This window comes from Cupressus sempervirens, chromosome 11, assembly GCF_028749045.1.
Source record: "Cupressus sempervirens isolate cs-2001-9-10 chromosome 11, ASM2874904v1, whole genome shotgun sequence".
Classification (NCBI taxonomy): Eukaryota; Viridiplantae; Streptophyta; class Pinopsida; order Cupressales; family Cupressaceae; genus Cupressus; species Cupressus sempervirens.
In genome coordinates, this window is record NC_143128.1 from 153966759 (window position 1) to 154110937 (window position 144179).

A 144179-nucleotide genomic window follows, 5' to 3' on the forward strand; every position below is an offset into this window, starting at 1 on the left:
AGTAGATTTCTATGCTCCGACTTCCACTCAATGTAGATCACTTTGAAATCACGCCTTTTGAAAGTGTTGAAAAAGCTAAGATCTGTGGTTGATGATAGTGAGAGAAAAAGGTAGTTCATCACATTGTCCATTGTGCCAATTGCCCTAATCTCTATCATTGAAAGCTATTTTGCAGAGTGATGAAGAAGAGGGTTGCTACTATGTCCTTTCTAAGCATCTAGGAAATTTCTTTTTTTGTTATGACTCGATTTGGTCAAAATTTTGACCAACTCGGGAAAAATTAGGAAATTTTTGACCATTGCAGGGATGAAAAAAAAGAAAGATAAAATTATAACTTTGGTCAAAAATTTTGGTAGAAAAAAAGGTGGAAATATACTAGTGATCAAGCTAATATATATCTATGGAGGAGATGACAATGTGAGAAGGGCTAAGGCAAAAAGTCTAAGAGATTAGTTTGATCAAATGAAGATGTGGGAAGATGAAAACATTGAAAAATACAATGAAAGAATCAAAATAAGTGTGAGTGCAATCATAGGTGCAGGAGCGAAAATAGATGATGTGACCTTGGTCAATAAGGTACTCAGAACTCTTCTTCCTATTTATGCAATTAGAATTTCAGATATTCAAAAAATGAGATGATCCCAAAAATGATATAACTTTGGATGCACTAATGGGAAGGTTGACAACCTTTAAGTTAGTCAACTTTGATAACTATGTTCCTAACTTTGGTAGCATTGAGTTTGCATTTCAAGCTAAACTATCACTCAAAAAGAAAGGTGGAAAACCTAAAGGCAAATAGTTTGACAGTGAAGATGAATATTATTCTGATGATGAACTTGAAACCATTAAAGCCTTGCTTGCAAGAGGATTCCCTAAAGGCAAAGGAAACTACAAAGGTAAAATTTCCCTAATCTATTTTACTTGTGAAGAAGTTGGTCACATTGCTACAAGGTGTCCAAACAAAGAAGGAAAAGAAGAAAAGAAATATAACAAGTAAAAAGGCAAGAAAGATTTCAAAAGATACAAATATTACAAGGATAAATGTAAGAAATCTTGTTACATGGCTAAAGACTTTGATAGTAGTGATGATGATGAAAATGATAAGATGACCCTCATTTTCCTTATTGGTAAGAATGACACATGGATCATAGATAGTGGTTGTTCTCACCACATGACTGGTGATAAAACAAAATTTGAGCACTTAAAACACTATGATGGTGGAAGTGTCAGATTTGAAAATGCGAAGCCCTATTAGGTAAAGGGAAAAGGTTGCATTGCATTAACTAATGAACTCAGATGTGACAAGGCATACTAGGTTTAAGGACTAAAACACAATCTACTTGTTGTGGCATAGTTAAAAAATATTGGATTCAAGGTGGAATTCATGAATGGAAAGGCCAAGATTCTAGATGGGAAAGGAAATCTAGTTGGGACTGGAAATCAAAAAAAAGGTAATCTATGTTAGAAATATTCAAGACTATGCTAAGTTACTGAGAAAAGAGGGGCGAATCAGTAACTTCTAAAACTTCTACACCAATTTCAATTCTGAATCCAATAAACCATTTAACATTTAATTCATCACATCTAAGCTAATTGCATGCATGAGAAATTGAAAATATAAAAGCATCCACAACACTTGAACAAAATGATTTGGTGACCCAGAAACCTTCCAAATAGAAAGAAAAACTAGGGTGGGGATGAAACCCACAAACTTTACTGCTACAATATAAAGTTGAATTTTTAAGGCTTACATTGATCATTTTTGATGATCTACCCTGTTAGGAGAAAATAGGACTACTAGGTCCACCTTGTGAGAGGATTTATAAACATACAATGAAGTATGCACTCGGTAAAGAGATTTAGAAAAGACTGTTACGTCTACCTTATTAAAGGATTTTGACTGGTTCACTTGTTAGGATGAAGCAACAGATCTCTAAATTTACAACTAATTTTGCTGATAGAGATTCCTTGATGTATTGATCACCTTTCTATGATAGATTTTTCACTACTACTCCTTATACTGATATGGCCTTCATAAAACATTATCTACTACTTACTTTCACATTCTTGCACTTGCATTACACAGTCATTATTTTTCATTACACTTTGATATGATACAATACATTTCATATATATACCAAACTAATTTGCAAAATTTCAAAGTCAGCCATGACACAAGTTAACAAAAATATGACAAAGTTGGCCAATATGAAGATACTTAGGTTCTAAAGACTGACTTGGTGAGGTTTTGATACTTGGCATCCATTGTCACTACTTGGCATCATCATGCTCTTGGTGAATGTATAAGCTCAGTCCATACTAATCACTTTCAATTAGTCTTGAACTTGGTCTACACTAGTGACTCAGTAAATATTGTGCAACTTGGCAAACACTAAATCACTTGGTTACCATGGAGTGGCTTGGTGAACACTTCCTTTACATTGCATGAACTAAGAACTTGGTAGAGACTGCAATGCTCAGCAACCACTAGCTTTACATGACATGAACTGTGAACTTAGTAACCAATTATAAACTTGGTATACACTAAATTGCTCGATTTGCACTCCTAAACTTTACACTAATTGAATTTGCTTGGTCAGTAGCAACTATAGAAGCTTAGTAGCTACTAAATTACATGGAAAATACTATAAATTGTTCAATGAGCTTGGTAGCTATACAAAATCTAAATAAGTGTGTGTCACTAATAACAAACTTGATTGATATGTCAACAATCTCCCCCTTTGGAATTAGTGACAAACACACTTACTAGCATAAAACTAAATACCTTGTATTCATCACCATTTGATACTAGCTTGGTCTATTTTTTAGATTTTTCAAAATTGATCTTTGTAAGATATATACAGAGTATATTTATATCATATCATATATCTCCTCATACTATGTAATCTATTATGTACATGCAACTTTTCTCCTACATACATATCTCCCCCTGTAATTCTACTCGTCTCCCTCTTTAACTTTTTTTATATCTCATCTCTTCCTTTAAATGTGCTCTTCTCCCCCTTTTTGACAGTAATGCCAAAGGTTTATTCAACATATTTACATGAAGATACCAAAATGAGATAAGAATTTAGAGTGTACCTTGAGGGTAATTACCAATGTTTTATCCTAGTTTTCCTATAAGACCTTACATGTCTGAATAGAAATTTGTACTTCTACCAAGAGTTCAATCATGTGATCAGTAATAGAGAAGTTGTCCTAGGTTAGGGTCTTTGCATAAACAATGTGTTTCTACATAGAATCCATGATAGGAAGGATCATTTTTTGGATATTAATTAGTGTGGAATGGATTCTTCTTCTCTTAACAAATCTGCCTGCATATCTAACAAAAATATGATCTTCTTAAAATGTACAGAGCTTGAACTAGGATCAAGTTACAATTTTTGAGCACTTGCCTTAAGATTAGTATCAATTTTGGAAAATTTTCCCTTAACTTCTTTGGTATACTTGGTGACATCACATAACTTAGCAAAAAGTGATGACACATTAGAACGGGATGCCTCAAGATTGACCAAAATTATTGATAATTCAACTTGATTAATAGCAATTTACTAAGCAATGTGCTCCAACACTTTATTATTGAAATTCTTTTCTACTTTTTAAATCAATTTCTCTTGTCCCTTAGTGTCCTCTTTAAATTTTTGAACTACCTCTTCAAGCTAGAACAAAATTGGTTGAGAAGAATCAACCTCAACTCCAATAGCCTTAGTCAAAATGTTAGTAGCATCATCTAATATCTTGTATTCTCTGTCCCTTTCTTCTCTCAATTTTTTCTGCTTAGCCTTTTTCTAAAGAATTTCACCAACCATGTGCATTTGATTTGTAGAAAGATTGTAGAAATCCCATTTTGGAATTTCTATTTCCTCATCTAGATCTATATCTTCTTCTAATTCCTTTCCTTTTAAAAACTTTGTACTTAGTTGAAACTTTACGTTCAAATTTCCTTGTTCTTATTGCCTTAGTACCTAGAATGGAAACAATGGTAGACATACTTGGGCTTACAGTAATTTTTTTTATAGCACTAACTAGTGGAGTACTTACAAAGATGCTAGAAGACTCCAAAATTGATTAAGCCAAAATTGAAGTAGACAAAATTGGAGTTCTTATGATGGATGAACTCAAAATTGAAAAAGTCAAAATTGGAGAGGAGATGGCTGAAGAAATCAACTCAGTAGAAGGAGTGACCTACAACTCGGTTGATGAAGTGGAAGTCACTTTTGTCATTGATATGCTAAGCTGTGCTAGTGCAAAGAGTGATTGGACATTTGATGTATCTGGTGTAGTCACAACCATACTTGCTAAAGCTGCCTCCATACTTGATGTTGTCAAGAGTTTTCCTAGGGACTGAGGAAGTGAGGCAATGACTATATCTACTATCTTTATTGGGTTAGTCTCCTTATCATCTTCCTTATCTTCCTCAGTAGCTTCTGCTCCTTGCTTCTCTTCTTCTTCCTTTTAGCTAATTTCTCCTTAAATTCTTCATAATCAATAGTAACATAATGAATTGCTCCTTCATCATCCTCTTCATCCTTACCTTCTTCTTCTTCTTTGTCAACATCCTTTACTTCAATTGCATATTCACTTGGTCTATGAAGATGGTAAACATTCTTCAAAGTTTTTGTAGCATTCTTAACTACATGCTCTATATCTTTGATCAAAATTAAACATGTATTAAACCTAAGAGTCATTTTATCTTCATTTTTTATTTAAAGAATCTTTTACCTCAACATCTGTTAGGTTCAGTAGTAACTGCCTTAGGGTTTGTGCATATATATCTTTTCCTATTTGCATTGCAAAGTCCCATCTTGGCTTTATTTTCTCTAACAATTCATTAGGGATCTGAGAGGTGATCTGATCAAGTGAATACTTCCATTTTCCCATTTTGGTCAACACTAGTTCTTCAACCTATTTTTTCTTTGCCTCTATCCTTGTTTCATACTTCAAAGATTTGAATTTTTTTATACCAGCACCTTCCTCCATTTGTTTCAACTTTTCTTGAAAGGTGGGAGGAGGTCTGCTAAGGACAATATCACTTCCTTTCTTCTTGTACCTTCTTATGAAGACTACAGTGGATGCCTTTGGAGGCTTGGTAATTATCACCTTACCCGTTTTCTTCTCCTATTTCTTCTTCATCGTTTGCCTACTCTTCATCTTCACCTTTGGCCTCAGTTAACATAAGAGGTGTACTAGATTTCAATTTGACTTTCCTCCTCTTTCCTTTGTTAACTACCTAAGGTAGCTTTATTTCTAGCTCTATTCTTTCCTTGGCTTCCTTAAAGGTTCCAAAGTAAGGGGACTTGGGATCCATAGGTTCATTGACAAGGGCTTCAATGATATCCTTGGTTTCATCAATGTTTACTTCATAGCCAAGAGGCTTTACCCATATAGTTCTAGGCTTGACTGCTGGATTAAAACACACATAATCCTTGTAATCCTCAACTAACTTCTTAGGTATCCTGAACCTATTGTTCATTTTGTCTTTAAAAACATCAAAGTAGTTGTCCATGATGCTACCATAATTTTCTCCCATTTCTACAATGTATTCATTAATTTGGTACAATACTGGCACATCCTTTCTCCAAACCATAGTGCCTTTAGAAGGGAAAAACTTTTGTACATAAAAGAACCAACATGTTAATAGAGAATCAAATTTGCAAGGATTATTCTTGGAGGTTCTAATGCTCCCCATATTTTTGTTGAATTTCCTCAACAACAACTTGGTGAGGTCATAAGAGAAGTTATTTTTCACCACTTTGTAAGCCAAGTCCATAGCTTCACATGATACACTTTTGAGATGGCTTGAACTATATATGTTGTGAGCTATGACATGAATACCAAACTTGAGTTTTGCATTTGTGACATTGCTAATTTTCAAGCCTCTACTATCCCACTCGACTAGGGTTTTCTTTTCCAACTCATCTTGACCTAAGGTTTTGGTGGTTTTGGCTTTGGAAAGCATGGGAAGACCAATGATTTGATGAATCATCTTTTTGGTTATCAATATTGGTTGCTCCAACCATAATTGACCATTGTGCACCAGACTAAGAATATACCTAATCCATTTAACTTGAAACTCTTAGGGTCTATGGGGAATGTGGGTTAAACCTTTTGTTTCCAAATATTGATGCTCGGGTTTGAGGGTTCCATCAGCACGTAACTAAGATAGGGCATCGCCCATTTCAAGAGTACTAATTTCTTGAATTGCACATTTAAAATGAGTTCTAATGTCATTTACAAGAAGTACCTTGGGAGGGATTTGCAATTGAGCTCTGCTAGGATGGGCACGAGCTTGAATTCTAGTGCCTTCCACTCAACACATCAAACCAACATATCAAAATCTTTCTTTTTCTTGTTGCTACTGCTAGATACCATTTTCACTTGGTTGCTTCAGAGAACTTCAAAAATGATTATAGGAAATTTTCTCAAGTCACTTGGATGTGTAGAAAATAACACTTTGCAATAGCTCTTCGAAAATTTATAATGAAGAATGATTTTATTTTCATGCATTTTGTTAATTTTTTTACCATTAATGCTTGGTATAGTAGTAGATGAGTTGACATAATGCTTGATAGGTTGTCATACACTACTCTATCTTGATCACTTGGTGAAGTCTTCATGACTTGGTAACGATAAGTGCCTATGTTACTCCCGACCTTGCTTGGTAGAGTCTATGACCTGACCTCACTTGGTAGAGAAGGTAACTTGGTAATAATTGATACAAATCTTTCTTAGTGATCGCTTTGTATCTTGCATATGGATTTGGATCTTTTTCACCTTTCAACTAAAACTAATTATGATATCCTCTTTGATAGCCTGGTTCAAGTTCTTCCTTAAGAACTTAATTAGAAGTGGTGGAGTCACCCAGTTCTTGAGTGACTTGATCATCATTACTCAGACTGGTATTCTCGATAAAATTGGGAATCCACTGCTATCTCATCTATTTTCAAATGTTATCAGCTTTTTCCTTCTTCTCATCTTCAATCTTACCAGTATTCATACAATTTTTGGCAATACAACCAAGTTTTGTACAAATGTAAATCTTATAGTGGTATCCTTTTTTCTCATATGATGCTTAACACAACTCATACCAATGTGTCCATATTCTCCACAAAAATGACATCTACACTAGGTATTGTAATCATAACCAAATATTTCTTTCACAATTTGCTCTGCAGGATTTAATGTCTTTGTTTTGCATTCTGATGAATGGTGTCCATATTTCTTGCATTTATGACAGTTGCCTTCAAATTTTGGTTTCTCTTTGCATTCATTATCCTTGTGACCATGCTGATTGTAGTTGTAGCATTTTCCATTGAATTTTTCTTTTCCATTACTCCAATATTTGTTAGATGTATGATCTATCTTACCATAGTGATTTCAAGCAGGTCTTTGATTCCTTTGAGCACTTTGTTTGGAGGATTCACCTTCTTCTCTGTATCCAATTCCTACATTTCCTTTTTTCCTATAGAGGTTTTTCTTATTCATTTGAACCATGTCTACTTGAGATTTCATCATTCTTTCATTGATTTGCTTCTCAGTATTTAGGTCATTTTTTAATATTTCACTGATTTAATTTTAAGATCTCAACTCATTTCTTATTCTTTCATTGATTTGTCTTTCTAAATTTAGATCATTCCTTAATCTTTCATTGATCTATCTTTGGCTCATGATTTCTTCATTTGCATTGGAGATTTGATCCATAAGGTTTGCATGCTGAAGGGATTGGTTCTAGATCTCATTTTTCCTTCCATGCATTTCTTCTATTTTCTTGTTCCTTTGTTCCAATATTTCACACAACCTTATTGACTGAATTTCTTCTTCTCTTTTCAGTGTTCTTACTTCTTCTTGCAAGGAACCATTCTTCTCTAGGAGTTCTTTGATTACATCATTTGCTTCATTTGAATTAATTGGAGGCAAAAATTCTTTAATTATTTCTTCAATGTAGAGATGGTCATTCATTTGATTTGCAAGTTCCTTTCTTCTTTTAGGGATTGGGAAAATTGCTCCTTAGCTTTCTTGAGTTGTGCAATGGCCATTTCCAGATCCAACTTTTCATTGTCAATTGCCTTATCAAGTATGAATATTTCCATATCCTTGATCTTTTCTCAAGCTATTAAACTTTCTCTTGAGAACCAAAAAGCTTTTATACCAATTTTTGGAAATATTCAAGACTATTCTAAGTTACTGAGAGGGGAGGAGTGAATCAATAACTTCTAAAATTTCTACACCAATTTTAATTCTGAATCTAATAAACCATTTAACATTTAATTCATCACATCTAATCTAATTGCATGCATGAGAAATTGGAAATATAAAAGCATCCACAATACTTGAACACAATGATTTGGTGACCTAGAAACCTTCCAAATAGAAAGTAAAACTAGGGTGGAAATGAAACCCACAAACTTTACTACAACAGTATAAAGTTGACCTGTTAAGGCTTACATTGATCACTTCTAATGATCTACCCTATTAGGAGCAAATAGGACTGTAGGTCCACCTTATGAGAGGATTTGTAAACATATCATGAAGTATGCACTTGGTAAAGAGATTTAGAAAAGATAATTAGGTCTACCTTGTTAAAGGATTTTGACTAGTTCACCTATTAAGATGAAGTACTAGATCTCTGAATTTACAACTAAGTTTTTTGATAGAGATTCCTTGATGTATTGATCACCTTTATATGATAGATTTGTCACTGGTGCTCCTTATATTGATATGGCCTTCATAAAACTTTATCTGCTACTTACTTTCACATTGTTGCACTTGCATTACACATTCATTATTTTTCATTACTCTTTGATATGAAATAATACATTTCATATATATACCAAACCAATTTGCAAAATTATAAAGTCGATTGTGACACAAGTTAACAAAAATATGAAAAAGTCAACCAATATATAGATACTTAGGTTTTGAAGACTAACTCAGTGAGCTTCTGATACTCGGCATCCATGGTCACTGCTTGGCATCATCATGCCTTTGGTGAATGTAGAAGCTCAGTCCATACTAATCACTTTCAAGTAGTCGTGAACTCGGTCTACATTGGTGACTCAGTAAATATTGTGCAATTTGGCAAACACTGAATCACTTGGTTACCATGGAGTGGCTTGGTCAACACTACCTTCACATTGCATGAACTAAGAACTCGGTAGACACTGCAATGCTTGGTAACCACTGGCTTTGCATCACATGAACTATGAACTCAGTAACCATTGATAAACTTGGTATAGACTAAATTGCTCAGTTCACTTTGCTGAACTTCACACTAATTGAATCTTCTCGGTAACCACTAGAAATAGTCCAAAGGACTTGGTAGCAAGTGTAGAAGCTCGGTGGCTACTGAATTACATGACAAATACTATAAACTATTCAATCATCTTAGTAGCTATACATAATTTGAATAAGTGTATGTCACTAATATCAAACTTGACTAATATTTTAACAAATCTATTGTATCTAGATCTAACTAAAAGTTCATGTTTCCTAGCACAAGTAGAGGAAAGTTGGTTATGGCATAAAAAGATTATGTCCTATGAATTTTGATAACCTAGTCAACATAAGAAAGAATACAAGAGTGAGAGGTGTTCCAAGTCTAAGGAAACTTGATATGGACATGTGTAAAAAATGTCAAATTGGAAAGATGGGAAAGACAAGCTTTAAAAGAAAGAATTATCATTTTGAAGAAGTTATAGAGCTGGTTCATATAGATCTTTGTAGAACTATTGGCATAGAAAGCTACTATGGAGATAAATACTTTTTTTAATTTGTTGATTCATTCTAGGATGATGATAGTGATGTAATTGAAAGATAAATATGAAGCCTTTTAAAAAATTAAGTGGAATCTAGCTAGAGTGGAAAAAAAAATAGGAAAGAAACTAAAATGTCTAAGGTTAGACAGAGGAGGAGAATTCATCTCAAATGAATTCAATGAATTTTGCAATGAAAGAGGAATCAAAAGAAAAATATCTACACCTGGTACACCTCAGTAGAATGACATACTAGAAAGAAGAAATAGATCCATTATGGATTTTGCAAGAACACTGATGATAGAGAAAAATGTTGTAATTAATTATTGGAAGGAAATAATTAGTACAATAGTTCATACCTTAAATTGAGTTCAACTAAAGAAAGATACATATCTTATGAATTATGGTATGGCTATAAACCTAATGTCTATTATTCCAAAGTATTTGGAAGAAAATGTTATATATTAAAAGAAATAAGGAAAGGAAAATTTGATGTGAAAAGAAATGAAGACATATTCCTAGGATACTCCAACAAAAGTAAAGCATATAATTTCCTGAATCTTACCACTCATAAGGTTATAGAAAGTGCACATGTAGAAATTGATGAGTTTGCAAAAAGAAGAAGGAAAATGCAGCAAAGAACTTAAAAACTACATAATATTTGTCTACTATGATCCTGATACTTCACTTGAAATCAAGAAAATACACTTGGAAATCAATAATCTCCACCACCCAAGTCCCCTAAATATCTAGTTCAACCTGAGTTATAGCTAGTGAAACCCAAGTCATAGTCTAAGGGACCTAAGTGTCAGTCAAAAGGACACAAGTTTTAGATAGTGGAATATGAGTTACGGTATGAAGGAACCAAGTTATAGATAGTAAGACCCAAGCATGATTTAAAAGATCATTTTGTGCATGGTGAACCAAGTGAATCAAGTCCAAAATCTAGAAAGAAGGAACCCGTACTTGCTAGATATGTTAGAAGGTATCATGCACCCAAGATAATCATTAGAGATTAGTCAAAAGGCACAATGATAAAAATAAACTAAAAGGTACTTGTTTACTTACTAAGTTTGAACCTAGAACTATTAAAGATGCATTAGACAATGAAAGTTAAACTGAGACAATGAATGAAGAGATTGAACAAATCGAAAGGAAAATGGACTCTTGTTCCTAGACCCAAGGACAAAAATGTATTTGGCACAAAATAGGTATTCAAAAATAAGTTAAATGAAAATGGAGAAGTATCAAGGAACAAGGTAAGGTTAGTATGCAAAGGTTATGCTCAAGGAGAAGGTATTGATTACAGAGAAATATTTTCTCTTGTTGCAAACTTTCTTGAATGGAATCCTAGAAGAAGAAGCCTATGATGAGCAACCTAAAAGGTTTCATAGATCCTAGAAAAAGGAATATGGTTTGAAAATTACGAAAAACTTTATGTGGTCTCAAACAAGCCCCTAGATCCTGGTATGAAATATTGCATAGCTATCTAGTAAGAATTGGTTTTCAAAGGACAATTGACAACAACAATCTATACATCAATGAAGGACCAAAAAAGAAGATATTGCTGGTAGAGATTTTTGTAGATGATATATTATTCACTAGACATGATGAATTATGAAAATATTTTTTAGAGGAAATGAGTAAAGAACTTGAAATGTCAATGTTTGGAGAAATAAAATTCTTTATTGGCCTACAAATTCAATAGAAGAAGGATGACATCTACATTACTCAATCAAAGTACATCAAGGTGACATTGAAGACATTTGGAATGGAGGATTCTAGAATAGTTGTAACATATATGTCTACTAGACATAAGCTTTCCAAAAATGATGATTCCAAAGAGGTAGATCATACTACATATAGATCAATGATTGGAAAAATTTAGTATGTAGTACACAAAAGACTTGATATTGCATTAGAAATTGGTATAGTTGCAAGCTTTTTTGCTAATCCAAAGGAAAATCATATGATGGAAATAAAAGGAATTATGAGGTATCTAAAAGGTACTGAAGATTATGGTTTGTGGTATAAGAAGGGGGACAAATCTAAATTAAAAGCCTTCACTAATGCTGATTGGGTAGGAAGTATTGATGTCAAGAAAAGTAATAACGTGGAGCATTCTTTCTTGGACAAGCAAGAATCATAATTGCATCTCTCAATCTACAATAGAAGTAGAATATGTTGCAACAATAGTCAATTGTTCCGACATCATTTGGTTCAAATAACTATTATTAGGTATGAAGGAAAAATTAAAGGATCTAGTAGTTATCTTCTGTGATAACACTAGTGCAATTAACATATCCAAGAATCATGTGATGCATACCAAGACAAAGAAAATTGCAATAAAATATCATTTTATGAGAGAATTAGTGCAAGAAAAAGAGGTGAGATTGGAATATGTGAATACAAAAGAACAAATTGCAAACATATTCACCAAGCTAGTACCTAAGGATACATTTTTGTATCTAAGAGGTGAGCTAGGGTTCATTCACCTATTTGAAGCTCACAAAACAAAGATTAGTGATGTATCAATCGAGCATTTGAAGATTAGTCAAGTTGATGTGGTATTATCAAAACAAATTGCATATGAATTAGTACATTGGGCACATGAAAAGTCCATTGAGTATTGTCTTTGGCATGAGATGTGAAAGAGGGACAATTTTCTATCATATTAGAGAAATTTTGTATTAGTAAGTTAGAGGGAGAGATTGCAGTAAGAGAAAATCATTCTAGATGGAGATTAATATCAGAGGGAGTTCTCGCAAATAGAGGGAGTTCTCATGGATAAGAATCATAATAAAACTTAAGATATTATCCTTACTTCTATTTTTCTCTAAAAAAATTCTTTGTACTATGACATGTTGTGTTGTTGTCAATGCCAAAGAGGGAGATTTTTGAAAACAACTATTCAATTTTATGTTGTCTTTGATTTTACACAAAATATCAAGCCTTTGCTAACTAGTCAGTGATAGCTGAGCTCACTTTGGCATTGAAGGTAGTTTCCTATATGTTCTGAGTGTTCAATTATAACCAAGTTCAGAGTCAATATTAACCAAGCTCAATTGGTTAATGAAGTTAAGTTTGTATTAACCAAGCTTAGTCAATTATCAAAGGGAATTAAGCATGAATTCTATTCAAACCAAGTTGGGTTGGTTAACATAATAGCTCCTATTCTAAATGAGTTGGTTGGAAAATGAAGGGATTCTCTTTGTTAACCGAGTAACAACAAAATTTTAGTGTTAACTGAGTTTTAGTAAGGATTTAGTTTAAAGTTGTGTTGACATCTTAAGGGACTAAGGATTTTTCTTTGTAGTAATTGATTCACCCCTCCCCTCTCAGTTACTCCTTTGCATTTCCAACATGTTGATCTTGAAGTTATATTTGTGTTTGGTTGTAACTTAGAAGGCCTTACAACTAGGAATGTATGCTGAAATTTGGATGAATCAATAAAAGTACTACTATTCTTTCTCTCCTTAGTGTTGTTCCCTATATTTTTTCTTCCATTTTGTTACTCAACAAGGTGCTTGAATAGTTAGGCAAGTCTCTAGTCCTAGCTATTCAACTTTCTCCTTTCATCAAAGGGTTTTTGCCTATTGGTAGATGTACAACAAGTTTGATCACTTTCGAAAGTTTTGAGGAAAAAATTGGCAATTTTAAGGGGTGAAATCCATTAGTAAATGGAATCATATGTGTTGGTGCCTGAGGGGGTTCTAGATTGTGATGGAGCTTTGAATGAGCATGAATTTTGTGATCTAATGGTTCATATTAGGCATTCTTTCATGGTAAACACTAAAAATTGGCTCTAGGAAACCCTAATCCATGAATTGGAAGATACAATGTAAGATTATAAATCTTCAAACTCAAAGAAATGTTTATTTTTTTATTTTTGTGAAAGATTATACATGGTCTACTTCTAAATCCTATGTATTAATTTACCATATGTAAATAGAGGCTTCTACATCAATGTTGATTTAGGTTTTCATGCACAATAAATAGGTGACATGTGGGATTAGGGTCTTCAATATGTTGTTGATAACTCTAAAAAATCAAAGAATTCCATTAAGAATATCATGTTTCTTTTGATTACATATAAGCCAAAATAAAAATAGCATATGGATCATTACTCTAAAAATAAAGTGAGGAAACATAAGACATTAAATGAAAATATTGTGCACTACAATTAAGTAGAGTTCTAAATATAATTAAATGATTGGAAAAATTGAATTAATGAAAACTATCACCAGTTTATGGTGTTGTCTGCTAAGTGATTGGCCATAGTAATAAGATTTATAGCTAGATCAATAAATATTTCAACAAATACTAAATTATTTACCTCCAAAATTGAAATTGGATTTTTCCTAAAAGAGTTTCTATGGATCTTATTTTAAGAGTTTCTAAATTAAGACCTTTAACAACTTCTAAAGATGATAAGCTTATTTCAACATGCTGAATTATATATTGAATAGTATAAACACTACATGGGTTAAGCATAATGGAAGAAAAAGGGCATGCTAAATTGGAGAATCATTATTGATTTCGTATCTTAAAGATTCTCTACAAATTCTGACTCCAACTAACATGTACACATCCTTGCAAAGTCTCAAGAAAGAAATATTTCTCATTTTAAAGCTTCCATCTTAAAATTCCACATATGATCTATAATTTCCCAACTCAACAAGCTTTATCAAAACAAGAACTTACAACATTTTTATAATACGTATAATTAGATTGTAGGAAAAATCTTAACTATTGTTCTTGCATAGGACATAGAGTTAGAGAAAATATCAAATTAAAATAACAAAGTTATCAATATAATATTAATTACAAGTGAGAGGAAACAATGAATAACATGTTAGACTATACAAAAAATACTTTTGATTTTTATACTAGATAAAATTATTATGTGTCAAATGGTGCTAAAATATAATTGTGTTTTATGTACAAAATTCTTGTAAAATATATGGCTATAAAAAAAAATTACTATAAAAAAATAAGAAATGAGAAATTTAACATTTTCTTCTATTCAAAGTGGAGAAATTAGGGGAACCCAATTTTATGAAAGAACTAGGTAAAGGGTTTTCATCTATTGGTAGATCTAAAAGAAGTTGGTCATTGTTAAAAGTTTTTAGGAAAATTTGGCGATTTTGAGGGGTGAAATACTTAAATATATGAATCATAAGCGATTGTTGCATGAGGAAATTCTAGATTGTGATGGAGCTCTTATTTCATTGTGAACATTGAGAATTTGCTCCAGGAAACTCTACTCCATGAATTGGAAGACACACTTTAAGTTTGTAAATCTTAAAATTCAAAGAAATGTTTATTTTTGTATTTTTGTTAAAGATTATACATGGTTTTCTTCTCAATCCTATGTATGAATTTATTAGATGTAAACAGTGACTTCTACATCAATGTCAATTTAGGATTTTATGCACAATTAATAGGTGACATATGAGATTAGGGTCTTCAAGATGTTGTTGAAAAGTCTGAAAATCAAAGAATTCAAGAAAGAATATCATGTTACTTTTGATTATGTATAAGCCAAAATACAAATTGCCTATGGATCATTACTCTTAAAAAAAAGTGAGGAAACATAAGATATTAAATGAAAGTATTGTGCACTACGATTAAATGGAGTTCTGAATATAATTAAACAATTGGAGAAATTGAATTAATGAAAACTTTGATCAGTTTATGGTTTTTTCTACTAAGTGATTGGCCATAGTAATAAGATTTATAGCTAGAGCAATAAATATTTCAACAAATTGTCTTATTTGTCTCCAGAATTGAATTTGGATTTTATCCTAAAAGAATTTCTATGGATTTTATTCTTAGAGTTTCTAAACTAAGACAAAGTTAACAACTTTTAAAGATGACAAAAGTGTTTCAACATGCTAAATTATATATTGAATAATATAAAGAATACATGGGTTGACAAAAATGGAACAAAAAGAGCATGCTTAATTGGAGAATCAATATGGATTTGGTATTCTAAAGATTGATTTCAAAGCTTGACTCCAACTTAGATTTACATGTTCTCACAAAGTCCTAAGAAAAACATTTATCATAGTTAAAGCTTCCACCGTAATTCCATATATCATCCATAATTTCCCAACTCAACAAGTTGTCACCAAAGTTACAAGTTTGTTTGCAACCCAAATAACTCACAAATGATACATCTAATGAATCCTAGAAAAAAAACATTAATTATCTTTTGACATATAAATCCATAATAAAAGAACATAATATAAAGGTGAATGACTACGCATCTCTTGCATACTAGTTGAGGAATGTTTGAAAATGTAAATTTTTGAGAAAACAAATACTTCAAATAGAAACTAGAGGAGAAGATGAGAGAAAACACCTTGTTGTGAGGAAGGAGATCACTATCTATATTTTTTCTAGAAAAAAAATTTTAGTAGAGAAGAACTTCTGAACTTCTCTATAATTTAGTGGGGGAAATGACCTATAAAATAGATAACCAAATTCTATCAATGAATATTCTAGATCATAGGTTGTCATTAAATTAAAAAATCTAATTTTTGACCTTCATTTAATGTATATTGGTCTTCTTAAAATGATGCATTTCATGTAGACCACAAGTATTGAAAAATATTTCCCGCTCTACTTTGAAAATTGTTTCAATGATGAAACAAATATTTGTTAAGACAAATTTCCTCTATTATTAGTGTTTCTTTCAACCATTGATGTAATTATCATTTGATAATTGAGTGGTCCACATAAGTCCACAAAAAAAAAATTCCAAATTTCATAATAAATATTTGTGCCAAAGTTCATAATAAATATTTATACTTTGCAAACATTTTTAACATTTGCACCTATGATTATAGTTAGTTCAAACCAATAGGATGGAAGATAAATGTTTTTTATATATTTAAATGAAAATGCTTATAAATAAGATCATGACTCATGAATAGAGCTTTATAACTTTTTAAATAAATGGGTGGATAGTTCATAAAAAAATGAAATTGAATGAATTAGAATCATGGAACAAGCATTGCTTAGGATGGATTTTCTCTATTACTAATCTTCAGTTGTTGATGTAACTATTATTTGACAACTATGTGGTTCACATAGGTCCATAAATACAGGTAATATCAAAGTTCACAGTAAATATTTGTGCCAAAGTTCATAAAAATATTTATACTTTTACAAACTATTTTAACAAGTGCACCCCTGAGTAGAGCCAAATCCAACCAATAAGATGCAAGGTGAATGTTTCACATATATTTGAATAAAAAAATCAATAAATAAAAAAATTATACACAAATATAACATTGTAAACTTAAAAAAAAATGATTGGATAGAATAAAAAACAAATTCAAGTTGAATAAATCTAAATGATGGAACACACATTATTAAGGACAAATTTCCTATATTATTTGTGTTTCTTTCATATGTTGATGTAACTCTAGTTTGACAAATGTGTGGTCCACATAGGTCCACATATACAAATAGTGACAAAGTTCATAATAAATATGTATACTTCTATTAAACTATTTGAACAATTGTACCCACGACTGTTGCCAATTCCAACCAATATGATGCGTGATAAATGTTTAACATATATTTGAATAAAAGTGTTAATAAATAAAAATATTAGACATGAACTAAAATTTTTAATTTTTTAAAAAGATGATTGGACAAAAGATAAAATGAATTGAAATTCAATGAATGCTATAGTATCTTGCATTTCTACAAGAACTAATAATTTGTAAGTATTGCACATATTTTAACATGTGGAAGGAGCCTTATTTTATCTTTAATATTTTTTTGTTTGCAAAATGGTAAGAGAGAAGGTCTAATGATTGTGTGAGGTCCTAAACATATAATGTTGGTGGAACTGATAATGGCCCATGTGTAATCATGGAGATCCCATTACACACACATTGTTATGGTAAGTCGATGTTGTTGTAGTTGTATTAAAAAAGGAGATGAAAAATTCTTATAGATTTACAAAGAGGATATTTCTAAGAGAGAAATTGTGAACTACAGAATTGATTAGAAGCTATTTAATAAAAAAAAGGATAACTAAAATGACCATTAAAGAAATATTTTAATATTTTAATATCCTTCCTTGATAGTCATCATCTAGTTGTTATCTTTTGGTCACACCTTCTACAACATTCATTTTCTACTAAGACCCTCCATAGATCACCAAAAAATTAACGAACATGAAGCCAACGTCCATAAAAAAAGAACAAAGAAGGTTGGCCTCCTTTTCAAAAATCTTTGCAAAAAGAGATAAGAGACTGTCGTTGACTCTACCACTAAGATAAGTTTACCACTTACCTTGCCAAAATTAGAAAAATGTCTAACTAAAAATATCACAAAATATCCAAGCTAATATGAGATGATGAAGTCTCTCTTCCCTGGAGATAAAGATAAACACTAAGAATAACTAGAATGATTTTGAGAAAAAATCAATAAACCCTCCAAACATTGTAGATGAACATGATGCCCCAAAATAGACTAACAAAAACCATGGTTTTCAGGAGATAAATATATACATGACTTTTGAGACAAAAGGTTTATGAAAACTAGAAAACACAATCTTAGACATGGATTAGAGAAGACAATGCTTCATTTTTAAGGAAACTAGATAATTTTTGACCAAAAAATTGTAAACGCACAAAGAAATTACACACAAATTTGTGAATTACAGAATCACTTTTTTTGAGGAGAAATTGTGAAAACCCACCATATAAATTTTGAAGGGAAAAATTTATGAAAACCCACTAGAAAAAGCTTTATGCGAAAAAACATAATAATCTATGAGGTAAAATAATACATGTGGAAGTAATAAAATACACATGCAAGAACATGCAACCTTTGAAAATCATTTAGACATTTTCCCAAACTAGAAATTGTATAGTTAAAACCCTTAACTATGCTTGTAATTTTCAAAAAATACATTTGAAGTTAAATTAAAAAGTTTCATTAAAAACCTCTAATGAGTTTTATTTTTAAAATTCAAAAAATTAATTCTTTAAAAAAAATTTAGCTCAGAAGAGGTGAAATTTTCTTTAAAAATTTGCCAATTTTTACAAAATCCTATTGACCTTGTCTTACACCATGTTATGGTAAATCAGTTTTGTTGTAGTTGTATTAAACACAATATATGAAGACTCCTTATATATATATTTAAAAAGATGACATTTCTAAATGAAATAATCACAAACTAAAGACAGAAATACAAACTATGCAATAAACTAAAGACTAAAAATGACCAACCAAAGAGACATTATAATATTGTCGTATATATGAATATAAAGGAAACATAAAACAATAGAAAGAATAGAGAAGACAGACAAGTGGAAATGAAATAAACATGAATGGAAATATAGAAGTACATTATAGATTAAAAATAGAAAGCGATAGATACAATAGAAATTTTAGATAAAAGTTACATACAACACAGACAATATAAGAAGGATATAATAGTAAAAATTGAAAGTTAAATGCATTTTAAGGGATATAAAGAAACACAATTCGTATCATGTATAAAGTTTGGGTCAAACATGTCATGTATCATGTATATAGTCTAGGTCAAACTATATATCTATAAAATAGATGATCAATGACTAGCTAGTTGACTCGACACCTTGGTACTCATTATAATGGATTCTCATTATGGAGTCACCAGAGAGATGATGTAGATCATCCCTCAAACAACCATCTACTAATCAACCAATCAGAGGCATTTTAGTGATCTTTCTTCATTCATGTAGTATATCGATGTTGAGCCATTATAGGTTCCTCAATCCTCCTCTAAAGATACTATACATTTCAACAATTAGAGTCATGATTTTATTTTATAAGGGCTAAAAAATTCTTCAATAGGATCTCAAAATCCCTTCACATCATTAATCTACTAAAGAATTCCTCATATTAGTGAATTGCATGTTCAAAGATACATCAATGTCCTTATCTATCACTGCCATTAAATTATTTCCAAGGAGTAAATTCAACACATATTAAGCTTGATCATTAAGATGTTCATACCCCACCTTTCACATTTTGACACAGTTGGACCCTAAACTTTGTATGAGTACTCTTAATATACCAATATGGTTAGAAAACAATATTTTGAACCATTTTCACGTCTCATTAGATATTTTTTCTTATGTTGACCCTATTGACCAAGATTAATTGATGTAGCCCAAACCCTTTCAAAATAATACTAAGAAAATATTAAAATAACACAGATTTTTAGAATACTAGATTCTTCAATAAAGAAAACACCTACTTATTAAAATTATGAAAATTACCATATTTGGCAAATTTTTAGAATTTTCTTTCCCATTTTCGGTAATTTCTAAAATCCATCATACAAAACTCAATTTTTCCCAAGAGAAGCCCCCAACTAAGGCAAGATGAATTGCCAACTAATCTACGAAATCAAGAATATGATTTCATATTTATTACAAAAGAAAACTTTCTAAAATACTGGAAAAACACAAAAACCTAATTTTGGAGGTCAAGACGAAACTTCAGTCTCCCAGAAAAATATCAAAATGGCCACCTATCAACCTGATCTCCATTACCAATCCAAATAATTCCTCCTCATGTAACTTCCTATAAAATTTTAGCCAAAACCCACATCTGAGTCAAAAGTTATGATTCCCAAAAGTTAATGCATCATTCTCCCCTTCTTGAAAGAAACACAACTCCTGCAAGTGGTTTTCTATGAATTGCTACAATTTTATTGGATCCAACTGCATTACTACCCACTTAGATAGCTATGTGCTCTTTGTTTAAGGTAACCCATCCCACTGTATCAGGTATCTATTATGATGGCCATGCCTTGTGGAGGTAGTCTGCTTGTCAAAATTTTTGGCAATCTTTTCCTTCTTCTTATTGGGGACGTGATGTTGCCAATCCACTCCCTAGCCATTATCTGCATTGGGAGAATCTCCATGGAATGTATATAAATTGCAGGCATTAAAAATAGGGGAAAGGTCAAGATTTACTCGTAAGCTGACCTCATAAGCATTATCATTAATCTTTTTGATGATTTTGCAAGGCCCAATCTTTTTATACTTCAATTTATAATAGGTGCCTATAGGAAACCATTCATGCCTCAATTAAACCATTAAAAAGTCACTGACATCAAATATTTTTTGTCTCTGAGTAGCATTTGCAACTCTCTTGTAATTCACATTACTATCCTATAAATTTTGTCTGACATCTTGTTGGAGCTGGTGAAGATGTTTAGCAAAGGTAACTCCATCATCACTAATTCTTTCTTCAAAGGGAAGTGACAAAAGATCTAGAACACCTTGAGGGTTTCAACCATAGAAAATTTCAAATGGAGATTTTCTAGTGGATCTATTAATAGAACTATTATAGGCAAATTCTTCTTGGAGAAATGCCAAGTCCTAGTGTTTAGGCTTCTCCTCCACAATGCAACATAATAAATTTCCCAAACTCTGATTGACTACCTCTCTTTGCCCATCCATTTGAGATGATATGCACCACTAAATTGTAACTATGTTCCTAATTTCCTCCAGAGAGTCCTCCAGAACTGACTCAAGAACTTAGTGTCTCTATCAGAAGAAATGATCTTTGGAAGACCATATAAATGAACAACTTCTGAGAAGAATAGTTCTGCTACTCTAGTTGCATCATTGGTCTTTTTACAAGCAATAAAGTGGAGCATTTTTGAAAAGTGATCAACAACAACAAAATTAGAATCATTACCTTGCTGATTCTGTAGGAGACCTAATATAAAATCCATACTCATGTCAGTCCATGGTTTGGTGGGTACTGGTAAAGACATGTATAATCTTGTATTATGTGAATGTCCTTTAGCCACTTGACAGATTCTGCACCTTGCCACATATTTAATTATTTCCATATTTATCTTGGGCCAATAATACTTATCTTTAACCAAGTTTATTGTTTTGTGCTTTCCAAAGTGTCCAACTAATCCACCACTATGAAATTCCTTGATAATGTTTTCCCACATAGAACCATCTGGTATACATAGTTGTTTACCTTAAAGAGGTAACCATCCTACATAAAATAGTCACTTGTCACATGACCCAACTTACTAGAAGTTGAAGCCTTTAGTTGTTCTACAATTTCCCATAAATCATCACTAGTTTCATACAAGGCCTTAATAGCATCAAAACTAGTGACCTCTATTTCCATTATGGTTAATAGTGTAGTGCACCTGCTCAAGGCATCAACAACTTGATTTTGTTTTCCAAACTTCTGTTTTAGGACAAAAGTATATCCCTATAAGAAAGATACCCACCTAGCATATCAAATATTCAACATCTTTTGTGTGTTTAGATATTTCAGAGCAATGTGATTAGTAAACAATACAAACTCACGTGGGACCAGATAGTGCCTCTAATGTCTTAACGCTTGAACAATTGCATAAAAATCTAGATCATAGGTAAAATATTTTTTGCTTCCTTCATTCAATTTCTGGCTAAAGAAGGCCGCAGGCTTACTTACTTGAATAACAATAACACCTATCCCAACATGTGAAGCATCACACTCTACTTCAAAATTTTTTTCAAAATTTGGAAGTGTCAATATAGGAGCTTGAGTTACCTTTTTTCCAAGAATTTAAAACTCTATTGAGCATCTAGTGTCCATGTGAACTCCCTTCCTCTAGTGCAATCTACTGTGGGTGCTGCAATACTGCTAAAACTTTGGATAAACTTTATGTATAAAGTTGCCAATCCATGAAAACTTTGTACTCCTATTATACTAGAAGGACTCGGCCATTCTAGGATTGCTCTTAGCTTTTCTAGATCCATTTGAACACTAGCTTGAAAAATTATAAAACCCAAAAAGGTCAAACTAGTTTGCATGAACCTAAACTTCTTCAAATTTTCAAAGAGCCGATCCTTCCTTTAGACACTCAAGATGATTCTTAGGTGTTGTAAGTGTTATTCCTTGCTTCTATTATAGATAAGAATATCATCAAAATAAACTACAAAAAACTTCCAAATGTAAGGTTGCAACATTGTATTCATCAACCACATAAATGTGTTAGGTGCATTTTAAAGCCCAAAAGGCACAACCATCCATTCATACAAACCATTTGTTGTCTTAAATGATGTCTTCCATTCACCCACCTCTCAAATATAGATCTGGTAGTAGCCACCTTGGAGATCAATCCTACTAGAGTACTTAGCCCCCACTAATTCATCCATCATGTCTTCTATCCGAGGAATAGGAAACCGATACTTAATGGTAACCTTATTGATTGAGTAGTACACATCCTCCATTTGCCATCATTCTTTGGAGTCAATAATGTAGGTACTACACATAGACTCAACATTTCTATAACCAAACCTTTTTGCATCAGTTCCAACACTTGTTTATTCAACTTTTCATGTTGTATTAGATTCAACTAATAGGATTCTTGATTAGGCAAAGTTGCTCCACAAATAAGATCAAGATGATGTTGACTATCTCATTTGGGTGGAAGACCATTAGGTAGTTTCTCAAGAGCAACACCAAAAAACTCCTCCAACACCTTCATTGTCTTGGGTAGCACCAAGTTTTCTTGTTTTTATCCTCTTTTCGGTACTAGTGCATAAAAAAAACCAGTTACTTTCATTTCTTTGGCAACTTCTCTTGTAGACAACATGGTTTCATTATTGTTTTCATCCTTAAGTGGCAACAAAATCACTTTAGAACCTTCCTTCCAAAATGTGTAAGTACTTTTTCTTCCCATCACAATGACCTTCCTATCATACTGCCATGGTCTTCCCAAAACCATATGGCAAGCATCCATAGAGATAATGCCACACCATATCTCATCCTTATTAAATTTTCCTATGGTAAATCTGATTAAGCATATTTTATCAAATGTTACTTCATTCTCTTTCTTAAACCATGCAATATGATAAGGGTGACTGTGCTTCTCACATTGTAAATTTAATTTTTCTACCAATTTTGTAGATACCATATTCTCACAACTACCCCCATCAACAATAACTTGACATACCTTTCCACCAGAAGTGCATCTAGCTCTAAAAATATTGGTTTGGAGCCATGAATTATCAGAGTTCTTTGCAGGAACTTCATCCATTTCTAAGATGATCATTGATCTCCTCATCATTTAGGTTTCTCCCCCATCTAGTGAAACATCTTTCTTCTCCACATATGAAATAGGTAATGGGCCTCCATTGGTTTTCCCATCCTCTTCTACTACCATAGCCTTGTCCTTGCTAAAATCCCCTTCCTCTCTCCTATTTTGTAGGATGCTGTCTAGAATTTGTATTTCTTTCAAATCCTTGGGAGGATTCTCCTTGGCAATAGTTAGAACCTCCTCAAAATGGTGTCCAGGGACCCCTTCTTCATCCTCTATTCCTTTGATTGTACTAATGATTCTAGTTTTCTTCAACCTTTAGAGCTGATTGGTAGGCTTCCTCCCTACTATTAACACGATGCATGCTCAATTCATCTTGGATAGAGAATTTAAGGCCATTCATATATCTAGCAGCCACCTACTCATCATCTTCTTGATGTTCTATTCTCATGGATACCTTATAGAACTCACTTGTGTACTCTTGTATAGAAGACATGATTTTGCTTCAAATTCTAGAACTTACAAGAAAGGGTTTATGAGTAATCTAAAGGTAAAAAATTTTCCCAAAGCTTTTTCTCCATATTGCTTAATGTTTTGATCTTTTCCTTTTGTTTTTTGGTTTGTTCCTTCTGGAGGTGATCCCACCATATCATTGCATGTCCCTTTAATTTTCTGTAGGAAACTTTATCTTCTTTCCCTCTATCATAGGCTTCCATTCAAAAAATTTACCCATCTCATTTAGCCAGTCTATTAATTCTTTTGGTTTAAGACTACCAACATAGTCTGAGACTTTGATCTTGATCCCTTCATTTTTTCCTTCTAAATCCTGAAGATCTATCTTCATAGCTCAACACTTCCAAGGGTTCTTCTTCAATTTCTTCATTTTGATTAACACCTCTTTGATTTTCCTCTTCATCTAATTCATCCTCTCCTTGTGCTACTAGTATTCCTTGATTATCCATTCTCTCATTCAATTGTTCTATTTTCCTTTGCATATCCAACATAAATCTTTGCATTAGATTGACACCTCCTCTTCCTCTTCCTCTTCCTCTACCTCTCCCAGCCATCTTCCTATTGTGATACCAAATGATGTAGCCCAAACCATTTCAAAATAATACTTATAAAATATTAACAAAGCACATATGTTATGAATACTAGATTCTTCATTAAACTTCTTCAACCCACTCTACCTTACAATGAAATAAGATGCCTACTTAATACAATTCTAAAAATTATCATATTTGGCAAATTTTTAGAAGAAAATAGAATTTTCCATTTTTTGGTAATTTCCAAAACCCATCTTACAAATCCTATTTTTTCCCAAGAAAATCCCCGAATTAAGGAAATATGAATTTCCAACTAATGTACGAAATCAAGGATATGATTTTAGATTTATTACAAAAATAACTTTCTAAAATTTTTGGAAAAACACAAAAAACCCAATTTCAAAGGTCAAGACAAAATTTTAGGCTCCTGCAAAAATGTTGAAATGGACACCTATTAAACCGAGCTTGATTGATAATCCAAATAACTCCTCCTTACACAACTACTTGTAAAATTTCAGCCAAAACTCAGATCCAAGTCAAAATTTATGACTCCTAGAAGTTGATGCATCATTAATCCAACTAGGAATAATATGAAAAATTTGGTAATATGGCTTCACTTTCCATTTACATTATTGATTCCAATCAACTCAAAATCAAATAAAAATTGGATTTAAATACATCATGAGTGACCTTATTACATCAAGTTCATCATGACTATTGGCACTTTGACTTTTGATCTCCCTTATAAGTGCATGTATCTTAAGTACTCTTGCACCATACTCCCTACCTTTGAAGAAGTTTCCAAATCCCTTGGCAATGTGAGTATAATGACTTGCACAAAGAAAAAATTGTCTAAATTCATCATCTTCAACTTTGTGTTCATATTTTATCTTTGCCTCTGTACTTTGTCTTACCTTTTCTTTGGATTCTTTTTCTACACTTTACATTTAAACGTTTCTTCACTTAATGGAGTTTGTGATGGTTGTTTTCCATGGTTCATTTAGAACCACAAGTCCGCCCTCCAATGATTCTCCAACAACCCAAAACTTTCCCTAACCTAGGTATCCTTTCCTTGCCTCCCACCCTAGGAATTTTGGTGACCAATATGACCATCTTCTCTAGCCCTAGACCATCTCCTATAGCCCTTTGATATACCTCCATGTATTCAATCAAATTTTCAACTAGTGGACATGAACATGCAACCACAACTTCATAAACAAGAAACAAAAGAATTATAGGGCTAGGTTCTAATGTGAGTTATCATCCCTCACACTCATAAGATCTTCTAGATCTAATACCAATTTGATGTAGAACATCCCTTGAACAACCATCTTCATACTAGGGTCTTGTTGATCCTTCCTTGATTCATGTGATCAATCAACCAATTAGAGGAATTTTAGTTGTCTTTCTTCATTCATGTAATCAATATCAATGTTGAACCATGATAAGTTCCTCAATCCTCCAAAAAAGACACTTAACATTCCAATAATTAGAGCTACAATTTCTTATCATAAGGGCTTAAAAAAACTTCTTCAATATGATCTCCTAATCTCTTCATATCATTAGTATACTAAATAATTCCTCATATAACTATGTTGCATGTTAAAAGGTAAATTAGTATTCTTATCTATAAATACTCATTTAATTCTTTCTAAGGAGTGCATTCAACACAAATATTAACCTCAAGACAAATATTAACCTTGATCATTAAGGCATTCATACCTCATCTTTCACATTTTGACACAAATGGGCCCTAAACTTTGTATAAGTAGTCTTAATACACCTATATGGATAGAAAACAATATCTTGAATCATTTTCACTTCTCATAGTAATTTTTTCTCATGTTGATCCTATTGACCAAGATTGACCCCACTAGGACAAATATGACAACTTTAAAAATTTGGCTCCACACAACCTTAACACTATTTATTATAATTGACTCAAATGAAATAGAATAATATTATGGATTTAAATATGTCATGAGTGACCTTATTACATCACATTCATCATATTTCTTCCCACTTTGAACTTTGAGCTCCCTTATATGCATGCATCTTAAGTGCTCGCACACCATACTCCCTGCCTTCAAAAGTTTCCAAGTCCCTTGGAAATGTAGCTATAATCAATCATGAGAAAAAAATTAACTAAATTCATCATCCTCAACATCATTCTCAGTCTCAAATACATTCCATTGGATTCAACTATTTTCCAAACACAATATTACCATTGTATAAGTCTATATGAAAATCTTTGTTTGCATAACATGGTGGAAATTTCATATAATTTTAATTGGTCTAATCTTCATAATTGACCTCCACAATAATATAATAATACAAAAAATTGATGAAATATACCAAATCATGCTAGTCTTATGTTACCATTGAGACTTAGGGTGTAAGTGGTAGATTAGCTTTCAATATTACAGAAGTTGTCTACATCACAAGTAAGGATATACTAAAACAAAAGGCTAGTAATTACTATTATTATGTAAAAGAACCCAAAAATAAAATTATGTGAATTCCAATAAGTGAAACAATTTGTTTTGAATATTTTTGTGATGGTTGTATTTGTTGATCTTAGATTGGTTTTGACAATTGAGTGTCAACACACTTAAGATATTTACTAAGTTCATGCCAAGCTAGTAACACATGCTGATTATAATATGTATACATGCCAAGTTGTAATGAGTGACAAGTCAATCATGTGCTGAGAAATTCAAGTGCCGCATGAACAGTTGATGCCGACCAAGACAAAATTATAGTATGTGCCAAGCATCAATATTATCAAGTGCTGACTAACACAAAATGGATCTAGTTGTTTATGATGGCACAAACAACTATGTAAACCATTTTTGAGTCGACTTACGAATAGATCTCGAAGCTTTGAAGGTAAGATTGAATATATTTGGATTCTCTATGCAATCAACATGCAATCCATTAGAAAAATGGAACGAAATAAGAAAGAAAATGAATGAATCTCAGTCGTAGACTCATACCTAACCCTAAGCCACCAAAGTCTTTTTAAGGAAGATGAAACCCCATAATTCAATGTGTGTGTGTGTGTGTGCGCATGTGCGCGCACACACAAGGAAGTGATACGAGTGAAGAATTGAAGGAAGTGAAAAGGGGTGAGTTGATCAGTAAACATTCAAGGTGACTTATAAGTGTGAAAGAATTGTAGAATTAGTTTGTAGAATAGAGGAGAAGCTATACAAAATTGTTAGAACAAATCAAGAGGATCAAGATGAATAGAACTATGATCTAAAATCAGCAAGGCAAAGTTGTAAGTCATCAGATCAAACATTCTATTGTTACTTTCTAACAACTATATCAATAGGGTGAAATCTTTTGGACTAAGTTTGATTTAATAGTCATTGTAAAATCCTTTAACAGGGTGACATTCCAAATGAGTGTTTCAAAGTCCTTTAGCTAGGCACACTTTTAACAGGGTGTTAAAATCATTTAACAAGGTCGGATCTAACAATCCTTTGTGAGCTTTTAATAGGGTAGGCATTTCATAAGGTAGATCATGAAAATGGTCAAACTATATAACGTCAATGGGTGACACTTTATTGTTGTAGTAGTGAAGAATTGTGGGTGTCATGGCCACCCTAGTTTTACCTTCTCATTGGAGGGTTTTTGGGTAATCATATCTAGTGTCAAGTGTTTATGTGGATGCATTTACTTTACATGTTATTTAAATATGTTAATGCATGCATTGTTTAAGTTATAATTTTTATTGGTTAAAGACTAGTACTTATGATTCACCCCCCTCTCAGAAGTATATATTTCCCATTTGTATCTCAAATAATTGGTATCAAAGCTGACTTCTCATTAGGAGAAGCCTTACAACTTGGAGAAAGATCTTGAAATGAAAGTTTACAAGTTGGAAAAGATCATTGAAAATTAGGAGATTGAGATACATGATTATACTTGATTATCACAAGTGCAACAAATAAGGTCATCAAACACATGAATGTAGAACTAGAACCATGCATGCAACAAATTTGAAGGACATTTCTACAATTGTCAAAAGTTTGGACACAAATCCTTTGAATGTAGATCCAAGTCCACATGGTCATAAAAAAGGCCAATAAAGGTAAGAAGCCTTGAAAAATCCTATAACTAGGATTACAATACAAGACATAGATGTCATTATTGTCAAGGGTATGGAAACATCCCTAAGAATTGCATAAGAACAAACTTCAGTGGTAACTACAATAGATAGTTAAGTTAGACTTCATGCTTTAGCTATTTGAAGACTGGTCATATCAGCAAGCACTACCCAATAAGGACAAAGGAACCTAACTTAGAGTTCAACAAAGGAAAAGGAAAGGTATATGTTGAACAAACTAGAGGAGAGATGAACAAAACATGAAGGAAGAAAGATGGATGCAACACACCAAATGGAGGGATCACTTCACCTGATAGGTCGAGTGGTCACATCTCATCAAGTTAAGCAAAAGGAGGTATGTGGGATTGATATTTAAATGTTTTATCACACATCACTTCCAAAAGAAGATAGTACTAAAAAGAAATATTTGCATGAAAAAAAGGGATGCAAAATAATAAGGAAAATCCAAGGTAAAATCTATAAGTTTTCACATTACTGCCAAATGTGAAATGTCCTCTTCAATTGCCAAGTAAAGTACTAGTATGTATCAAGCTATCAGCCAATGTCAGTTGAAGCTAACTTAGTAGTAGGTGTAGAGTAAGGGTAAATCTTATAGCTATTAAGTGATGGTAAAACTAATGAATGCCAAGTGAAATAGAAATTGCATTGAAGCTAAGTTTATAGCTGTACATGTACCATGCAATAAATGCTATATTTTGAAAGGGTATAAGGTCAAATTTCACATATTTTCATCATTACAAACACAAAGCAAGAGAAAGCAGAGTGAAGAAGCAATTTACAAGTAAGATCAAAGAATTTGCATGGATCATTATGAGGATCAAGCATTAGTTCATCGATTTCAAAGGTATTCTTCACCTGCTGAGCTACCTAGTTTCATATTTTTTAAAACCCTAGCTTGCATAATGGTCTCAAGTTCAAAGAATGTAAAGGAGAAGGAAGCATTCAAAGTTCAATTAGTTAGCAATGAGGTCAAACAACCATATTTTAGGGCCATACAAGAAGTTTCTTATAAAAATGACCTAGCATGCGCGTTATTTGTCATTCTACCTAAGGTTGTAATGGTTCAAGATGTGAGGAAGTGTTATAATTGCAAAGTAGGAAGCATTGGAGACATGGAAATCAGACAAGCATATGACAGATTATGCAAAAATGGGGAGTTAAAGGAGGAATTTAAAATTGTAGAGAGGAAGGGCTTAACCCATGCCCTAGATTTCGCAATAGTTTTTAGAATTGAATTGATCAAAATTTTTTTGAGCATAATACATGATAGATGTCTATGGATAGAAGGTGGACCTATTTAATTTTCAAAGAGGATTGTAAATAGGGTTACTAGATACCTAACCCTAGATCAGTCCAAGACATTGAGAAGCAATTCTAAAGAGGTAATTGAGCAAAATACAGGAGCTAAGTGGAACAAGTGAGAAATGACTATTGGCACTATCATAGATCCACTTGTTGACTTTTTTGTTAGGGTCATATCACACAAATTCTACCAGTCAAGTAGACTGAATAGTGTTCCCTATATAGCAGTTGATGTAGGCTACAAGATAGTCAAGAAAGATCATACCTATGATCTTGTAGAACTCCAGTTAAAGTAGATAATGGAAAACATAGGAGCAATAAGGAAGTCAAAGAGTGCTCAATGTAAGTTTGGTTCAATACTGATATGTATATTTTTCTATGTTCAAAATGAGTTCGCATCTTTTGGTAGAGTAGGATGGAAGACCAATAGGTCAGTTAATGTGTATATTGAGAAAATAGGAGAGAATTTTGAGTGATTAATGACTAGCTATTTTGAGGACTTCAAGAAGTCCATGAAATAGAGGTTGAGAATTCCTATTTCCCTAGTAGAGAAATACTACAATGATATTTGCTTTCTTGTAGACATTAACTACACTTTCATTCAAGCTGTAGTACCTAGAGTTAGATGGTTAAGGCCTGTAGGATATGAAATAAATATTGATGAAACTTCAACTACTATCACTACATCACTTACCGAAGAAGTTGATAAGACTGCCAAATTTTTTGGTAATTATGATGTCGTAAAATCAAAGGTTGAGATGGAATTGAAGACAACCTAAAATTTGAAGAAAAAAGATAAAATGGTGAAGAAACTAAAAGCTAAGTTTGGGGAAGGTGATGAAGAAGATGAAGAGGAAGAAGAGGAACAAGGTCAAGAACACCTTGCTTTGACCCAAGGCATGGGTGAAGATCAGGAAGAAGAAGGTGTTGAGGAAGAAGAAGCCAAGGAAGCACCAGCAAAGCCACAACCAAAGAAGAGAAAAATCAAGACACAACTTGTTACACAACCAAAGGAAAATAAGACTAAAAAACCTAGTACAAAAAAGCCTACAACTCTAGCAACAAGAGCCACTAAAAGGGCAAGTACTCAAAAAGCCAAGGAACAAACAAAAGAGAAAACTAAGGCTACTAAGCAGACTAGTCCTATGCAAAAAAAAACAAAGAACAAAATACATAGCACAACCAGAGATAGATGATGAGAAGATAGAATCTGAGGACACAAGCCAATTTAGAATGGTAAGTCATGCTCCCAAATTTGATCTTGAAAACATTTGTGATCATGTTAGGGATAATGCAGATTTGATAGGTTTGAAAAACATTGATTTTGACAAACTTGGTAGAGAAGACCAAAACATGATTGAAGAGTCTATATATACCATGATGGAAAAATTCAAGAACAGTCCTCTTGAATTTGATAATACAATGCCTAAATAATTTTATACAATTGTTGAGAATAAGTGGCACTATTTCCTAAACATGGAAAAAGAAATAAGAGAATCAACATTAGCAAAAGTAATGCCAGATTTTTCAAAAGGAAAAATAACTAAGGCCAATAAGAAGTATGGTAGCAGATTTGCACCAAAGTATAGGGCATTCAACATTTTACAGAACAGAATTAAAGATGTAAGAAATCCACACAAATGTGGAGGTTAATATATGAATTAACAATTGTTAAAGAAGGAGAAGCAGATCCCTTTGAGGGAAGAAATAATGAGGAAGAAGGTGAGGATAAGCAAAATGAAATAGAAAAAGGAAAAGAGGACACCATTGTGGAGGAGACACAAAAAATGAAAGATGAGGTGGTAAGAGCTGATGAGCAACAAGTAGAACAAAGTGTGGAAGATTTACAATTGCCAATCATGAGTCCTCCACATGACACAAACACACTTGCAGAGACCATAATAGTGAACCATGTTCCTAGTAACTCACCTTAGAACATGAATCCATTAACTATAGAGGATTTGAAAAAGATACTTGACCAATCCACATTACAATCAAGGTTATGTGAAAATCTTGTATTGGTCGGTGTGGATGAACTTCAAAAAGAAGTAGTTGACATAAAAAGGGACAAGGTTAACACACAAGAACCACCTATTGTCATCCTACAACTACTAGTGCTCAACAAATAATACAACCAAAGGATAAATCTAAAAAGGTTGACACTACTACAAAAGTTGATGTAGTTCAGACTATAAAAATGAAGGAGCCTACAAAAGAACAAGTAGGATAGACATATGTTTCTATACCTAATGCACAAACACAAGGTGCACCTCAATTGATTGTAATTGATCAAGGTAGATCTGATGAAGAAAAGGACATACCCAATGAGAAGGAGCAAGAAGCCATATAGACATTGATAAACTTATCAACATCTGGCACTCCTACTAAAGTCCTTCAGAGGCCAAGTGCTGATGTAATACCATTGCAGATTTCTACACCAGGCTCTTGCTCAATAAAGGTTGCTAAGGTATTTCACTATGGTCATGCACTTTTAGATGAAGACATAGTGATAGCCAAATATGATTACACAACAATGACATTAGAACAAATCAATATCATGGAAGAAGCATTGGAGAGAAAGAAGAATAAAAAATTACTCATAAAAGAGTACAAATATAAGTAAGCACTTTAGGAGATCAAAGATATCTTTTTAGATGCTTTTAGCTTGAAAAAACCTAATGAATCTAAACCTATATTAGAACAATTACCAAAAATTGTTGAACAAATGACTAATGAAGACCAGCATACTAATGTTAAACTCTTGGAATGGTCTAAAAGGAAATTTCAAGGGAAAGTTAATGAGAAAATATTTGGTGGAATAACACTATCACAAGTTGAATTGGCTAACCAAATTGAAAACATAAAGAAAGTACTTGAGAACATATTCTCATTGTACAAAAAATTGTGTGATCCCACACTCTTCACACAAGAAACAAGCCACAAAATTCTAAGTCTTGAAAGAAACTTGAAGATGTTAGGTACATGCAATTGCCCTAAAATCTAGCTCAAAGTGAGAAGCACTTTAACTCAGTACTTCATACACAAAATCAACTAGCTATGTTAACAATAGAAGAGGCTAGCATAAGAGCCAAGTTGATTAACATTCAAGCATCCCTTACCCCCCATATGGAAATACTCCAAAAAGAACTAGCATATATAGAAATAGTGTTAAAGAGAGATCCCAATCTTTTAGCATCAGACAAACTAGTTCATCTTGTAGTAGAGACAACCATCGAGATAAAACCCTTAGATGTGGCATTAGACAATTGGGATGCTACTTTGAAGATTATAATGGAAGTCCATAAGAACTTTTTGGACAAGCACACAATTAGTGTATAGACCCTTTGACATTAGTGTCAAAAAGGGTGAGACAAATATGAAAGAGGGAGATAATAATGAAAAAGGGGGAGAGCAAGCAAAGGGGGAGCAACCAACAAAATAACAGGTATAGTTTATCAGATAAAAATAGAGTGTTAGTAATTTTGAAGACAAAGAGTATCAGCATGAAACAAATCTACTCAGAGAAGAGAATAAATTTTGGATACAAAATGGGCACATTAACTCAGGGGGAGTTACAAAATTTTGAGCAAAATTTTGAGTCTATTACAGAGTTTTGAAATATATATATGCCAAACTATGCATATATTATACTCAAGGAAATTGGATTTGTACAATTAAGTGTTTTTGAAACTCATGTCAAAAAGGGAGATTGTTGATCTTAGATTGGTTTTGACAATTGAGTGTCAACACAATTACGATATTTACCAATTTCATGCCAAGCTAGTAACACATGCTGAGTATAATATGTATAGATGTTGAGTTGCAATGAGTGCCAAGTCACTCATGTGGCAAAAAATTCAAGTGTTGAGTGAACAGTTGATGTTGAGCAAGTTCAAGTGCCAAGCAAGACATAATTATAGTAAGTGTTGAGCATTAGTATTATCAAGTGCCGAGTAATACAAAATGGACCTAGTCATTTGTAATGACACAAACAACTATGCAAACTAGTTTTGAGATGACTTAAGAATATATGTCAAAGTTTTGAAGATAAGATCAAATCTATTTGGATTCTCTATGTGATCAACATGCAACCAATTAAAAAAATGGAAGGAAATAAGTGTAAAATGAATGAATCTCTGTTGTAGATTCATACCTAACCCTAAGCCATCAAAATCTTTTTAAGGAAGACAAAACCCTATAATTCAATGTATATATGTGTGTGTGTGCATGCGAGGAAGTGATGCGAGTGAAGAATTTAAGGAAGTGAAAAGGGGTGAATTGATTAGTAAACATTCAAGGTGACTTAGAAGTGTGAAATTATTGCAGAATTAGTTTGGAGAATAGAGGAGAAGCTATACAACATTGTTAGAATAGATCAAGAGGTTCAAGATGAACAAAACTATGATCTAAAATCAGTAAGGAAAAGTTGTAAGTCATCAAATCAAACATTTTACTATTACTGTCTAACAAGTGTATCAACAGGGTGAAATCCTTAGGACTAAGGTTGATTTAATAGTCATTGTAAAATCCTATGATAGGGTGACATTCCAAGTGAGTGTTCTAAAGTCCTTTAGCCAGACACACTTTTAACAGGGTGTTAAAATCATTTAACAGGGGAGGATGTAAAAATCCTTTGTAAGCCTTTAACAGGGTAGTCCTTTCATATGGTAGATCATGAAAATGGTCAAACTATGTAACCTTAATGGGTGACACTTTATTGTTGCAGTAGTGAAGAATTATGGGTATCATCCCCACCCCAGTTTTACCTTATCATTGGAGGGTTTCTGGGTAATCACATCTAGTTTCAAGTGTTTATGTGGATGCATTTACTTTGTTATTTCAATATGTTAATGCATTCATTGTTTAAGTTAAAAGTTTTATTGGTTAAAGACTAGTACTTCTGATTCACCCCCCTCTCAAAAGTATATATTTCCCATTTGTATCTCCAATAGTATTGTTGAGCTTTACTATTATAGGACAAATTTTTATTTATTTATTTGCTCATATTTTATTTAAAAAATAAAAAATGAAATACTATAGATATGCTAAATTACAATTTTAATAAATTATTTATTCTGCAAATTAAATATATAATAATTAATATAATATTATGAAAGTAATTTTTTAATTTTATTTTTAAAAATATATAACATTTATTTAAAATTAATATTTTAACTTTATATCTATAATTTTATCAACATATTATATATATATATATATATATATATATATATATATATATATATATATATCAGCGCAATAGTCATTGAGGTTATGTTTCCAAGGTGTATTAAACCTTCAAACCCTAGCGAAGTTCAAAAATACATTGTGTACATCTTGGGACACCGAGAAATATTTATGCTTTTATTTCCTATGGCTATAGATCATATATTTGGAGAAAATTTTTATTCAGGATTTTGTCTTATATTTCCTAGAAGATGTGCCCATTTTTCCTCATCGACATTGTTAAAAGTACAATCTTGAGGGCACAAGGAAAGGAAGAAAGTTTTCAAGTAATGTGGTAATTAGTCTTTAAGTATATCTTCCATCACAACTTAATCTAGTACTCATGATGTAGAAAATTTCATAAAATGGCAACATAGAAAGTGAAAATTGTGAATTTCAATGCACAGTCTAAAGCCTCCATGAAGACTACTTCTAGTTATGGACAAAACCCTAAGAAAACAAGGGTGTGTATCTCCCAAAATTTTTCCTACAACCTTCTCTATAGTGACTACGAACATGTTTTCGATATTAGACGAATCAGTCATCACAAATTCGCGAAACAATGATGGTTTTTTCCCAAAAAAAAGATGACATTAGGGATTCTTTAGAATGCTTCAAAATATGAAGGAAACAACTCATTACAAAGAATTTCAGAGGTAAAAGAAGGTGTTCTTTATTCCCAACTAATTATATTCTCCACTGATAAACTTGATAAGCAAATATATTTCTACAACCTCACCAAATATGAAAATTTAGGGTTCTTTCAAAAGTTAAAAACTTTGTTAAATCTAGATCCTAATGCCATAAATTCTTCTAAAAATCAGCCATTTACCCATCATTCTCAAACCTACATTCTGCCCCATTGAAGGAAAGATAGATTAAATAATATTGTCTCCATGATAAAACAACCAAAGAAGGATCAATTCCATAAGTCATCTAAAATTGAAGAAAATGTCATTATCATCAGCAATCAAAACAACAAAGAGTGATGGAAAGAATGTTAAAAAGTAGGTATTTTTGTATTTTGGGATGGACCTATAGTAGAACTCAACAATCTCATAGATTGGTTGGAAGAATTTTGTGAACACTAGGTAAGTATATCTCACTTCTCTGATAGACTAGTATATATTCATTGCGTGAACGAATATGTTAAAAATATTTTCTATATGTATCAAATTGCTATTTTAAAGGATATGCTATTAAATTTTTTGAATGGTATCCATATTGCAAGGAGGATAAATTAAATTTTATAATCCCAACCTCGATTACTCTTCAATCTTTATCTCCAGAACTAATGCACATAGAAATAATTAGGAAAATAGGATTTTTTATGGGAGATTTGATGGGATAGATGCTTCTTTTGAATATTGTAATAATGTTAGATTATTGTTAAACTATAAAGTAAATTCAATAAACTCTAACCCCATTAAAATAATAACAAATTCAACAATATATAAAATAAATTGCTTGAGAAAAGAGACTAAAATCTCAAAGATTATTAGATTAAATGATGAAAGGAAACAATTTAAAAAAAAATTCAATTAACATCAAATTTTGAGGATATCTTTCCTATGATAAGGATCAGACATCAAAAAGAACACCAAAAGAATGATCTAAACCTCTTGAGGAAAACTTAGGATCTAGAAAAGAAAAAAGAAGTAGACAATGGAAAAGTTTCAATAAGAGAAGATAAGTCTACTCAATCTCTTAAAACCAATGTTTAAAGTTCAAAAATAACTCCAAAGGAGTTATCTGGGAAAGTGGCCGAATTGACATATAAAAATCAACAGGAACTGGCTAGTAGATAATTAGAAAGTCAAGGAAAGACAAAGGATTCAAAAATTATTAGAAGGATCAACAAGAATACCAGCCCTATGATACATGAGATTGAAGAAAATAACACCCTAAAAAGAATTTCTAGAAGCAATGAGAATTTAACTCAAAATACAAGCAGCATCAGACAATAGAATTCCAAAAATGGCACAAAAAAAGGAAGAAAAGTAAAAATAAAGTATAGGAAAACAATAGAAATTCAACATCCATTTTGGAAAAAGAGGTATCAAACAAGAAGATAAAAGACTCAAATAAGGGCCTTTCCTCCGAAGACAGAAATGGTAAATTAAAATCCTCACATATACTAGAAACATTAGAGGTTGAGCAACAATAGGAAATAGATCTAGAAGATAGAACTTTGAAGGATAAAGGAGAAAAGAAACTCACAAAATTCTGGCAGACTCTAGTCTTCTATAAAAGAAAAAGTGAAAATAAAATTTAAAAAAGTGATCAAAGTAAGGAATTTGGAAATATAACACAAGATTTATATGATTTTTAGAAAAATAATTTGAGTAGAAATGAGGAATTGGACAAGGAAATTGATTTCAAAGATGAGAAAGAAAATTTGGAACAACTTACATAGGAACTAATTCAAGTATTCAATTTTGAGAATTTAGACAAGAGCAGTGTAGATAAAAAAGAAAGCTTATTATAGAGAATGCTCAAATTGGGTGGAGATGATTACACTTATAAAGGCTTAAGAAAGATATGTTAAGCATAGAAGAGGAAGATAGAAAAAGAAAACATATACAAAATGTTGGGGATAAAGCTAGGACAACACAAGGCATTGAAAAAGTAGAGATTCAGAATACTATGGATGAACAAATCCTGTAAGAATTAAAAATGAGGAAGAAAGTGAAACAAAAAGAAAACATTATGATACTCTTGCAAATGCTAAAGAGAATATAGAGAAATTGGGCATTTTAATGAATCAATAAGGGATTAAGGCTCCTCAATATGGTAAACTAAAAGTCAAAAGAGGGAGGACATCCCTAAAACAACTAAGAGAAGCAGACGGGCAGGCAAAATAATTGAAAAAGATTAGTCACATATTTAACTCAGGGAAGGGGTAGGTCCTTCCCAAGTCAGTATGAAGATCACTACTTGGAATGCTAGGGGCTTAAACACCCCTAGCAAGAAAAGATTATTAATCCAAAATTTAAAACATTTTGATTCTGATATAATTATGCCACAAGAAACCAAACTAAATAAGCAAAAAGGAAATAGGTTAGAAAAGAAATCGAGTGGATGGAATACTTAACTACAAGAATCCAAAAGGGCCTTAGGGGGTTTAGGCATAACTTGGAATCCTAGGAAAGTCATCCTCAATATTTCAAAATCAAGTCCTTCATGCATAAGTAGTAAAATTGAAAGTATTAAAACCAACTTGTAGTTTATTTTAATAAATTTATATGGTCCAATTCATAATTTAGATAAAAAAGTTACTTGGGAAGTGTAATACCCCAAAATTGGCTCATTGCCATTATACCAATTCTAGTCTATTTCTGATAATTCCAAAGTCCTATTCTAATAGGCAATTCTCATTCTGCTATTCGCTACTTGACTTAATTGTCAGATGCAGAAAAACCCTAATCTGCATTCATTATATTTCTTATTTAATTCCTATAGTACGTACTCATATTAGTTGCATTAAACCTACTTGATTAATATTTAATTTAATTATTAAGTATTTATACTTTAATTAAATTAAATTATATCCTAAGGCTAATATACTATGAAATTAAATTTATTTAATTTAATAAATACGCCTATCTTAATTAATTAAATGTAATTATTTAATTAAATGAGAAAGATATTTCTAATTAATTAAAAGAAATTATTTAATTAAATAGAGTACTTACTTCTAAATAATTAAACAAAGTTATTTAATTAAATGGGAAGACATTCCTAATTAATTAAATAAAGTTATTTAATTAAACAAAAGTGTCTCTAATTAAGTAAAGATTATTTAATTAAATAGAAAAAGTAATTATGAGAGCATATTTTATTTTATTAAATTAAATATCTCAACAAAATCTCTCTTCAGTTCAAAAAAGCGGAATTTCCAGTTGACTATTGATCAAAAAGGAGTTAACACAGTTAACTCCTTTTTCTACTCAAATTAAAACAATTAACTCTTTATTTATCTCAAATTAAGTCTGTTAACTCCCTTTAACTTAGGGATCTCCCTTTATGACTGAAACTCATCTTCAATCCTGATCGTTGATCTGAATCGATCTCAACCATTGATGGATTCCAGGAAACTCTATTTAAGAGACCCTCATCTCTTCATTTGGGGGAGGATGAATTGATTTGCTATCGAATTGCTGTTGAAATTCATGCTCATATTTACTTCCATTTCTTGCACACATTCTCATTTTTAGTTTAATCTCATTTTAGTTTAATCATGCATATGCTTAATCTAGTTTGTTTCATTTTGTTCTTAGATTACATTGCATCTTTCATTTTCTTAGATTTATCTGTATACTCATTCTTAGCTTAATTCCATTGTCAAATCCTTCGTTCTTAGAGGGTCTGGTTGCCTACACCTCGATTCTGAGGATATTAACAGGCAAAATCCCTTTAGATAGAAGGCAACAGGTCGCTTTGCAGGGCAAATTTTGGATGTACAATTCAATGTTCATTCCATGATGAATTCGCAAATAAGGATCGTGTTGAAGTGTGTGTGTTAGTATAGGCCGCATTTTCACGCATACAGGAAGAAATCAATTTATTTACTAATCAACATAGTAATGAAATCATTCTTCTAGGAGGAGATTTTAATACTATTTTGAATTTAGAAGAAAAACTTGGAGGTTCACAACATATCTCTCAAGCATCTATAGATTTCAAAAATTGGGTAGAAAGTAACAATTTAACTGATATTCCAACAAATAATGGAAATTTTGCCTAGAATAACAAAAGGAAAGACTTCACCTACATAGCTAAGAAATTGGATAGATTTCTCATTAAAGGAGTACTTAGTGATTTCAATTTCAATATCCATTCCTCTATCTTGCCTATAGTAGGATCAAATCATTATCCAGTTCAAATTGTCTTTTTTGAACCAAATAAACCATATAAAAATCTGTTCAATTGTGAAAAAATGTGGTTTCTTGACCAAAACTTCATGAATCTTATCATAAACTAGTGGAAACAAGATTATTTTAAAGGGTCCAAAATGTACATCTTTGTTTCCAAGATAAAATTGATTAAAGAAAAAATTCTCAAATGAAACAAAGAACACTTAAAAAATATCTTTAAAGAAAAATTAGATGTTGAAGAAAAATTACTTAAACTGAATACCAAAGTAATTAAAAATGGAATGAATAACAATAGCTTTAGCTTAGAAAATGAATTGTTAAAAAAATAGGATAATATTTTGGCAAAAGAAGAAAATTTCTGGAGACAAAAATCAAGAGAGAAATGGCTAGAAGAAGGAGACCAAAACACGAAATACTTCTATAATAGTACACTTCAGAATAGAGAAATTAATAGAATAACTAAAGTAAAATATATGTTAGGTTCAATCATAAACAATATAGATAAAATAGTGGAAACCTTTGTAAGTCATTTTTAGCATATTCTCAAAAATTTTGATAGTTCTAGCTTGGTAGATCAAGCAAAAATGCTAGAAGCAATACCCAGATTGTAACACTAGAAGAAAACAAAATGCTAAACAAACCCATCTCTATGGAAGAAGTCAAGACAACACTATTTAGCATGAATTTAGATAAATCACCAGGGCCTAATAGATTCTATGCTTTCTTCTATGAGAAATGTTGGGATATAATTGGTCTAGATCTTTTGAAAGCAATTGAAGATTCAAGAAATGGTGGACCTTTATTACTTGAGATTAACTTTACCTTTCTAACTTTGATTCCTAAAGTAGAGGACCTAGAAAGTCTAGGAGATTTTAGACCAATAGCCTTATGTAATACTATATATAAAATCTTTTCCAAGATTTTAGCAAATTAGTTAAAACCTATACTAGCTAAGCTTATATCTAAACAAAAAATAGACTTTGTTCTAGTAAGATCAATCTTAGATGGAATTCCAATAATTTAAGAAACTATTCATTTAGAAAATAAAAGTAGAATACCAAGCATTTTTATGAAACTTGACATTTAGAAAGCATATGATATGGTTGATTGGAGGTTCTTATGTAAAACCCTAGAAGCTTTTGGATTTTCACATCAATGGATTAATCTTATTTAGTAGTGCATCTCAAAACCAAAATTTCAATCCTCATTAATGGCACCCCAAAAGGTTTTTTCGAAACATCAAGAGGCTTAAGATAGGGAGATCCCCTATCTCCATTCCTATACATTATTATGGTAGAAGCACTTGGGAGAGCATTCTATAAAGCTCACAATGAGGGAAGAATAAATGATATCATAGTTATTGAAAATGTTCCCAATATTACTCACTAGCAATATGCAGATGACACTATTATTCCAAGTGAAAGTACAATAAGAGAAGATCTAAATATCAAATCGATCATCCAAATATATATAGAAGCTTTAGGGAAAAAAGATAATGTCACCAAATTTGAGATTTTCTTCATTAACACCAATCATAATATTGAAAAATAGATTTGAAATATCATGGGATATAAAAAAGGAAAATTTCCATGTAAATATTTAGGAATATAATTAGAAAATGAAAACAAACATAATATAATATGGAACCTGATCCAAAAGAAATTAGATGCCAAAATAGGAGGCTGAAAAGACAAATGGCTAACAAAAGTCAAAAAAAACCAAGATAAGAGCAATTTTGCCAGCTCTACCAATCTACCCTCTATCATGTCTTCTGCTACCCAAGTTTATCAATAAAAAAATAGATATGAAATTTAGAAATTTTATATGGAAGGATTGTGAGGATTCTAAAAGATTAGGTCTTATCGAATGGGATGAGATATGCAACCTAAGGAGCTAGGAGGGCTAGGAATAAAAATTCTAAACTGTCAAAATGAAGCATTAGGTGCTAAATTAACTTGGCACCTTTTTAAAGAAAAGGATAAAAATGAGAAAAAATCATGTGTAATAAATATCTCAATGCAGATGGTCCCTTTTCAATTTTTAGAATGAAATCCCTAGCCAAAGGGTTGGAAAGTTGGAATTTCATAGCAAAAATCAGATATCTTATTAGTATATATCTCACATGGGATGTGGGTAAAGGGAGGAAGCTTTATTTTGTGAAAATTCATGGGATTGTCATCCCCTAATAAATAATATGGGCCTTCCAAAGAATAGAAAAGAACTACTTATCAATCTTTAGGGAAGTTAAGTTAGTGATTATAAAACAATGAAAACTACTAGCAAAGGAACTAAGTGGAAATAGAAATCTGTAGAAAACTTGGATATAGATCCAACAGTTAAAGAATATTTTAGGAAAATTATCCATAAAAGGAGAATAAAGCAAGTATATAGGAAAGATAACATCATCTAGGCAGCATCAAAAGAAGGTAGATATAGTGTCAAAGAAGGTTATAGAACCATAATAAACTCTAAAAAAGGGGGAGAAGTGAATATTCCACTCAATCTATGCTAGGATGTCTCTTATCTTCTAGAAGCAGGATTCTTTCTATGGTAGGCATTTTACAAAAAGATTCTTACTACTAATAGACTCCAAAAACAAGGTATTCAGGGTCCTTCAAGATGTGTACTTTGTAAGAAAGAGAGTGAAGATGCTGATCATTTATTGTACAGCTGTAATTATTCTCAATTTTGTTGGGAATGGCTCAAACAAATGATGAATTGGACTTCCCCTTGCCTAAATCCTTAGTGGATCTCTTTTTAGGATGGCCAACTAACCATAAGTATGGAATATACAACAAATTATGGAATATTTTTAAATCCATTTTAACTTGGGAAGTTCGGAAAGAAAGGAACAAAAGAATCTTTAGCTGAACTTATCAAAAAAGTTGAGGCTTGTATAGTTGAAACTCTTAACTTATATATTAGGAAATTTCAAATAGAAGAAGGATCTTTGTCAAATTGGGATGGTTTAATGAAAAATAACTGGGTAAATTTGATTAAGCCTCCACCAGTATAAAAAATAAGGAGTAAAGAAGTAGGAAACAATTGTAGATGGACCCCCCCACCTGTGGATTGGGCCAAGCTAAATTTTTATGGAGCTTCAAGAGGGAATCCATGGAAAGCAGGTATGTGGTGCATCATTAATAATGAGGAAGGTAAGTGGTTAGTCAAAAGGGCTAAATCAATAAATCCTACCACTAATAACCTAGCAGAACTAGAAGCCCTCCAAGAAGGACTTCAGTTATGCTTAAATATAGGAATACCTAAGATTATAATAGAAGGTGATTCTCAGATTATTATTAATGCCCTTAGAAAAAGAAAAATTCCTAATTTGGTTTTAAACTCAAGACTAGAAGAAGTCCTCAACATCTTAGATGAATTCAAAGAATCTCAGATGAATCACATTTTTAGAGAAGGCAATACAAAAGTTGACAAATTAGCAAATATAGGTGCAAATGGTAATAATTTTTTAAGATATTATGAGAAAATAAGAAACCAATCTATATTTTCAATAAATAGCTAAGAATTTGTTCATTTTCCTAGTCTTATTATGATAGTCATCATACAAGGAAATAGACTAGCCTAAATAAGAATTATAATTTTTTGTGTCCTTTTGTCTAATATATTAATCTATCTATTCTAAGGAGTAGTAGATAGAATTTGGTAATAGAGATGGCTTCTATTTAGATTAGAATCAAGGTATCTTTTCATTAATGAGGTAGCAAATATGAAATTTATTGTTGATAAAAGGATGATTTTAGGTAAAAAGATTAATCTTTTGAATACTATCCATCTAATGATCTTGGTCCAATTTTAATAAGCCGAGAATAATCAAAATATAGATTTAAGAATAAAAATATGTTCCAATTGCCTCTCAATAGAATTTATAATTTACGTAAATAGATAGAACAATCTTATCAAGGAGAGATATTATACCATTCTCTCCCTCTTGGTTAATATTGACCCCATATGTAAGGATTACTTTTATTTTATTTACCCTTACCAACCCAACATATGATTAAAGTGTATTTTAGAATAGGTATATTATGAAAATGGAATCCAAGTCAAGGATTGTAATATGATTCAAACTTCTTGTTCTATCACTCTTCTTATAGAATATAAATCAAATGTATCAATAATAAGTTGAGTTTCAATTAAATTTGTAAGTATCAAAACTAGGGTATGCCCCTTTTAATTTGTAATTATATAGGTCTAAGGTCCTAGGCAAGACTAGAGGTTTTCTTTTCCATTCTTTTCTACTAGTGCCTATTTTAATGGAGCTTCTTCATTGTAAAAGTTTTCTATTAATAATATAAACAAGGCCTTGCTCATTTACCGATATATATATATATATATATATATATATATATATATATATATATATATATATATATATATATATATATATATATATATATATATATATATATATATATATATATATATATATATAACTTTATCTTTTAAATGTACAATTTATTAATAAAAATACTTCAACATTTTAAAATTGAAATCAATCTAATAAGAATATACTTAATGAAAATAAGATCTAAAATTCATAGTCAAGGATCTATTTTTGGATTACATTTTGTATTTGAAATTGGTCAAATTCAAAAAAAGAGTCAATAAAGTCATTTGATACCAAAGACGAAGGTTGTTGTGATGTGGAGCCTAATCATACTCGGAGGTTTATTCAACACAATTACCCCCCAAATTATTTCTATGGGGGTTTAGGGGTAGCATCCCCAAGATAGGGTCAAGGGGTAGTACCCCTTACGAGGTCTATTTAAGAATTTTTTAATATGAAGATGACAGAAAGTGGATCTATTATAGATCATTTAAATGAGTTTAATATAGTTACTGGTTAGTTATATTCTCTAAATGCCAATTTTGATAAAGAAATTAGGGTTCTCTTGATTTTGTGTTCTTTTCCTAAAAGATGAAATGGCTTGGTAATGGTTGTGAATAATTCTATTTCTAGATCTAACACCCTAAAATTTAATGATGTATTGGTGTTAGTTTGAGTGACAAAACTTGTAGGAAAACCTCAGGTGGATCTACATTAGGAAGTGCTTTGAATGAATACAAAAGAGGCAAAATGATTGAGAGAGGAAACAACTATGGGTATCATGAGAAATCAAGAGTAGAATACAAGGGGAAGTGGTCTCAATCTAGAGGACCAAGATATTTTTGGTACTATGGGAAGCTAGGGAATACAAAGAAAGATTGGTGTACTCAAAAATGAAATGAAGGAGATAAATGAGAATTGAATACAGAGAAAAATGTGGTAAGTAACAAATCCAAAGAGGATGCTTTGCTTCTTTCTTTAGAAAGTGTTGATGATTCTTGGCTTTTAGATTTTGGAGCTCCATTTCATCCTACACCCCATAGAGATTACTTTATTGATTATGTCCAAGGGGATTCTAGGATTGTTTATTTGGAGGATAATGAACCCTGTCAGATCATTGGAAAGGAAAAAGTTAAGATTAAGTTGTAGAATGGGGATCACTAGCTACTATGTGAGGTCAGACAAGTTCCAAGACTATGTAGGGATTTAAATTGAGTAGGGAAATTCGGTGATGAGGGTTGTATAGTTACTTTTAATGAAAAAAATTGGAAGGTTTCAAAAGGCTTCCTTGTAGTAGAAAAAGGTGTGAAACTAGGAAACTTATATATTTATATAGGTCATACTGTTCATTCTACTTTAATTGTTTTAGAGAAAAATGAATGTTTAGGAACCGTTGCTACAGTTGAGTAGGGACAAAAAACATAATTGCTATAAATTTTGATACAATGCTACAAAAAAATAGACCTAGGCACATGTGTGAGAAAGGTATGAAATTACTTCATTCATAGAAATTTTTACCATGTCTAAAATGTGTCAATATAGCTGTGAAAGTTGTGTGTATGGAAAAAATAAGAGTGAGTTTTGTGAAGAGTGGGAAGGAAGATACAAAATGATAAATTAGAGCTTGTGCATACATATGTATGGGAACTAGCTCAAGTATCTTCCCATGGTGGCTCTCATTATTATGTTGCATTTATTGATGATGCAACTAGAAAAAGTTTGGGTTTATTTCCCTATATATAAATATGATGTATTTTAAACTTGTAAGAAATAAAAATGCTTGGTTGAAAATGAGACTAGCAAGAGATTAAAATGTCTAAGATCTAATAATGGTGGTGAGTATTGTAGTCATGAATTTGAGGATTATTGCTGCGGTAATGGTATTCATAGATAGAAAACTGTTCCAAGGACTCCATAAGAACATAGAGTGGCTGAATGCATAAACAAGAGAATAATAAAGCATGCAAGGAACATGCAGTTGCATGTTAGGATGCCCTTAAACATGTGGGTTGAGGCTATCATACTATTGTATATTTTATCAATAAAGCTCCCTCTACTCCTTTGGGCTATGGTATTCTAGAGGAAGCATGGACTAGTAAGAAGGTGAGTTATTCTTTTCTCAAAACCTTTGGTTGTGAAGCATTTGTACATATAGATTCTAAAAATAGAACCAAGCTAGAAGCTATGTCAAATAAATGTGTATTTATTGGATATGACATTGATGAATTTGGTTATAGGCTTTGGAATTTTTAAAATCATAAAACTATAAGAAGTAGGGATGCCATATTCATTGAGAAAGTGTTGTACAAAGATCTATTACAACAACATGAGAATAAATAAAATGATTATGTAGTTCTTAATGATACTCAAAAGGAAAATGTTATAGTAACCCCTCATGCTCTGCAACAACCACAACAAAAAATACTACGCATCCTAGTGAATGTTAGATGGTCAAGAACAATAAGTAGACCTCTAAAAATATTTTCTCCCTTTTTGTAATCTATTTTACTAACTAATGCTAGTGATCCTAAATGTTATAATTAAGCTATGTAGGTGGATATAAAAATTTAGTAAGAGTCTACAATGAAAGAATAAATGGACTCTTTGCTAAAAAATCAAACATGGGACTTATGCAAGTTGTCTATAGGTAAATGGGATTTACAAAATAAATCAATTTACATGTTGAAAGAAGAGAACGCAGGTATGAAAATATTAAAAGTGAGGTTAGTGGTAAAAGGATTTGCATAGAAAAAGGACATTGATTTTGATGAGATATGTTCTCTTGTTGTTAAAATATTGTGGCTATTGAAGATTTTCATTTGGAGTAGCTTGATGTTGAAAAAATCATTCTTTATGGTGATTTGGATGAAGATATCTATATGGCACAACCACATGGATTTATGGTCAAAGGTAAGGAGAACTTAGTGTGTAGATTACATAAAATTTTAATTTGCTTGAAGCAAGCACCTCAATAATGGTGTTCGAAATTTGATAGTTTTATGCATAAGCATGGATATAGTAGGTTTGAACAATTAGATCATTGTGTTTATTTAAAGAGGTTTGATGATGACAACTACATCATTCTATGTTTATATGTTGATGGTATGATTGTAGCTAGGTCTAACATGGATCAAATTAAGGGGCTAAAACAATAGTTAGCACATTGATTTTATATGAAGGATTGAGAGTAGAAAAACAAATCCTTAGTGTGAAAATTTGCAAAGATAGAAAGAACATAAAATTGACATTATCCCAGGTTGATTATATTGAGATTTAGGAAATATTAACATAGAGGAGTTGATATATATGGATCAATGAATTGGAGGAGTAATTTGAGTATGAAGATATTGAGAATCCTAATAGGGTCAAGTTTGTGAAGGTGAAACAAAAGGGACATGCAAAGATCTGGTGGGATCAAATGATAGCTAAACTAAAGTGATAATTCATTCCTATGGATTATTATCTTTATTTGTTAAATAAAATGCAAGGGTTGAAGCAAGAGAAAAAATCTATTCAAGAGTATACCGAAGAGTTCTACCAAGTTCTCATTAGAACTGACCATGTAGAAGCTGATAAAGAGAAATTGGACCATTATCTTAATGGGTTAAAGTCAAGTATTCAGGAGGAGTTGAGTCTGGTTGGAATGAACAATATTGAGGAGGCATACCAATTTTCCCTAAGAGTTGAGGAGAAACTGAGCAAGAAGTTTGACAACAAGAATAGTGGAAGAGGTCACAATGGAAGATCTGGTGGGCGATCTTATCGAGATCATAACAATGATCAAAAGAAAAAGGTTAAGGCTAGAATTAGTAGTTAGAACTAGAGGGGAAACAATTCACATTATTTCCACAATTATAATATTAGAGATCAAAGAGAAAAAGGAAAAGAACAAGGATCTAGAAGAGGAGGCTTTCATGAGAAATATTTTCATTGTGGAGAAGAATGGCATAGAGCATTTGAATGCTCCCAGTGGAAAGGAAGGATAGATTTAAGAATCAAAGGCTAGGAAAAAGTTACATATGTTGATGAAGATGTTAGATCAACACATTTTGAAGATTTTGAAAGAGGAGAATTTCTCATCAACATAAGAGTCCTACTAAGTGGTGAGAATGAAATTGATCAATAGAGGAGCTTGTTTTGCACTAGGTGCAAATGTGAAGATAAGTGTTGTGATGTGATCATTGATGTTGGAAGTAATAAAAATCTAGTGTTAGAAATAATGGTCACAAAGTTGAAGCTAAAGAGGTAGAAACACTCACGCCCATACTGTATTGCTTGGGCACAAGATGAACACAAGGTCATAGTCAATGGACAATGCTTAGTGAAGTTCAAGATTGTAAGTTACCAAGATGAGGTACTATGTGATATCATACCTATGTTTTTGGGTAGGCCATGATAGTTTGACATGCATGTTGTACATGATGGGTGAGAAAATACCTACACTTTCACCAAGGATGGAGCAAAACACAAGTTGAAGCCATTGAAGGAGAATGAAGAAAAGGTATATAGCGCTACTAGAATATGTTTTGTTGATGGAAAAGAGTTTCTCAAAGGTATGAAGCATGAGCATATGTGTTTTTCTGTAATTTGAAAAGATAGTAAATAAGAAGTAGAGGAGTTACCTGCAAAAGTTGTAAATATGTTGAGAGAGTTTTTTGATATTGTGTCAAATAATGTACCTGATGAATGACCCCCAATGAGAAAGATTAGTTACTAGATGGATTTGATTGTAGGAGCCAATTTTCCAAATAAGACAACACATAGAATGACACTAGTAGAAAGTGAAGAGTTCAACTAAAAAGTTCATGAGTTATTGAAGAAGGGGTTGATTTGAGAGAGTTTGGGTCCATGTGTTGTACTAGCCACATTAGCACCAAAGAAATATATGGAATGGAGGATTTGCATAGATTCTTGTGCAACCAACAAGATTACAATAAAGCATTGATTTCCATTACCAAGGATGGATGATATTATGGACTATTTGAGTGGGGCTGAGTATTTCACAAAGATAGATTTGAAGAGTGTGTACCATTAGATTCATATTAGAGAAGGTAATGAGTGGAAGACTACCTTCAAGACAAGAGCAAGATCGTACAAATGGTTAGTCTTGCCTTTTGGGCTAGACAATGCATTGAGCACTTTCATGAGGCTCATTAATGAGTTGCTGAAGGAGTTTCTAGGTAATTTTGTCATTATTTACCTAGATGATGTTTTAATCTTTTATAAGACATTGGAGGGGAATTTGATTCATATTTGAAAGTTGCTTGATAAGTTTAGGAAATAAAAGTTGATGATAAACCATAAGAATTGAAGTTTTGTAAAGAAAGAGTTGTTGTACCTTAGATTTTTAGTTTGAGAAGGTCTGAAGATGAACCCAGAGAAATTGAAGGCTATCCTTGAATAGCCTGCTCCAAGGAGTGCAACAGAGGTAACATATGTTCATGGACTAGTTAGTTTTTATAGAAATTTAATAAGAGATTTTAGCAATATTTGTGGACCCTTGACTAAAATAATCAGAGGGGATAGGAAAGAATTTGAGTGGACTACAGGAGTAGATAAGAGTTTTAATCTATTGAAATAGAAATTTACTTAGTAGCCTATTTTAACACTTCCATATTTTAACAAGGTGTTTCAAGTAGACTATGATGTTGGTGGTATTGCAATTGGAGCTATTTTGAGCCAAGAAGGTAGACCTATTGCTTATTTTAGTGAGAAATTAAATGATGCAAAAAGAAAATATTTAGTTTATGATTAGGAATTTTATGCTATAGTTCAAGCATTAAAGAAGTGGAGACATTATCTTCTTCCTAAGGAGTTTGTTTTGTATACTAATCATTAGGCTTTGCAATATTTGAATAGTCAAGGAAAATTAAACCAAAGGAATTTGAAGTGGGTTGAGTTTTTGCAGAGTTATACATTTTTTTTGAAATAAAGGAGTGGGAAGTCTAACAAATTTGCAGATGCACTTTGTATCTAGAGGATCCTAATTTTGGTAAAGTGTAGAAAGCTTGTACAAAACCTATTACACTTGAAAGGACAAAATAGTCAAATTTCATGATCCAGGATAGTATGTTGTTCATGTTGACATTACAGTGAAGTTTTTTTATTAGTGACACACACCCTTAGTCAGATGGTTAGTAGCTACCAAGCTTATCTTGCAGTTTACAATGTTAACTAATTAATTCAGGCTCTACCTATTTCTATGGTTGCTACCAAATTCCAAGAACAATATTTAGTTCAAAATGAGTAGTATCTACTAAGTTGGTGATTATTAATGTAAATTGAGCTTCATCATGTTTACTAAGTTGCTCAGTGAAAACCAAATTCTCTATTTTATACTGAGATCACAATGATAGTGTTGATCAAGCTATGCAATGTCAACCAAGTGATTCAATTTATAAGCTGAGTTTCCTAGTGTTCACTAAGTCACCATTGCAAATCGAGTGCAGACTACTTGGAAATGATTAGCATGAGTTGAGCTTCTACATCTACTGAGTGCATGATGATGCTAAGTGTTCAGAATGTTTCCTGAGTGTTAGAACCTCAACAAGTTTGTCTTTAGAACTTGAGTACCTACAGTTGGGATGACTTTGTTTATTTTGGTGAAACTTATATTGTATCTAACTTTGATGAATTGTAAATTGGATTGTTATATATGTAATTTATTGTATCGCATCTAAATAAGAATGATATGAATATAAAAAGATTTTGAAGCAAAAGTGTGAAGTAAGTAGGCTGCAAGTAGTATAAGAAGTAGCAAAGCTTTATCTATCATAACAAGGAAAAACTCTCTCAATCCCTAAAAAGAAGAAAAGATCTTGCATTACAAATGAATGAAAAAATCTACACTGAAGAAAGAATTGAAGATATCCATTTAGAAAGTAATTCAGATGAAGCTAATGAAGCAATCATAGAACTATTAGAAAAGAATGGTACACATCAAGAAGAAGTGAAAAAGCTAAAAAGAGAACAAGAAATTCAGTCAATAACATTATGTGAATTCATGAAAGAGAAAAACAAGATAAAAGAGGAGATAGAAGGAAGGAAAAATGAAATTTAGTATCCATCCCTTCAACAGGAAGACTTCAATGATCAACTCACCAATACAAATGAAGAAATCATGAATCTAAGATTAGAGAATGAAAGATTGTAGAATGATTTAGAGACTAAAAAGAAAACCAATGAGAGGATGAAAAAATGTCAAATGTACATGGATCAATTAAATGATAAAATCCAATATAGATAGAAAGGAAAAGCATAAATTAGATATACAAATGAAGGTGAATCATCCAAGAAAGGAGCTCAAAAGAATCAAAGACCTACTTAAAATTACTTGTGCTAAGCTAGGTCATACATCAAATAAATGTTGGAGTAATGGTAAAGCTAAATCCAATGAAAAATGCTACAATTGCAATAAGCATGGTCATAGAGCTAATGAATGCAAAGAGAAACCTAAATTTGAAAGAAAATGTCACAAATGCAAGAAGCATGGGCACAAATATTCTAAATGAAAAACCAAGATATTGAACCCAACATAGTAGATTGTAAAAGCTATATTTGGTTGGGACTACAACACATGGTGTAGATGTCACTAATGTGGAGAATTTGGACACATTGGAATAAACTGTGTAAAACATCACATGAGGAAAAGAGACACTACTAGAAGATGTTTTATTTGTATAGAACTTGGACACCTTGCCAAGAGTTGTATGAAAATTGGAAGAATTGAAGATGAAAATAAAGCCAAGGCTGAAACAATCATAAAGTAGATGAGACACCAATGGATTCCAAAATCTTCTAAGAATGCAAGTCTAAGCATTGAAGCACATGTCACTGAAGAATTGGGTGACTCAAACATTTCTACTTGATCTCCCCCAAGAATAATTGGAACTAAGATTCTAAAGTAGACATCCTACATTAGTTCCAATCAGCTAAGAAGGAAAGATGCATATCAGTATTCAAGATGCAAAGGGCTCACTGAGTGTCTAAAGAAATTCTAGACCTTACCGAGCTATGTTAGAATGCAAGACCTTGTCAAGAATGGTCAAGTGTAACTAAGCCATTGTGTCGACATTGACTCATGGATTACTTTGCTAAGAAATTAGATCAAACTGAGTGGAAGATAGTCTATCTCCAAGAAAGTGAACATACCAAGCATTTATGGTGATTGAAAAGTGAAATTTGTTAAAAATGATGAAATGAAATTCATTTGTTACCATAAATTTTCAAAGAGCTATACATGAAGAGTGATTTCTATGCATTCAAGTGATCTTTGTGAATTATTGTTGAGGTTTTTTGTGTTTTCATAAACCCTACCAAGCAATGGAATCCTCCAGAAACAAAGCTAAGAAATGGTCTAAGATGTTGATTTGAGGAGTTAAGTGGAAAGCACCAGACTTCAAGTTAAGTCTAGAAATTGTAGAAATGCTTGATCCAATCAGAGCTCAGTCATAGATTCCACCAAAGGTACTACTAGTTAATGATATTCATTCACATTTTTTTTGTTCAATTCAACACATTAGAACCTTAGAAATGGATGAAATTTTAGAAAAATTGAGTGTGAATGGTGTGTCGAAACTCAAGCATCAACATTTGGAAGCCAAGGGTGTAACCCACATTCCATTTATATGCCCTGAGACTTTTAGATAAAATGGATAAGCTTTATGCTTAGTTTTGTACATAATAGGTAGCTATGGTTGGAGAAACCTATTCTCATAGAAAAGAAATTCATAAAATTATAGGGTCCTCAATGTTGACCAAGGAAAAGACTACCAAAACCCTCAGTCAGGTAGAACTAAAAAAGAAAACTCTTACAAATGGGATGGAAGAGGTATAAAGATCAGATATGTAGCTAACATGGAGTTGAAGTTTGGAATTCATGTAATAGCTCATAAAATATGTAGCTCTAGTCATCTCAATAGTGGATCATGTGAAGTAGTTGATCTAGCTCTCAAAGTGGTGAAGAACAATATTTCCTTCGACCTTGTCAAGCTAACTTTGAACAAATTCAACAAGAAGATGGAGAGCATCAGAACTTTGATGAATAACCCGTGAAAGTTTGGTTCACTTTTAACATTTTTTATTCTTCTATGTGAAAATATTTTTCCCTTCAAAAGGTATAGTTGTATGGATAAAAGATGTACCTATACTATATTAGATCAATGATTATATAGTAGAGATATGTGAAAACTATGTCAGTATCATGGATAATTATTTTGATTCATTCAAAGAAAAGATGAATAACGGATTTATAATTCCCAAGAAAACTATAGAAGATTACAAGGATGACGTTTGCTTTATGGGAGACTGTAACAAGGAATACATACAAGTAGTCAAACCTAGAGTGGTGTGGGTTAAGCCTCTAGGCTATGAAGTTAACATTGATGACACCGGGAACATCATTGAGGCATTTTTTAATGAACCTGTAGATCCCAAAGCCACATATTTTGGTAAATATGATGAAGCCAAAGCCATAATTGAATTAGAAATGAAGGTTCCTCAAGCTATCAACAAAGGAAAGAAGAGGATAGAAAAACTAAGACAAACTAGTTCTACTCTCCAATTAACAAAAGATAAAGGAGATGATGTGATAGAAGATGATGTAGATGAAACAAAATTAGAAGAAGAATAGCCAATCAAGAAGAGAGGTAAGGTTATTATAACCAAACCTACCAAGTTATCTACTACAATATACACAAGAAGAACATCAAGAAAAAAATAAAAATTAGGTGAAGAAGAAGAGGATGTTATTTTCAAATGACCTCCACCTACATTTCAAGAGAAATTGAAAGAGATTGATTTCGGAGCTGGAATGGAAAATTTTAAATCATTAAGAAATGAGACCAAAAATGTAGAGGAGAAGAAGCAAGTTGAAGACATGATTATGTCTAAGCTAGACAAATGGAAATATTCACCTGACCAACTTGCACAACAAATTCCCAATGAATTGATGGAAAGAATCAAGCCAAGATGGAAACATGCTAAGAAAACTACAAAGGATATATATGAGTGGAATCTGAGACAACTCATGTTGAGTCTTAATGACAAAGAAATAAAAGAGTCCACAAAGGAGAATGAAGAAAAACTCACTTTGAAATTAAACACTTTCTTGATACTGATTAATGACATTAAACATGTAGTGAAGAATTCCACTAATACATGGAATAATATCTACAATCTTCATCAGAAGAGTGATTTTTTTGTCATGTTAGTGATAAAGATGATGATGAAGATGAAAAAGAAGAAAAGGAAAATGATGATGAAGAAGAAATAAATGATGATTAGGAGCAATAATAGGAAGCCACCACGGAGAATTTCCCTAATATTTAGAGCATTAAGGAGATTGACCCTAAAAACATTGCAGCAGTTGTCATGGCCTCATTTCATCACTCTCCAAGCACAAATTTAAAGCCATCAAGCTTAGAGAAAGCTTCTGTCAATTTGGTTGTGAAAAATACTACAAATCCAAGCACTCAACTAATCCCTGCACCTGTTCAGCTAAGTACTTCATTGATTAGAGTGATCAACACTTCATGTAAAGAGTAGTCTATACTTCCTCCTCCATTAGTTTTGGCTACTTAGCAAAAATCTATTTCTACAATCAGTGTAATATCTACTTTTTTTTTTAGTCCTTCTATTTCCACTATTTTTACTATTCCCAATTGCAAGTAGTTAGTACAAAGACAGATGAGAGAAAGCCTCAACTGAGTACTAAGGTTTTTAGCAAAGCCAAAGATAAAGAAGATGACATTGATCTTGATGAAGATATAGTCATCCAAAATTTGGATATCGCTACTTTAAATCTTGACCAAATGCATATAGTAGGTGAGATTTTGCAGAAGAAAGCTATGCAATAGAGGCTTAGAGAGGAGAGGAACAAAGAAAATCAAGTGCTGGAAGATGCAAAGAACATACTTGCAGATGCACTCAGCACCAAGGTTGATACCTCTAAACCCATTTTGGACCAATTAGTAGAAGTTCAAAAATTTAATGAAGATCTAAATGGGAAATAAATTTTTTTGCAAAGAGAAGAGAAGAAATTTGAAAACAAAGTATTGGAGCTAGTTGCACAAAAGATTGCAATATATCATATAGACTTGTCTACTATTCTTAGCTCATTAGAAACCTTTACCAACAATGTCACTTCTCTATTCAATACAATATGTGACACATCTATCTTTACTCAAAAAATAATAGATAAAGTCTCCAAGATAGAAGAAGATCTAAAGGTGATTGCACACTGGATGTACTTGACTTGAGCTATAGTTCTGCTCATGACACAAAGATCATATTTCTGACTGATATGAAAGGAAAATTGCTAAGAGAAGAAGCTAAGATAAGGGCCACACTTGTAGACATACAAGGCATGATTATTCCAAACATGAATGCACTGTAAAAACACATTGCACATGCCAAAAATCTCATCCATGAAAAAAAATTCTCCATAGATGATCACATGATGGAGTTATCAAAAGAAGTTCATATTGCACTGCATGCAAGCAAGGTGTCACAAGCAAATTGGGAGAAGACAATGTCATTGATTTTAAAGGTACATTTTGTCTTCTTGTCACATTTTGGCATAACCATGTAGCATACAACTTTGGAATTTATGTCAAAAAGGGGGAGAATATGTTAAAAGGAGAATATGTGATGATAAAATAAAAGGGGAGAAGATAAGTGTTAGATTGTGGTGACTGATCAGGAAAGTACTGTACATTCTTCATAAATAGTGGGGTTCAGGGCATCGCCCTGAAAAAATTGTTTTTGGAAGTAGCCGACATGGTAGCCGACATATTATGGCCGACATATGGCCAACATGTTATAACCCTAAAGTGGTTTAATACTTGTATAAAAAGGGCTTAGGGTTGGGTATTTTTATATATGTGGTGATACGAAATTGGTTCTTGCGGTGGTATTGAGCTGTAAGGGATTACAGATTGTAATTAGGTTGTAATCACTAGATTGTAATAAGATCGGACTTGCTGTTTGGTGGACGTAGCCTAGGGATTAGGTGAACCACGTTAAATCTTGGTGCCTTGTGTTCATTTCTGTGTGTTCTATTATTTTCTGTTATTGGTTATATTTGCATGTAGTTTTTTATTTCTGTCCGTGGTTTATCCTAACAAGTGGTATCAGAGCCTAGTTTTTTTTCAGTTATCCTCTGCAGGAAAGTCTCACGGTTAAGTGGGAGCAATGGCAGATGAGGGTAAGCTGAGGGTTGATAGGTTTAATGGGAAGAACTTCCAGTTATGGAAGATGCAAATGGAAGACTATTTATATCAGAAGGATTTATGGAAGACGTTGGAAGGAAAAGCCAAGAATCAGGGAACTATGTCAGAGGCTGAATGGGATCTTTTGGACAAAAAGGCACTCGAAAGCATTCGATTATGCTTGGCACCATCGGTGGCATTTAATATTACAAAAGCAAAGATGACAGAAGATTTGATGAAAACCCTAGCGACACTATATGAAAAGCCCTCCACTTCAAATAAGGTATTTCTCATGAAGCGTTTATTTAATATGAAAATGGCAAAAGGTGGATCTGTTGTAGATCATTTAAATGAGTTTAATACTATTACTAGTCAATTATCTTCTGTGGGTATCAATTTTGATGAAGAAATTAGGGCTCTCTTGATTTTGTGTTCTTTGCCTGAAAGCTGGAATGGCTTGGTAATGGCGGTGAGTAATTCTGTTCCTGGATCAAGTACCCTAAAATATGATGATGTGATCGGTGTTATTTTAAGTGAGGAAACTCATAGAAAATCCTCAGGTGGATCTACATAATGAAGTGCTTTAAATGCACAAAGTAGGGGCAGAACGACTGAAAGAGGAAGTAACTCTGGAAATCATGGGAAATCAAGAGGAAAGTCAAAGGGGAGGAGGTCTCAATCGAGAGGACCAAATGATTGCTGGTACTGTGGGAAACCAGGGCACAAAAAGAAATTTTGCTGGACTCGAAAGAAAAATGAAGGAGATAAATTAGATGGAGACAAAGAGGCAAATGTGGTAAGTAAAAAATCTGAAGAGGATGCTTTGCTTCTGTCTTTAGAGAGTGTTGATGATTCATGGGTTTTAGATTCTGGTGCTTCTTTTCATGCTACACCTCATAGAGGTTATTTCATTGATTATGTCCAAGGGGATTTTGGGCTTGTTTAGTTGGGGGATAATGAACCCTGTCAGATTGTTGGAAAGGGAAAAATTAAGATTAAGTTGCAGAATGGGAATCATTGGCTACTACATGAGGTAAGACATGTTCCAAAGCTGAGTAGGAATTTAATTTCAGCAGGGCAACTCGGTGATGAGGGTTGTGTAGTTACTTTTAATGATAAAAATTGGAAGGTTTCAAAAGGTTCCCTTGTAGTAGCAAAAGGTGTGAAAGTAGGCACCTTATATCTTTGTACAGGTCATATTGTTCCTTCTACTTTGATTGTTTCAGAGAAAAATGAATATTCAGGAACAATTACTGCAGTTGAGCAGGGAGAACAAATAGCTGCTGTAGATTCTGATATAGCGCTGTGGCACAATAGACTTGGGCACATGAGTGAGAAAGGTATGAAAGTACTTCATTCAAAGAAAGTTTTACCAGGTCTAAAATGTGTGAATATGGATTTCTGTGAAAGTTGTGTGTATGGAAAACAAAAGAGAGTGAGTTTTGTAAAGACAGGGAAGGAAAACAAAAAGGAGAAATTAGAGCTTGTGCATACAGATGTATGGGGACTGGCTCAGGTATCTTCCCTTGGTGGCTCTCATTATTATGTTACATTTATTGATGATGCAACTAGAAAAGTATGGGTTTATTTCCTTAGACAGAAATCTGATGTATTTCAAACTTTTAAGAAATGGAAATGCTTGGTTGAAAATGACACTGGTAAGAAATTAAAATGTCTCAGATCTGATAATGGTGGTGAGTATTGTAGTCATGAATTTGAAGATTATTGCTCCACTAATGGAATTCGTAGACAAAAAACTATTCCAAGGACTCCACAGGAAAATGGAGTGGCTGAACGCATGAACAGGACTATAATGGAGCGCACAAGGAGCATGAGGTTGTATGCTGGGTTGCCCTTAGACATGTGGGCGGAGGCTATCAATACTGCAGTATATTTGATTAATAGAGGTCTCTTTACTCCTTTGGGCTGTGGTATTCCAGAGGAAGCATGGACTGGTAAGAAGGTGAGTTATTCTTTTCTCAAGACCTTCGGTTGTGAAGCTTTTGCTCATATAGACTCTAAAAATAGAACCAAGCTAGAAGTTAAATCAAAGAAATGTGTCTTTGTTGGATATGGCATTAATGAATTTGGTTATAGGCTTTGGGATTTTGAAAATCTTAAAATTATTAGAAGTCGGGATGTCATATTCAATGAGAAAGTGTTGTACAAAGATCTGTTGCAGCAACATGAGAAGAAAGAAGATGATTATGTAGTGTTGGATGATACTCCAAAAGTTGATGTTCCAGCCATTCCTCATGATGTGCAACAACTGCAACAACAAATACCACACACACCAGTGAATGTTAGACGGTCAACAAGGCCAATTAGACCTCCACAAAGGTTTTCTCCCTCTTTGTATTCTATTTTACTTACTGATGCTGGTGAACCTGAAAGTTATGATGAAGCTGTGCAGGTGGATACTAAGATTCAGTGGGAGTCTGCAATGAAAGATGAAATGGAATCTTTGCTGAAAAATAAGACATGGGATTTGTGCAAGTTGCCTGCAGGTAAAAAGGCTTTACAGAATAAATGGGTTTACAGGTTGAAAGAAGAGGAAGGAGGTAAGAAAAGATTTAAGGCCAGGTTAGTTGTAAAAGGATTTGCACAGAAAAAGGGAATTGATTTTGATGAGATATTTTCTCCTGTTGTTAAAATGACTTCTATTCGTACTGTTTTAAGTCTTGTGGCTACTGAAGATTTGCATTTAGAGCAGATGGATGTTAAAACAGCCTTTCTTCATGGTGATTTGGATGAAGAAATATATATGGCTCAGCCACAGGGTTTTGAGGTCAAAGGTAAGGAGAACTTAGTGTGCAAATTGAAGAAAAGTTTATATGGCCTGAAGCAAGCACCTCGACAATGGTATCTGAAATTTGATAGTTTTATGCATGAGCATGGATATAACAGGTGTCATTCAGATTACTGTGTTTATTTTAAGAGGTTGGATGATGATAGCTACATTATTTTATGTCTATATGTTGATGATATGCTTACAACTGGGTCTAACATGCATCATATTAAGGGGCTAAAACACCAATAGCACATGCATTTGCTATGAAGGATTTGGGGGCAGCAAAAAAAATCCTTGGTATGACAATTTGCAGAGATAGGAAGAACAGAACATTGATGCTATCTCAAGCTGATTATGTTGAGAAGGTGTTGCAACGTTTCTCTATGGAGAATGCTAAAGCTGTTAGCACACCTTTACCTGGTCATTTGAAATTGACTAAGGAGATGTGTCCCAAGACACAGGAAGAGGAGGATAAGATGTCCAAGGTACCCTATGCTTCAGCTGTAGGAAGTTTGATGTATGCTATGGTATGCACTAGGCCACATATTGCACATGTAGTGGGAGTTGTTAGCAGGTATATGAGTCATCCAGGATTTGAGCATTGGAATGCTGTCAAGTGGATTCTCAGATATTTGAGAGGAACATCCAATAAGTGTTTACACTTTGGGGGCTCTACTACTGATTTACAGGGCTATGTTGACTCAAATTTGGCTGGGGATATTGATACCAGGCGAAGTACTACAGGTTATGTCTTTACTGTTGGTGGCGCAGCCGTGAGCTAGGTTTCTAGGTTACAGAAGATTAATGCTCTCTCCACTACAGAGGCAGAGTATGTTGCTGCTACAGAGGCAGCCAAGGAGATGATATGGCTTCAGTTCTTCTTGGAAGAATTGGGACATCCTTAGAAAGATAATTGTTTGTTCACAGATAGTCAGAGTGCCATTCATCTTGCTAAGAATTCAGCTTTGCATTCTAAGACCAAACACATACAGTTGCGGTACCATTTCATTCAATCAGTTTTGGAGGATGGATAGTTAAAGCTGGAGAAGATACATACCAATGACAATCCAACAGATATGTTGACAAAGGTTGTAACAAGGGAGAAGCTGAACTCCTCTTCAGCTTTGGTTGGTCTTTTAGACTGAACATGAATAAAAGCATAGTAGAGTCCAGGATGGTTTGATCCAGTGGGAGCCCCATGTGGTAGTTGTATTGCTACAGGATCAGTCTCCAAGTGGGAGATTGTTGTTTAGTGTGGAGCCTGATCAGTCCCCAAGTGGGAGATTGTTAGATTGTGGTGACTGATCAGGAAAGTACTGTACATACTTCATAAATAGTGGGGTTCGGGGCATCACCCCGAAAATTTTTTTTTTGGAAGTAGCCGACATGGTAGCGACATATTATGGCTGACATATGGCCGACATGTTATAACCCTAAAGCGGTTTAATACTTGTATAAAAAGGGCTTAGGGTTGGGTATTTTTATATATGTGGTGATACGAAATTGGTTCTTGCGGCGGTATTGAGCTGTAAGGGATTACAGATTGTAATCAGGTTGTAATCACTAGATTGTAATAAGATCGGACTTGCTGTTTGGTGGACGTAGCCCAGGGATTGGGTGAACCACATTAAATCTTGGTGCCTTGTGTTCATTTCTGTGTGTTCTATTATTTTCTGTTATTGGTTATATTTGCATGTAGTTTTTTATTTCTGTTTGTGGTTTATCCTAACAATAAGAAGATGTAATATGAAGACATGAGATATGTGTCTATAACATAAATTGTATACATGTATGAGAAAGCATGATAATATTGTACATATACATATACATGTACAAATATTCAAATAAACATCTCTTACAAAAGCAATTTTGATAAATCTCAAAAACAAAGTATGTTACTAAGTTGAAGACATAGGATGGAGACTAAAGATTGTTTTGAACTTTTTGAGAGTTCAATTTTGATTGATAAGCGAAAATTTGTCACTAATACCAAAGAGGGAGATTTTTGACATTATAGTCAAGTTTGTTTATTAATGACACACACTTAGTCAAATGGTTAGTAGCTACTAATCTTATCTTAAAGTTTATAGTGTTAACCAATTTTTTAGGCTCTATCGAGTTCTACAATTGCCACCAAATTCTAGAAACAATATTCAGTTCACATCGGGTAGTATGTAACAAGTTGGTGATTATTAGTGTAAACCAATCTTCATAGTGTTTACCAAGCTGCTCAGTGCAAGCTAAGTTCGTCAATTATACTAAGTTCAGACTAAACCAAGCTATGTAGTGTCAACCAAGTGATTTGGTTTATATGTCCAGATTCACAGTGTTCATTGAGTCACTGGTGTAGACCAAGTTTGGACTACTTGGAAGTGATTGGTATGAGCTGAGCTTCTACATCTACTAAGTGCATGATGATGTCAAGTGTTCACAATGGTTTTTGAGTGTCAGAACCTCATCGATTTTGTCTTTAGAACCTGAGTACTTGTACTTGGGCCAACTTTTTGTATTTTGGTGAAACTTGTATTGTATCTGACTTTGATGAATTGTAAATTGGATTGGTATATATGTAATGTATTATATCACATTCAAATAAGAATGATATAAATATAAAACATTTCTAAAATAGAAGTGCCAAGTAAGGAGGCTACAAATAGTATAAGGAGCAACAAAGATTTATCTATCACAATAAGGTGATCATTACACTTCAAAGGAATCTCATTCAGAAAATCAAAGTTGTAGATTAGAGATTAGCCAATGGTTTATACTAATAAGTGGAATAGTTAAATCCTTTCAGAAGGTAGATTTAATAGTCTTTTATAAATCTCTTTACTGAGTACATAATTCACTATATGTTAGTAAGTTCTTTTGCAAGATGGATTAGTAGTCCTTATTGCTCCTCATAGGGAAGATCATTAGAAGTGAACATTGTAAGCCTTAACAGGTCAACTTTATATTGTAGTACTAAATTTTGTGGGTATCATCCCCACCCTCTTTTTACTTTCTATTTGGAATGTTTCTAGATTATGATATTGTGTGTCAAAGTGTTTTGAATGTCTTAATGCTTTCAGTTTTTCATGCATGCAATTAGATCAAAATACATATGAAGGATTAATTGGTAAAATAAGATTAAATTTTACTAGTTATTGATTCACCCCTCCCCTCTTAGTAACCTAGCCTATCTTGTAGTTCCAATAATTCCTAGAAGTTCAATGATAGAGAATCTCATCAAGGAGAAGCATAGTCACTAGTACATTTTGACAAATATGTGACTATGTGACTAAAATTTTTAGTCACACCACTAAAATTTTTAGTCGCATGACTAAAATTGATCACATTCTACTATTTCTTTATAATTTAAAATTGTAGGTGACTAAATATGTGACTAGATTAGTCATCAGCTAAGATCACAAGATCAACTAAATAAAAGTGACTAAATAAACTATCAAATAAGTGACTAAAAAATTAGTCACCTAAGCAAGAACTACTAAATAAATGCCTAAAAAGTTAGTAACCCAAAATAAATAAATAAATAAATGAAATATTATTGCTCATATTAAATAATAAAACTTGATAACATAATTATATATATATATATATATATATATATATATATATATATATATATATATATATGAAGTTACATTTAACTAGAAATATTTGTCCGCTAATAGGATTATTGCATGGGAAATTCATCTGCTCCTTACTCATGCCATAACTCTAAATTTTACATAATTTTTAAATCAAATATTAATAAACATAACTATCTTAACTCAATTATAATTTCATAATTTTTAAATATCAAATATCTTATAACTAAACAACTATCCTTTTTGTGTGGATGCTTCACTTCACTACTTCATGATAGTAATGCACTAAATAGACTCTTAATGAAATTTCCTTGTATAAATATATTGATAATCACATCTTTCAATGCCTATATAAAATAGATGTTATCTCAATTTATAGATCCACAAATAAAGTTGGTTCTCAATGACCAATAAAACTTGGATTAACTTCTCTAGAAGAAACAAAATTATCAAAATTATAGAAATATTATCCAATCATACATAAATAGAAGCAAAAACACAATCACTACCAAACTTAGGTAAAACATCTTCAAAATTCATGCATAGATAGGTATCTCAGTACACCAAACTATATTGACTCAAGTTCAAGTCTATCAAATCTATCTAAAGAGTCCCATGAAAGCTGTGAGATGAGTTTAAGCTTCTTGATCCACATCTTTATAGCCATGTTCTGATATGCTATGTGAAATATTTCTACAAGAATTGGTCAACAATGTTAAGACTTTTGGTGCATCTTTCATCATATCTCAAGCTAAAATTTGTCTCAAACATCATGCAATATCTAAAGTGATTTCTCAATGATAAATGTGTTCATTTCCAAATTAGTTCTCAACATCCTTCTTGATATTCTTATTAGATTTATTCTTACTATTATTTCTCTAATCTCCTTTTCTATGTATATATGCACTCTGTGTAGATGATCTTGGGTTTTAGTTCTTTCAATTTATTTTGAATCTCTAGTACAAGTTTCATGTTGTGGAGAGTAGCTTCATGTTGAATTAGATTGAAGATTTTGTAACCTTCCAAGACTAGGCTTTAAGAAAACCATCCTAGTTGGCAAAGATCTAAAAAAAATTCTTCCATTTGAATAGAATTACTTGTATTTAAAGGTAACAAATAAACTGATGCATGTCTTGATGGAGGTAAGTCCCATACTTCATATGTTTCACTGTTTTCCCCAAAATCTCTTTCCACATTCTATTTTTGAAGATTCTTCACATTTTGTGTATGCTTATTGAGACCAATTTTCCTTTTATTTTCCTTCTTCAATCATTGGATTGTTCTTATTGCATTAGATGACTTCAACATGTTATATTGTTTTCATTGGGATTAAGACTATGGATTGGACTCTAAATTTCTAACTTGGTTTGCCAACAAGGAATTTGATTGTTAAAGAAATTTCATAAATGCATCTTTGTTTGATTGCAAGATTTCTACTGCATCAAGAAACTCTTTTGAATTATGAAGATTCACATCAGTTGTAAGATGCTTAGCATCCATAAACTTTTTTCATACAAGGGCCATCTTTCCCCATTCATTTTTTCATACTTGAGGATTTGTTTGTGAATTGTCTACATACTTAATTTTCTTGTCTCAATGGAAATTGAATTATCTTCAAGCTTTGAGGCTTTCCAACCTTCAAAAGTTTTCTCAAATTTTTGCTAGTGTACTTTATGAGAAGTATAAAAATATAGGTTATCTTGAGGAACCATTTCACTATCTAGTTTATCAATAAATGCTAAGGTTTATCAACGACATGTTTATGAGGTTTATCAAGATTTCTTGTTTCAAATAGACTTTTTTGCAAATCTTGAAGCCCGTATAGAAAGGCTTGAGAATTATTTTATGTGCAGGGAGCTGACATAACTTGGTATGCATGTGTGCAAATGGGTGAAAGTGAGTGGAATGGATCTTATAATAGAGGTAACAAGAAATAGGCCAACCACCCATTAAAAATCAAGCCTACATGAAGATATTTGAAATCAAATGTTAATGAACTAACTTTGAAGGGAAAGACCAGAAAGGCTTCCACATTTATTTTTCAATGCTCTAGCTATTAGTCCCCAAGAGACAAAGAGAAAAATTTTTGGGTAGAGATCAAAGAAATCTAGCTTTGTATCTGCTCACAAAACCGTGAGGGATTGTAAAAGAGGTGAAGGATGAATACAACTCAAATCCTAGAAAAGAAGGGGGGTGGTCACCACATCCTTTTGACACACCAAGGGGAGAAGGAACTCCATGTACCTTAGTAGAGATAAAGTTAGATGTACATGTCTTAGCAGTAAGATACCTCTTACATAGACCAAAAGGAGGCATGCACATCATTTTCTCCTATCCAGTGCAGATTCAAATATGCCTACAAAAATATAGTCCAATGTAAGAGAAGCATGAGTCTTTCATTAATAAGATATTATGCTCAATACCTTACATTTCTATTTTCTCCAAGAAAAGTCCAACATATTGTTTTCTTTTATACATCACCATGATATTCAAACATGCTTTTTAGTTGCAGATGCAACCACCAAATCTCTAAATTTTAAGATGCATTTCCAACACCCACAAGAAAACTATTTTCTTTCAATTAGAATAGTTGTGAATTCATAATATATAATTTCTTCTAATAAAAAATCTAAAAGTAATGTACATCAGAAAATACTTCTCTCTTGATTTGATGTGTAGTTGTATTCTTGGTTGAACAATATTATTTGTGCATCATATTCTAGGGTGGTGGCGATTGTTCTAAATGAATGGTAGTTGGATGATGTTAGTTGGCACTTACCAATAGTGGTTAGATATGATCTTTTGTCATTTAATATTGACATGATTTCTAAGATCATAGAAAGATGATTGATAATGAAGAATATAGGATAAAATCTACAATTCAATAAGATTATGGTTAAAGCAAGATCTATAATATAATATCTATAACAGAAATACTCTAAGAATTCATATTTTTATTGATTTCAACCAATTATTGTCAAACACCTTAAATTATTTGACAATTGATTTAGGCCATTGCGATATTATTTAGTTAAGATAAAAATTATAAAGAAAAAAAAGGGTTGTTAGGGATATGTAATCTTGAAAAACCTGCAAGTTTCAGATGAATCTCGTAGTGCTACTAGGAACGATTGTTTATGATGATAATTGGATTTCTTTTCAAAGCAATGTTTTAAATTACCACTACAATATTATCCAGACATAATTATTTAAGGATTTTAGTACTGTTAAGATATTGTTTTATGGGGCTCTCGATATGAGAAAAGTATAGTAATGTCACTAGTTGTTGTAAGATAATATCGTTAAGGGATGACTTTTGTAAACTAACATGTTAGAACATAACAATTGGAATAGTACATCATAAGGAATCATGGAGGCACCTTGAAATATGTTTTATTATTACTTTGAAGATGGCTTCACATTTATAATGTAACAATTTATTGATGCACGCGATACCTGGATTTTAGAATAAAATAGAGGTTAGTACTTGTGTTATAATTACTTATAAAAGTTGTTTGATAAAACTTAATGCATATGGAAAGTAAAATTATTACACTTTTGAGCATGGATTAGTTTGTAATATATCTTACTTTTTAATATTCTTTTTGTAGGGTCTTGTTTCCATCCTATTCATTTTCAGATAGAATTGAGGGTTTTAGTTGCACTGATTTTTTTTTGATGAATAGTCCTTTTCAATTAATAAAATTTACTAAGATTACAATTCAAAAAAAAGGGCTGGGGGATACAAGATCACCCGGCGAATGAGTTCAATCGGCCAAAGCCAGAGCAAACAACATGGCTGCAGCCAGCAACTATAAACTAGGCACAAATGAGGACATAGATTCTGTATAGGAAGAAGGTATATTTTGATAAAGAGCATAAAGAGCCAAACAATAAACCAGGCACAAATGAGGACATAGATTCTGTACAGGAAGAAGGTATATTTTTTAGGAAGTTCATTGTTGTGAAAAATATCTTGGCTTATTCATTTGGACCCATATTTCACCCTTATGTTGTAAGTTATCTTGAGCAACATAATATGTGTCATGTTTTATCCTGTATTGTTGTGTCACTGACTAAGAAGCTATTCCTCGATAACATCTATGGGCCTATAATGTATTATATATAATTATGGTTTTTCATATAATATTTACTTTAAGTACAAATATTAGTTTTTCTAGATTGAGATTATTAAAGTCTTGTACATGTTATGAGTAAATATGTAGATTAATATCTAATTTTTTTTAATATAAATGAATAATTTCTTCCATATTTAATATTGATAGGGTAGCCATTGAAATGCATATAAAACATGAGAAAGATCATAGGAACTAAGAAAACCTCACAAATATCAACAATTGAAGTAGTAGATTGCACCAAGGGAAAACTTTTTGAAACTCAAGATGTTGTAGTTAAATACTTGCAGGATGTTTGAAATGTAGAACATAAAATTATTGATGATTAATAATTTAATAGAGTAATTCCAATTTTTATGAAAATCTTGATTAAGATTTGAATCTTTTGGAAAGAGTATTTTTTTTGATAAAATTTCTTAAACTTATTGTGTTGCATTAGAATGACTAGGGTTAGAGGATTGTTTCACATGTTTGAGAGGAAATAGACACTATAAACTATTTGTTTACAATGTTGCAAGAGGAAGATGAAATTGGTTGTGGTAGGAGTTCACAAGATGACCGTTAATGATATTTTTCCAATGGATAAATTATTTGGCTTACATATTGTTGCTGAAGAAGAACAACATGTTATTAATGTTGCATATATTGAGGTATTTATATATTCACACAAATTATTGCATAGTTTTCAATTATTGCTGAGCTTTCAATATTCAACAAAAAGAAGAAATAACTATTCCATTATATTCTCAAAATTGGCCGATGAATATATCCTAATATATGTGATATTTTCACTTTTTGCATTAAAATTATAAGCACACATGAGTGTTACACTATAGTAGATAATATGCTTGAATAATGCTTGGTTTGACTTTCTATATTGTAGGTATAGAGGGCATACCATGGTCTAGGAAAAATTAAACTTATGGGAAGAATTAATGGCTTCATTTCCATGCATATGTCACTTGCTAGTGGATAGATTGATATTTGTCTAATTCCTGCGGTATGCCATACATGTTAGTCTTGTGTCCATTAGGAATTGATTTATTCGATCTATAGTTATATATTTTGATCGTCTCTTCTTTTTCCTATGCACAAATTCTATTAATTTTAGATGAGCCAAATGGTTTTTTACAACATCTTCATAATCTCAATTAATCAAAAGGATCAAATGTGATTTGTTGTAACTGAAGGTCCTAAACAAGTAAGCAATATTTTATGTTGAGGGTTTAATTTTGTTCAACATAACATTTGAGTATTATTTTGATAACTTATAGATGAGAAGAAGTTAGTTTTTGAATGGTAAATTTTGTGGTTGATGATAGTTATTTCCCATCTAAAATTAAAGTACTACAAATTGAAGTAAAATGATGGTTAAGATTAGTTGTCCTATTGCATGTTAAATATGTTAAATGTACATTGAATGTGTTTTTAATTTATGTAGAATAGTCTCTTTATGATAATAGTGCTATATTTATAAATGTATGTTTTGATATATATGGAAGTGGGTGTCAAAAAGTTTCAAAAGGTTATGGACCACTTAGAATTATGAAAAGAGGTCATGTACATTTACAGATTGACTTTGAGAAAAAATGTTGAATGAGTCAAACAACTAATTTCGGGTGCCTTTAGATCTCTATTCATTTATTTAGTAAACATTAAAAGCATCCTCCCAAGTATAAACCCATATTTTTATACACAAAATAACTTCCTCAACTAGTTGGAAACATAAGTTGATAAGTTTTATCATTGTAATATGTTATAACATAAATGAATTCACAATGAGTCAAGCTAGATACAAATGTCTACTTATGATACTAGGGAAGGCATAAAATGTGGCCACTAACTTGCCATCCCCTATCCTTCTTTAAATAGAAACTAAGACATGCATAATTTAAAACTAAAACAAAGGCGAACCACCTACTGCATCATCTGCACTTCTATCTCCTTCCTTTTCAAGGAGACTTCCATTAGGGGATATTGGCCTATTTCATTACTGCTTCTAGCTTTCTAACACCATTAGCTTTACACACCATATGTGTTTTTGTCAATATTGGGCATCTTACAAACTTTTGTTAGCATCTTATTCCTTGTCATAGTCTCATACAACATTATCGACATTATAGTCTCATACAAACTATTGCTATTCTTGCACTCCCTCTTCTTGATGATGGATCATTAAGTGTGGTTAGAAACATTGATGCTAAAATCACACACAATCAAATCTAGAAATAAACTAATATTTAATAAGGGATGTTTATAAACTTATAAGTTGACTAACAACTATAAAAGTTCTATTTTCATACAAAATTCACATAAAATTCTATCTCTATATTCTCCTATCTCAAATTCAACCCAACATTACTCATCTACCAAAGTTTGTTTTTATTTATTTAACCAAGAGACTTTTTATGGAGTAGGATGTGGTATTTTCTTTAAGCCTAGTTTCTTTATCATTTTGGTAGACACCAAGTTTTCAGTAGAACCAGAGTCTACAATAATTTTATAAACTTTTCCATTTACCTTACAAGTTGTCTTGAATAGAGATTTTATTTTTTGGTAGTTTCTTATTAACTAGCATCTTTAGTAAAGTTTTGTTAAACATGAAGCATTTACTTGTTTCAATATCTGTAGGCCTTCATTGTGTTGTGTGGTGGGATGCCATGACTTGAAAATCATCCTCTTGAGCAAGTTGTACTCTCCTATCACCCTTTTGATTATTTTCACTTGAACTGGCCTTGTTTGGACACCTAAAGGATTGGTGACCAATATCATTGCAAGAAAACACCTCCCAATAATCATTGTCTAATAATTTTTAATCACCATGCATTTATTCAAGATTACTTAATTGAAAATTGATTCAAGGAATTGTTGTTTAATTATCTTGTAGCTTGTAGGCATCCTTTGTAAAATGATAGTTGCAAAATGGAGGGATGAGAATAGAAAAGTTGGGGTGAGAGAGTATGGTCTATACCAAGTATAATTCTCTATCAAAGAAGGAGAAACCCCAAGGCTAGGAGACCACTATCCTTGTAGTGTTTATGCTCTCTACTCTGAACAAATCTACTCCTTTTAAATCATTGCCTCATTCTTTTGTAGAATATGGGTTGCATTGGAATATAGATCTTGAATTTTAATGTATACGATGAAATTGTAAAGAATATGATAATAATAGAATGGTAGTACCATTACATTGATGATTTCCTTTAAGGTACATGAAGATGCAAGTAGGGTGCAACTTTTTCTATTCATACAAATGTCTTATGAATTTGAGTGCGAGTACATCATTAGTTACACTTCTAGTAGTGCAACTAATGGTTTCGCTAAAATAATAATTTGTGGTTCTACTTCTTAAAATGCATCATCACCTATAATTTATATTATATATCTATTAGAATGACCAGTGTTCTTGAATCTCTTAAAATATGAAGCTTTGTGCTGGTTTGTTGGGTAGATCATATCCTAATATCAAATTTTAAAACCAACTAAACAATGTAATTCAGCAATGACATCTAAAAAAAAGTTAAAGAGACAAGATCAACACATATGAAAGTAACACAAGATAAGGTTTGACTAGAAAACATTTGCATGAAAAACGACTCAAAATGCCTAACTGTCTTAATCTGAAACCACTTTACACTACCCTACTATCTACACAAAATGCATGAATGACAATTGCTATCTCACTAATAGTCTTATATGCCTCCCTATCCTTTCTACACCTTTTAATTTTATTACATACAGAGATCAAAAAATTTGATTTGTTGAAGATGATAGTTGCGACAAAGATCTTTATTCTAGAAATATGAACGTTATTATTGTTATTGTTATGTTCAACTGAAAAGGACACTTATGTTTAAATTAAAATATTAAATGTACTGACATGTTCATTCGATAAGCATTGAGCCATGGAAAGTCAAAGATTTATTATTTTATTTGTAATAAAGAGTCTTGTTTTGGGAATTTGAAGTGACCTTCGGTTGGAATATGAAGAGTCTTTGTTATTGTTATGTTCAACTGAAAAGGACACTTATGTTTAAATTAAAATATTAAATGTATTGACATGTTCATTCGATAAGCATTGAGCCATGGAAAGTCAAAGATTTATTATTTTATTTGTAATAAAGAGTCTTTGTTTTGGGAATTTGAAGTGACCTTCGGTTGGAATATTTGTGTTGTGTGGTTGTGTTTTCCCCTTCATTCTCAAAGGGTTTTCCCTAGATAATTCTAGTGTTTATTGGTTTAGTTTTTGCTCCTTTGTATTACTTTTTATCACCATTGATTTTTGGGCTCTAGATTTCACATGATTGTCTTAGACTCTACAATTGTATCCTATATATCATTTAATACAATACGTGTTTTTTTTATTCAACAATACATAACATACAATTGTAGATCCTATACCAATCAAGGATTTCTGTTAAGCTGATTGTGCATAAATATTACAAAAAAATAATCAATCAAAAGTCAATATATCTTCTTTGTCTACATACCAAAATAATCCATCTCTATTCCATATATAGACATCACTACAATACTTATTCATAAAATTGATTGTTTAACTTATTCAAAACTGATTATCAACATGCATCATGTTATTTTTTGATGTAGCACTCAATAATATGAGTTTTTTTAAAATAATGAATCTCAACTACTGATTTAGAAAGTTTATATGTATTAATCATAGGATTATTCTTATCAATAGAATGCAATTCCATGACTTTCCTTTTAAAAAAATACTATATTTTAATTCATAAAAATGCATCAATAATAAACTATAATGGAATATGTCTTTCATAACTGAAGATTCTCATTATGACTGACCAATGAACCTATTGGAAATATAGGATAGGCTAGGTTACTAAGAGGGGAGGGATGAATCAGGTACCAATAAAACTCAATCTTCTTTCACCAATTAATCCTTTATATATATTTTGATCTAATTGCATGCATGAATAACTAAAAGCATTAAAACATTCATAACATTTTAACACAAGATATGGTGATCTAGAAACCTTCCAAATAGAAAGTAAAACTGGGGTGGGGATGATACCTACAAGCTTTTGTACTAAAGTATAAAGTTGGCTGCGTAAGGCTTACAATTCATCGCTTCTTATGATCTACCCTATTAGGAGAAATAAGGACTGCTAGGTCCACCTTACTAAAGGATTTACAAAACATACAATGAAGTATGCACTTGGTAAAGAGATTTTTAAAAGACTATTAAGTCTACCTTGTGAAAGCATTTAATTATTCCACCTATTAGGATGAACTAGTGGCTGATCTCTAATCTACAACTCTGAACTGCTGGTTGAGATTCCTTTGGAATGTAATGATCACCTTTTTGTGATAGATAATTATTTTCTACTCCTTATACTAATTGTAGCCTTTTTACTTCACACTTTTTTTCTCTATATTTGCTTCATTACTTACTCTCATTGTTTTGGATGTGATACATATATATTGATCCAAAATACAATATATTAAAGTTATCTACAATACAAGTTTAACCAAAATACACAAAGTCGGCTCAACTACTGGTACTTAGGTTTTGAAGACAAAATCAATGAGGTTTTGATACTTAGAAACTATTGTCAACACTCGACATCGTCATGCTCTCAGTAGATGTAGAAGCTCAGTTCATACTAGTCACTTCCAAGTAGTTTGAACTCAGTCAACACTGATGACTTGGTAAATACTGTGAAACCTTGCATATATGAATTGAATCACTTGGTTGACACTGCATGGCTCAGTCAACACTAACACTATGAGCTTGGTATAAATTTAATCACTTGGTTGACACTTCTTGGCTCAGTCAACACTAGATTCACATCATTGATACTTTGAACTTGATAAACATTGGAGACCTTAGCTTGCACTTTTTAACTCCATAAACACTATGAAGCTTGGTTTGCACTAATATTCAACAACTTGGTAGATACTACTCGGTGTGAACAAAATATTGATTCTAAACCCAATAGAAACTATAGAACTTGGTGGAACATGAATTACTTTGTTAACACTATAATCTACAAGATCAACTTGGTAGCTACTGACCAATTGACTAAGTGTGAGTCACTAATAAAAAAATTTGACCATAATGTCAAAAATCTCCCCCTTTGGCATTAGTGACAAAAACATTTATCACTCAAAATTGAATTCTCAAAATTTCAAGTTCAAAACAATATTTAGTGTCCATCCTGTGTCTTTAACTTGGTAACATACTTTGTTTTTGAGATTTTTCAAAATTTCTTTTGTAAGAGATGTTTTCTGATTAACTATACATGAATATTATGCTTCTCCCCCATACATATATCATGTATTATACTTTACAAGTTTTCTATATACATATATCTCATATCTTTATCTTCTCCCCTTTTATATGACATCTTCTCCCCTTTTTGACATAAATGCCAAAGGTGTATGCTACATAGTAATTCCAAAATATGACAAGAAGTTATAATGTACTTTCAAAATCAATGTCATTGTCTTGTCCCAATTTTTTGTAACACCTTTCTTGCATGCAATGCAATCTGTACTTCTACTAATAACTCTATCATGTGATTGGCTATGGAGAATTTATTATCATCGATGAGAGTTTGAGCATATGTAATGTGTTTTTGCAATGCATCCATGTTTAGGAGAATATACCTTCGATGTCTACAAGTGTGGGCCTAATCCATGATTCTTCCCTTAGTAATTCTGCTTGAATATTAGTTAGAAATCAAATCTTTGATTACTGAATAGAACTTCAGCTTGGGTCAAGTGACAAATGGTGTGTACTTGCCTTCAAGTATTCATCTATCTTGGATAGTCTATCTTTGATTTCTAGAGTGAAGATAGATGTATCACATAAATTTATGAATAATGAAGTTACATTATTTGTAGAGGTTTCCAGTGAACTGAGAATATTAGACAATTCTACTTGATATATTGCAATTTCTATGCAACATGTTCCAAAACTTTGTTTTCAAATTTCTTCTCTGCTTTTTGTAACAAAAAATTATTTTATATTCATATCTTTATTGAATTCCTAAACAACTTCTACCAACTAAAATAAATTTTTTTGAGTACTATCAACCTCAATACTTAGTGCATGTACAAGTATTTTCTTTACATCTTCCAACACTTGATTTTCTCTACTTTTCTCTTCTCTAAGCTTCTATTTCTTAGCTTTCTTCTACAATAGTTCACCTATGATTTTCATATAATTAGGATTCAAAGTAGAGATATACCAATTTGGGATAACTACACCCTCATCACGATCAATGTCTTCTTCTTTGCATTTCTCTTTGATTGAAACTTTTGTATTCGGTTGAGGCTTTCTCTCAACTGTCATTGTACTAACTATTTACATACTAGGAATTGTAACAATAGTAGAAATAGAAGTAGATATTGTACTAATAGTAGAAATACCTAGTTGTCATGTTTCCAAATCTAATGATGGAGGAAGCACTTGCTACTCAGTAGATGAAGTGTTGACCACTTCAGTCAATATAGTACTCAATTGAACATGTGCAAAGATTGGTTGGGTGCATGATGTTGTCGTGGTTCCCACAACCAACTTGGTAGAGGCTTTCTCTGAGCTTGATGACATTAAAAATTTTCTCAGAGAGTGAGGAAATGAGGCCATAATTGTTTCTTCAATTTTCTTTGGGTCCTTCTCCTCAATGCTCTAAATCTTAGGTAGATTCTTCCTATTAGCTTTTTGTTCTTGTTCCTCATCATCCTAATTTACATCATCTACTTCTATATCTTCTTCATCATTATTTTCATCTTCATCCTTGTCATCTTCATCATCAATGTCATTGACATGAGCAACAAAATCACTTTGTCGATGAAGATTATATATATTCTTCCATGTAGTTGCTATTATTTTCAGCACACGTTCAATGTCATTAACCAATATCATGTGAGTGTTGAATTTTAGAGTGAGTTTTTCTTCATTTTTCTTCGAGGAATCGTTCACCTCTTTATTACTAAGGCTCAACATGAGCTATGTTAGAGTCGTTTCAAATATATCTTTAGCAATTTTTCTAGCCTTTTCCCATCTATGCTTGATTCTTTCCATAAGTTCATTGGGGATTTTTTGTACAAGTTGATCAGGTGAGTATTTCCATTTACCTATTTTTGAAATTATCATGTCTTCAAATTGCTTCTTCTCATCTACATTCCTTGTCTCATATCTAAGAGATTTGAAGTTTGCCATGGAAACTCCTGCATCAATCTCTTTTATCTTTTCCTAAAATGTAGGTGGAGGACTTTTGAAAATAATCTCCTTTGCATCTTCTTCACTTAATTTCAATTTCTTTCTAGTTCTAGATGCTCTTCTTGTGAATACTGCAATAGATGAATTTGTAGGTTTGGTTATGATAACCTTACCCTTTTTCCTAATAGGCTCTTCTTCTTTATATTTTTTTCTACTATCTCATCTTCTACATCATCTTCTTCAACATCATCTCCTTTTCCTTTTGTCAATGAGAGAGTAGAAATTTCTTGCCTTAATCCTCTTCTTTCCTTTGCTGACTACTTAAAGAAGCTTAATTTCAAGTTCTATTCTAGCTTTTGCTTCATTAAAAGTACCAAAATATGTGGCCTTGGGATCCACAAGTTCATTCAATAATGCTTCAATGATATCCTCAGTGTCATGAATGTTAACCTCATAGCTTAGACGCTTAACCGACACTACTCTCGGTTTGATTACTTGAATGTACACTTTGTAATAGTCTACCATGAAACAAACGTCATCCTTCTAATCTTCTACAAGTTTCTTAGGAATTTTGGATTTGCTACTCATCTTTTCCTTGAATGAATCAAAGTAATTGTCTGTGATATTGACAAAGTTCTCACCCATCTTTGCTATATATTCATTAATCTGATACAGTACTGGTACATCTTTTCTTCATATGACTGAACCTTTTGAAGAGAAAATTTTTTTCACAAAGAAGAATAAAAAAGTAAAGAGTGAACCAAACTTGCATGGGTTATTCTTAGAAATCTTGATGCTATCCATGTTCTTGTTGAATTGATTCAACATTAGCTTGGCAAGGTTGAAGGACATGTTGTTCTTCACCACCTTGAGAGCTAGATAAATTGCCTCACATGACATGTTGTTGAGATGACTAGAGCTATATATTTTATGAGAAATTATATGAATTCCAAATTTTAGTTCCATCTCAATCACACTACTAATCTTTTTGCCTCTTCCATCCCATTTGGAAAGAGTTTTTCTTTCCAATTTTACCCGACTTAGGGTTTTGGTAGATTTTGCCTTGTTCAACATTGGAAGCCTTGTGATTCAATGAATCATTTTATTTTTTTATCTAAATAGGCTTCTCCAACCATATTTTTTTATTGTGTACATGGATAATGATGAACCTTATCCATTTTATTTGAAAGTCTTGGGGTATATGCATAATGTGACTTAAACCCTTAGTCTCCAAATGTTGATGCTCAAGTTTCAACACACCATTCACACATGGCTTTTCCCGAGTCTCATCCATCTCTAGTGCTCCAATGTCTTGAATTGAATAGTGAAAATGTTAATTAATATCATTAATGAGTAATACCTTTGATAGAATCTATGATTGAGCTCTAGTTGGATCAAGTGCTTTAGGAATTGCCAGACTCAATTTAAAATCTAGTGCCTTTCAATCTACTCCTCAGACCAACATCTCAAATCCTTTCTTTTTTTTTTCTACTAGAGGATGCCATGTTTTCTAGGATTTATGAAAAAACTAAAATATTTCAATTTAAGAAAGATACATATCGCTTGGAAGCTTAGAAATAACTCTTAGCAAATAGCTCTTCAAAAAATTCATGATGATAAATGAATTTGATTCCCTTCCTTCTAACAAATTTTTATTTGTAATCTCTATAAATTCTTGGTATGATTTCTTGATTAGTGATAGACTATCTTCCACTTAGTTTGATCATAGTGATTGGTAGATTCGTTCACAACTCAATGTCCACACAGTATTTTAGTGTATCTCGACTTTGTTTAGCAAGGTCTTGCAACCTGACCTAGCTTGGTAAGGTATATATTTTCCTTAGACACTCAGTGATCCCTTTGCATCTTGAATGCTGACATGGATATTTCTTTTTATTGGAATGGAACTGATGTAGGACTTCTACTTCAAAATCTTAGTTTTATTCATCCTTGTGAGATCAAGTAGAAATGCTTGAGTCACCCAATTCTTGAGTGACATGTGCTTCTTGGCTTGGACTTGCATTCTCAGAATATTTTGAAATCCATTGCTACCTCATTTGGTTTTTGATGTTATCAACTTTTTCTTTCTTTTCATCTTCAATCCTCCTAGTGTTCATATAGTTCTTGGCCAAATGTCCAAGTTTTACACAGATAAAATATCTTCTAGTGGTGTCTGTTGTCCTCATGTGATGTTTCACACAGTTTGCTCCATTATGCCCAAATTCTCCATAGAAGTGGCATCTACACCATGTGTTGTAGTCCCAACCAAATATAGCTTTCGCAATCTATTCAGCTGGGCTCAATATCTTGGTTTTACATTTAGAGTATTTGTGCCCATGTTTCTTTCATTTGTGACATTTGCCTTCAAATTTAGGTTTCTCTTTGATTTCATTAGCTCCATGACCATGCTTATCACAATTGTAACACTTTCCATTGAATTTTTCTTTACCATTACTCCAACATTTGTTTTATGCATGGCCTAACTTACCATAGTGATTGCAAGTAGGCCTTTGATTCTTTTGAGCTCCTTGCTCAGATGATTCACATTCTTTTATGTATCCTATTCCTATTTTTCCTTTTTCTTTGAATTGACTTTGCTCATTCAACTGATTGATGTTTACTTGAGATTTCATCATCCTCTCATTGGTTTTATTTTCAATGTTTAGATCATTTTTCAATTATTCATTCTTTGATCTTAGTTTCATGATTTCTTTATTTGCATTAGTAAATTCATCAATGAAGTCTTCCTATTGAAGGGATAGATGTTAAATTTCATTGTTCTTTCCTTCCATATCTTCTTTGGCTTTGTCTTTTTCCTCCAGGACTTCACATGATCTTATTGACTGAATTTCTTGTTATTTTTTTTAGTTTTCTAATTTCTTCTTGAAGATTACAATTATTTTCTAATAGGTCTTTGATTGCCTCATTTTCTTCATTTGAATTTATTTTTGGATAGATATCCTTAATTCTTTCTTCATTGTAGATTTTGTCATTTATTTGTATTGCAAGATCTTTTCTTCATTTCAAGGATTAAGAGAGTTTCTCTTTTTCTTTCTTAAGTTTCCCAATAGCCAATTCTAAATCCAACTTTTCATTGTCAATAGCCTTATCTAGCCAGAATACCTTCATTACTTCTGATCATTGCTCAAGCTATTAAACTTCTTTTCTGAGAACCACAAAGCTTTGATACCAATTGTTGGAAATATAAGATACACAAGGTTACTGAGAGGGGAGGGATAAATCAATAACCAATAAAACTTAATATTCCTTCACTAATTAATCTGTTATATATATTTTGATCTAATTGCATGCATGAATAACTAAAAGCATTAAAACATTCATAATACTTTGACACAAGATATGGTGACCTAGAAAATTTTCAAATAGAAAGTAATGCTAGGTTGGGGATGATACCCATAAGCTTTTGTACTATAGTATAATGTTGGTTGGTTAAGGCTTACAATTGATCACTTCTGATGATATTCCTTGTTAGTAGAAATAAAGACTACTAGGTCCACCTTACTAAAGGATTTACAAAACATACAATGAAGTATGCACTTGGTAAAGATATATGCAAAAGATTGTTAAGTATACCTTGTGAAAGGATTTAATAGTTCCACTTGTTAGGATGAACCAGTGGCTAATCTCTAACTTACAACATTGATTTGTTGATCGAGATTCCTTTTGAGTGTAATGATCACATTATTGTGATAGATAATTCTTTGCTACTCCTTATATTGCTTGTAGCCCTTTTACTTCCATATTCTACTCTCTATATTTGCTTCATTAATTATTCTCCTTGATTTGTATGTGATGCATATATATCAATCCAAAGTACAATACATTAAAGATGGCTAAAATACAAGTTTCACCAAAATACACAAAGTCAACTCAACTATTGGTATTTAGGTTTTCAAGAAAAACTCAATGAGGTTCTGATACTCAACAACCATTGTCAACACTTGACATCATCATGCTCTTGGTAGAAATAGAAGCTCAGTTTATACTAATCACTTCCAAGTAGTATGAACTTGGTCAAAACTGGTGACTTGGTTAATGCTATGTAACTTGGCATATAAATTGAATCACTTGGTTGAAACTACATGGCTTGGTCAACACTAACACTACAAACTTAGTATAAACTGAATCACTTGGTTGACAATTCCTAGCTTGGTCAACACTAGATTCACATCACTAATATTTCAAACTCAATAAACACTAGAGAACTTAGCTTGTACTATTCAACTCAATAAACACTATGAAGCTCGATTTGCACTAATATTCAACAGCTTAGTACATACTACTCGATGTGAACTAAATAATTATTCTAGAACTCGTTAGCAATGGTGGAATTTGAATTACTTGGTTAACACTATAATCTACAAGATAAACTCAGTAGCTACTAACCATTTGACTAAGTGCGAGTCACTAATAAACAAACTTGACCATAATGTCAATAGAACTATTTTCATCATGTATCTTGTTTAGTGAATGCTCAAAACATATAATCCAATGCTCTATTTTATACAAGTAACATAACACCATATTCAAAATGAGAATTAGATTAGAACAATACAATATGCAATTTAAACAAAGTAATTTTTGGACATGAATAATGATTTAAATGAAAAATAGAAATAGTTAACTAGGCTAGTTACTCTTGACTAGGGTTGAACGATGAAACATAAATGTACTTCAAATGCATAGATGTGTATGTGATAAACTAACATTAACAAGGGTGTGATGGAAAATGTGCTTTAAATGTGAATCTATAACTACTCCATACAAACAATGTATGAATGCATGACTGTTTCATTGATAATAAAGAAATTGACATAAATAGGAGATTATCATGATAATCATAACAACTACAAATACATACATTAATCACAAGAGAAGTAAAGCAATAATTTTTTGGTAAAATAATGTAGAAATAGGCTCTATGGCCCTTTGATAACATTCCCAGTCAATCCTATTTCATTGGATAATTATTCAATACTATATATATATATATGCTATTAGTTCTTGCCATTAGTAGTATTAAGAAATAGTCCTAGGGCATAGTCACTATTGCTAAACCTTATCCCCATAACCTATAGCTTAAGTGTCTCTAATTGAACAATTTGAATTCTTAATCTACCAAGAGACATGCAATTCTATATGTGGAAGAGGTTGCATCAGTCCACAAAAAAAAGAAAAAGGAAATTCTCATTTCCTTAAAACTACCAAAAGGGAACCATACTCTAAATGATGAAGGATGTGAAATTAGAAGGTATTGTTGTGAGTAATATTGCACCAAATGTATCTCTAATAATATGTGTGACCAAGTGATATCACTATCTTCGAGTTGCTACTATGAGTGAATAAGGATGGAATTATTGTTTAGTATTGTTGTAATGCCAAAGATGATTGTTATTATTAGAATTTTTAGAGGATGGTATTAGGGACTACTTTGGATAGAAAGGAATGGATTCTTTAGGATATTGATGAGTCCAGTCCAACTCCAAGAGGGATGTAGAGTCTTGGGACATATTTGAATCTAAGGAGATAATAGACAATATAGTCACCCCCTCTTCTAAGAGAGTTTGAGCATATACATTCCCACATTGAAAGTGGTAGTGTTTTACATGGCCTTTGTCCATAGAAAATAACACACTTTATCATGTAACTAACCTCTACATGGATTCTACTAAAAATAGAGTTAAATATACTTTGTTGTAACTATATTTAAAGATGAAAGAATGACAATACCCACTGGTTTGACCACCACAATACATGGAAAAAAGGAGAAGACAATTCATGTTCACTGGCATAAAGTATAAGGAAAGTTAAAAGGTATAAATCTCATTCCCTAAAAGGTGTGCCAAATTTGGTTTTAAATATATTTGTAGTATTTCCCGCATCAGTCAGTACTGGAGAAATTTACAAGGGATTAAGAGATATGATTTGTTTTGTGAAGAGTGACTTGGACATTCAAGAGAGGCTAAATAGAAGAATTGTTTTGGAGTACCTTGTTGTATCTTGGATAAAGTTAGGAAGCAAGTTAATTCTTCTATCCAGTGATGCTTATACATTGTTCAATGAAAATATCAATTGAATCAAAGAGTATTGGGGGTTGTTATAAAAAAAATTACCACTGCAACCCACAAACGAAAGTAAATGTTCTTTTTCTTGTGGTAGATTGAGTACACAAACATCTTCAAGATTAATGTAGACTCTGATAAATCAAAATTTAAAAAGCATACCCTCTATTAGTTTGAGTTAATCTGGTATTTTGTTCTATTCTTGGGATGGTCATATTTTCTATAGTCTAGGACTTGATCTCATGATAGTAAGTTCAAGTTGGTTTTAGATCTAGTATTTTTCAGCCATATGTAGATCATACTTGATGATGAGAGTCTTTTGGACAAAGATATCTTCCATAATAGGGACCATTTAAAAGGGTATGCTTTAGTATCAAAGGGAGCATATATAGTATCTATGTTAATTAACTATTTGGAATATCTTTAGAATAGATCAAGAAGCATTAGAAATTGCACTCAAGGAAAAGAAAACTTAATGCTATGAAACTAATTGGAAAATGGACATTAGAATTAGAGGGAGACAAATAATTTACCAAAGGAAGCCTTGGATGAGAAGGTCAAAACATTGATGCATGTACTTGGAGTTCTAAATAGTACCAACATTAGAAACTATATACACATGTGTGCATGTATGTATACATGCATATACACACATATGCATAGACAAATTAAATTTACATGTCATATATTTATGTGAGATCATCCTTGCATTAAACTAATATTATCCATATCACTCTTAAGTATATGATATATGAGCATAAGACATGTACAATATTCTAGATGGTAGTTAGACTATGACCATTAAGAGATATTAAAATATTGTAACATTTTTTTAATGGTAGTTTTATTTAGCATTTAGTTTATATCAAAGTAATTTTTTTTACCAAACGATAAATTTAATTCAATAGACATTACAAAGAGTGATTGGCATATTCGTGTTGTTTTTCAACATGGAAATTACAATGAATGCAATGGAGGTAAAGGGGATTTTTTCAAGTAGTACATTACTTTTATAGACATGAAGTTATATTGAATTAATATGTATCTTTGGAGAAGTTAATGATCCAAGAACACAAAGCCCGTAGAACACAAAGTGTAGTTTTGAGTATGAGGATAATATTAACATGGAATTTTAAGTACAACTTCTTGATGTACTCTTGGTTATGATTTAGTATACCTTAGTGTAAATAGATTCTTGACATAATGGAATATGAATTTTAGTCGAAGGGTGCTTTTGTGAATGAGGAAGCAATGACATGTCATATAAATTTTGCAATTGCTATGGTATCTTAGTAATACAATACATCCCCTAATTTCAAAAGGACGATGTGGGTTCTAGAAAAAAATGTTAGTCCTTATGGTAGCATCATGAAATGTGTTTCAAAAAGTGATTCACAATAGGAAAATATTTAATTTTTGTATGGTCCTCAACAATGATGCTATAGGCACTATTATCTATATTATTTTACCAATAAAAAAACCATTGATACCATTGATAAACCAAAGTGCTTCTACAACTGTAGTCCCATAACCATCTATGAATTAAATTGGATTGTGCACTACCCTTTATTATAGCATCAATTCTCATATTCTTATGCAACCATTATGTGTGTGTGTGTGTACCATGTTCACATCATTTACTTGTACCATAGCTTGTTGTTTGACACTGTAGTTTCAGTAGTTTGCAAACCCTACAATACTTCAATAATTTTAATGACTAGGAAGAAAGTGTTAATAAGTCTTAGGATACTAACAATATGATTAAAAAAATTCCTAGAACAATGATGGATCGGTGATTTATTTATAAGAATCTTACCTAGTCTATTGGTAAGAATCTCACTTGTTCGCATACTAATTATAAACTTGAAGAAAACATAAAATTTACATAACCAATCAGAGCACTGAATGAAAATTGCATGAATGGAAGTTAGAATCAAAGATTCTTTAAATCCAAAATTCACAAGTACTATATGGGTAAGCATTAGCATTCACTTTACAATCCCTCTGGCAAATGTATGAAAGTAAGGAAGATCTAAAGAAAAGTTTAGCTTCTAGAATCTTGCTATTAATAATAGATTTTGATAAATATACCAATGAATATAAGAGACATATAAACAATGCTTTCTCCCTATTAATGTATTCCATTAATCACATTCCTTCAAGCAATTAAAAATGGATCAAAACTCATAATAAATTTCTCTTTTGACAAATTATTTCAAAATACTTATTAGAAGACAAAACAAAGTAAGAATTTCTTGTAGCTCTGTCTAGTTGGTCCATTTTAAGATATTCATAATTGAATTATCTACCTTTCCCATTTGTTTGACACCACTTAAAAGTACTACAATGTTTCCTTTTTTAAATTTTATTAGAATCTCTTTTGGTCAAATTTACTATTGTTGGCATCCCTATACTCCAATACTTCATTGTTACAAATATTGCTAAACTATTGCATTCCCTCAACATTATTTGTGGGTTTTAATCATTATTAATTAATAAGTAGATGTTACTCATGATTACTGAATAAAGTTTATTTGATATTATGTTTGGTTCATACTCTATTGTATAGCTCTATTGTAGTGTCATTTTGATCTACGATTGGCAGGCCCATAAAATCATTTTCATTGTCAAAATGTGCACTAGGTTACATAGAGTGATTAAATCAAAACCTTTATTGAAGTCTTTAGACATAGTAGCCCTATACTTAGGGAAGGTTTTGTAGTAGGAATGTGAATGTTTTGGAATTTATATTTTTTTAACATTATAAGTGATATAAAATCTAACATCATATGAGTGATATAAAATCTAATATCATGATTGATATAGATAGGTCATCCTTTTACTTCTTCCTCTAGAGTCTAGATTGGTTTCTACATCAAGCATAATAATTAGTCTTATCAATAGAGATGGAGGATAGAAGCTAGAAGTCTTTCTAAGATAGGGCTAAGCAATATTGTAGTTTCTTCATTCAAAGCTCAGAGAAGTTTGATCCATTTTGATGACTATTGTACCAATGCTTCTAAACACTTTGGAAGAGTTAAATATAGCTTTGAAAAAACTTGCACAGATTACAAGTTTTGATGGTGGTGTTCTTCATATAGTAAACTACTAATTTTATGCCCTATAGTTATTACACTTTTGGTGCTATATAGTATATTATAGTTATGATCAAAATAATTTAATTAAGTAACATCTAATGTTAGTTATTTTTACTATTTCCCTAGGCTCTTGAAGGTGTTGGCAAAAATCAAGAAGCAAGGTCACAAGAATTATATTTGGTTGGCCTAAACTTGATAGGAACAAAGTGTTTAACTTCAATCAAGATAGAAATATTGTAGAAGAAGTTAGGGAAAATGATGAACATGGAAGAGATTTCATGACTAGTGAAGAAATTCCACTTCAAGGTGATGAAGAGACCTAGATTTGACCACTTGACAACTTGGAAATTAGTGGGTTTGAGTTTGATGGTAATTCCTCAAAGATTATCATTTTCCATAACTAGGAGAACCCTGTGGGTATCTTTAATTACTAGGAATCTCATCTAAGTGTAGCTGACATGATTAGGTTTATTAGAGAGGATTTGGAAGATTCCTCAAGATATATAGTTAAGAAGGATATACTTTTTACTTCTTCATCCTTCATTGTTAACAACTAGGAAGATCCTAAAATGGTTCCACATATTGGAACTTATGGAAAATTTGAAGTTTTATACATGGGGAATAATTAGATTTGTACAAGTAGTAATCAAATTCCCTTCTCAAAGAACACAAATCAAAACTAGAGGGCTCAACAACATCTATAAAGGCTAACTCTAAAATCCTAGGCACTACACAAATAAATGTTTCAGAAATAGGAAATAGCTATTTCAATGCTACTAAAAAACATCAAACTGGAAAGTTACAACAGGGGAATAGGTAGAAACAAATTCATGTAGCAATAGATAAAGGCATGGTTGGAAGCTATAATGAATTATCTACTTTGTTTTCATCTATGAAGATATAACAAATGAGTCACACTTTTAGGGGTATGGAGTTTTATTTATCAATCATGCATTATGATTAAAAGCTTTTGATGTTGACAAATTTTGACATGCATTTCATTAATAGGTAAGAATGTGTATGTGGTAAAATGAGTTGAGGCAAGGCTAGAAGGTTGAGACACTAATGGGAAAAGGTTAATTATTACTGAATTACTAGTTATTTGATAATATTTTTCCAATCCACTTATTTTTTTTATAATAATATTTAGTAAAATACTTTTTACATTGTTTGTTGAGATAATTTACTATATCAGAACAAGTAGACCATATTCTTCATCAAGCTACAAGCATTGACAATTTGTACAAATATGAGGGTTGGACACCCTGCATATGATGCCTCAATTTTTTTTTGTGGGAAAGTGTATTTCATTTTAGGCTGGTTGATATACCTATTATGATATTCCAAAAAGTGCATTTATCACAGATCTCTTAGAAGTCTAGTTGTCATCTTTCTTCATTTGGGCTATCTATGTATATTTGCACAAGTCTTTTATGATTATTTTAGAGAATGGAAGCATGGAAAAGAAATTCATCCAACACTATATTGGATGTGCAAGGACTGGTTGCTTTAGTTACATAGTAAAACAAACAATCTCCATTAAATAAGGTATTCTCTTCAATCGTAGTATTCACATTACTATTGAGATTATTTTTATTAATGGTCTATTTTGAGCTTTTTTAGCCTTATCTTGTAGATGCCTATGATATAATTGAAACATAATTGAGTCCTACCCTTTTGTATTTTCTTTGCAATTACCTTTTCAATCATAATCTCTCAAGCACCAAACTCTCTCTAATCATCCTTTGTGGCTCACCTCTAGCTCCTTGGCCTCTATTAGCGTATCCTATAGCCATCTCTCCTTTCTCTTTCACAAAGTGACCTCTTGTAGAAGAACATCCTCATGCCACCTTTTCCCCTATGGGAGTCTAGCTATTGAAGTCCAGTTCATGTTGACTGTACAAAAAATTGGTCAACACCTATAAAGCTCTTTTATTCAACCAGTATAATAACCTCAATTATAAAGAACAAGTTTCTTTAATCTCAACGATATTTTTGTCATTAACTATCAAACAAAAACTCTATACTAAAGATTCTATGATGTTATATAATATGCTAAGATGAACAATAGATTGCTTACATATGTAATATATGAGAGTTTTAATTTTAACTTTTTATAATTAGGAAATGTAGTTACCATTTATCTTTTTGGCATTTTCCATGTCAAAAGTTATAATTTTTCCCACATATCATAATTTGTGTTCCAAGTTGAAATTTTCTCCACATATGGCAAAATGCATTCCAACTCTCAAGGTCCAAGTAAATGGGTTACTTTAATCAATTGATTAATGGACTTTGAATTTTTTAAATAATTTTCTCCACATACCGTAGTTTGTGTTCCAAGCATCTTCAAGCTACTCAACTTAATCCCTCTTATTTGTATATCTAAAATTTTATTGTGGATTTGTAGTAACTTCTCCTATTTTATTTAGATGGATATAAATGGTAGATTATTAGAATGGGTATTAATGCAGTAAGCCAGTGAACATTATTTTTCAATAACATTGATGCAAAACAAATTGATTATATGAATGTGTTTAGTAGGACATAATAATATGTATGACCAATCAATACACTATTCTTTTGCCCCACTCTCTATGACCAAACTGTACACATATGATGCCAGCCTCACAATACCAAATTTATCTATAAAATCCAATGCCGTAACACATCGGCCCATCCATTGCACCACATAGTGCGATTGCTAGTTATTTACTCCTTAACACTAACTGAATATTTATATGGCTCCTATCAATCTCTAACGATGCATCTTTCCTATCAGAATTCATAGTATTCCTTTCACGTATTTCAACCCATCTAGGTATTGCTACTAATATTTGGTGGCTTCGATTCTCCCTCTGGCTTTAATCTGAGTTTGATTATGTTTATAAATTAACACCAAACATGCAACTTGAATCTTATTTTTCCTTTGGTCATTGTTGTGGTGACATGGCAAACACGATATGCCTCTTCTTAAGTTTATCGAGCTTCATCAGTTTATCACTTGTATTCATTTTCCCCTCTTTTTAAAACATGATAACTGCTGCTAACTCCCAACACATACATAGTATCTTCTTAGTCATTGCACCAATGTTTGATTTTACTAGTTTAATCACTGAATTTATCATTGATCCATCTATTCTCCCCAATAATTATCACTACTGTTGTATATGTTTTCCATTTGTAATGTTGGATACATACATATAACCAAGTTGACTCTGCACTCAAAATGGTTATTATCTCTAAGAAAACATGTAATCATTAGATTCTAACTTCAGTTTGTAAGTATATCTTTGTACTGTAATTTTTTGTCCATTCATTTCATAATTATTTCATAGGTGTAATATCCGGTGAACTTTCTCCAAAACACCAAATCCGTTGTTTATCTCATATCCTTGCCAGTCTCGAAGTTACTGTTTCTAATTGTCCACTTCATATGAATTTGTCAATTACTAACGAATGGTCAACTGATATCTCTATCACCCTATATTAATAAATATAAGCAGCTCCAGCTTCAATAAATTTTCAATGATAATTAACACGGTATATAGCAGGCTTATGCTGGCTTGAATTGAATTATGTTATGGCTTCCAATAACGATATGTCACTTCTTAAATTATACACGTCGTCTAGAAACTTTCAACTACATTCATTATTTTCTTGTACATCTTTGCAAGTGACATTTGACTAGTCTTCTAATTACATATTCATGATTGTTGTGTGCATATGACATCACACACTTTCCTTGTGTTCCTCTTTATCATCTATATAGCTATGTGTCCTTTTCAAGTTAATACCTCTATTCTATATAGTCACTATTGGTTATGATTGTTATTGTTGTATTCATATCTTTTTATATTGCTATTGTATATCTCAATATTACCATTGTTGATAAATCACTGCTTCTTTGTATTAGCTTGTCCTTTCTTAATTGATTAGTGGTACTATCACTTATAATCTTCTTCATGCTTTTGACATCAATGGTAAGACTTCTAATTGTCTCATTATCCTTTAACATCAATGATAATATTTTCATCAAATGACATCCAGAAACAATAGCTAGATATTTCATGGATTATGAATATTTGTTAAGATTAATAAGAGCACATAAGTCTGAATAACTATATGAGATACATATAATATAAATAAATATACATGCAATTAAAATATACCCCATATAGAATACAACATTTTCAATCTTCAACAAGAGGATAAAGAAAACCTCTGAATGCAAAATTTTATATACATTTTAGATTAAAGAGCAAGAGCTATGGTTCTGACAAGGTCTATTTAGGAAGAAATGTTCTAAAGATCTTAAAGGGAGTTAATTTAATTATACAAGCATTTAATGACATAGTATATGATGGCTAAGGAGGTTGTGTAAAATCAAGCAATGTGATGTGATGTGTATGGGCAAGTTCTTATATTGTACCATTTGAATTTTTTCATCTATAGTATGTGACCATAGATCTTCAGTGTTATCAAAGAATGGGGTGTTTGAATAACAAAAGGTTAATAAGTTTGTGTTAAAGGAATATGAAAATTTCAACAAAATATGGAATCATCATTGGTAGGTCTAGTTAGGTCTAAATGTTAAAATTTAGAGAAAAATGAACATTGTTATAATCAAGTGTTGATTAAGACTAATTGTGAGTAATGATTAGATGTTTAAATAATTTTTGACAATGGTGGTGTTTACTTAATATGTTGATCAATATTCTTAATTGTATGACGTAGAACCTAAGGAGAAATATACATCATGCAGATAGAGGAAATTTAGCTAATTCTAAGTGCAACAATCAATTATACTTCCATCCAAGAAAAAATAAAGATAAAAAGTACACTAATTATATATAGAAACTAAATATAAATCACTAAAGAAATGATTGGGATTAACTCAAAAGATAAGAACCAAGACAATGTAGAAAGTTACACATTGTATGATCATTCTTTAAAGGGTGCTAGCTCAATGGAAGAGCACCTACTTCACAAGCAAATGGATGGTGGTTTGATTCCATCGTGCCCTATTATGACCAAATACACTATTAAATGTGCTACTAAATATATGACTAAACATAATACTATATATGCTACTAAATATACCACTGAACATGTGACTAAATATACTAAATATGTGACAAAATATACAATTAGTTATGCTACTAAATATGTGACTAAATCAACCATAAAATATACAACTAAATATGTGACTAGCTACATGATTAAATATGCTACTAAATCAACTACTTAACCAATTACTAAATATACTACTAAATAAACCACTATACACACACACACACACACACACACACACACACACACACACACACACCACTAAATCAATGTTCAAAATCAGTGATCAAACAAACAACTCAAACTGCTTAGTAGTAAATTTAGTAGTGTTATAAATGATTGGATGTTAACTACTATTAGTCATGTGACTAAGTTTAATCAAAACCAAAATAAGTTTCATGTACCCTATAGATTGTTCAAGAATCTTTTATAGTTTTACTATTTGTCATGTGACTAAGTTTAGTTGGTTCATGTAAAGTAAAGCTTACACAAAACTATTTAATAAATGAGATTCTATGAAAATTTTAGTGAAATTCATTCATATAAGTTACAACATGAGTGTACTATTTAAGTTCAACCTAAAATCTATTTATGTTTTTGTCAATATTTTGAATTTAAATTTTTCGATGTATCATTAGATTGGATGGTGTATGTTTTTCTAGATGTTGATTAACTTAGCTCTATTTATTTTTTTAGACATTTTAATTATCAAAATAATATTGATCTAGTAAAAACAATATGTTTTGAAAAGTCTAAACATTATAGATAATCAAAATAAAAACTGATCAGTCACCACTCTATAGATGGTAGAAACCTTATTATTTTATATAAATACTAATAACAACTTCAATTTTAATGTTTTAAATTACATTTAGCAAGATATCATTAAATTTAATTATGTATATTTTTAAATGTCATAATTGATTGTATTTTGGATAATTTGTTTTGAAACTTTGAAAAAAATAGATAATTGAAATGAAACCATTCATTCACTGCTTCATACTCCCCCGATCAACATCATTTTCTATTATTGTTTGTAAATAATATGAATAACTGAATTTTCAATTATCGGGTGAGTATTTTTGTAATTTTTGTAGAGGGGTTTTGTTGGAAAAGGATGGAAAATACATCATGAGTATTTTTTGTAATTTGTCTTGGAGGCCGAATTGTGATCTTCTTTTCTTCAATCCTATCTTGGATTATAGGAATAATCAAAATTGTGCCAATCTCTGGTGCTTCTTTTATCTAAGATACATTGGCTCCACATGAACCAATGTTTTTCATATTTACACAAAGCTTATATTTCCTTGGTGACATAAATAACATACTTTTACTATTGAACATACCAATTTCCAAAAATGATGGCTTCATCCAATTCAACAACTTTAACCTTATTGTTTTCACTTCAATTTTTTGCACTTCAATTATGTTTATTGTCCATGGATAACTCATTGCCTTTGCATTAAGAGACTTGAATTCTATACCATCTATGGTCTTTCATTGACCCATCACCATCGTCTTGTCATCATGAACCTCTTCTGCAACTTTATACCTCCAATTTCTTGTCAAAATAGTAGTTGTTGTCTACACTTATTTGCCAACCAAAAATTTATCTATTGATTCAAATTATATACATCACAACACCAACAACATTTCTAGGTTGAAGAAAATCGAATTTATAAGCGAAGCCTCTTGATCTTACATATTCACCTCTACTTGTTTGATCAAAACACAAGTATGACTATTGACTTTCCAAATTTGCAAGAAAAGTTGCATGACAACTTTTTGACAATTTTTGCAACTTTTCAATATTTCAAAACAAATAAATTCAAATGCCTACCATGTTAGGATTAAACCATAGAAAGAAATAACAAACACATGCAAATGTAAATAATATCTAAAAAAATAGATCACACAATAAAGAACATAAGACAACAAGATTTAACATGGTTCACCCAATCCTTGGGCTACATCCACCAAACAACAAGTTAGATACTATTACAATCCAATGATTATAACTTGATTACAATTTGTAATCCCTTACAACTCAATACCACTACAAGAACCAATTTTTGCATCACCACACTGAAAAAATTCCTAACCCTAAGCCCTTTTATACAAGTATTTTTACCACTAAGGGTTATAATTAATAATTACATGTCAGCCCAAAATCCCAATAAAATAGGTCCTAAAAACCTACTGAGAAATTATGGAGTATGTACAGTAATTTCCTGATCAGTCACCACAATGTAACAATCTCCCACTTGGGGACTGATTAGGCTCCACACTAAACAACAATCTTTTACTCAGAGATTGATCCTGTAGCTATGCCACTACTCCATGAGGCTCCTACTAGATCAAACCACCTCGGACTTTGTTGTTCTTTTATTCATGTTCAGTCTAGAAGACCAACCAAAGTTGAAGAGGAGTTTAGCTTCTCCCTTGTTACTACCTTTGTAAACATATTTGCTAGATTATCATCCGTATGTATCTTTTCTAGCTTTAATTGTCCATCATCCAAAATTGGCTGAATGAAATGGTACCAAAATTGTATGTGTTTGGTCTTTAAATGTAGAGTTGAATTCTTCACAAGATGAATGGCACTCTGACTATTTGTAAAAAAATAATTATCCTTTTGAGGGTGTCCCAATTCTTCCAATAAGAACATGAGCCATATCATCTCCTTCTCTATCTCTGTAGATGTAACATACTTTGCCTCTATAGTGGATAAAGCATTAACCTTCTGTAACATAAAAACCCAACTTACTACTACCTTGCCAACACTAAAGACATAACCTATGGTACTCCACTTAGTATCAAAATCTTCTACCAAATTTGAGTCAACATAGCCTTGTAAATTAGTAGGAGAGGCTCCAAAGTGTAAACACTTATTGGATGTTCCTCTCATATTTCTAAGAATCCATTTAACTGCATTCCAATTCTCAATTCCTAGATGACTCATATACTAACTAATAACTCCCACTACATGTGCAATATCTAGCCTTGTACATACCATAACATACATCAAGCTTCCTATAGCTGAAGCATAGGGTACCTTTGACATCTGATCCTCTTCTTCTTATGTCTTAGGACACATCTCCTGAGTCAACTTCAAATGACTAGGTAAAGGTGTGCTAAAAAATTTAGCATTCTCTGTAGAGAAATGTCAATTTCTATTCTTTCTATCTCTAGAAACCTTCATACCAAGGATTTGTTTTCCTGCCCCCAAATCCTTCATAGCAAATGCATGTGCTAATTGGCATTTGAACCCCTTAATGTGATCCACATTAGACCTAGCTACAAGCATATCATCAGCATATAAACATAAAATAATTTAGTTGTCATCATCCAACCTCTTAAAATAAACACAATGATCTGAATGATACCTACTGTATCCATTCTCATGCAGAAAATTATCAAATTTTAGATACCATTGCCAAGGTGCTTGCTTCAAGCCATATGAACTTTTCTTCAATTTGAACACTAAGTTCTCCTTCCCTCTGACTAAAAATATCTATGGCTAAGCCATATATATCTCTTCATCCAAATCACCATGAAGGAAGGTTGTTTTAACATCAAGCTACTCTGAATACAAACCCTCAGTAACCACAATAATTAAAATAGTATGGATAGAAGTCATCTTATCAACAAGAGAAAATATCTCATCAAAATCAATGCCCTTTTTCTATGCAAATTCTTTTACAACAAACTTCACTTTAAATCTTTTCTTACCTCAATCCTGTTCTTTTAACCTATAAACCCACTTATTCTATAAAGCCCTTTTACCTACAGGAAACTTACATAAATTCCATGTCTTATTTTTCAGGAAATAGTAGATTTCATCTTTCATTGTAGACTTCCATTGAATCTTAGTATTGACCTACACAACTTCATCATAACATTCAAGTTCACCAGTATCAGTACATAAAATAGAATACAATGAGAGAGAAAATCTTTCTGGAGGTCTAATTAGCCTTGTTGACTATCTAATATTCACTGATGTGTGTGGTATTTTTTGTTGCAGTTGTTGCACATCATGAGGAATGGCTGAAACATCATCTTTTTTATTATCATCCAACACTGCATAATCATCTTCTTTCTTCTCATGTTGCTGCAACAGGTCTTTGTACAATACTTTCTCACTGAATATGACATCTCTACTTACAATTTTATGATTTTCAAAACCGCGAAGCATATAACTAAATTAATTAATGCCATATCCAACAAATACACATTTCTTTGACTTAGCTTCCAACTTGCTTCTATTTTTAGAATCTATGCGAGCAAATGCTTCACAACTGAAGGTTTTGAGAAAAGATTAACTGACCTTCTTACTAGCTCATGCTTCCTTTGGAATACCACAACCAAAAGGAGTAGAGGGACCTCTATTAATCAAATATGTGTAAGGGTAATAGTATTGATAGCCTCTACCCATATGTGTAAGGGTAACCTAGCATGCAACATCATGCTCCTTGCACGCTTTGTTATAGTCATGTTCATGCATTCAACCACTCCATTTTCCTATGGATTCCTTGGAACAATTTTTTATCTATGAATACCATTATTGGAGCAATAATCTTGAAATTCATGACTACAATACTCACCACTATTATAAGATCTAAGACATTTTAATTTCTTACGAGTCTCATTTTCAACCAAGCATTTTCATTTCTTAAAACTTTGAAATACATTAGATTTCTATTCAAAGAAATAAACCCATACTTTTCTAGTTGCATCATCAATGAATGTAACATAATAATGAGAGCCACTAAGGGAAGATACCTGAGCCAGTCCCCATACATTAGTATGCACAAGCTCTAATTTCTCCTTTTTATTTTCCTTCACAATCTTCACAAAACTCACTCTCTTTTGTTTTCCATACACAAAAATTTCACAAAGATCCATATTAACACATTTTAGACCTGGTAAGACATTCCTTGAATGAAGTACTTTCATACTTTTCTCACTTGTGTGCCCAAGTCTGTTGTGCAACAACATTATATCATAATCTATAACACCTATTTGTTCTCCCTACTCAACTGCAACAACTATTTCTAAACATTCATTTTTCTTTGAAATAATTAAATTTGAAGAAACAATATGACTTGTACAAAGATATAAGGTGCCTACTTTCACTCCTTTTTCTACTATATGGGAACCTTTTGAAACCTTCCAATTCTTATCATTAAAAGTAACTACACAACACTCACCATCAGGTTTCCCTACTAAAATTAAATTATTACTCAGCCTTGGAACATGTCTTACTTCATATAGTAGCCAATCATTCTCATTTTGCAACTTAATCTTAATTTTTCCCTTTCCAACAATTTGACAAGGTTCATTATCCCCCAAATAAATAAGTCCAAAATCCCCTTGGACATAATCAATGAAATAACCTCTATAATATGTAGCATGAAATGAAGCACCGAAATCTAAAATGCATGAATCATCAATGCTTTCTAAAGATAGAAGCAAAGCATCCTCTTCGAATTTTTTACTTACCACATTTGCCTCCTTGTCTCCATCTGGTTTATCTCCTTCATTTTTCTTTCAAGTCCAACAATCTTTCTTTTATTGCCTTGGTTTCCTACACTACTAGCATTCATTCGGTTCTCTTGATTGAGACCTCATCCTCTTTGAATTTCCTCTTGATTTCCCATGATTTCTAGAATTACTTCCTCTCTTAGTCATTCTACCTTAACTTTGTGTGTTCAAAACACTTCTAGATGTAGATCTATGGGTAAAAGCATAGATCTATGTGACCGTTTGTGATACCAAAACTTGTTTTGGTCAAATCTCATTTCTCTATCAAAACTCAATTTTTTTCAAAAACTAAAAATACTCTTTTATAGATCTCAGATTCAATATCATCATTATATAATTTTTTGAGTGTTTTGATTAGTTATAATATGTTATAATCTCAAAGTATTATAAGTTGATATTTTAACATTTCAGAAGATGCTCCCTCAAAAAAGGAAAAAAAATAGTAAATCATATCAAAAAAAATTAAAAACTATATTTATCTCTAGAGGAGAGAATCTTCTTCATGAATATGTAATTTTTTTTCAAGAAGATATAGATTTGATAGGAAAGTTTTGACAGGAGGAAAAAATTGTTGGATTCTGATAAGGTCGAACTTGAATACTTATAACAAAGAAAATATACATAAAAAATATATATATATTTTTTTGTGCACTAGCTATACATGTCGTCTATAAGATATTTTCAAATCAAAACAAAAAAAAGGTGATTTGCACATACTTGTTTGACGGGAACTACACCCTATATTTTTTACAGTTTAAAAAGGGACTTCAAAATAAAATAAAATGAATAAATTCCTACTCAAAAAAGTTATAAAAATTATAAGCATAAAATTCATCCAATTCTACACATTTCATCAGTTTACATCATCTTCATATTTTAAACAAAAATACTATTTTTTTCTCACTAATGTTGAACTTTCACATTCTGATATCACATTTCTTTATAAAAGGTGACACAGGTTTGTGCTTTTACCCCTACCTGAGGATTTCCTATAAGTTTCCTCACTCAAAATAACACTGATCACATCGTCATATTTTAAGGTACTAGATCTAAGAACATAATTACTCATAGCTATTCCATCTTTCAGGTAAAGAACACAAAATCAAGAGAGCCTTAATTTCTTCATTAAAATTTGTACCCATAGAAGATAACTGACTAGTAATAGTATTAAAATCATTTAAATGATTTTTAATAGATCCACCTTCTATCATTTTCATATCAAATAAATGCTTCATGAGAAATACCTTGTTTGAAGGGAGCGCTTTTCATACAATTTGACTAAGGTTTGCATCAACTCTTCTGTTGTCTTCATTTTTGTAATATTAAATGCCACTGATGGTGCCAAGTATAATATAATGCTTCCAAGTGTCTTTCTATCCAAAATATCCTAGTCATCATTTGACTTAGATCCCTAATTCTTGATTTTACCTTCCAATGACTTCCATGAATCCTTCTAATAAAGATAGTCTTCCATTTACATCTTCCATAACTAAAAGTTTAGCCCATTAAACTTGTCAAATCTCAACTTACCCCCATTTTCCATCGCTTCCACTCAACCATGAGACTCTCACCCAATCGTGAGGCCTTCGTATAGAGGATAACAATAAAACAACCTCACTCTGATACCACTTCTTAGGATTAAACCACGAACCAAAATAACAACCACATGCAAATATAAACAAGATTAGAAAATAATAGATCACACACAAAAGAATACAAGACACCATGATTTAACACGATTCACCCAATCCATGGGCTACATCCACCAAATAGCAAGTCAGATATTATTACGATCTAGTGATTGTAGTTTGATTACAATCTGTAATCCCTTACAGCTCAATACCACCGCAAGAACTAATTTTCACATCACCACATTGAAAAAATCCCTAATCCTAACCCCTTTTATACAATTTTTTTTACCACTTTAGAGTTATAATTAATAATTACATGTAGGCTTAAAATCATGATAAAATAGGGCACAAAACCTCATCGAGGAATTATGGAGTATGTATAGTACTTCCCTTATCAGTCACCATAATCTAACATACCAAAACTTGATAAATCATGCACAAACTCTAAATAACATAATATTAAAGGTTTTTGGTCAACTCATATTGTTGACCAATGTTGACTAACCTACAACTTTCCCATACGCCTTATTATAACTCGCAAGAAATTTACCTAAATTACAATCTAGGATGCTTGAGATTGACTTATTGCCATGTGTAGACATGGAAACCTTTTAATCACCTAGTCTATCATTTTTTAATGTTTGACCATCTTGTTTAGGACCTTGTACCTCTACACCATAGCCCCACTTTGGCTTTTTGTAAATTTAACATATAAGAATTCCAATTTTTTGAAATATTTAACAATTTTGAGTTTATTTGAATCTTGTCCTACTCTTCTACTTCTCCATCTTGCATTTCTACAAATTCTTTCTTTTTGTTTCTCTGATTGGATTTTGGGACATGATACTTGTAATAAAATCTTTGGTTTCTTTTAACTTTCTATCCTTGCTTCCTTGCAAATCTCCTTAAGAAAAAATATTTAACCATAAATAATAAAATTTAATGTATGCAGATAACTTTCCATTGATTATACTATGAGTGAAATTGAGTGAGGTGAACAAATTTTTTCTTTCAAAACCATATGTGTATATATAAACATTAAATACAACATGTCCAATTATTTTTTGATACACAGATTAATTGGACCAAATTGTTCTTTCAAAACTATATTTGAATATATAAACATGAAGTAAAATGTGTCCAAAAGTTTTGTAGACATATACATTAATTACACCAATTTTTTCTTTCAAAACCATATGTGCAGATATAAACATTGAGTACAATATGTCCAATAATTTTGCAGATATATTTTTCTGTGAAGAAAGAAAATGCCTAAAAATATGAACCTAGAACAAAATAATGAGACAATTGCAAGATTGTTGTCTTAGTTTTGAATAAAATTTGATAAATTATTTAATTGTCCTTGCAAGAAGCATAAGGAATTAAAGAATCAAAGAATTCTAATCACAATAGCCCAGAGTCATTCTAGGAAACATGGTCACGTTGAAGGGGGTCATGATTTTCATCAATTGGTGAATGTGGATTTCCAAATGGAGGAACATGGAGGTGTGAATATCTAAGCTAAGGATAACACTCCCATGGAAGAAGATGATAATGTGCAAGAGGACATGATTGGAGAAGATGGTATTGGCATAGTTGATGAAGATGTTCATGATGATGTTACTAGCACCTCTAATAATGATGATGAAGATGGTCTTGATATACCTATACTTGAGAAGGCACATGAGCCCCTATACTAAGGCCCCCAAACAACTTTTCTCTCTGCTATAGTGTTGTTGGTCAACTTAAAGGTTATGAATGGTTTATCCAATATAGCAATGTCATGTATGGTAAGGTATGCCATTTTTATCATCTTCAATGTTAGCATACCATTACTATTCATTATATTAACAATTTATATTGTTTTTTTAGGTTGATAGGTGAGTTTTTGTTACCACCAACATACATTCTACCTCATTCCTTCTAATAATTATCTACCATTATGAATAAAATAGAAATGAAGTATCAGACAATACACACGTGTACCAATTATCACATTCTATATTGTAAATAACATTAATTTACAACACAATACTATTATTGTTATATTAGTAGATATCAGTAAGATCAAATAACAAAAATTGTGCCTCACAAGCATCTTTGGTATATTCTCATTATTACATGTCTTAAACAATTAGTTAGGTGCACTAGCTTGACGCAATTTATGGGTTACCATGCACGCAATTGAATTCAAGATGACATTATGTGAATGCCTATGGATGGTTTTACATTTAAAGAGATATAAAAAATATGGCCACACTTTAAATAAGAACCTTGTAATCTCAAGCTTTCATTGGTAGCAGATGGTGTCAATCCATTTGGAGACATGCGATCTATTTACTTATTGTGGTATGCTTTTGTTATTAACAATAACATTCATCCTTGGATTTCCATAAAGAAGGAGTACATAATATTCTCAATGATTTTACTAGTTATTTTTCATTTAATAGTTATCTAAATTAATTTATAAATAGTGCATCAAAATTGTCATAATAATTATGTAATATTTTTGTTCATTCAATTACTAGGTAAGTATCAAGTTAAAGATATGACTGTGTATATTGATTCCCTTATTGATGAATTGTTCAATTTATGGAATGGGGTCACTATGTATGACATCTCTAAATGAATAAGATAAAGACAGTTTTAATTTCATGCAATGCTTGAATAGACAATACATGATGCCCCTAGGCTAGCTCATTTTTGCAGTGTGTTATACTATTAAAGTACTTTGATCTTTGAAAGTGCTTACAAATTATTGTTGTATGCTTAAGTTGTGCATGATAACTTTACATGATATTTTAGGTCTTGATACAAAGGGAAAATTTGCATGTCCAATTTTTGGTTTGAAGATGAGATCTCATCATTTAAGAAGTTTAGGAAAGTAGGTGTTTGATGAGTTTAGCCACTTTCTCCACAATAATCATAAGTATCAAATTACTAAAAAAAATATTTTTAATGAGAAAGAAGACACAACATCAAGGCCATGAAGAATGACACCTCATCTATAGAATTTGGAATATGATCGACTAAGTCATCGAGGTAATGTCTAGTTTGTGATCTGAAGTTTGAAATTTATATTTTGATATTATCTTTTATTCAGTAATGATGTAACTGATGCTTGTGAATGTCATCAAGGCATTGATGACCAACTTCCTAAAGGAATAAAAAGTTCTCCTACTCAATTTAGTAGTTTATTGTACTACAAGGATCTTCCAATCATGCATTTGTTTAATGCTATGCATATTGAAAAGAATGTAATCGGGCCACTATGAAAAATATTAGATGGAAAGCATGATATTGAATTTTTTTTCAAAAATTGTAATGAAATTCCTGAATCCAATCATGCACTAAATGATTTCATTGATTCAAATAGAAATGGTGATCGAATAAATACAAGTGTCCCTCCTTGGTTACTAATGGAGAAACAAAGTGATGCATTAAAAGAAGTCAATAAAAAAATTAAAATTTCTTATAGGATTTTTTGCAAATATAAGCATTCTTGTATTAAATAAAGGTGATTATTGGCTAGGGTTGGAAATAGATGATTGACATACCTTTGTCAAGGTAAGTAATGTTCTCTATTTATAATATATTTGTAAAATTACATGTACTACCTCATGTATTATGTCATAAGATATTGAAAGGACCATTTTTTAATGATTGAAGTATGTCCTACCTCTATCCCTCCCACACCAGTTTGATAATAGTATTAAAAAAATTATATATAATCTTGGAAATTACATGAGGTTCGAAGTGTTATTTCTTAGATTTTTTATACATATATTATATTTATGACTTGCTTTACTTTTTATGTAATATATTGTACAATTTTATCTAAAATATCATTTATATGTTCTTGCATGTTGAATCTCTTTTAGGTGGTTATCATCTAAACAAATTGATTAAAAAGATATAAAATGTTATAAAGGAAAACTTCCACATCTTATATGTGAAATGCAAAAGTGTCTACCTTCAACTTTTTTCAATGCTCAAGAACACTACCTCATACATCAACTTGAGGAGATTGAATTGTGTAGACCTATAAAAACTACATAAATATGGATGGTTGAGACGAACTTCAAATTAATGAAGGGATTGGTTTAAAAAAAAAAAATCCTAAGGGTTTTATGGTAGAGAGATATATGGTATACCATACCATAGTGTACATTAGTGAATATCTTCTTAAGTTTTCATAAAAAATTCATATAGATCACATTTGAGATCCTAACTCCATTAACAATTTTGAAGGGGAATATTTGATGGGGAAAGGTAGATTGAGAAAAGTCAAAGGTAATTATAAGATGTTATTGTATTTAATTAATTCTTATCAATCATCAATATAAGTTGTTTCTAATTGAGCTAGTTTTTTTCTTTATAGTTGGTCATGGGTGGGATGCACTATATTTATATATTACAAAAAAATCTTTGATTGGATGGATCTATGAATTCAATAGTCTCAAGAAAATGGTCGCTCATTAATAAGGGATAGTGTTGCATCATTGATTAAAGGAGCTCATCATAATGGAGATCTCAATGTTACACCAATGGTACTTGATCTAGCATATGGCTTAAGAGATAGAAAGGTACATAGAAGATTACTAATAATGATCCATAAGTTTAATATCAACTCATAGGTTGATTTATGAATAATCTTTACATATTTGAGTAATTGTAGATCAAACACCACAAAGTTTTGTACTACCATGGCCATAAATTTCAAATAAAAAAGTTAGATGAAAGAAAGAAAACATGTGATTTTGGGATAAGTGTAGTCTTCAAGGTCACCAATATTTTTTCTAGAAATAACATACATCCTTAACAATCTAAAAATTTATACTCTAGAATTTTGTATGATATATTTGAGGGCAATTTAATTTCATTCAAATTAGTTCTATTTTTAAATAAATGGTATAGATTATGGCTAAATTAGTATGATCCTAATAGGATTGCTATTGAACATGACAATGAATTTACCATGATTAATACAAGTTCAATTGAGCTAGTTGGAGATGAGCCTTATGTTCTTCCAAGTCAATGTGAGAAAGTATTTTACTTTGACATTATACATAAACTAGGTTGGTCATTTGCTCTTAGATATGATCTAAGAGGAAAGCTAGTAAAGTATAATGTGATGGAAGAATAAGATACTGAAGAATAAGAAAATAACATAAATAATGGTCATGAATGACTATTACACAAGGATGAATAAGAAGAAGAAGATGACAATTTTGGTGATGTTGATGATGATGATGATGATGATGATGACGACGATCATGATCATGTTGATGAAGATGGTGATAATCAAGGTGATGATGGTCATGATAATGGTGATGAGGATGATGATGATGGCTATGAAGATGGAAATGGTGATGATGATGATCAAAGTGAGAAGTGTGATGATGGTGATGATGATGAGGACATGGATGAAGATGATGATTAATGACATGAGTAATGAAATGTCTGTTGACGTATTATCAATGTCAAGTAGGATGGGGTAATAATTTATTTATAGAAATTTATTTGAATTATATGTTTTTATAATTAAGTTATTATGTGTTGAACTCTACCGTCATGGAGTATATAATATGATATTTCATGTAATTTTTGTCTTCTACATAATTTGTAGTATATAGAGCATTGTAAGTGGACAACTTTTCATTGATTATAATATGGGTGAATTTGAGCTTGGTGACCAAATGTGAGCCCTATGTTCTTCCAAGCCAACCTGAGAAAGTATTTTACTTTGTAATTCCACATAAACTAGGTTGGTCATTTATTCTTAGACATGATCTAAGATGAAGGCTAGTAAAGTATAATGTGATGGAAGAAGAAGATACTAAAGAATCAAATAACAAAGTAAATGATGATCATGAGTGACTATTACAAAATGATGAAGAAGAAGAATAAGATGACAATTCTGGTGATGCTAATGATGATGGTGATGACAATGATGATCATGTTGATAAAGATGGTGATGATCAAAGTGATTATGGTCATGATAATGGTGATGAAGATGATGATGATGGCCATGAAGATGGTGGTGGTGACGATGATGATCAAAGTGACAAGTATGATGATGGTGATGATGATGATGACATGGATGAAGATGATGATCAATGACATAAGAAATTAAATATATATCAATGTATGATAAATGTCAAGTATGATGAGGTCATGCTTTATTTATAGAAATTTATTTGACTTTTATGTTTTTATAATTAAGTTATTATGTGTTGAACTCTACTATCATGGAGTATATAATATGATATTGCATAGATACCACACATAAAGTAGAGGTAAAAAATTAAAAAATATACAATGATTTCGATGAATGCATCATTTAATTTTTGTCTTCTATGTAATTTGTAGTATATAGAGCATTGTAAGCAGACAACTTTTCATTGATTATAATGTGGGTGAATTTGAGTTAGGTAACCAAATTTTTCTTTCAAAACCATATGTGTAGATATAAAAATTAAGTACAACATGTCCAATAGTTTTATAGATATACACATTAATTAAACCAAATTTTTGGCTAACTTAAGATAAATGATTTACATATGTAGGCTATTCAATGCCTTTGACCAAGATCTTGCATAGTCACATGAATTGACAAGTATAAGTCAATAGACCGTATAGATAATTTTTTTAATTTGCATATCTTCTCTTTACCATAAACATAAATTTTAGTCCTAATATTTCTCTCATTTTATGATTGCAGGTATCACCAAATAGGTATTTTTCTGATCTATCTTTCTCGAGTGAGGAAAATGTTGAAATAGAAGACAAAAGTGAGACATCTAGTAGGTCTAAAATAGGGAGATCAACTAAAGGTCAAAATATTAGAAGAAAATTCAATAAATGAATGCAATTTTTTCTTGCTGGGGGAGGGGGGGTCATGTTTTTATGATAATGAGAGTGAAGGCAATAGGAAGGTTCTCTTAAGGAACACACATCTTCAGAAAGAATGGGTACCCAAGGAACTACCTCTAGTTAACACTATTTTTTCTATTAATGAAAGGATATATCTCAAAGACCTATCTTCATTACATGGTTTGGGCCTATCTTCTATGGATGAATTAAATGTTAGTTACAATAAAGTTGTTGAATTGATGGAGTATGTAGGACCTTTTTACAATTACAACAATTAGATACAGATTGTGCAATATAAAAAAAGTATGTGTAGGTATGCATTATCACCAAATTATATACAATGCAAAGAAAACGATCAAAGTAAAATGATATCTATGTATATTTATGGAAGGCCAAAAGAAATAGGGAATATTTTAGGATTTATAAATAGGTCTCAACCTATGTCAAGTAATAAGTGGCCAAATTGTATATTCGAGGTACGTGAGGAAAATTATGTTTTTGTATGTGCGATAAAATCAGTAAGTGTAGGGAAAGAGCATCTGATAGATTATAATTTGAATCATGTAGATAAAAAAATTCTCTATCATAGGACTAGTAAGTATAACATTTAAACCAATTGCCTCCAATTAATATTGACTCCTATGTACAATCTATTATTTTATTAATAATTTTTTTTGGTAAGTCTATTAGTTTCATTTCACTATCGATTGCTACAAATTACTAATCTTTTTCACAGGGTGACATCGACATGCCACAATACATAGGCGGGGATGTGCCAATTCACACAACTTATTTAACAAAGGTGAAACTTAATTATTATAATTATACAAATTATATAGAAACAAGTGTTTTAATATTATCTTCTTTTATTTATGGTTTGGAGTTATTTTGATGGAATTTTATTGGTATTGATGTCACAACTTGATACTTATTGATAGGGAAAAGAAAAAATGACAACATATCAAATGCAATATGAAACATAGGCCTCATTTCTTGATGACATTAAGTGTAGTACTAACCTCATATTCATGGCCCATAAAATCATACAAAAATACAATGATGACATTCTTAACATTATTCTTGAGAGAAACATAATTGAGGAGATAGAGACACTGAAAGAAGAATTCATACTCAGAGTGAATCCTTTGAAAATAATCGCTAATTAATCTTAAAAAATAATAAAAGTTCAATAGATATTTATATTTTACACTATCTTATGGATCATGATCTAAAATATTATGTGTTCTTCTACAAAATTTTTTGACACCTTTGAGACTGCATGGTCAACATGGTGAGGGTTGTAGTGCAAAACTTTCATGTAAGTAACACTTTCTCTTTACAACATTATAACACTTAACTTTGATATTTATCCATTGCAAATGAAAACAAACAATGTTGCAAATGTCTTTGGGAACAATTTGGCCTGCTCCTTTGGACATTTTTGAAAATTAGCATTTGATTTATGCTCCAAAGTCCATACAACAAATCCTATGAGAAGAAAGAATAAAACACTTGTACACATTTTGAAACAATATGAGCAATAACAAAATATTGTGGCTTACTAGTGCAACATTGTTTATTTTCATCAATATTATAATACTTAACTTTTATTTTCGAATGTTTCTAGCTAGTATCTAATTAGATCTTTATCCCTTGCAAATTTCTTTGCTAATAATTTATTCTTCAGCTCATGATGAAGTGTGGATGCCTCCTTCATTTATCACTCCAATATTTTTGAGTGCATTTTCAACAAAAAGGAGCTTACAAACATCTTCAACTATGCCAAGTACAATTGGAAAACCCTTGTTTTGCTATATTTTTTAATGTGTTCATCATGCATTATTATTATTTTGATATATTTTATACTCATGGACCTATTTTGTGCACTAATAGATAGACCTTTAGTTGATGGAACAACGAAGACTAGTACTACTAAAGCTGAACCATTTATTGGAGTAGCCCATGTGACTAGTATTGGTTCATTTGTAGGGACATTGTTGTTGAAAAAGAAAACATTTGTTTCTATTAAAATTACAAAAGCTTCCAAGTGCTTTGAAATTGTTATTATTTATAGTATAATTATAGTTTACTTATACATATCTCATTTTGGAGTGATAATTCCATGATGTTTTTGTAAGAAATTATGTTTTCTTTTATCATCTTTTTGATATGACATTGAAGCTATTTGGACCCACCATACATAAAAGGTATGCAGTTTGATATCATTGCTACAATATATTTCTTTTCTTCCATTTATTGTACTATATTAAAGTTATTGATCTAAAAAAAATTTAATTTTTTTTTTACAAGTGGAATGAGTAGGGTCTTGAATTAAAAAATCAATTCATTACATCTTTTGAGGACCTTTCTAGAAAAAAAAACATTTTTGACACTACTCTACTTCTCAAAAGAGCATCCAAGCATATAGAGACTATGAGGGACCAATATATAAAGGGTCTAAAGGATAACCCAAATTATGACTATCCTCTTATGATTCTACAGATTGAGTGGAAAGAAATAATAGAAGATGTAAAAGGGATAAGGCTACATGATAAATGAAACAACCCAAAAAAGGAAAAAATAAGTTTTGTCATGATAGTATTAAGTAAATGTAATCATGCACTAATTAGTGATTTTTGTATCTATATAATCTAACATGTTTCAAAACTTTTCATAGACTAAAGGACATGTCAAAGGCTACAAAAGTGAGACTAAAAAAGGTTGGCCAACACAAACTTGGCTCTGGTAGCTATATATGAATCTTCAGTCTCTCCTTGTAAGTAATCACAATGAAATTTTATATAATTTTTAAAATATAATGTTGCAAAAAATTAATCAAATCATACATGAAAAACTAATGATATCAAGCAAAAAATTCAATGTAGAGCCCACAGATGAAGATAAAAAAATTACCTTAAAAGAAGACTATACAGTCGTGGCTACATACCTATACCAAGAATATGAATGCCATACCCAAGAATCTAGTGTACCAAATGAGACATAGGTAAATTGGTCAAATGTAAAGTAAATAAAATTGAATAGTTGGGAAATTTATTTTTTGGTGTTAGTTACAAACATAAATTTACTCCATAACAATGCACATAACATTTCACTACAACATTCATATCCTATCATAGAACCTATGCATGAAGAAGGTCGTGATGTGCATCATAATGGTGGAGATATTAATTTGCTATTGGAAATTAATTACATAATTATGAATATAATTGAATATCTTCAATTACAATTTGGTGAGTAACCTTTTTTGAATATTTTAGAGCATGTTGAACATCATGGTGAAGGAGTGGAGCATATTCCCATTGTTTAGCATGCTACAATGGCAGTGGATTAAATTTTTATTGTAAATGATGTGGCATTATTAGGTAAGAAAAATGCATGTTATGTTCTACTGGTTAATTAACTACTTGTAATAGTTGAAAAAAGAAAAAGAGGATGCCAATTTAACCCATTTACTTGTTATTGTAACAGAGCCCCCTTTAGAGTAACAATCTCTTTCTCCTCAAAATAGGATGAGGCATCATAACTTGACATTACATTTTCAACAAGAGGAGGAGAATGAGGAAGATATCAATGCTCCTATTAGCCTTTACTTTAAGAAATCTAAGAAAAATAAAAAGAAGAAATGGTGTTTAAAATGTGTTCTTTGATCAACCTTATTTGATAAACTTTGTTGGATAGTGAAAGAATGTTGTTTTAAGTAATTTTCTATGAATGTTGCATATTAATATTGATTTTTATGTCATGTTAATGAATATTGTTTCTTTTTAATGAACTCTTTATTAGTATTGTGTATTAATTAATTTTATATCATATTAATAAATGTTATGTGATTGTCTTGATTGCAGATTATAGTTCATAAATGGATGAATGAATGAACTAAGTATGTAATTAGATGATAATGGGGAATCTATATTGATGTTAGGGGAAGGGGGATGAGGCAAAATGAGCTTCTACCTTCACGTGGTTGGCTTTTTTAAGTAGAGAATATTAAAGTTTTGTCAAAACCAAGTGAACCTTAAACTAACATACCTTCATTAATTAATCAATTTCATTCATTATAATAATAGTGGTATATATTCTTTATGTAGAGCCCTCCAATATCACCATAAGTAGGCCTAACTCAACTCAAGGATTGAACATGTAACCTAGAATAAACCTAAGGAATTAGTCCTACTCAAAGATCAAATGGAGTTTTCTGACTTTATAAGTCACTCCCACAAGCATTCTATGCTAGTTCGCCATCCTACTTCCTTATTGCAATATATTATTTAAATGACTCCATCCTAGGTGACTTAGTGTACCTGGTGCCTACAACACACCAAAACTCAAACCGGACTTCACAGCCTAATCCTAACACCTTAGATCATCTTAATATGGTAAATTTTCCATGTTACAACTCCCCATCACTCCTATCCACTCATCTTTCACCATTATTCCACTATAGCCCTTCTAGGCCTACCTAGTAGCCCTTCCAACACTAAAATCAACATTTTTCTCCCAAAATTCCCATACAAAATAGAGAATGTTTTACACTTTCAAATACCCTTTCTAAAGTTATTAAATTCCTAAAAATATTAGGCACTCAGTCTTTGACTGGTGAACACTTATTTCACCTTCTAACTCTTGAATTAGGCCTTATTAGCCCTTTCTTAACAAAGAAAGTATTAAAGGGTCTCAACACTAGAACACCTAACCCAAAGACAAAGTTAATAGATGATTCTAGTCAAGTTATTTTCCAATTTCTAGGATGAGCCACCATGTTTTAACACTTCAACTACATAACCCTCCATTCTAACCTAGGATTTTCTCAATTGAGCACTTCTAGATCCCCTCACTAGATCCAACACCATCTTTTGATCTTATCACGATCCTCCAATATATAATAAGTGCCCCTGTAATGGAAAAAAAAAATTTAGACCATGACTAATCCTGATTCAAGTGACCCTTCACTAGGTTTTTCCAAGCTTATCCTTATTCCTCAACAATTGGCATCCTTCCTTAGAATCAACATCACATATAATATATACAATGTATCATTGTAATCTCCCAAAAAAATATAGTTAGTGTAGTGGTGAGAGTGCCTTACATTTTATGGAGGTTTCAAAACTTATTTTTCTGATTGTGCCCTTAACCAATCACTAGTTCTACACCAGTCTAATCCTCTATGTTTTCAACAATAAAAAAAAGTAATAGAAACATGAAAAAGTAAAACCTTAAAATAATAAAGGTTTATTAATCTACCCAAATCAAAGAACACACTCAAACTATTTGTTGTTGTCTGGATTGTACAAATGGGCAATGCCTTTCCAATTTGTAGAGAATTAAACTTTTATTGTTCAAAACTATTTCAAATTTGTATCATTACATATAAATATTTCTCTCTCTTATCCAGTCATATGGATGTCTATTAAATAGACCATAACTCTTCTAAAGATCAACTGGCTACTTCCTAACTATCTCTATACTAGTCCAAATTGACTATTACCAACTAAAACAAATAATTTGTTGTCAATTAGACAAAAAAAGTTCTCCATTCAACAAAAAACCATTTCAATCCATTCAAAAAACTTTTAAAAGGTTTAAGGACAACCTTTAAAACAAAAATAATTGATAAACCTTTACTACTAACCCCTACTAACTCTAATTAAGCTTTTTAAGGCTCATATGACCAATATAGGCATTTTACAACTTAGTGAACTCTTAGTTCGTTTAACACCACTTAGAGGCTTTAATAGCCTTATTACATCATTTAAAACCATTATTGATCTTTTTCCAATCCCGTAACCTTGGAGAAAACCATAATCCAATCCTAGTAACCCATAGGTACCTTAGCATTGCCATGGACTATCTCAACCTTCTTGAGTTGTCCTTTCCTTTTTTTTTCTTTACAACTTTCTTTGTTACTTTATTTTACTTTGACTTCATTTCCTTTCAAATTTATGCTCATTTCTAAATCTTAGTTTCTCCATCTCAACAGGTTTCTCTAGTAGCTTTTTTGTAATATCACTTGCCCAAACTGACTAATTTTAGCTCAAGGAATATTGTCAAACACTTGTATGCTACCTTTTAATGCTAAGAAATTTGCAAATGATATTACAATGCCTCTTGCAATGAACTAATATGCAAGTGCAATTCTTTTGGTACTTTTAATGTATATAAATGGAAACTAGACATGGAATGCATACCTATAGCCAACTAACATTTTGACAAACAATTGACATACAACTATTATGCTGATCATATATGCTATTAGATGGACATTTCATCAAACAAAAGGTATGTAACATGTATCTCCTATATTGAATTCATTCTCATGTGGAATGTTGTTATGAGTTTGCCAAGACAAATGGGCTTACATTAATGACTACGATAATGCCAAAATCTATTTCTAAATTATCATAGCAAAATCATATGCCTAAAAATTACAATGTGAACTACTAATAGTTGCAAGAAGAACCTGATAATAGTGGTGCCCAAGGATGGAGATGAATCAAGCATACCTACTATAGTGCGGCATCGTTCTTGTGTACTATAGCAGCCAACAATAATTGTATTCTCCAATTTAAGGACAAATAAAACTCCTGAATTGAAGCTCTCCTAAATGCCAAATTTAGTGGATAATTCACCACCTCAAATGGTGGCAACATTGAAGAGTTGATGTTCTCCAATGGCTGACTAAAATTAGAAACCTTAGTTTCTTCTCCCAAGTTTATATCAAATGCAATTAATTGGATGATTAACAATGAAGATTTCACCTCTATTTATTCTTTTCCTTCACCCTTCTAGAAGGAAATAAAATATTATTTAATTGCATTCTCTAGAAGCTTCCCCCTTTCCAATACAATAATTAATTGTATTTCTAGAAAATGCACTCTCTAAAAGCTTCTCCCTTGCAATACAATAATTAATTATGCTTCTAGAAAATTAAATTAATTAAATGTAAAGTGACATTTTAATTTTGAAATTTTTAATGACTTTAGAAGAAATTAATTTAACCAATTTCTTCTTATTTCTTCACTTAGCCTTTGGAGAATGTAAAGGCTAAGAACTTTATTGAGTTGCTAAAAAGATGGGGACATTACAATCCGCCCTTAATGAAATTGCTTTTCCTCAAGCAAATTCAAGTCCGGATGCTATAAAAGCTCCTCATTCTCCCATGTAACATCCTCTACTGGTAGGTCCTTCCATTTCATCAAATACTCCCTTATAGTATGCTGCCTCAAGTTTCTTTCCTTAAAATCAATGATAGTCTCTAGCACCAATACCAATTTTCTCTCATCATGTAAGGGTTAAGGCACTATCGAAGGAACAATATGATGTCCTAGGGCCTTCTTGAGATGTGACAAATGAAAAAAATTGTGCACTTTGCTCTCCACTAGAAAATCTAACTCATAAGCCACCTCTCCCACTTTCATGATAATCCTGAATAGACCATAGTATCGTGGCTTAAGTTTTTTGGCACCACTCTTCTTGAGAGTGGATTTATGGTAAGGTTGCAACATAAGATACACCATATGTCCAACCTCAGAAATCCACTCAATTCTCTTCTGGTCTGCATACTACTTTTGCTGATTTTGTGCCTTGGTTATATTATCCTTGAGAGTCTTAACAATGTCTTGACTCTCCTATAACAAATCACCTGCATTGGGTAGTCTACTATCACTCAAAAGTAGATCCATAACATTAGGTGCCTCATACCCATACATGGCCATCAAGCGTGACATCTGAATAGACATGTGATAAGTGATTTTGTAGCAATAATCACATAGATAAATCCACTTTACCTATGCATTCTATTAACCTACTATATAATTTTTGAGATATCCCTCCACCCATTTATTGACTATCTCTATTTGACTATCTGTTTAAGGGTTCTAGCTAGTACTTAGAATGAGCTCTATTGCACACAACCTGCATTGCTCTTGCCAAAAGTGACTCATAAACCAAAAATCTCTATTTCTCACAATTCTTTGAGGTAATCCATGTAATCTAAATATCTCCTTGAAGAACAACTCTGCCACCTATGTAGCAATGTATGTAGCAACAATTAGATATAAGTGTGCACACTTTGTAAGGTGATCCACAACCACATATATGCAGTCCATACCTTGGGCTCTAGGCAGTCTTGTGATGAAGTCCGTAGATAAAATCTCACACTTCCTATTAGGAATTAGAAGTTGCTGAAGTAAATTGGCGAGATATGAGTGTTTTTTCTTATTTTGCTAGAAGCTGGGACACTTCTTAACATACTAAAGTACTTCTTCTTTGAGCCCTTTTCATGTGAAGTGCTCTCTAATCTACTAGTATGTCTTGTAGAAATTAGGATGTCTTACCATAGGTGAATCATGAAATGATTTTATAATCACCCTCTTCACTGTTGAGCTTAAGAATAAAAATATTTTCCATTTGTAAATGATGAGTTCATTTACAAGGGTGTATCTACTATCTTGAATAGTTCCATCTATAAATCTAATTGTCCACACATCCTTTGCATACTCTGCAATATTCAAGTGTCTCCAATCCTTTGATATGTCCTTCAATAAGTTTACATGGGGCCTACATGATAAAGCATCAACAACTACATTCTGTGTCCCCTTAAAATATGAAATATCAAAGTCATAGAACTGTAACTTGCTCACTCACTTCTATTGCCTATATTTGAGATCTCATTGCCCCAAAAAGTGTTTTAGGATATTAATGTTGGTTTTGATACAAAATTTACTACCTACCAAATATTTCTTGAATTTAGCCAAAGAATGCACAATGGCTAACATCTCCTTATCATATATGCTGAAGGTCCACTCTAGCCCTCTTAATTTCTTATTGTCATAGGCAATAGTTTGTTTCTCCTACATAAGCACCGCTCCAATGCCCTCTTTGAAAGAATCACAATGTAGCTCAAAAGGTTTTCTAAAATCTAGTAACACTAACACTAGACAGGAAGTCATCAACTCCAAAAATTTCACAAAACACTCATGTGCCTCAAGAGTCGATAAGAAAGCTCCCTTTCTCATCAAATTTGCCAAGGGTGCTACATGCCTAGAATATCCATCTACAAGCCTCTTTTCAAAACCAAATAATCCTAGAAATCCCCTCAACTATGTAAGGTTCACTACTGAAGGACACTCCACATTGGAATGAATCTTTTCAGGATCCATGTGTATGCCTTCTGCACTGATGATCTGACCCAAATACAAAAACTTTGTCATACCAAAATCACATTCCAACTTCTTTGCATATAAGCACTCTTTGCCTAATATTTACAACACCATGTCATCATGAACCAAGTGCTCCTCTCAAGAGCTACTATACACCAAGGTATCATCAAAGAAGGCAAGTACAAATTTTCTCAACTAAAGATGGAAAACCCTATTCATTGTTCCCTAAAAAGTAGTAGGTGTGTTAGTTAGCCTAAATCGCATAACTACAAACTCAAAATGGAAACAATGACATCTAAAGATTGTCTTCTCGATGTCCTACTCTCTAACTTTGATTTGGTGATAACCTGATCTCAAATCTATCTTTGAGAAGAAGCAAGCTCCATGAAGCTCATCTATCAACTCATCGATCTTGGGAATGGGGTACGTATTTTTGATTTTCTTCCTATTAAGCACCCTATAATCAACACACATCTTTAATGTCCCATCTTTCTTCTTGACCAACACCATTGAAGAAGTGAAAGAAGACTTACTTGGTCTAATGTGGCCCATAGGAATAGGGTGCTTCTCTTGCATAAGCACCACTCCAATGCCCTCTCTAGAAGCATCACAATGTAGCTCAAAAGGTTTGCTGAAATATGGTAAGGCTAACACTAGATAGGAAGTCATCAACTTTGTAAATTTCTCAAAACACTCATGTGCCTCAGGAGTCCACAAGAAAGCTCCCTTTCTCATCAAATCTGTCAAGGGTGCTACATGCCTGGAATATCAATCCACAAACCCCTTGTAGAAACTAAATAATCCGAAAAGTCTCCTCAACTATGTAAGGTTCACTGGTGAAGGCCACTCCACAATGGCAGAAATCTTTTCAGGATCCATGTGTACACCTTCTACACTAATGATCAAACCCAAATACAAAAAATATTTCATAACAAAATCATATTTCAACTCCTTTGCATATAAGGACTCTTTTCCTAATATATCCAACATTGTGTCAAGGTGAACCAAGTGCTCCTCCCAAGATTTACTGTACACCAAGATATCATCAAAGAAGACAAGTACAAATTTTTTGAACTAAACATGGAAAACCCTATTCATTGTTCCCTAAAAAGTAGTAGGTGTGTTAGTTAGCACAAATAGCATAACTACAAACTCAAAATGGCCACAATGACATCTAAAAGTTGTCTTCTCAATGTGCTACTCTCTAACTCTAATTTAGTGATAACCTAATCTCAAATCTATCTTTGAGAAGAATCAAGCTTCACGAAGCTCATCTATCAACTCATAAATCCTCAGAATGGGGTACCTATTTTTAATTATCTTCCTATTAACCACCCTATAATCAATGCACATCCTTAATGTCCCATTTTCTTCTTCACCAACACCATGGAAGAAGAAAAAGAAGACTTACTTGGTCTAATGTGGCCCATAATAAGTAACTCCTTTATGGTTTTTTCAATTTCATCCTTCAACCTCTTCAGATGCTTTTAGGGTGTAATCATGATGGGCTTAGGTCCCTCCTCTAACTCAATGATATGCTTAATACACTTGTCTGGTGGTTTGCCTAGTGGAATGTCATTGAACACCTTAGAGCATTTAAATCTAAGCTTCTAAATATTAGGAGGATATTTAGTCTTCTGTTGTCCCTCCTATGATGGTATTAACATGCACTCTGATGCCCACTCTACATGATCATGTCGAATCAATCTAGCCATCCTCCAAAACGAGACCATTCTAAAATCATTGTCCCTAATTTCCTTAAGAATCCATGTCTTCCCATTCACTTTAAACCGCATATCCATCTCCTTGAGATTAAGAGTGAACTCACCAATATCATGCAAGAAACTCATCCCAAAGGACTATATCTGTATATCCCATAGGCACAACATAGAAATCTACCTTAAGGCATAATTATTAACTTCCAAAGGGAGTCTAGTGATCTTATGGTCATAATTGAGGACATATCAATCAAGTACCCTCACTCTAATTCCCCCAAACTCCTTTGTTTGTATGACACACTTCTCCACCAACCTAGCATCAATAAAATTATGAGTGGCACCAGTATCAACCAAAGTTATAACTTGTTGTCCACCAAGTACTCCTGTCATTCGAAATGATCCTTCCTACTTAATACTAGTGAGACAAGCTTCCCTAAGTTGCTCATCTCCTTCCCCATCTATGGACTCCATTTTAGATAAGTTTTCAGCCTTGTCTTCCTTTTTTTCACCATCTATTTCCTCTATATCAAAATGCTGGTCTGAATTATTTGATTCTGATTCCTCGTAGTATGCCCACATAATTCTATTAGATTTTCCCTTTGGTCTAAGAGGATAGTCATGGTTTGCATCATAGGGTCCCTTATTTTAGAAACATAATTTTTTCTTCCTCAAATCATTTAATGTTTTCCTATCAAAAGGTACCAGAGTTTTATCTGCATAATCATCTTTAAAATTATTCCTCTTTTGTTTTTTATAAAATGGTTTGTTATCCTTACTAGAAAATGCTCCTTTGGACTAAAATTTGTTTTTTGGGATTGCATGTTCCATACTTCTTTCGTTTTTCATAGCTTCTTGTAAAGAAATGGGATCAAATACCTTTATTTATCCTCTTAGTGGTTTGGATAGGCCCTCAATGAAAAGAACTATCAATCTAAACTCTAAAATGTTTGGCATCATGACTGTCAAGCACTAAAATTTGCCAATGAAATACTCCAATTTTCCTATTTATTTCAGCTATGCTAATTCCCACAAGTAGACATCTAGATCTTTCTATCAAATCTTTCAACCAACCTATCGACAAAGTCCTAGTACTTTGTCACCTAATTATGCTGAAGTGTTACCATACCATGGTACAATCAATCATATACTACTCCCTCCAAATGTAAAATGGCATATTTGATAGCTTCAATCTCTGTTATTGGCCCTAGTGCCAAGAATGTGTCAAACTTATGAATCCAAGATTGAGCTGTCATCTTACCACTCTTGTCAAATGTAGGCATAGTAAGCTTTCTTGTAGCTCTCTTTAACTCACTATTTTGACCCCTAGGCTTTCTATCTTATCTGAGTGACCTGTAATGTTCTCTCCTCTAATTTACAAAGTGCTTAAAGGTCATCCTCTCCTGAACCTATGATGCTAATCATTTCCATTCAACATTTGCAACCATAAGGATGTTTGCAAATGTCTCATCCTTAATTTCCTTTGTTGGTTCCTATATTGGTTCCTCTCTAACAAAAGTAGAATGTGTGGGCCTTTTTGCTATTTTGGAAAGAGTTCTATGAGTTCTAGGTGATCCCACTACACTCATGTTATCCCCTTATTCCAAATTCTATATGTCCCATGGGTTCATGTGCTCAACCATGGTGGTGAGTGCCTGCAAATCCTGAGCTATTTTCTCTTGTACTATAACCATTCCTTTAAAAAAATTCCTTTTTTCATGATCCTCATTCCTATTGTCTCTTGGTGGGCTACACTCTTGCTTGTCACCCATGGTGTCTAGCTGCTTGATAAAATCTTGTTTCCTATCAAATAAAGCTTGCTTGATAGTGAAAAATCTATGAGAGCCAACTCCAGGAGGCTTGTGATTGCTAAACCCTCAAGATGGTAGGATTTAGCTGTGATACCAATGTAATATCCCTTGCCCAAGTTGATTGATTTTAGCTCAAGGAATATTGTCAAACACTTGTATGTTGCCTTTTAATACTAAAATTTTTTCAAATGATATTACAATGCCTCTTACAATGAACTAATATGCAAGTGCAATTCTTTTGGCACTTTCAATGCATATAAATGTAAACTAGGTATGGAATGCATACCTATAACCAATTGACATTTTGACAAACAATTGACATACAACTATTATGTTGATCATATATGCTATTAGATGGACATTTCATCAAAAAAATGATATGCAAGATGTATCTCCTTTATTAAATTCACTCTCATGTACAATGTTGCTATGAGTTTTCCAAGACAAATGAGCTTATAATAATGACTACAGTAATGCCAAAATATTATTTTGAATTATCAAAAAAAAATCATATGCCTAAAAATTACAATGCTAACTACTAATAGTTGCAAGGGGAACCTAATAATGGTGATGCCCAAGGATGGAGATAAATCAAGCATAAGTACTATAGTGTAGCATCGTTCTTGCATACTGTAGTAGCCAACAATAATTGCATTTTCCAATTTAAGCACAAACAAAACTCTTAAATTGAAGCTCTCCCAAATACCAAATTCAATGGATATTTAACCACCTCAAATGGTTAAGACACTAAAGAGTTGACATTCTCCAATAGCTGATTGAAATAAAAAACATTAGTTTCTTCTCCCAAGTTTATATGAAATGAAATTCACAATAATTGGATGATTAAAAATGAAGCCCTCACCTCTATTTATTCTTTTCATTTACCCTTCTAGAAGGAAATAAATTATTATTTAATTACATTCACTAGAAGCTTCTCCCTTTTCAATACAATAATTAGTTGTATGTCTAGAAAATGCACTCTCTAGAAGCTTCTCCTTTGCAATACAATAATTAATTGTGCTTCTAGAAAATTAATTTAATTAAATATAAAGTCATGTTTTAATTTTAAAATTTTTAAAGACTTTATAAGAAATTAATTTAATCAATTTCTCCTTATTTCTTCACTTAGCCTTTGGAGAATGTAAAGGCTAAGTACTCCAATGAGTTGCTAAATAGATGGGGACATTACATTTTTGAAGAGTCTTCTAGTCAGTCCTTTCTCAATCTTATAAGGGAATTTAGTGATTAATCAGTTCTATGTTTGACTACTTGCACTATGCAATTGTCTATTCTTTTTAAGAATAAAATGCTTCCTCTAGAGTCATTTATTAGATTCATAGGTATCCTTCTCCTTTTATGCAAATTTACTTGGAATTTGTTGGAGTAGTTTTTATGTTTAATAGGGCCCTTATTTCTTGACTTTTTGTGTATTCTAAGCATTAAGCAGTGATACTACTCCTTGATTTCCACTAAAACTCCTTATACCTTGGGTATTCACCTTTCAAGTAGAAAAATGTACATATTAGTATTGTCCCAAATTTGAATGTGTGCTATACTATCTATCTTAGTCTTCTTATTACTCCATCATTTTACCATGTCTATAGCCACTAAGACTTAGCTTGGTTTTTCTTATCATTATCTAGTGTACTCTATATATTGTACTTGTTAGTACACTCTTTAGTTAACTAGACTAGTAGAGTCTATGTGCAATTACACTTGCAAAAACATAAATTTTTTTTTGAAGAATATCTTTTAGGGTGCACATCTTGTTGTTTGCATGATATTTAGTTAGTTTGGTCACTTTTTTTGGTCATCTTTTACCAGTTATACTAAACTTTGTCATCCTTTTGATCACTTCTTTTGTGATCTTGCATGGCTTATGTAAGCATATTTACTCATCATGCACTCAATTGAGAACAAATATTTCCCATTCTATTTTGGAGAATGTTGGAATATCTATTTCACAAGATAGGGTTGTAGTTTCTATCCTTTTGAGACCATATTTCCCTATTCCTTTCACATGGATCTCCTCATATAGCTCTTTGATTATTGCATCTACCAGTTTGACTATTTTAGTTGTTAGAAATTAGTAGTATTACACTCATTAGAAGAAAGGATAGGGCTCCATTAATATTCTTCTTATCAACACTCAACAAGACTGGCTCATAGATAGGAAGTTCCAGATCATCTTGTCCATCAACTAGTTAGACATTAAAAAACTTAATGTGTTGGGCCATTGTGATTTATGGTTACATTGATGCCTCTTTATATGTTGTCCTAAGAAAATCCTAGGAGTTTGATACAAATAATAGCTTCATGCGCAAATACCCTCAGAGAGTATCACTTGATAGTTAGGCTTTTATGAACAAAATCTCTCCTAATCTTAAGATTGCGAAAGTGATATTTTTAGCGAAGTAGTTATTCAAATATTTGGCAAAAAAATAATATTGTGCTTCAAATGGTAACCTTTTCTCTTACTTTCATCTACCTTTGTGCAAAAAAGGCATTTAGATGGTTAGACTAATGGTCACATTTTGATGACAACCTATCTTCAACTTTTGGTTGCAATGCAACTTGTTCCTCTTAAGTCATTAATAATGACTTACTAGTTTATCTTAAGGTGATTGGTGGAAGACTCTTGTCGCTTGTCTAACCCCTATTAATATAACTTTAGCTTAACATAATAGTGAGGACTCACCACTTACTGGTGAGCTTTTTCTAACCCCAATCGTTACTCCAATCTTATTTGATCTTTAATTTATATCCACACATTGGCCATGTCTTTGTTGACTTGCTTCATATCAATGGCCGTTATGTTTCCTTTCTTTCCATTTTTTTACTCTTTGGGTATTTTCTTTACCCAATAGTTCTTAACTACATGAATTGTCATATAACATCTATATCATGTCCTCCTAATGTTTTTCCATGGTGCCACTTACTTCTATTGACTCATCTATCATTTGCATTGTGATGTAATGTACCCATTATTTCCATAGGAAATGCATACCTATCTCTTGTTCCAAGGAGATGATTGATGTGATGCACTTCTTGATCCATAGTATTATTTAGTGTGACCATATATGTCACTGAAGTAGCAATGCTTTTCTTCTCTAGTCTCATCCATAAGATCTCTACATTCTTGTGTTGCATGTCCATATCATTGATCTATATAGCATAGTTCTCTATTTTTGTTATGTCTGTGTATTCTATTTTCCTATACCAACATTCATTTAACTTGTGTGATTATTCATGACAATAAATACATGTAGTTTTTTTTTATAAGATACCTTTTCTTTATTTTTTCTTTTTTCTATATGATCCTTTAGTATTTTTCCTTTGAAGGCTCTCCTCTTTCAAATGTACAAATTCCTAAAAATCCTAGACCAATTGATCTTGTTGAACATTTCCCCTTGGATTTTTAGTTTCTCCTAAACATTCATATTCTTTTGTACTTGATTTTACAAGTATTTTTCACTCTTCCTTTAATGTCTTGAGTTCATCATCCAGCTCACAAACTTTCTCTTCCATTTTCCTAGTTTCCTGACATAGAGTTTTTAATTGTTTCTTCTTCTCATGGTCATACTCCTATAGAGAGAGAGAGAGAGAGAGAGAGAGAGAGAGAGAGAGAGAGAGAGAGAGAGAGAGAGAGAGAGAGAGAGAGTATGATGTTTTCTTGTACTACTTATCTTTTTTTCTACTCAATGAGAGCTATTTCCTTCACATTTACTCTTGCTACATCCTCAACTTGCTACCTTGCTTCATAAGCTAGTGTTAGTTATTCATATGCCTAATCTCTTACCAAGATGACACTCCCTAAATCATTTATAGCTTCACCCAAATTTATTTTGGAATGTTGTTGTTACTTTTTCAAGACCTTGAGTCTTTTCTTCAAATTCTCATTCTTGGCCATGAGTTCTAATATATCTTCTTATGATTCTTGAGAAAATATATTTTCTTTAAACTTCTCTTTAAGCTCTTTCCTTTTTCCTATATTTTTCCTCAGTATCTTTTGTTTGGCTAAGGATTCTTTGTGTCTATATTTCAAATCCTCAATACTGTCTAATGCTTAGATTTAAGATTCTTCTGAGTGATCTATGCTTTAATACCTTGACATTTATATTTTCGTCTCAAAGATTCATATTTTGTTTTTATATACTCCAATTGACTAGTTTAGACCTATTTTTTCCTTTATAACTCTTCAATGTATTCTTTTTTTCCAAACACTTCTATGCCCTTTTATTTGACTTTTCACCAATGACTCAACATAAAAGAACACTTACGATCATAACATAACCTGTATTCACACAAATCTACTATTGCAATACCTTACCCTCCTTATTCAAACCCTTTTCATCAATATTTCTTTGTGAATATATATCAATAAAGTAAATATAAGTCACAAAATTTGTAAATTTTAAGCCTTTCTTAATAGTGAGTCAAATTGTCCTAAGTTATGGAATGAATCTAATGCTTATGTCATGAAATAGACCATATAATTTTCAAGGAATCATTCTCTAGTTGTTTAGGATCAATATGCACTCAAATTAGATAAAAAGTGTAAAAGAGGTAAAGTCCAAGAAACCAATCCTTTTATTAACTTGTGTTGTTCAACTCTATACCTATCATGTATAATGTGTCACACACACACTCTAAATGTATTTCTTATTCTTGATAATATTCCAAATTAAATCCTCAACTAATCATAATATATCGTGTTTCATTATTGTTTATAAATCAACCAAGGACCTCATTCTCACCCAAGTGTAACTAACTGTTGTAATTTGAATATTTTAATTTTTAAACTTGTATTTATTGAATGTTTTTACCTTCTAGCCTATTAAACTTCCTCATATGAACTTATAACCCTATTCTATACATTCTAAACCTATCTAGGTCTGTTATGTACTACAGATCACATATACATCACAAAATTATTCCTAGGGTCCTTATCAAGACCCTTAGGAAAATTTACCTTTAGATTTAATGTTTCCTTCAAGATCCATAATTTATTTTATTGTACTCTAATTAACTTGTTAATATCTACTTTTTCCTTCGCATTCCATTTATTTCCTCTCTACTTCAATAGGTTTCTTGGGTGCTCCTCCACCATAAACCTATTTTAACCCTTAATAAAAAATGTATAGCAATATGAACTAAATGAATGTGAACATAATCAAAAATACATATGATAGTCATACATCATAGCTGAAATAATGATTACTTTGCATTCAAACTCTCTTCTAGATGGAGAAGCCCATAGTGAGGATGAAACCCACAAGGCCTTCACTATAGTAAATAAGTTCTCCCTATTAGGAGCTACAAATACTCTTTCTGAGGGTCCACCCTTTAATGAGTGATTTTTACACTATTAGGAGTACAATTTGATCTATTATGATCTACCTCACCATATGATTTTAGTAATCCAAGTGTCTATTTTGTAATAATTACAAAAGTAATATAGTTAAATTCTATACAATTAGAGGATTTCCATTGTTGATATTGAATTCTCTTGATGTATCACTCCTTACTTGTAAGATTTAAAATATCATATACACTCTTCTACTAATACTCAATCTGTACTCTATACCTTCATGATAACTATAACACACTAATTTCACTTTAACAAATTCATCTAATATCATTATACATCAATAATAAGAGCATTTCTTTGTAAGAACGTCACTTTTGCCAATTAATCCTCACTATCCATTCAATTTTCATCCTTGCTACTTATTTACCACATTCACTAAATAAGAATTTTGATGCCATGATATTTTTTCTTCGTTTTCTCTATTCATATTAATGTCCTCATGAGATTTAAGAAAGAATAGTCAAACTTGTATGACCAAATCTAACCTTTTTTTTGAATAAAATCTAAACACCTTCTTTGAATGCCAACTTCCATCTCGTCACAACCTCATTGACTAAGATATTTTACCATGACAACTAATCTTACAACATAAATTATACCAATCATTAATCATCTATTTAATATTGAGAACTCGAGAATTTTATTATTTATTCTACAACCCCATGTGTTACTAAGATCCGTTCTCTCCTATCATCATCATGAGTTGTAGTAATAACCATAGTGTTTAGTGATGATTTACATTTTATACATATGATATTTCTATATTTATCACATCACACACTAATTGACAACATAATATCCTTTTTCTCCCGATCATTTTCTATACTAATCATTATACTTAACTATTTTCCTTCATGCTAATTTAGTTAGGTTTTGACTAAATATTCACTTGTATTATTCATTGAACCACTCAATTTCTATGATTATGTTACTAGTAGTGAAAACCAAATACACACACTCATCTTATGACTTCACCAAAATTCATCAAAATTTTAACATTTCCCCAATAGCTTAGAGTCACCATCTCTTAAAAAAATCTCAAACACGGGTTAAACTATTTGACTTATACTAGGAGGGATTTAGGTCTCATTGCTTTAATTTACTTAGGTGTTTAAAATATTTAAATTTATTCCCTTGTCAATCTGCATTAATTGTAATTCTAAAGACAACTATACAAGGACACTCTTGTATTTAATTTTGATCCATCCATTGAAAATGGAAATGATATATGCACACAAGAGACATCAATATAGATATTTTAAGGAAAAACATCAAGCATTCCTAGAGAGTTCATCATGATTTAGGATTTCCTTCTTGCATCTATCTTCTTCATTCAAGGTGGTAGTAATGTTTTTCTTCTAAAAAACATATCTTTAATTCGTTCAAGTTCTTTGAATTTTCATCAACATAAATTGAGAAACATTGCCATTCATGAGCTTTCAACTTTCCTATTTCCTTTTTGGTTTTATGTTAAGTCAACACTATTGCATTATCATACTTGATTGCATGTAATAAATTTGAATATAGAAAGGTAATTATTTTCCTCATTTTTAGATTTAGTCCATCTACTTTTAAATTTTTTTTCCATTTATCATTATTATCATTTTAATTTTAAGATTATTTCCTTAATCTAGGGGTTCATCAAGGGAAGCACTCCTAACAAAAAAAAAAAAAATTCTTGTGTGGAGGAACTGGTTATCAAAACTATGAGCTTGTAATAAAAAAATTACAATTGGGAGCTTTTGCAATGTTTGAAGTTCATTTTATTTTTGTACTCTTGAAATATTCCCATCATCATGTAAATCTACTAGTATGAATGTCTAAGGCCAACCTTTACCTTTTTACCATTTTAAATGGAATCGCCTCAATTTAATGATGGTTTAAGAACCATTTTATGTGATTCAATCATTCATTTTCATCTATCCTCCATTCTTCGCCTTTCTCCTATGAAGTACTAAGCTAGGCACCTATCAATTCCTCATCAAATCTTCTATTTTCATGATGTCAATCCAAAGGAAGGATCTAACAACTTAGGTCCTCCCTTTCCTTCATCCAATCACTCAAAATTTATTTTCTATACTATAATGGCTATATCTTTAGTTCTACACCTGATATCTAGGATCTAGGACCTATTTTAGGACCGTGAAGAAATTTTGATGGGTTTTGAGCCTATTTTGAAGGGACATATAGTGCATCCCTACCAAATAAAGGACATAGTGAATTCTTCTAGGAAAATTATGGATGTAGTGTGTTTGTACCTTAGCCCTATTTTTGGTGCCCTTACCACGTCTTCTTTCTTCATTTTTAATCTCATTCACTCATAAGATGAAGTTCCCTCTCAAGCACTCAATGATTTAAAGCATTAAATCAATCTCTCCTTTTAAAATCAAGGATTCATGCATTTAAGGCATTGAAGGGGTTCATGCAAGATTTTCCTTTTTTAGCATTCAAAATCTCCCTTAATACATTCAAGATGCTTTGTTTCATCTTCTACATTCATCTATTCAACATCTACATTCATTCCTATAGTGGATTTTAGGCACATTTACTCATAAAGGTTTCAGTTTCACATTAATTTCATTTCCTATGTATTTTGAAGACAAGAGTAAATAATAGTGATTTTATGTACTAAATTAAACTTGTATCTATTACTACTAATTTCTAATAATCTAATTCCATTTCAATTCAAGGTCCTAAACTTGGGACAACCCCTCCTCCCACCCCTTAAAACAAGAAACAAAAATGTGTTATTTAGTAGGTTTCATATCTATAAAAGGTGAACAAGTTATAGACTTGGATACTCTCTTTGTCATTCATTAGAACTACAAAATTAGAATCAAGATTAAATAAAGTTAATTGGGGATGCACTACTCCCCTTCTATAGGAGAAAGTCACTGTCATGGAAAAGTTAACCTATTCAGATCATCGATCAATTCTTGTGTGATGTAGATCTCATAGTTTTGGGCCAAGATCATGAGAATCAACACTTTTAGAGCTTATTTTATAGTATGTTTACATGTTTGTATCTTTCAAGTTATATCATTTCCCCTTTACTATTTCTATACACTTAATTTGTTAGAAACAATAGTCCACCAAGATAACTAAGAGGGGGGGATGAATCAGTTATCCAATAATTAAAAAATTTATCAAGCTTAAACAATCTTATCCATTCAATCAAATTAAACAACAATTATAACAAAAACTATAAAAAGATGCACACAAACACTTAAACTAGATATGTTAACTAGGGAAACCATTGATTAGAGGGAAAACCTTGGTGTGAATGATGCTGACAAGATGATGTAATAATATAAATATTCCTTGTTAGAGGATGGACCCTGTTAGGAGTCTATTACAACATTTAGCACATATGAGTCCTTGTTAGGAGAATTTGAAATCCCATTAAGAGATTCCAACCCTATTAGGAGTTGTAGTACAATGTATGCAAGAAGAGACCACTGCCCAAACATGTATTTTCAATTACAAGAAGAGCTCATTGCCCAAACAAGTAATTTACTTTTATGTTCCTCTTTCCTCTATCTTGTCAATTGGATCACTATCAGACCTTATAGACTAGGTCAAAAACTTCAAATTGAAATATGAGACCTTGGATGGCACAATAGAACCTCAATAATGAAGTTTCCTTCACTTCCACTCTACTCTTCTCAACTTCACATTCCATTCTCTGTTGCTTACAATAACTTCTCTTTAATATAATTCCATGCCATACGATAAAGGAAAATTTCCTTGCTTTATACTAAATCTATAAAATAATCCCCTGAGTCAGGTTAGACCTTCTTAATTAATTATTATAGGACCACTTTACACTTAGTGATAACATTAATCTTTTGTCTTGCAACTTCAATAACTTTCTATATGTGCAATATTATGATGAGTGAGCTAACACACATCATCATCAACATGTATTCTACGCATCCTCAACCTTGATTCTTAGAATAACAATTCTACTAAGATATATAACAAGTTTTACTAGAACATACCCCTATAAACTCTATCTCAAAATAAACATCATCAAAACTTACATAACTTCTTCCAAACTTAACATTTCTTTACTTGACATTAACTAAAACTACTAGATACTCAGAAGTATCTCCCATAACCTTGGATAGTGAGAATATTCAACTAGTCATCCATACCAACTTGATCTATCCAAAATTCCTATTAGACACCATAGAGAACTACTATGTTGACATCAATGACAAACATAGTCATGAATGTAATAACAAACATGGTCATGAATGTAACATATCACCATGATAATGATCTAACCATGTATCTAAAATAATCCCCCATAGGAATATCATCAACATTCATGCTTCCAATAATCTCCCCCTTTTACATTGATGGCAACATAGATGGAAAACATCTAGTTCCAAGAATGCCAACTACAAAATAGTGTTAATCTTTCTTTTCAAATACTCTTTATCAATAATTCTCCAAAACTACTAAACTACTCCTGAACATGCTATACTTCTTCTTGCTTGTTTTCCAACTTTTTTTTTTCGAACTTTCTTTTCTTGATAATCTTCTCCCAAATTGACATTAATGAAAAAGGTTTCAACAACCATCAAAACTACACAACAACTAATTCTTACTAGCTCAGGTTTCTAAAGACACTATTCAAAAAAAACATCCAACAAGAGTCCTAGATAACTTTGTCCATCACAGATACTCCCCAATACAAGAAGCATCAACATCCAGTCTATAAAAACAATGGGGCTATGTTGCACTAAATTGATGCATCCTTGCATCTTCTACTCTAATGTAGCAAGGGGCATAACCCCTAGCATACCTGACAAATACTCAAAAGTCTTTTTCGGAAGAGTCATAGTGAATATATCTACAATCTAATATTTGGTGCTCACATACTCCAATCTAATTTTCTTTTATACAACTTTCTCTCTCAACATGTGATACTTGATACAAATTTTCTTAGTCTTAGAATGCAACACTAGATTCTTAGACATATTTATTGTTCTTGTATTGTCACAATATATGACAATAGGTTCATTGATTTCTATCCTTACATCCTTTAGCATCTACTTCATCCAAATAACTTGATTACAGTTGTTTTTTGCTACAACATATTCTACTTCTACTATACTTTTTGAGGTGCAATCCTACTTCTTGCTTGGCCAAGAAACCAATATTCCTCCAAGAAAGAAGACTCCACCACTAGTGCTCTTTCTGTCATCCGTATTGCTTGCCCAATTAGCATCAATATAAGCACTTAGAGTAAAATCATTAGATATATCATACAATAATCCAAACTCTAGCATTCCTTTTAGATATCTAAATATCCTTTTGACCACTGCATAATATGCTTCTCTGGGATTATCTTGGAATCTTGCAACAATTCCAACTGCATTTTCTACATCTGACCTTTTGTGAGTCAGATATTGTAAACCTCCAATCATAGATCTATACTTCTTCTACTCAATAGTAGGTGTCTCATCCCTTGTACATAACTTGTGTCTAGTTACCATAGCTTTTCCAGTAGGTTTACATGCTTCCAAACCAAACCTTTTTAGTAAATACTTCAAGTACTTAGTCTAAGAAATAAAGATTCCTTTTTTATTTTGTACAATCTATAATTGTAGAAAATATTTCATTTCTCCTATCATACTCGTTTCAAATTCCTTCTTCATTTCTTCTGCAAACTTGTTACTTTCATCATCATTTCCTCCAAATATGATATCATCAACAGATATTGCCAAAATCATTAATCTTTCACCAATTTATTTCCAATACAAATTGCTATCAACCATACCTTTTCCATATCCAAGCTTTGTCAAATGCATGTCTAACCTTGCATACCAAGTTCTTGGTGGTTGCTTCAAGCCATACAGAACTTTCATCATTCTGCATACTATGTCCTTGTCATATGTCATAGGAAAACCTTTAGGCTACTCTATGTACACCTCTTCTTCATGTTCCCCATTTAGAAATGATAACTTGACATCCATCTAAAAATTTTTGAATTTCTTATATACTACATATGCTAAGAATAACCTTACTACTTCTATAAGTGACTTATTTCTTCTATTTGCTATACCATTCTGTTCAAGGGTTCTCAAAGTTGATAACTATCTTTTAATTCCATTTTCTCGACAAAAAATGCTAAACTCATTTGAAGTAAATTGTTGTCCTCTATCAAATCTTAAATATTTAATCTTCATACCAGATTCATTCTCAACTCTATTCTTGAATATCTTGAACTTATCAAATACCTCAAATTTCTCTTTAAGAAATTAAACCCACATCTTTCTAGAAAATTCATCAACTAGAATCATAAAATATCATTCACCATAGAATCCTTTGGTCTTTGTAGGACCACTAAGATCTATTGTACAATCTCAAATTTTATATTTTGCCAAAACACATTCCTTGCAAATTGTCTTAGTAGGTTTTATAATCTTAGGAAAATCTCTAACCACAAACATACTACTAGTCTTCACAATACTGTTAAAGTTTATATGAAAAAATATCTTATGCCATAACCAACTTCCATCTACCTTTGCAACCAAAAATTTCATTTTAGTAGGATTCAATTGAAATACATTACCTCTAGATCTAGTTCTTGTTCCAAGTACCTTTCCATCTTTGTCTCTAATTATGCATGACTTTTCTGTGAACTGCAATTGTTAACCTTTTTCCACTAGTTATGCAACACTCAGAAGATTGTGCCTGAAACCATCAAAAAATATACATCCTCAGTGTTATTTTTAGCAACAAGAGTTATAGATCCAATACCTTTAACTTGGCATGCTAAATTTTTTCCAACTCTGACAATGCCTCCATCTTGACTTTTGAAGTCAACAAACTTGTTCATATCACCAGCCATATGATGTGAACAACCACTATCAATTATCCAATCAGATTTATTTTCAACTTGTGATACCAAAGCTACTTTCTTTGGACTTTCTTCTTTAGTTGCTACAAATCCAATTTCATCATCACTAGCACTTAATACTTGTTCATCATAATCATTTCCTTAATTTGCATACAAACACTTTCTATCTAGGTTTTAAATTTCCTTTATATTTTTTCTCTCTTTTAGGAAACTTAGAGATTTTCTTAACATCTTTTTCTCTTCTTATTCCTTCTTCAATATTTCCATCATCATCAAATCTTCCATTGCTAGCAAGATATCCTCTAGCACTTGTGCTCCTTGATAGACTAGGTCAAATATTTGAGGCACTGAAAGTTGTTTTTGTTTTGGTCAATACTCTAGACTATCTAAGCTCATTCTCAACTACTTCTAGTCTTCCAAGCAATATCACCTTTGTGAAATATTTGGTACAAGATATCAACAACTGTATCATTTGAATTGTTGGCTTGAATGGTGGTGTTAAGTTCTTCAATATCTTCCATATCACCTCATAATCTTCTTTGATTCCTCCTTGAGATCTAATACCTATAGTAATTTTTGATATCCTTTCTACATATGTTCTTATAGATTCATCTTCAATCATTTGAGCATCTTGAAATGCACAAATCCAACTTTGTACCCCCAACTTCTTAGAATGTTCATCACCTTCAAAACTAGTTTCCAATGTTTTCCAAATCAAATGTGAAGTAACAAGTAACTTTACCTAATTGTCTTAAATTTCAAGAAGTGTTATCAATAGTGCTTCTCTAGCTCTCATGTCACACATAAAAAGATCTCTTTCTTCCTTGGTACAAGTTTCCAAATCTTTTTCAAAAATGATTCTCTTCGATGTTTTTGTCCAGATCCAATATTCCAGACTCATACACAAAAAATGTGTCTTCATATTTTCCTTCTAGCCATCATAATTTTTTCAATCAAACTTTGGACTATCTTTCCTAAACTTTCTTGCCATGGATCTACCAAAGTTATTAAACTTTATCTTCAAGGACCTGATTTTGTGATACCAAATTTTAGAAAAAATAGTCCACCAAGATAACTGAGAAAGTTAGGGGTGGCGGGGGGGGGGGGGTGGTGTGAATTAGTTATCCAAAAATTAAAACATTTATCAACCTTAAACAATCTTATCCATTCAACTAAAGTAAATAGCAACCATAACAAGATGCACATAGACAATTACACTAGATATGTTAACTAGGGAAACCATTGATCAGAGGGAAAACCCCAGTGGGAATGATGCTCACAAGATAATGTACTAATATAAATATTCCTTGTTAGGAGAATATTACAAGATTTAGTACATTTGAGTCCCTATTAAGAGACTTTGAATCCCTATTAGGAGATTCAAACACTATTAGGTGTTGTGCCAACCCTGTTAGGAGTTGTAGTACAATGTATGCAAGAAGAGCCCACTACTCAAACATGCAATTTCAATTACAAGAAGAGCTCACTACCCAAACAAATAATTTACTATTATGTTCCTCTTTTTTCTGTCTTGTCAACCAAACCAATCACTAGCATACCTTATAGACTAGGTGATGAACCTTGGATCCATATATGGACCTCAAATCACACAACACAACCTTAGCAATGAAGTTTCCTTCACTTTTTCTCTGCTATTCTCAACTTTGCACTTCACTCTCTCTATTGCTTATAATCACTTTTCATCGATACAATTCCATGCCATATGATAAAGGAAAATTTCATTCCTTTATATCAAATCCATAAAACAATTCCCTAAGTTGGCTATTAGACCTTCTCAATTAATTACTATAGGACCACTTTAAGAAACTGTTACACTTAAGAGATACCATTAATCTTTCGCCTTGCAACTTGAGTAACTTTCTATATGTGAAATATAATGATAAGAAAGCTCAACCACATTAACATCAACATGTCCTCTACACATCTTTAACCTCAATTCTCAGACTAACAATTTTGCTAATTGATATAAAAAGTTTACGAGAACATGCCTCTGTAAACTCTATCTCAAAACAGACATCACCAAAACTTACATAACTTATTCTAGACTTAACATTTCTTCACTTGACGTTAACTGCAACTATTAGATACTCTGAAGCATCTCCCATAATCTTGGATAGTTAGAACACTCAACTAGTCATATGCACCAACTTGATCTTTCTATTGTTCTTTTGTGAGATGCCACAAAAAACTACTATTTTGACATCAATGAAAAGCACAGTCATGAATGTAATATATCATCATGATAATGATCTAGGCATGTATCTACAATACTCCCCCATAGGAATATCATTAGCATTCATGCTTCCAACATAATCATCTTATCATATCTTTATATTTTGGATTTAAATATTATATATAAATTAAATTCTTAAAAACTCTCTTAAGGTAGAGGTCAGAAGGAAGTAAATCATCTTAATTCATTTTTTGTATATTAGGTTACAAATTTATACTTCTTTTGTATTTTTTGGACCTATCGTAAGACATGAATCTTAGTTTTCCACTTTCATTAGATGTTCAGGTGGATTAATTTTATTTCCCCCCTTTACAACCTTTAGATCTGATATTTTTAGTGTTTGATGGGTTTTCTATTCTTGTTATAGATGTGTAGTTATATTTCTAGAAGAGATTCTAGATCAACTATTCTTTAACTTAAAAATGCTTTCCCATACAAATTTTGAGGCTAATGTTCTACCTAAGTAATTTAATATTGTATCATAGATTTGATTTTGTACTTTAATTAAAAATATTTCATATATATATATTTTGTAGATATATTTCATCTTTCTCATTTACTTTATTGACTTAATTTACATTCATATTTCTCATCAATAATTAATGAAATTTTCAGTTAATAATACTTTCTTGTAGACTTCTTTAGTATAATTTGGGTTTACTATTGATGCCAATTCATCCTATTTTGGTTTGTCTAATCTAACTTGAGTTAAGTTGAGAGATATGTTTAGAAGTGCCTTTCTTAGTTGTATTTATATGTTTTTGAAGTTCAAGATTTATATTTACACATGTTATTCAATTCTTTCATTTTATCACTAAGCATGATTTCCTCCACCACAAAACTATACTATTTTATAGACCGGGTAACCTAACCTCTTCTATAAAATAGTAATTTTCTACATGAACTCCATCATTAGTCTTCCTTTTAAGAAATAAAATTTTCCATTCCCCTGGGAGCTTTTCTACAACCACAAAATTTTAATCATTCTCTCTTTGAGTTGTAAATAAATATATGAATAACTTATAAACTTTTTATGTATACCTGTCATAAACTCTATGGTAAATGAAATCACAATTATTACCTTATATTATGTTTGGGTCCTTTTTTCATCTAGCTTATTCAATAACTTAATATCATAGGCTCAATATTATATGATAATTCATAATGATACTTCCAATTTTGATCTTTATTTGATGCATTTTTCATTAACCAAATCCATGTGATCCTTTAGCAACCAAAAAAATTTGTAGATGTTCAAATAGTTTCTTCTCTCCAAATTTATTTTAAAAAATAACTTTCTTCTCAACATTGGTATCAATACTAGATCACCATCATTAATGATGCTACAAAATTTACCATTACTCTTATATGTTATGACTAAAATTCCTCCTTTGTACGAGTTTCTTCCATCACATAGCAAGATTATTCTATAGATAAGTGTTGAAAACAATTTCTTAATTGTATTTAATACATCGAAGAATCTTGTAATGCATACTAAGGCCAAACACATATCTATAAAATATCATTTTTTGAGAGAATTAGTGCAACATAAAGAAGTAAGATTAGAATATGTGAATACTAAAGAAAAAATTGTAGACATATTTGCTAAGCCATTACCTAAAAATGCATTTTTTTATCTAAGAGGTAACTTAGGGGTCACTCTACTATTTGAAGCTCACTAAATGAAGTTTAGTGATGCATCAAATAGAGCATGTTGAAGATCAGTTAGTTGATGTAGTAATAAAAGGGTAGAATGCATGTGAATCAGTACATAAGGTACATTGATACTCATTGAATATTGTCTTTGACATAAGATGTCAAAGAAAGAGAGTTTTCTGTCCTATTAGGTAAATTTTGTTTGAAGATATCAAAGAGGGAGAATAAACTTGGTCTAAAATATTGAGAACTGATATCAATGAAGGAGAGTTTACTATCAGAAGAAGATGATTAGAAGACATAGTTTGTTGACAGAGGGAGAAAATTGAAGGCAGAGAGAGTTCTCATGGATGAGGATTAGAATGAAACTAAGGATATTTTCCTTACTTTTATTTTAACTAAAATTTCTTTATATTATGACATGTTGTGTTGCCATCAATACCAAAGAGGGAGATTGTTGAAACCAATTGCTAATTGTAAATTATCTTTGATGTTACAAAACATATCATATCTTTGCTAGTCAGTGTATGCAAAACTCACTCGGGTGATGAAGACAGTTTCCTGTGTCTGCTAAGCATTCCAATGTTTTCCAAGTTAAGAAATTAGTGACAAGTGAATTCAATTGGGCATCAAAGAGAAGTTCATAGAAGTTGAGTGTTAACTGATCTCACTCAGTTAATAAAGGAAAGTTGGATAGAACCAATGTTAACTAAACTCACTCGATTACCAAAGAAATTTTGTGAAGATGATGTGTTAATTTAGTTCACTTGGTTAACATAGGAAAATCATTTTTGAGTTGGTTTCTACTGACTAGGGTTAGCTAATGAATGATTTTCTTATGTTGGCATATTGAGTTTTATGGATTAGCTTGTTAGTTCTAGCTAATTAAGGAGATGAATATTAATTAATCTAAGTTATATTTAAGCTGACTTGACAATGCTTAAGGTATAAATAAAAATTCAATTTGAGGATTGAAAGTGTGAAAGAAAATAGAAGATTAGAAGATCCCAAGAGGAATAAGTGAATTTGAAGGATAAGCAGGATATCATTGTAGAGCTACAAAGATACATTCGATAAAAAAGGATCATGTATACAAGATTGAATTAAGATCTACAGTCATCAATTTAGTTGCATCAAAAATTAGGTCATCTCATTGTTACTTTCTACCCATTGTAGTAGTGATCTAAATCTCTTGATAGTGTTGACTTTACATCTATTTTTAAATCCTCTAACAATGTGTCATTTCTAGATTGAAGTGTCTAAGACCTCTGATAAGGCCACTCCTAACAAGGTGATTAAATCTTCTAATAGGGTGACAGCTAACAGTGTGTTTTGTAACTTTTAATAGGGTTATCTCCTAATAGGGCTCACTTCAGAAGAGTGAAAATTAGTAACTAGTTTCAATCGGTGGTTTTTCCCAAATTTGATTTCCACATTAAATCTTGGTGTCACTTGTGTTCATGCTATTTATTTCATGTGTATGCAAGTAAGTTAATTAAGATTAATGAAAAATAATATCATAAGGTTTTCAAGTTAGGCATTTTCCAAGTTACAGTTATTATTTTAGTGGTTACAAAGTTTTAGCATAATATTAGTACCAACCAAGTGCATGTATATTTACTGAGCTACAATGTTTTTAGTGAAGTTCATTTGTGTACTGAAATCTAAGGAATATGGGATTTATTTTATTAGTAATTGGTTTACCCCTCTCCTCTCAATTACTGCTCCTATATTTCTAATAATTCAGATGTTTTCCCTTTTTGCATATTGAAAATGTGATGCCTTAGCTTCCCCATTTACATGTACAACTCATTTTTTCTTGTATCGTAATTCCCTCCTCCTTGATGTTGCCAACAATAATTAGCATGATGCCCTTATTTCTTGCACTAGAAATGTAATACATATGAAAAATATTCTTCCATTTTCATCTTTCTTATGTTAACCATAAAAATGATAGAAATATTACCCCTTAGATTAAGACTTCTACTATAGTCACCATTATTCTTTTGATCTTAAAAGTTGAGCTGCATATGAATGTCTACTAGGATTTCAACCATGACCACTTCTAATTTTCCTTCTCTCAAACTTCTTCAATTTTTTTCCACCCTTGAATCAAGTTGACATGCATCTTCAAATGTAGACATTCCTACCACTATCAATTATTCTTGAATATATTACATTAAGTCATTTATGAGTCAAACAACCTTCATTTTGATAACGATTAATTCAATGCACTCTATTTTTTGTTGTAGTGAGAGTGTTCTACAAAACTTTTGAGGTGTAGTGACATGATAAACAAAATGTTAAATTTAGATGATTTTTTATTATATAGTTGCAAGGATACTTTTTCTCTATAAATATCTCTGTAAGGAGGAAAATAATGAAATGATCTAAATATCAATATCTAACACACATTAATATATTAAGAAATTGATATCTCAAGCATTCAATAACATTTTATATATAAGTTTTGGAACTATTAAATATATGTTTTACATGATTTTTTTATCTTAAAAAAAATCTGACTAATTCTATGTGGAAAGAGGTGCTAGGCTCCAAAATGATTATTGTTAGGTACGTTATACCTAAGACTATAAAGTTGATGCAAACTAAGTTTCCAATTCGAATTTGCTAGACTATAAAGGGCCTATTTGGTTGTTGGAATAGGAATAGGAAATTAGTAATATGTTTTCTATTTTCTATTTGGTGCTCTAATTAGAATAGGGAATAGAAATACATATTCATATTTTATCTCTAAAATGGACTTATGTCCATTCTTGAAAATAGTTGTTATTGGAATAGTCATTCCTATTCTCAATGTACATTCTTATGCTCAATTTCTATACCTACAACCAAACAGACCCTATGCGATATACTAGTGCCTAAGATTTGCTCATTACTTTTATTGCTGATTATATTGCATTCAAATACACAAGAAAGTCTTAAATATTGGCACTTTATAGAGGTCAACGTAGTATGAAATCCTACTGCTTTAATTTCGAAAATGTTGGGCAAATGCTATTCCCAATCCTACAAATCTGAATATGTTCTAAATTACTCAAATGAAACACAGTTCTTATTCTTATTAATTCAAAGTTTCTAATTCTAATTTAGTGACACTTATAACTTGAGCCCGTGGCTAAATAGCCAAAAAAATGCATCTGATTTGATTTTTTTAAAATTTATTAATTAATTTAAAACTTGAAGATGTGTTGTTCTGTGAATTTTTAATTATTTAATAAATTAAAAAAAGGATCATATCAGGTGCATTTATTTTGCTGGATAGATGTCACCCATAAGTTGACACATAGTTCTTCTCCCTCGAATTACTCCAATGAAGAGGATAGATATTATTAATATTAAAATAATTAGTATTTTTATAACTAATAATAATACAAAGTCATTAATTCATTTGACGGTAGTCACTTAACCAATCATAATCTAAAAAAGAGAGGTACTTTGAGCAAATATAATCTTTAGAGAACATGAGTTGTGTTGTAGAGTTTAAAATCTTGATATGGATTTGATTTAGATCGAACCTTAATATGAGGAAACCAAAACGGAAAATGTAGAAAGTTGTGCTTGCATCCAGTTAGAGAGATAGCCATTTTACACAGCTCACTCTTCCAATCACAATTTTTTATTTAATTTGAAGTCAACAGCTTTTAAAATATTATTGGTTTTTGAAAATCACCAATCACAATGTGGGTATTGCGTTCCTGAATTTTGCCGTAAAATGGCAAAAATAAAAATCAGATCCCATTTCAAGTTGACAAATACAGAATTGCAATAAACCAACAATAGAATTGCCTGTGACGACGAGAGAATTTACCCTATACACTCTATTTCAATAACAGAAGTACTATCCCCATTCACATTCTCTATAAATTCCTTTCTCTTGCCTAATTTTTAAACAGAGCATGACAATATAACTAATTTGAGACTGTGTGTGAAAAGTCGATTTCGCTCAAACTCTGGCTGGACAGAAACTACGTTTTTCCAATACCTCCAATACCTGTACTAGATACATACAGACGTCATAGAGAATGTATTTATCACTGCTTTATATTTGTATTGCCACAGCAAAATCATGATAATTGTCATCTTCGCACTTCACAATCACTAAATCTTTAAGTAATACTTTTGCAAAGCAATGATGTTTGCAGATATCTCTTAGCCTCGCAAAAGTGTTCTTCACCATCAACAAATCCCAACGAATGACTCTTCAAAATACCAAATAGTACGTTGGGATAAATACTTGATTCTAGAGCGGACAGCATGAACCTCTTTGGTTCCCATTCATGAACGATGTTAATGGCATGCGTAGATACAAATATTCCAATGGCAATAAACTATGAAGACTATAATACTGCCAAAGATACTAATAACATGGCCGTGAAATTAAATTTACGACTATTTTATAGTAGTACTACCCTGTAACACAAATAATTATTCGCGTTTCTGGTTATCCGACTTTGTTTTGGGTTGTAATTTTCACAATGGTAATGTTTGCAAATCTCATGGATGAACAATGTTAGAGGCATGTGGACGTACCGAGATTCCACTCAAGATGACATGAATAATGTATGGCATGAATATTTTTGATCAGTTCATGCACTTTCTGAAACGGTTTCTTCATTCAAGTAACACATCACAGGTCTGAATGGCATGCGAAATAGGAAGTGTTCAAGTATGCAAAATTACAGATTTTAAAAAGCGGTCGGGGATGTAAAATCACCAAAGAACACGTGGTCAAGAGGGAGTGGCCCATGGGAGCCCAACCGTGAACATTATATTTTATTTTTTCTTATGAGAATCTTCCATAATGAATAAATTAAATTATCAAAGTTGAAAAAAAAAAGAGAGAGTGATTGATATATGAAGATATCTATATGTAATCAATTAATAGATCCATTTTTAAGGATTGTGTTGTTTTTTTATGAAATTTTAATTATAGAAAAAATATTATTTGTGAGAATGAATAAATTTGTTAGTCAAATTTATTGACATAATTTTTGTATATTTTTTTATATAAAGTATTCTTTAATCATAATGAATGTTCTATCAACAATTAATTTTCTCTAAATATTGTTCATGAGACTTGAGCATTTAGACCTTCTAAGAGGTCAACCATCTAAATACTAGTACTATAGCTCAAATGTAGTTATAGAACGATTTCTTATTAGATTAGCCCCACTTCATTTTCTATCCCATTTGCAAAATATCCAACAAGTATTTGTGCTTTATAGACTATTAATCATATAGTACATTTTACTTATCACTCACAAGTGGGAAGCATTTTTTATTTTTTTTTGTGTGTCAAATTATGATTTAATATCACAACTATTTTACATAACTTATGCAATTGAATTCGAATATAAGAAAATCAAATCACAAATATCTAAGGAATCTTTATACTATTAGATTAGCCCCACTTCATTTTCTATCCCATTTGCAAAATATCCACCAAGCATTTGTGCTTTATAGACTATTAATCATAGAGTACATTTTACTTATCACTCATAAGTGGGAAGCATTCATTTCTTGTGTCAAATTATGATTTAATATCACAACATAACCATTTTACATAACTTATGCAATTGAATTCGAATATAAGAAAATCAAATGGCGAATACCTAAGGAATCTTTATACCAATACCTTGAAAAATATCTTTTTTTATTAAAGATGATATTTTTATACAAACTAAGAATGAAATAATTTGATACGTTTTATTCACTTTTTTTTTACACCAGTACCACAATTATAAAGTTGTTTGAGAACTTGAAAAAACAAATTCGATTACTTTGACATTTTTGAGTTTCTTTATCATTACTTGAATTTTTTCTTTAATTTATTTCCTTTTAGTTCTCTTAAAATTATTTATATTCTTATTTATTCCTATTATTTATACTTTATTTAAAATTCTTTCCATTCTTATTAATTTCTATTTTATACTCATCACCAAATCTAAATAATGAAATCTTTGGTAGATTTGTGAAAAATTAATACACTATGAATTGTTGTAAATGTGTGAAGCTTTTATTTCTTCTTACAAAGAACCAACAAGGAAAACGCCTTCAGGAGACGATCATGACATGCATGTTGGTAGCAAACTGAAGCCTCATGTTTGTCTATGATGTGGAATTTCAAGCAAGTTCTCAATTTTTTTTGGTCATGTTCTATTGTTTTCATATCATGTGAGTTTGAACCTTGATTTCCCCTTATCTGATAGAAATATTGGTTATGGGTTTGAGTGAACTTTGACTATTGTTTAATTTCTAGGCAAGGTGACATTTATGGACGATTTCCTTAAGGAATTCTATTATGTGATCACTTGCATGAAATTTATATTTAGATATAATTTTACTAAGGGTGATCTCAAATAGACATGCTTTTTTTCTTTCATTGAATCAAAATGTCATCTTTGTGTGTGTGTGCAGGGGTAAACCATGGAGGAGGTGTAGACGTTGTATTCATGATGGTTGGTGGTTTGAATCCCATCATGCAACCTTGCCTTTTCTTTTTTTGCGGGAGAGGTTTGTTTGAAGTTTCTTCATAGGCTTGTGTTGTTTTCTTGATGTTATGTAGTGGATAATGCATGATTGGCCAGAAGAGGACTACATAAAGATTTTGAAGCAATGTAGAAATGTGATTCCAGAGACAGGGAAGGTGATCATTATGTATATGGCTCTAAACGCTAGGGAAAAGACAAAGCTTTCTCTTGTATTTTATGAGATGTTTTGGCCTTCCAATGTTTTTGATAGTTGCTATGGAATATTTGGGCATCTTACTCATCAAGGGAAAAATAAATTCATCGCCTTGCTTATGTGTGATTATAATCTATGTTGTGAGCAAGATTGCAATAAAATCTTGCAATTTAGTTTTTTCAATTTTTATTATGCTGATAGGCATCATTCCTTGAGAAATAATTTGGACAATCCGAGTTGTCTTACATCAGGAAATAAGAAAGTGGCCAATAAATCTATGGATTGGGATCATGGAAACTGAAGTGATGTATTTGATTCGGATGTGTGTAAGACACATTAATCACAGAAAGTAGGAAACATCAATTAGGTTAATTATGTGTTTTTCTCTGCTTTGGTTTTATTTTTCATAAAAACTCTGAGCTGCATTATGTTATCGTTGTGCTGTTAAAAGATTTAGCACCCCAATATACTGCCTGTATTATAACAAGCATTCACAATTTTAATATTACTTCAGACTATATAAACCTAGATTCAATCTCTATACCAAATTAGAACATGTAACTATACTCATATGTATAGTATATGTTGTATTTGTGAGCTCTAAACATTTTGATGTGTCCCCGAATTGAGAACAGTTTTAACTCCTGTAAATGTGGTACAACTATTTACATATACTTTTTTCCGTGCTTACAAAACTTTATCTGAGCACCTTCCTTTTCTTTTCGCTATGCTTATACGCCCCTCATAAACTTGCACAAATCCTAGCATTTAAGTTGTTTTCATATTCCACATAAGATTTTCTCATAGCGCTTTTCTATAAACATGATGGAAATCATTATATATTTAAAGGGCTCCAAATATAGTGCGTTATTTCTTAATGTTTAAAGGATGTGGATTAGAATATGTGGGGACTGGTGGTCTTCTATGTAATTTGTAGTGTATAATGTTGAATCAATGAATGCATCATTTAATTTTTGTCTTCTATGTAATTTGTAGTATATAGAGCATTGTAAGCAGACAACTTTTCATTGATTATAATATGGGTGAATTTGAGTTAGGTGACCAAATTTTTCTTTCAAAACCATATGTGTAGATATAAAAATTAAGTACAACATGTCCAATAGTTTTATAGATATACACATTAATTAAACCAATTTTTTTGCTAACTTAAGATAAATGATTTACATATGTAGGCTATTCAATGCCTTTGACCAAGCTCTTGCATAGTCACATGAATTGACAAGTATAAGTCAATAGACTGTATAGATAATTTTTTAAATTTGCATATCTTCTCTTTATCATCAACATAAATTTTAGTCCTAATATTTCTCTCATTTTATGATTGCAGGTATCACCAAGTAGGTATTTTTCTGATCTATCTTTCTCAAGTGAGGAAAATGTTGAAATAGAAGACAAAAGTGAGATATCTAGTAGGTCTAAAATAGGGAGATCAATTAAAGGTCAATTTCTTGCTGGGGGGGGGTCATGTTTTTATGATAATGAGAGTGAAGGCAATAGGAGGGTTCTCTTAAGGAACACGCATCTTCAGAAAGAATGGGTACCCAAGGAACTACCTCTAGTTAACACTATTTTTTCTATTAATGAAAGGATATATCTCAAAGACCTATCTTCATTACATGGTTTGGGCCTATCTTCTATGGATGACATAAATGTTAGTTACAATAAAGTTGTTGAATTGATGGAGTATGTAGGACCTTTTTACAATTACAACAATTAGATATAGATTGTGCAATATAAAAAAAGTATGTGTAGGTATGCGTTGTCACCAAATTATATACAATGCAAAGAAAATGATCAAAGCAAAATTATCTCTATGTATATTTATGGAAGGCCAAAAGAAATATGGAATATTTTAGGATCTATAAATAGGTCTCAACCTATGTCAAGTAATAAGTGGCCAAATTGTATATTCGAGGTACATGAGGAAAATTGTGTTTTTGTATGTGCGATAAAATCAGTAAGTGAAGGGGAAGAGAATCTGATAGATTATAATTTGAATCATGTAGATAAAAAAATTCTCTATCATAGGACTAGTAAGTTTAACATTTAAACCAATTGCCTCCAATTAATATTGACTCCTATGTACAATCTATTATTTTATTAATAATTTTTTTTGGTAAGTCTATTACTTTCATTTCACTATCGATTGCTACAAATTACTAATCTTTTTCACAGGGTGACATCGACATGCCATAATACATAGGCAGGGATGTGCCAATTCACACACCTTCTTTAACAAAGGTGAACCTTAATTATTATAATTATACAAATTATATAGAAACAAGTGTTGGAATATTATCTTCTTTTATTTATGGCTTTGGACTTATTTTGATGGAATTTTATTGATATTGATGTCACAACTTGATACTTATTGATAGGGAAAAGAAAAAATGACAACATATCAAATGCAATATGAAACGCATGCCTCATTTCTTGATGAAATTAAGTGTAGTACTAACCTCATATTCATGGCCCATAAAATCATACAAAAATACAATGATGACATTCTTAACATTATTCTTGAGAGAAACATAATTGAGGAGATAGAGACACTAAAAGAAGAATTGATACTTAGAGTGAATCCTTTGAAAATAATCACTAATTAATCTTAAACAATAATAAAAGTTTGATAGATATTTATATTTTACAGTATCTTATGGATCATGATCTAAAATATTATGTGTTCTTCTACAAAAAATTTTGACACCTTTGAGACTGCATGGTCAACATGGTGAGGGTTGTAGTGCAAAACTTTCATGTAAGTAACACTTTCTCTTTACAACATTATAACACTTAACTTTGATATTTATCCATTGCAAATGAAAACAAACAATGTTGCAAATGTCTTTGGTAACAATTTGGCTTGCTCCTTTGGACATTTTTGAAAATTACCATTTGATTTATGCTCCAAAGTCCATACAAAAAATCCTATGAGAAGAAAGAATAAAACACTTGTACACATTTTGAAAAAATATGAGCAATAACAAAAGATTGTGGCTTACTATTGCAACATTGTTTATTTTCATCAATATTATAATACTTAACTTTTATTTTTGAATGTTTCTAGCTAGTATCTAATTAGATCTTTATCCCTTGCAAATTTCTTTGCTAATAATGTATTCTTCAGCTCATGATGAAGTGTGGATGTCTCCTTCATTTATCACACCAATATTGTTGAATGCATTGTCAACAACAAGGAGCTTACGAACATCTTCAACTATGCCAAGTACAATTGGAAAAACCTTGTTTTTCTATATTTTGTAATGTGTTAATCATGCATTATTATTATTTTGATAGATTTTATACTCATGGACCTATTTTGTGCACTAATAGATAGACCTTTAGTTGATGGAACAACGAAGACTAGTACTACTAAAGCTGAACCATTTATTGGAGTAGCCCATGTGACTAGTATTGGTTCATTTGTAGGGACATTGTTGTTGAAAAAGAAAACATTTGTTTCTATTAAAATTACAAAATCTTCCAAGTGCTTTGAAATTGTTATTATTTATAGTATAATTATAGTTTACTTATACATATCTCGTTTTGGAGTGACAATTCCATGATGTTTTTGTAGGAAATTATGTTTTTTATTATCATCTTTTTGATATGACATTGAAGCTATTTGGACCCACCATACATAAAAGATATGTAGTTTGATATCATTTCTACAATATATTTCTTTTCTTCCATTTATTGTACTATATTAAAGTTATTGATCTAACAAATTTTTAAATTTTTTTTTACAAGTGGAATGAGTAGGGTCTTGAATTAAAAAATCAACTCATTACATCTTTTGAGGACCTTTCTAGAAAAAAATATTTTTGACACTACCCTACTTCTCAAAATAGCATACAAGCATATAGAGACTACGAGGGACCAATATATAAAGGGTCTAAAGGATAACCCAAATTATGACTATCCTTTTATGATTCTACAGATTGAGTGGAAAGAAATAATAGAAGATGTAAAAGAGCTAAGGCTACATGATAAATGAAACAACCCAAAAAAGGAAAAAATAAGTTCTATCATGATAGTATTAAGTAAATGTAATCATGCACTAATTAGTGATTTTTGTAACTATATAATTTAACATGTTTCAAAAATTTTCATAGACTAAAGGACATGTCAAAGGCTACAAAAGCGAGACTAAAAAAGGTTGGCCAACACAAACTTGGCTCTGGTAGCTATATATGAATCTTTAGTCTCTCCTTGTAAGTAATCACAATGAAATTTTATATAATTTTTTTAATATAATGTTGCAAAAAATTAATCAAATCATACATGCAAAACTAACGATATCAAGCAAAGAATTCAATGTAGAACCCACAGATGAAGATAAAAAAATTTCCCTAAAGGAAGACTATATAGTCGTGGCTACATACCTATACCAAGAATATGAATGCCATACCCAAGAATCCAGTGTACCAAATGAGACATAGGTAAATTGGTCAAATGTAAAATAAATTAAATTGAATAGTTGAGAAAATTATTTTTGGGTGTTAGTTTCAAACATAATTTGACTCCATAACAATGCACATAACATTTCATTACAACATACAT